Source organism: Nyctibius grandis, chromosome 10, assembly GCF_013368605.1.
Source record: "Nyctibius grandis isolate bNycGra1 chromosome 10, bNycGra1.pri, whole genome shotgun sequence".
Classification (NCBI taxonomy): domain Eukaryota; kingdom Metazoa; phylum Chordata; class Aves; order Nyctibiiformes; family Nyctibiidae; genus Nyctibius; species Nyctibius grandis.
This window is the reverse complement of record NC_090667.1, coordinates 11,965,683-12,109,861: the sequence shown is the minus strand read 5'-3', so window position 1 is coordinate 12,109,861 and position 144,179 is coordinate 11,965,683. Positions and strand designations below refer to the sequence as shown.

General features: G+C 43.3%; 2 protein-coding genes across 9 annotated transcripts; one reads left to right on the top strand and one right to left on the bottom strand.

The window, feature by feature from the left end:
• The first annotated feature begins 5,348 nt into the window (after window positions 1-5,348).
• Window positions 5,349-30,474, top strand: FBXO38 (F-box protein 38). 8 transcript variants are annotated; one of them, XM_068409089.1, is made up of 23 exons: window positions 5,349-5,427; window positions 7,370-7,475; window positions 8,111-8,252; window positions 9,114-9,247; window positions 10,376-10,539; window positions 10,960-11,125; window positions 11,473-11,610; window positions 11,915-12,052; window positions 12,464-12,557; window positions 12,987-13,117; window positions 13,432-13,602; window positions 13,855-13,997; window positions 14,879-15,101; window positions 15,792-15,911; window positions 17,005-17,184; window positions 18,993-19,712; window positions 22,774-22,874; window positions 24,544-24,646; window positions 25,697-25,863; window positions 27,042-27,187; window positions 28,018-28,121; window positions 28,391-28,504; window positions 29,830-30,474. In XM_068409089.1, the coding sequence occupies exons 3-23, from the start codon at window positions 8,125-8,127 to the stop codon at window positions 30,006-30,008; spliced, it is 3,564 nt and encodes a 1,187-aa protein (XP_068265190.1). In that variant the 5' UTR covers window positions 5,349-5,427; window positions 7,370-7,475; window positions 8,111-8,124; the 3' UTR covers window positions 30,009-30,474. The 8 variants fall into 8 exon arrangements, with proteins under 8 accessions (XP_068265190.1, XP_068265184.1, XP_068265185.1 ...); XM_068409083.1 differs by having other exon boundaries at window positions 22,711-22,874; XM_068409084.1 differs by having other exon boundaries at window positions 7,370-7,480; window positions 22,711-22,874.
• Window positions 30,475-43,713: 13,239 nt separating this feature from the next.
• Window positions 43,714-119,971, bottom strand: HTR4 (5-hydroxytryptamine receptor 4). Its single transcript, XM_068409500.1, has 6 exons — window positions 119,946-119,971; window positions 114,300-114,425; window positions 113,127-113,327; window positions 97,983-98,136; window positions 95,679-96,247; window positions 43,714-43,801 (listed from the first exon to the last, which is right to left on the bottom strand). Exons 1-6 carry the CDS (start codon window positions 119,969-119,971, stop codon window positions 43,714-43,716), a joined length of 1,164 nt encoding a protein of 387 aa, XP_068265601.1.
• Window positions 119,972-144,179: the final 24,208 nt, after the last annotated feature.

Here is a 144,179-nt window from a genome sequence, read left to right as displayed (position 1 = left end):
CAACTTTTATGTTACCGAATATAAATGCTTTGAGAGTTTGGACAATTTCTAGTAATGCAAAGCCTTGTATGAAAGTTATATACACCATGAGTTACAAGAATTAACTTATCAACTGTCCATAAAGGATATTTTTCCAATTCTGCGGACCATGAGGTGTGTTAAACTATTGAGACACAAGCAAACACATAGAGATACACATTTTAAATCTGAAAAACTGAAAAGATCTAAAAAATTTTCTTTCCCTTCTTAATTGGACTTCAAAATTCCAGCACAAGATGGTCACAGGGATCACTAATTATGAAGCTTTCCCCCTGTTAGGCCTAGATATTCCCAGATATAGCAAGAAATCAAAATGCATCAGCTACAGGCATGACAGCTCTAGTATCTCATTCCCAAAGGTTATTGATTCCTCAAGGAACAGCAGCCCCCCCCCTTGACAGAGAAGTATGTCACATAAACTTTATGCTAATTTGGCCAAGCTGTGACCATGTTCCTTCAGACCTCCCAGAAGCAGCATCTGAAAGTAGAGGAATGTGGGCATGGGGAAGGCTGTTTTCCCATCCGTGCCACTGAGGTGCCACCTCCTGGGAGAAGCACAGCACACCTGCAGGTGCTGGCCTCCCACCAGCACACCTCTACCCTTTCTGAGCACAGCTGGAAGATGATTTCATGTGACATAGAGCATAACAAAAGAAGGACAGGTTTGTCTCTGTTGCTGGATCCATGCCTGTGGCTGTTTTCCTCTTCTGCAGTGGACAAGCCCATGATTGCAAGGACTGAAGCTGCAGTTACTTCCATAGACTACACTTCAGTGCGACTTTACAGGAGGGCTTGAGGATTTTGATAGGGAAGGACTCACACCCTCCTGAACAGGGGAATGACAAAACAAGGAAGTTCCCTCCCCATTGCCAACAAGCGTTGCATTATAGCTTGTCATGGCCCCAGCCCTCACCTGTCTCCCACAATGAGCAGGACCCCAGTCTAATTCCAGCTCTGGAGGCCCTCAGTTCCCTACCTAACCTGAAGCAGGGGGCTGCAAATTTCTTTCCACCTCCCGACTCCAAATATACATTTAACTATAACTCGTTTTGGAGTCCAATGCTTATCGTAGCTTTCCTGCCCGAGCAGGGAAAAAAATCAGAAGCTCAAGGGAGGACACAGTTTCCTTTGCTCCCTTTGTAAATCTGTGAAATCAGACAGTATCACCCCTGTACCTATTGCCTTTCACCCCATGCCTGCCTGAGGGAAAAGTGCAGACACAGAGATTACATACTGTTTCATATTTTGTTATATATGTTATTAAGAATTTATTGTATTTCTGGAAGCTGTTTTTTATTTTTGAATTCTGTCTTCCAGCACAGCCTCTTAGGCCTGTTGTTTTAACAGACTCCACACCCTCTTAAAGAAGAGGAGAGGTGCATTTGGTGACTGTTAGCAGACCGCACCTCTCAATGCCACCAGCACATTCTGCCACAAAAGGCTCCCTGTAATCCTCCCACAAACTGACAAAAACCAACACCCCTTGTCACCTGTGTGAAATTAAACAGCCAGTAGTTTATATGAATTTCTAAGCAACGCCTCCATGTTTTCAAGCAATCAAAGCATGTTACATGGCTAATCTGAATATGCTCACTGGGCAGCTGAACTGCCTTTCTCACTGGAGGAAATCACAACAGCTTCCATCAGCCAGGTCAACAGAAGACAGCCTGGGTGGCTTATAGTCAGGGAAGATGAGACAGTTCCACTCAATGCAACCAAAACACTTTAGCAGCAGATACTTCCCATTTATGAAACTGTAAATATAATTCAGGAGGGCCCAAGTGCCACTTGAGGGGTACTCCTTCCTGTGAATGAACTTACTTCAAGTTCACAGCACCAAATTTGTTTTACAAATGCATGCATCATTTTTTTCCATAATTGAAGAATTATAAGTGATTTCATTACTTTGTAAGCCTCCATGATTGCCAAGAGCACTGTGGATCTGGTAACTTTATACTATTGCAAACAGGTATGTAATTGTCCAAGCTGAAACCATCTGCCCTAAAGGGAGAAGACATTTAGTCCCAGAATCCTCTGTCTCATGGCCAAACACATGGCCAGTGCAAGACGAGAGCTGTAACATCCAGGCATGGATACAGACAGTATGGTGGCACTTCAGTGAAACAGGCAGACAACAGCAAGTATTAGCAATAAGAAGTAAATATTTTTACAGTATCAGTGCTATGCTAACCCCAAAGTTTTTATAAAATGTTCTCAAGCTTTTTCAGGGTAAAGATGGCACGTGCATATCAGAAAATAGAACTCACTCTTTCAAAGTTTAACCTTGTTAAAAGAGAATATTTCTATGTGAAGAAGACACAAAAATGTGAGGCTAGATATTTAAACCTTGGTGAAAATACTACTGACATGTGAGAGGAACCCTGTATGTCAGAATCCCTTTGATTCACTTTTATCAGGTATCAGCTGTGGAGAGAGGAGCAAAATACTAACTGATGACTCAGTGATGCAGGTGAGACACATCAGGTAGATTTCTTATAAATACAGAGAGAAAGACTCTTTTTGGGAGAAGATAGGGATGTGTTGGGGTTTTGGATAGGTCAAGATATTTTCTAAGAAGTATGTTGATGGGTTAGGAGCAGGTACAAGAAAGATGATACATATATTGTTAAATGAGGGGTTATAGATATAGTAAATGTGTTGGGTTTAGAAGATTTTCTCAGCTTGAAGTTTCTGTTTGGTTCTAGATGGGTGCTTAATAAGTTGTTCCCTTAAAAGCTTTAAGTTTTGAAATGTTGATGAGATTTTGCTAGACACTTCACATGTAGTTAAAGCCTAATCTTGTCACCATTTGGGATGGAGAGCATTTGTTGCCTCAGAAGATTAAAATTTAGGAACATCTCTTTGGGAGACTGGTAAGTATTGAGAGTCTGTAGGTTGTAGACTTTATTCTTTAAAGCGTAAAGGAATGCATTAATTTCCTCAGGTCTTTTATTTTTGATTTAATAAGAAATAAGATTACGAAACCTCCCTAAAACATAAACTTGTAGTATGTATGTCCAAATAGCTTCCACCAGCTCTAAATGAAAGGTCTCACCCTGGATAAAAGGAAGCAAAGCCAGTGCTCTAATAGTAGTTTAAGAAACAATAGCCTCTTAACTTTGTAATCTTCTTAGTAGTGTGCTATATGTAATGCACTGTGCTACTTCATTTCAAATTTGATCAAGATCAGAACAGTATTTCTATTGATGGCTGTTCAGCATCTCTAGTTTCTAATTGTTTTGCTTTGGGTTTTAGTCTAGATATCTTCAAGTGCCTCAGACTGTGAACTTTCTCATATGTAGCAGTGGAGACAGAAAGAAATAGAACCATCACAATAGATCCACATATAACTGTTCTATATGACAAGTTACTGGGTTTCTGTTAAGGAAAAAAAAGGGTGTTTTTGGTTTCTGCTGTCTATCTTGTAACCACCTAACCATTCACGTACTCTGACTGTTTATACATAAGTTTAAATGACAGTTAAACAAAACTGCCCTGCCCAAATGACTTAATACAATTTCATCTCTCTTGTGCCCTTTTTGCGATCTTCTCTTATTGCCATTAAATGTGTGCACCCCCCACCTTTGGGTGAGGCTGAGGCAGAGCAGGAACAAGCATTACTAGACTTGGATCCTGCTATTAAATGAACTACTGTTTCTCTTTTCTTGTTTTCTTTTCAGAGGAGGCCTCACTTGCCTATTTTCTCCATATTTTGGGTTCTAAATTTATTGGATGCTGCTGTTGACACATCTAAAATCCACAGTGATTGCCAAGAAGAGGGTCTGTCCCTGTTTAGCACAGCTGTTCTATGGTCAGCAATAGTATCAGTGGCACCAGTTCCTCTCTTTCAGAAACCCAGCTTAAATTCAGTCTATCCTGCATCTGTTCCTGTCACTGGGCCATTATTTTCCTGCTGTATGCTGCCTTCTCCTGCTGCTTTTTTTTTCCTGTACTGAAAGAATCCTGCAGGAATGTAATGTGCCAGGCTGTGGGTAGATTGTATGAGGTATTAGCCAATAGATGTTTCTGCTGTCTTTGCTGTAGGTAGCAGTGATGATGTAAGAAGTTAGCTGAGGGATGAAGAGAAACAAGACTTGGACAGAGGAGTTATTTGATTTTGTAGTCATAATAATTACTTCTAATATGCAAGAGGAAAAGCTAAACAGGAGCATTTCCTGAAGCCATTTCACAGTTGGGGTAAATCAGAGTAACCTCAAACTAAACGTGAATGCTACTGCATGCATTTGCTGAATCGTTTTTGAAAAGAGATGGTCTCAGTGCTTCCTTGTACACGTGGGTTTTTCTGATAGCTTCTCTGTGACTCACTCTGCTCATTCTGCAAGTCAAACTAAAAATTTCTTACTTCCATATTTCACCACAGAACACTGTGGATTGTTCTGGGATGATCATTAAACCAGTAACTGCCTCTTTGCATACTGGCCTTCACAAAAAAAAACCTACAAACAGTCTGCTCAGTAATCAAGGGGCTTTGTTACTCAATTCCGTGGGCTTTGCATGAAGCTTGCCTCCAAGATGTTTAGTAAATTGCGATTTCTGTTGGGATCAATCCAAATGCACCGATTAAAAGATGGCCTAAATACGGACGCTCAAAATGCTGCAAAAAGACTTTGGCAAAGGCAACTAGCAGGACTCTTGAGGCTAGGCTAAAGTCTCTGCAGATAATGTATCACTATCACCTGCCACTTCATACAGAACTATGTGTTGGGGTGTAATTTTTATAAGTTATGTTCCTCTCTCTATGTGTGCAAAGTGACCTTGGAGTCTCACAGGGGCCTGGGAGCTGTTTTAATCTACAACACCTCAGGGGTGCACTGCCACATCTGTGGTTGCTGTTGTTGCGCCAGAGCTCCTCACCAATCTTTCAGGGTTTCCTCGGTTTCCTCAGTTCCTTCTCCTTCAAGCTACCCAATTTATGTCCCTGTACCTCAGCTGGCATTTAATGCTCTCAGGGATCTGACCTGGGGATCTGTGCCCTGTCGCCGGGCCTGCTGACACATGTCCTGCCAGCTGCCTCAGGGCGAGGTGAGACCAGGCCGGCCGAGGCTCTGGCAGGCGGTGCTCGGACCCCTCCCCGGGCTGCGAGGGGCCGGCCGTGGGTGCCCCGTGGCCACTAGCGCCATGGCGGCCCTCGGGTGACGCCCTGAAGGTGGCGGACGCGCCGCCGCACTCCGGACGCCCGCAGCAAAGCCCCGCCCCTCGCGGCCCCAACATGGCGGCGGGGCGGGACAGCCCGGCTCCCGCCCCCGGCCGGCGCCGGAAGTGGGGCCGGAAGCGCGGCGGCGCTGGCGGAAGGGGACGCGCAGGAAGCGGGTGCCGGGGTTAACCCTCCCCCCGCGGCCACAATAACAGGGCGGTGCTGAGGGGCAGGTAAGGACCCGCGGGTTGGGGGGCGGTGGGGGCTGAGCCGGCGGCGGGGTGGCTGGGCCCGATGAGCCGGAGGCTGCCGGCCCCCCTCTGGCGGCGAGTGGGCCTGGTGCGGCGGAGCGGTGCCGCTGTCCCCCTTCAACGGCTGGGGCTGTAGTTGTCCAGCACCGGGGCGGCCCGGCCGGGGGCGGTGAGGGCCGTTCCCCGGTGTGACAGGCCCTGAGGAAAGCGGCTCTCCTTCCTGCTGCGGGGAAGCCCTTAGACGCCGCGTTAGGGGCAGCTGCTGCCGCCGCCCCCCCCCTCCCGCTGAGGGAACGGCGGCGCTTGGGCTGGCTGCAGGGAAGAGGGCTGTGGGGAAACCTGCTTTTATATCGCTTATCTAAGCAAAAATAAACTTGTTCTTTTTTTTTTTTTTTTTTTTTTATTCTCCCAGTAAGGGAACACCCTTCTGAAATTAGCGCTTGCCAGCCCGTCCCTAGCTGCTCCTCCGCATTATTCTCTAAAGCGGTCGTTTCTGCGGGGCCGCGCGGGTCTCCCTGTGGCTTTTTCAGCATTTTAAGTTCAGTGTAGCAGTTACTAATCGAGAAGGTACAACATCGAGCTGTTGTTTCATACAAAGACTCTCGTGAGCTAATTGAGTTGGGGAGAGCACAGCTATGTTTTATCAGCTTTATTAAATATCTGAAGGGGTTGGTTTTTTGAAAATGGGGTCATCTTCCTAATGTGGAATGAGGTGTTAAAGCTGCACACATTAGCTTAAAAATAGCGTCAAGAGGAGCATGTATTTTGCAGAAACTACTGCCTCATAAGAGACTAAGTCATTGGTTTTGCCCTTTTCTTAATGGCAGGAGCCAAACCAAACTATAGCCCAAACCCAGAGGGCAGGTTGTGATCATTGCATTTAAATCTCGCAGGATTCTTTCAGATGTTTTCCCTATATGCTGGTCTGTTTGTTAATATCTTTCTTTTCTCTTATCTTATATCACAGCCCTTTTAATGCTGTCCTTTAAATACTGCTGTATTGTATTCCATCGTGTGTCTGCATCAATATAGAATTTTTTACGATGTATCCTGCCCTCTGTTCAAATTGAGTGATCAAGTGACATTCAGTGGGAATCCGTGTAATACTTGTTTTCATTGGAATCCTGTCTCGTAGTTTGAAGTCAATTTTGGACTTCATGAAGTTGAACAACATTACAATTTAATATTACAAACATATTAAACCTTTCCAGTGTGCACCAAAAAAAGGATAGCATGTGTAGAGGCAACAGTCCCAGTGTCTTTAGCTTTGGCTGGAGAAGTCCCAGCCAATCCCAAGGAGTAGAGGTATGTTTCATGCTAGTCACTGGCAGAAGGTGCTAATTTAGTTATTTTTATATGACCATTTTAAATAAAATTAATTGTGATAACATGCAGTTGTTAATTTAAAATGCATATAGAAATGTGTGAAAGCACATGTTTTTCAATAATTAGATCACAGTGAGGCTATCGATATTTCAAATTTTGTGCCAGCATATAAATAATGTGTTGGGAAAGGCAAAATTTTTCTTTTTCATTTCCATGCGATACTTTGTTTTTCTTGTCAGTTGCCACTTCCATGTAATGTGAAACATACACTGTGTGTTTACATCATAGTGAATGCTGTAACAGATGCATCTCTGATAATGTATCTTTTTAAAAAGTTGTTTCTCCTCATTCACTGGATTTTGGTATTCAACCTGTTAAACAGGTTTACTTGAGTTAATGATGCTTTACCCTACTTAGCAGAAAGCATTCCTCAGCTAAATAGCAGTAGTGAAGACATTTCTCATGCTGTTCATCTGCATGAGGTGTTAACTCAGTTATTCTTATGTTAACATTAAGTTTGTATTTATTTTAGTTACATGTTACTTCTTGTAATCAATTTGTATGTTTTAAAATGAAACATGTATTATTGTTATTTCAGTCCTCCTTCAGTCTGCCTATATGTGTGCTGCAGAAACAATGTAGACACGAACACATTAATTCACTAAAAGGAAAGAGGAGAGGATACCCTGCACATTGCTGCTGAGGCAAGGTCTTTCAGTTTTTCTGGGGCTTTGATCTTTAACTAAGCAACCTGAATATTTTATTTGGTATTCTAACCTCTAAGAAGAGCTACTTTGAGGACCTTTAACAGGGCCTTTTTTGGGAATGATCAGTAGGAGTCCATTTTTTCTAAAAGGCAAATTATTTATTTTTCTGTCAGAGAGAGGCTTTGGGCTTTCTGTTTCACTGGAACATATCTGGTTGGTATTTGCTTGGTAACCTCTGTAGTCACCACACAGCTTCCTTGTGATTTGTCTTGATCAACTAGTGTGTGGATGGTATCTCAGAACATTTTGTTCACGCAAAAGAATTGATTTTTTATTAAACCTGTGGTGATTTTCCTCTTTGTCAGTTTCCCTTAGCTCAGAGGGACTTTCTACTTTATCTGATGTTCATCAGGTTACGTCTGAGATGTCATGTACGAGGCAAACCCTAACTTGGAAGAATTTTTCTATTTCTTAGTTAATTCAGCTGTACTGGAGCCTGTCTTTATTGGCATATTTTGCCGTTTTTTTTGGGTAAATGAAGCTTAACTGGTGTGTCCTCCTCTACTCTCTGTCCTTTTTCTCTTTCAGTTGCACTGAATTTGTGTAACATTGTGAACATTTCCTTTCATCAGAAATCATTGCAAATATGGGTCCCCGGCGGAAAAGCGTGAAACCGTGCTCAGTGAACAGGGAAGGCTCTGAGTCTACCAAAGCTGATGAGCCAAAAGATTACATGAACCAACTCTCTCATGAAGTGCTTTGCCACATCTTTAGGTGAGCAGCTTGTCAGAAGTCAATTTATTGTTTATTTTTATAGTTTTTTCCATTTTTTTCCCACTCTTACCTGCAGTGATGCTTGTGTCACATAGTATTCAGAAAGTGTAGATGTACCACGAATGAGTGAATAAAAACTGGATAAAAGGGGTGAGAAATGTTTTTTCAGTCCCAGAATTCATTTGGATACTTTGAAATGAATGTCATGAATGGTAGAATGAAGAGGAAATAAGTAAGTGATTTAATTCTGTTCACCAGTTGTGGTAACAAGTGTTTAAATATTGATTTCAGTGCAGAAATGTATCTCGGGTATTACATAGTTGAGGTACATGTTTTGAAATTGTTGAATCCGCTTCATAGTGTGTGGAAGGGAACTTGGATGAGTATATAATCTTCGCTACAGCACAATCCTTCTCCAATATGTTCAGTCAATTATATTCAAAACATGATGTCTTACTGACGAGTTCTTTAAAAACAGTAGCTCTCCAAAATGTTTCCAAATTGAGCATGCTAGTATGTCCTAGAAAATGAAAGTACATTTAATTAAACCATGTAGAAACTATTGTGGCAAATGGTTTGGTCAGCAGTATGTATTAGCAAGCTAAAGCATCTCTCCATTTTAATATTATATTTGTACCTTAAATATCTATATTCAGTGTAAAAAATTGGTGAGTCGTTCTGCTTAGCAAATTTTCACACTTTTATTAGAGTACAGTCTGAAAATTCTGTTTGAATTAATGTTATTAGGTGTTAGAAATATATGAATTTCTGTACTCGTGCTTGGGATGTTCTTTAGTTTGGAAAAAGTAGAAAAGGATCCACCTTTGATAAATCAGAGGGGTGTTTTTTCCTCTCCCAAAGGTACCTTCCCTTGCAGGATATCATGTGCATGGAATGCCTGTCCCGGAAGCTGAAGGAAGCAGTCACTCTTTATCTGCGAGTAGTGAAGGTTGTGGATCTATGTGCAGGCCGTTGGTGGGAATACATGCCCACTGGTGAGTAGTGCACTCACTCAAGACATGGCATTAAAGTGGTATTGAGCAAAACTGTCTGTGCTATCCTGCTATTTTATGACACATTACAGGGTAGATTTTCAAAAGCAGTAAAAGGAGTTAGATGTTTGATTCCTTTTGACTTTTGTGAGACTTGGGTGACTTCCTTGAGTACGTGGTTTGGAAAATTTGTGTGTGTGTATGTGTGTGTGTGTGTGTATATATATATTGGATATTACTGTAGCAGAAATGGGGATTCTCTGTAGCAATCTGTAAATACGATCTGTGTTTGTCTGATTATTGTAAGGGAGTTAATCCAAGGGTTAATCCAAGAAGAGGCTGTTTGCATGCAGGCAGGAAAAAATACAATGGAATGAGAGAGCAACTCATCTGCCAACACTTAACAATGTAAGAATAAATAAGTTTTCATGTCATACCTCAAGCCATCTTCAGATCAATAGATAAATTTGGCAACCTAGGTCAACCCTGTGAGTATTAGGATTTCTGTTGGATTTAAATGACACTGCTGGGATTTGTTGGGGGAGAGAGCTAAAATGAGTGAATTCTAAAAGTTAGAGAATCTGCAAAGTTAGATTTATTAGGGCTGATATCAGGTAGATGGTTAGACCTAACCTAAGATAGATGTAAATACAGGTAACTGACTGGTTTAAAATCTTTATGTGTTGTCTTATATTAGGATAAAATAATCCTTTGCTTTAAGAAACTCTTACTTCTTTGAGAATTGTGGTGAGTAGTGATGAACTGCAGATAACTGATCCAGCTTGATATTTTTGAGCCATGTACTTGATAAATGGAATTCCAGGAAAGATACAGACACAAATCCTGACAGTCTGCAGAGGAGCTTCATCTGAGAAGGGAGAAAGTATAGTTAACCCTGTAGCCGTGCAACTCCACTGAAAGAAACCTATAGCAAGTCTGCAAAATTTAAGGCAGAAGAGTATGTAGGTCATGATTTCTAGAATCTGGAAGGAGAAGACAAGCTATTACTTTACCGAGTAAATCTTTTGACGTTGTAGAATTATACTACCGTGTAAGAACAATGTGTTTGGCTTTCCCTTTACAGGTAGGTGTCTGCTGTCACACATACCAAATCTGTTGTTGTCATCTTAGGTTTCACTGATTCCAGTTTCCTAACGCTGCTGAGGAAGATGCCAGACATTGAACAACTTTATGGTCTTCATCCCAGGTATCTTGAAAGACGTAGAGTCCGTGGCCATGAAGCTTTCAGCATTCCTGGAGTTTTAGAGGCTTTGCAGGCCTGTCCAAATCTGCTGGTGAGTGGGTAGTCTTGAGAGAGAACCTCCTTCAGCATCTGAGATGGTGCATGTTAACAGAGCAGAAGAAATGTGGCAGGGACTCATTGCTTACAGGGCTTCCTGTTCAGACCTGGGCTTTGTATTGAGATCTGGCTGTACAGAGTAGCAGTTAATTGTGACTGTATCTGCAAATGTGCAACTAATTTGCGAATGAGTAGCATTTTTAGTTGCACCAGTGGGAATCGCAGGTGCTCTTAAGTCCAGAAGTGAATTAAAACTCTGATCCCTTTGCTTTTAAAAAGATAAGTCTTGCTACAAATTTAAAGTGAAATAACACGTTGCATTACATATAGGGTGTTATTGAGAAGTTTACATGATTAAGATGATATTGTTGCTTAAACTGGTGTTAGAGCATTTGCTTTGCTTCCTTTTATCCAGGGTGTTGAGACCTCTCATTTAGAACTGGTGGAAGCTATTTGGACATACATGCCACAAGTTCATATTTTAGGGAAGTTTCGAAATCGTAATGGTGCTTTTCCAATTCCTCCTGAGAACAAGCTGAAAATTCCTATAGGAGCTAAAATTCAGACTCTGCACTTAGTAGGTAAGTGTTTAATGATGCAGTAGTTGGCTTCAACATGGGTGAATTGAAAGGCTTCGAAACTCTGCAAGATTGTAATTATTTTTAAGAGAGAGAATTTGGCATGTGGCATTTTTGAAATACTGGTTGCTGTATATATGATAGCAGATCCAAAGGGCAAATGCTAAAAAAACGTGTTGACGAACTGAGGTGAAGAACTTGTGTTTAAAATGTTTACAGCTTTTCTCACATGCCACAATACAAAGACAAGACTTCATTTTTAAAGCCAGAATGTTAATCCAAAGACATTTATCCTAGAGTTTATAGTTTAAAGCTTGTTTAAAGTGTTTGTTTTGTTTATGTATTATTAGGGGTGAACGTCCCTGAGATTCCTTGTATCCCAATGCTGAGGCACCTTTATTTGAAGTGGGTGAGACTCACCAAACCACAGCCTTTTAAAGATTTCCTTTGTATCAGCTTACGCACTTTTGTCATGAGGAACTGTGCCGGTAAGAGGGATTCATATGTGGAGGGGATGTTTTAGCATGCGGGAAATCTGCTAATTCTGTTGAAGCTGCATAGGCCCCAACTGTAAATGGAAATCTTAGAATACAAGATTCTGAAAACAGTCGTTTTATTCATGGTGTTGGATAGAAATGTGTCCCTCTCCTGTACATTATTTGGTGCTATGCAGATCTGTTGACTTCCTGATTTAGATGGATATATGTGGACATTTTTTAATTCTTTCACGTGATACATTCAGTGTTGTTAAGTGAACAACCATCTTTGTCTACATTGGTTTATTCTATGTAGGACCCACAAATTCTTTGAAGTATGTTCCCCTAGTGACAGGCCTGGCTTCTGCTCGAAATTTGGAGCATTTAGAACTGGTTCGTGTTCCATTTCTTGGAGGTCTTATCCAGCACGTGGTAGAAGATAGCTGGAGATCGGGTAGGAAACTTCTTATCCCTCGTACTTAAAACAGACAAACAAAAATATTAGCCAATACTGGAAGCATGTGAAGTTTAGCTTGTCTGTGGCATATCCTTTCTTGGTTATTATTTTAAAGGTACCAAGTTTGGAACTATGATTATGGTGCTAAATATAGCTCTGTATTGAGTATTGTTTTAATCTTTTAACTGCAATTAACTCTTAACTGATAAGCTAACCTTCCAGTTTCATTTGTTGGTGAGTAGAACTAGCAGGATTGGAGGGGAGTCGGGTGAAATATATGTTTTATTGATTTGCTAAAAAGAGATATGTTTTGTTAATTCACTTGTCAGGATGACACTGATGGCAATGTATAACGCTTAAAGTTTTGATCTGTGACTGAAGTAAAATGATGTGTTTTTTATTTGTCAGGTGGTTTTAGGAATTTGCACACTATAGTTCTGGGAGCTTGCAAGAATGCACTTGAAGTGGATCTTGGCTACCTCATCATAACTGCTGCACGAAGGTATGGGCCTTTAGATCTTTCTTTCCCCCTCCTCCTCTTTCAAAATAAGTATCTTAGTAATGAAGTCCCAAGAACATGAAGAAGCAGAACAACCTTCAAAAATTTAAGGAATAGACATTTAAACTTCATATAACAGGAGTATTCTGTCGTTAAAATAACTGGAGTTATGTCTGCTTCTGAATCACTTTGTGTCATAAGCCATCTTCTTAGACCTATACCTGAAAAGTGTGGTGCTGTTAGTCTCACAGCTCCTATATTGCTATGTAACTGCCAAATACTGCCATAAAGATACAACAAATATCCTCTTAATTCTGCCATTGTTGAAACAATATTTTCATTTTATTACCAGAGGGCAACCTTTTGCGTGGTTTCTATGGCAAATGTGTTTTGGCATGCCTTTTAATAGGAACAATTCTTAATTGCATTCAGGTTGCATGAAGTGCGGATCCAGCCTTCCTTGACCAAAGATGGTGTTTTTTCTGCTTTGAAGATGGCTGAACTGGAATTTCCACAGTTTGAAACTCTTCATCTAGGATACGTTGATGAGTTTTTACTACAGTGTACGACATTTTTTATATACATAAATTATTTGACAAATATAAGCAGTAAATAAGTTGGTGTGTTTTCAATCATTTTCTAAGAGTGATTAAAAAGCATATTAATGTACCCATATGGAGGCTGCTGATCTCATACAGCCAAATATGTTTTTCTTCACTTCCTGAAACTCTTACTGAAATTGGGAAAGCCTCAGCTTTATTGAACTGAAATAATAATCTCACCCATTTTGCCAAATTGGTCTGAAATACAGAGTTAGAAAATCATACTGTAAGAGGGAAATTTGTGAAATTTACTGCTGTGTTTGCTACCATCTTAGGTAAAATGACAAATGGAGACTTGGTGAAGTATGGCTTGGCTGATGTGGTTGAAAATCCGGGAATTATTACAGATATTGGTATGAAAGCTGTAAATGAAGTTTTCTCTTGCATCAAGTATCTCGTCATTTACAACTGCCCACATCTACATAACCCAAATAATTGGATCACAGGTATTGCACACCCTTGAAATTTTAGAGATATTATACAAATAGCTGTGATATTAAAACAGAATTTTTCTGCTCATAATGCTGCTTGTTCTGTTTCTTAGTAAGTACATTAAATGATGCTTGGTTTGGAACCACAATGATGTGGTAACAGTCAGAATGGAGATACGGAAGATGCCTACTCAAATCTGGAAAGGATATAATGAAAAATAAGTGAGAGAGGAATCCTTCAGGAAATGCTTCTCTTCTTTTCCGCAGATCATTCAAGGTGGACCCGACTGGTTGACCTCACCCTGGTGCGATGCCATGCAATAAAGCTAGATTCTTTTAGTCAGTTCATTGAGTTATTGCCAAGCTTAGAATTTATTTCTCTGGACCAGATGTTCCGTGAACCTCCGAAGGTGAGTCTTTCAGGGAATGGTTTTGCTTTTCTTATTGCCAGCTCATTGGAAATATGGTGAGGTCCAGCTGTTATGCATTCTTTTAAAAGTTGTAATTAATGAAATAACTTGGTAAATAAATTAGTTTGGTTTGCAGTTGCTACTGTTACGATAGGGAGAATGATGCTGCTTCTGCAGATGGGAGCAGTGGCAAGGTATGATCTTGTATGAACGTGTGACCAGGAAAGGAGACCCACATTGATTCTGTGTTTCTGTTGAGGTCTTTGCTGCTACTTAATTTTGCTGCTGCTTTTTATATGTTTTTTTTCATGCTTAGGGATCTGTTTACAATGCTAAGGGGTTTTTATGATTTTTGTAATGGTTGAAATGGGGGTACTGTTCCCCTGTTGGAGTGCTTTCAAAGCTTGGGAATTTCCTTTCTTCACGTTGTCCCCTCTCCCACACTGTAACACAAATGTTTCTAACAGCTGTTGTAACGTAATGAAAACTGCCTATGTAAAGAACTGCTTTCTTTGATCATTAATTCTATCTTGAGGCTACTGTGTTCTGGGAAGACTATATAATCTGCTATTTATATTGATGTAATATGATCTCATAGCAAATGAAGTACAATTTAATAAAGTAAGATTATATGCTTTGTGGAGTTCCCTTTCATTAGGAGTTTAACAGAGGGGTGTAAGTTTTCTGGGTTGCCAGACTTAAGATGGAACACTACAATGTGCAGCATAAGGAAGTATTAGGGACAATTTCCCTGTTCTTCAGAATATTGTTCTGCTATCCTGGACGCTACTGACAGAATCCTTTTTCTGTTGGCATTAGGGTAAGTTGTCGAGATAACATGCCCGTGTTTTCAAATCTTAATAGTTGCTCTTTGTTTTCAGGGTTGTGCTCGTGTGGGCCTAAGTGCAGGCACAGGAATTGGTGTCTCATCTGCCCTAGTCAGCAATCAGAACTCTAACAATGACAATGACAACAACAATAACCACCAGAATAACAATAATCCAAACATCCACCACAACAATCAACAACACCCAAATGACCAGAATGAGGAGAATGAGCTGCGGCAAGATGGTCAAGCTGACGAGCAGCAGATTGCAGCTGAGGGTAATCTCTGATCTTTGTGAACCTTTGTAGGCAGTCATTTTATTTGCATTGCCACTTAGGTAGGATCCTAGAGAAGATACGAATATATATTGAAAGCTTGTTGCTCTTTCAGTTCCTGGTATGTAACTTCTTTAATCTTTCTGAGGGCTGTCTGCACATCTCTGATACCTGTGTGATAAAAACTATCTTTGTATTGAACAGCTGTTACAGGCACATTACAATTCAGTGATTTGTGTCAGTACGGGTGTGGGCAATGTAGAGTTTCAGTGTGATGCTCACTGGTGGAAGTGTGAAGTGTTTTCTAGGCTCCTCTCATGAGAGCTGGGAGTACATCACAGTGTCAGATGGCATATTTTTAAACTTTCCCAGCAAAGGCAGAAGTCATTGGAGGGAACGAATATGTAAATCCTGGTTCTACTGCTCACTGCAGTAAAACAAGACTTTTGAGGAGGAGTGGAAAATTTGGGAGAAGTAAACCCCAAAATTTAGGCTGGGGCCTTGGCTAAAGAGATGTAGAAAAAAATCTGAGAGACTTTGTGCAACCTTGAGAGTCACTGAAGGAATCAAGGCAGCTGTTACTTACTTCTTGATGATTCTTTGACTCTTTGTGGGTGCCAGTTGAATTCCTCCTATGCTTATGGGGTCTGTTGCTTCTGTTTCCTCTTTTTGACCTTATCTTAATCTTTCTAGCACTGAATGAGATGGAGGAGGTGGCACAGGAAGAAGGGATGGCTGCTGGGCAGGGCCAGAATGAGGTCCCGGCTCACAGCCAAGCTGTTGTTCCTATGGAGGTTGACGAAGAGCAAGCAGGTAACTTTGGTTTTGGAAAGAAATTACCTTTTGGTATCCCCTTCTTAAGGGGTTAAATTTTTCATTCTAAGTCTGTTTTTGTATGGTTTTCTTCATCTGGGTTGTCTGGTGTGTTTGGAATAATGATGTTGCACAGCTTACTGCTGTGAAGAAATTTATTCTGCTTTAAAGTCTGTTTTACAGTCCCCAGTTTTCTTTTGCATATGGAGTAAAATATCTTGATCTTAAAGCCTTAATTTTGTGCTGAGTATAATAAAAGACTCAGAAGACCTGAATGAGCTTGTCATGTTCTGATGTTGGTGTTAATGGCCTTACTTTTTTCACTGCAGCGTGTGGATTCTTTGTTGCTTTTTTTTTCAAGCCAGAACAACTTGTTCCAGTGTTAATTTAATTTGTATTAGTGACATAAGGCAGTCTTGATTTCTTTTATAGCTACTATTTGCTGGACAACATTATTTTCTACTAAATATGCCAACAACATGGAGTAACATACACGTATGCTGGATCTGTTCACTTTTTCAAGATAACTTCTGAAAAGGTTATTTAACTTCATGTTCATTTCTTGTGTTATTCACAGGCAGATATGTCACTGTGATTGGCTAATGCCTTAAGTTAGTAGCCAAGAGAGGTAACTAACAAAGTACAGTTATACTGAAGCTTGATAACTCATGCTTCTCCTTCCCACTTCTACTGGTGGGATTTAGAAGGATAATTGCAGATATTCTGACCGGTATTTTTGTCTTTGTGATGGATGTTTCAGGAACTGATTATAATATGTAGTTGTGCAGTTACTCATACTATTATAGAAGAACCTTTAAGCTGTTCTGAAGCAGAGAAACATTACAGAAAATCCGTGTTTTGTGTTACATTGTGACACTCTTCCCCTTCCAAACTAGAATGCTTTAATGCTGAAATGCAGTGTTTTGCTCTACTCATATTTGGATTTTAATAAGGGAGCCACAGAATGGGTGGCTAAATTGAACCAAATTCATCTCTTGTCATTTTTTCAAGCAGTTCTAAGAGTTCTTCAGCCCTTTAATCCATGCTTGGCTTATCTTTACGTGAACTGTTGGCATTCCTCTACTGTTTTCAGGACCAAGTGGCATTCAGCCTGTTGTAAAAGCGGCACCTATTACTGTCCATGATTCAGACAGTGAGGATGAGGAAGAGAACATGGGGACTTCAAGAGCCTGCATCTCTAACAGCATTGCACAGAATTACTCAGATGGAGAAGAGAAAAGCAGAGATCCAGTGGAAAGCAGAGAAACTTCAGGTATGAAACAGATGAGTTCCTGGCCACTGTTAAGCAAAATTTATTCTTAAGCTTCAGTCTTTCCATCTTGTTCAGTTTTATTTTCAGCTTTGTAACAGGCATGCTTGCTTGTTTGCCCCCTACTCTTTTCTTCCTGTTATAAATCTAGGATGGAGGTGTAAGGACACATCTCTTTCAGCTCCAATCACATAGCTGCTGTACAGAAACACAGAAATAGTAGTGCTGCACTGCTTTGCATGCAGAAACCTGCAGCTCCTCTTTTGGATTTCCAAGTGCACAGAATTTATTATGTCTGTGACGCCAAATTTGCAGATGTGTTTTCTATCTGATTCATCTGTCAAAGCATTGCTGCTGAAACAAAATGTGACCATTGGGGCAAATGAATGAGAGTTGTAGCCATCTTTTTGTTCATGGGGGCCCCATGGGAGCATCCTGAAGGGACGCTTTAAGATCAGTTTTACTTTGATGAGAGCTTTGGAGGTTAGTTTGAATTCTCAGGTTGGTTTTCAGTACTGTCATCTACACTTCCGAACAACACTTACTATTACGGCATCTGTGTATGTGTATATATACTAGTAGTAGTATATATATTATTATGACTCATTCAGAGACAGAGGCCTAGAACTTCATGGTAGTATGACAATTATAGAGACACATAGAAAAGGACATTCCCTGTCTCTTGAGTTTACAGCTATAAGCTGCACATCTTTGGCACCAAGTCTGAGTCCTGTGTCTGATGCTGTGTGTCGTACAGCCTTTCCAGCAACAGACATGACATGCTATTTCCTGAAGTTTGTATTCTAAGTGAAGTAGTTTCATATATACACAAGAAAGGAGGAAGTCAAATTGTAATCTATAAGTAATTGAGAGATGAAGTACATACAGTATTAAGCCTTAATGAATATTTAGCTAAGCAGTTAACATAAAAAACCTGCATCGTGAAGGACTCAGAAATGTACTGGTCTAGTACTGGTTTAATTTCTGCAGAGCCTGGGACATATCAAAGCTGTAATGGCTCAAGTATCTTCCTATTGTAACTAGCACACTCCCTACACATCAGCCCCCCTGTCATTTTAGTACATTTCAACAAGACTGGTAGTTTCAGTGTGGAAATCTGTAGAGTGCTGTGCTTATAGCGTAGATGTCAGTTCTGGTTTGAGGGTTGAAATAACCTGTGTTTGGAGACAATTTGCATAAACTTTTGTAGTGTCAATAATTTTTTTTTCAGGCTTGATTTAGTGTAGTTAGCTGAGAGGCTCAAGACAGTAGCTGTTAAGTTCCAATTGTGATTTGTACGCTGTTGTCTATGGTTTTTTATTCATCTGTAAACTGAGACTGATGTTGCCTGTTGACACCACTTTCCATACCCAGGAGGGGGAGCTAAGGATTGCCATTGAAAGCACAAACTTTAGTCCTATCTATGTTACTATTTAATTCATCAGACTCATATTTAAGAAAACAGAAGCCTATTGTCAGTGTGTTTTTCATATTTCTCTGCTTTGGCCTTTTTAACCAGCTAGCTGCTTTGTGAAAATATTAACATCTCTGGCAAAAATGTATCTCATTTACTGACAAACACCCCAACACATCACTACAAAAATACCTGCAAGACATTATAGAGATTCAGCAACTGCGAGAAATATTATTCATTCCCATAAGATGTAAATAGCAGCATGGTCCTGACAAGATTTATCATTGGCCTCTAGGCTGCCTTCTGGTTTAAGTAGCCTCTAAGAGAGTAGCACTCAGCATTTATTTAAACTGTGTATTAGGTTGTCTCATTGTTCTCTCTCACTTAACTCTTACAGTAAGCGGTAAAGGCAAGACACCGCTGCGGAAGAGATGTAGCGCCAGCCAGGTGGGCCAGACAAAGCACTTCTATACCGAGGAAAGCAGCTGTGAGAAAGGTTGTCAAGTAACAAGTGAGCAGATTAAAGCAGACATGAAAGCAGCAAGTGACATGCCTGAAAGGAACAAAAGCAAAGATTCTTACCCAGGTTGCAGTAATGCTACAGGATCAACGGGAACATCCAGCTCCTGCAGTGCTGTTTCTCCTAGCCCTGACTGTGCACAGACAGCTAATGGCCACTCTGCTGGCACCAGTCCAGCAATTGGAGATGAATCCAGGCAGTGTATCTGCTCGCCTTGTAAAAGTGAAGGTTCCAGCGAGAGAGAGACTGAGGAGAGGTCTGGTTGTTCCAGGTGTTCCTGCTACAAGCCACAGGACACACAACAGAGGACTAGTGGGTGTTGCGATGGGGAATGCCCATCCACAAGTGGAGCCTGCAGGAATGGACCAAACAGCACTGGGTCAGACTTTGCACTTAGGACTCTGCCAAACTGCGGACCTCCAGGAAAGACAAATGATGAGAGGACTAGTGGGAGTGCCTGTGGGCGTGCCAGTGAGGAGGAGAGCATGGGCTCACAGCGAAGGAGCTGTGAGATGGAGTGTAAAGAAGAGTATCCTCGCCGGCCACTAACAAGAGCTAGAAGCAAGCTGTCCCATGTCCCTCTGGTGTCAGAGTCAGGTATGACCTATATGCATATATTAATTTCTGAGTAAACTACTGTGCTGGCATGAGACAGCATTGAACAACCGCAACACCCACACATAATACTGAAGTTAAATGTAAAGTTCATTGGTTAATAATTTAAAACTAAGTGGTTTGTCAAAGAGTCAGTATATGGATGGAACAGAAATGGCTGACTTCACTGCCATAGCCAGGTAAGATAACAGATCTCTCTGAAAGAGTGCCAGACTTTTTTTTCTCCATGCAAGTATTTCTGTATGTGTTATCCGTACATACTAAACAGTGTTTGATTTACCCATTTGAAAACCAAATGCAACTTCTTTTGACAGCTTCTCTCTTCCTGTGAAGGCTGTTATTCATTGAAACATAAGACTGTCTCCCCCATTAAAATTCTCCCTTTAAAAGGAAGAAGACAGAAGGTACGCTCAGATCTTAGCAAGAAGGCGAAAGTTAATAACTGATACTTTATCAACCAATAAACACAGACATAATTATAATTGAGCCAAGCTTGTGCACCTGCATATTGGATTCTACTTCCAAGTATATAAGGCGTGATGATCAAACTTTTTGAAAATTGTCTTTTTATTAAATAGGTTCATGCTTCACATCATGTAAAACAAACGAAACAATAAAATAAAAACAAAATCCGGAAGGGCTGGAATGAAGCAGAAAAGTTGAGAGAAAATAATATATATGAGAGGGGAACTTGCTGTTTCTTCCAAATACACTTGCTTTCCAAAATAATCATTTTAGTCTGGCATAGCACACTTTATAATTACGCCATATATCCAGAATTCTTTGCTGAGAATATCTGGCAAATAAAATGAAACTGAAAAATGAAATGTGCTAGTTACAGAACTGTATGCATTGGAGATAGAAAAGATTGATAGCAAATTAGTATCTCTGTTAACATGGAATGATTCAAACACAGTATGGCCTAGTGTCTTTCCAGTTTATCTTAATGTTCCCGAGTGATAACGAAGCCTAAATCACCTGGGATATTGTTCTGTAGCTAGATAATCTCAGATTAAAGAAATGATCTTGCTATTAAATTTAAAATGTCTGTTTTCTACCTTGTTCCATTATGACTAGTAATTAGTCTACAAAAATCAAAAGAAAATATTTCATCTCTATCCTCATCTATTACCAAAACATGAAGTGAAGTCAGTCAGATCTAAGTATTAAATCAGGGTATCTTTCTGAAAGTAGCTCTGTTTTCACATTTCAGCTGTTAGTCAAGAAAAGGATCTGTTCTGATCGTGGAGAAAAATGTCTCAGTATTTCCTGTATTTAGCCTACACCAGTCAGAACTGTTTTCCCAGCTCCATACAGTTATGTCTTTTTTTTTTTTTTTACTTGTTTTTCTCTTTGAAGCATCAGATATTAGCTGATGCTTGAGGCAGAATACGAGACTTGATGTGTCATTTTTATCTTTTAAATCCATGTTTAATACATAGGACAGTGAGGCTTCTTCTGCCTGGCTGTTACAGTGCTTTTCTTCACTAGGACAGGGTGTACAACATTAGAGTATAACCTGAAAATGCTTTGTTACGGAGTTGGAAATGTTTTTCCATAAGTAGTCTAAAAATGTCCTTTGAATATGTCTGCTGTCTATTATTCTAGCATAAATGACATTGTGGGTTTTGGCTTCTGTAACAAACCTATGTTTGATAGTAGGAGTATTTTTTTTTTCCTCTTAAATTATTGACTCATGTTAACAGTGGAACAAGTCAAATATTAAAGACAGTGAAATTTTAAAAGCGTTATCACCACAGACTGGCTGGCTAAAGGACAGCTCAAGTGTGTAATTTTGATTTTTACTTTAGTAAAAATGTAAGCCACGCTTTTTCTTGCAATAAATGTGGTTTTTTAGACTCGCTTTAGTTTGCATTTGTAGTGAAGCAAGCTTTTCCCATTTTAAAATGCACGTTATGTTAAACCTTCTGTAAAGATTTCTTGGCCTTGGGCTACGCCTTGAACAATTCAACACAAAATTGGAAAGTTTTTCCTATAATATAGCTAGGAAGTATTTCACTATCTGTAGATACTCTAGGAACTGTCAAAAAAATTCCCTGGGGATGATGGTTCATGGGTGTCACAAGTTGAGTAGTTAATATTAAATCTTTCAACCAGTGGATACCCTAAAGCAGTAGCCTGAATTCTGGAGGTCATAGGCCCACTGAAAGCCACATATTGATATTAATAGTTTACATGTATTGTTGGAATTTGCTGATGTTCAGTAGGAAAAGAGATATTTTTTAATGGTAGTATAGCATGGAGTAGTTCACATATAGTCTCTAATATTTTGCACTTCTATCTTGATCGTGAATCTCTGTGAACATGCCATATGTTTTAACAAAACAGTCAAAGGAAGCTTAATTTTAGTAAAATAATTTCTCGTTTTGATCTGTTAATCACAGAAAATTAATTCTAGGGCATTATTTTTGTCTTACTGTAGGAAGCAAGGGTGGTCATCTATCATAATTTCTTGCAAAGCCTCATCTTTTAAATCAACCAGGAATTTGATGTCACTGGTGCATGAAACAGTAAGAAGCAGCTTGGGAACATCAAAGTATTTTATACCTGGACATCCTTTGCAATATTAGGAAAAACTTAGTGACAGTTATAAAGAGCAGACTTTCAAGTAGTTTGAGATTATTTCTACTATTTAAAACATTAAAGCTATTTTGGTTCTTGTATTTGTCAAGAATGTTCTGTTTGCTGCAGAGAACTAAGTGTAACCTCACAATTCATCTTCTTTTCTTGGTTCCACATCTTTATGTGATGTTGAACTTCTAGGTTCAGCATTCCTGTGTTTTCATCTATAAACAGCCCACCCCCTCTGCCCCAAGTTATTTATTATGAATGATTTTGAGCAACAAACTTGAAAGTGATTTTTGTGCAAGGAAAAGAGATACAGTTGTTTTCAAGCCAGACAGGTATTTTGATCAGCTTATGTAAGAAATTAATATTCTTATTGAACATTTTCATCTAGGGAATGCCTCTGTTATCCTGAAATGCAAACAGAGGAAAGATTTTTCTATTTTTGTGCTTCCAGAGGTGGCTAAGGCAAAGCCACGGCAAACCACAAAGCGGAAAAGGACAGCTGACAAGTCCACAAGTACAAGTGACCCGGTTATTGAAGATGATCATGTTCAAGTAAGGTCTTTTTCTTCACTTGCTACAGGTTTATCACTGGGGATGCTCATGAACAATGATGTAATTATACAAGGTTGTCTTCCGTGTAGAGCCAGATGAGTTATAACTGATGTTGCTGCTGTCTTTGGTCTTAACCAGATACAGGAAATCTCTCTGTTAGGTGCAGTGATACTCTGACTGGCCTGAGAAGAGCAAAGTGTAAGCTAAAGCTAAACTGGAAGTTTGTCAGATACTCATGGCTCTAGTGCTACATGAAGTCCTGTCTTCCTACAGTGTCCTTCTTGATGTGCAGGGAAAAAATTTATTGCCTGGCATTTATTTTTGAAATGGCAGCATAGGCTACTGCTGCTAAAAGCAGCATGGGATATGTAATTACCTCTTGACATAGAAGTTCCGCCATTACTTTGCAGGCTGGAGGTTCTCTTAGTATATAAGTAACACAAGTTAATTCTTCTGCAGTGAAGATCAGTCATGGCAGGAGAAATTTCAAGGTCTGGCTTCACTGTATTGAGGCTGTTTACTCAAGGCTCATTTTCTAGCAGAGTATGAGATTGCTTCAGAAGGTGACTCTGAACATCTAACTTAAGCTTCTCTTCTGAGTGCTGCTGTAGAGGAACCTGCATGCGTTTATTTTCCCCTCTCTGTCCAATGAAGAACTTAGCCCCACTGATTTAAGATAGCTTTTGTGAATGTGTCCCATAATATTCTTCTGATTACTAGGATGCATTACAGCTTTTGTAATTAGCATAAAAGGTATTTTTGGGTACATGATTTTTCTTCTTAAAATATGCCATTTTGAAAGAACAGTGTTGTGATTTTTTAATTTTTTTTTAACTATCTGTGGTTACAAGAAACAGCTTAAATTGCTGGATCTGAAAGAGCTCATTGCAGAATGCTTCTTTTTTCTCTTTATATGTGTTTACTTTGTTTTAATAGAACTCTGTTTAGTCATCTTTGTCTAATTGGTCAGCTTCATTCTTGGGCTGCTAAATTTTGCTAGACTCTTTAGTGATAAATCTTTGAAAACTTCAGATAAAAACCAAGAAAGATCCTTTCTTATTACATTCTCCCTGTGCTCATGCTGTTGGAAACTATTCAGCTTATGTGTTTGATGTGTGCTTTATTTTTCTAATACTGATAGTGGACGTAGATGATTAAATAAGTTATATATAATTTTCAACCCTCCATGTGAGGTTTTCCTCTGAGATAGTGCTGTTTAAAATACATTGGTATGGGAAGTTAAACTATGATTCTCTGCTATACCTTCTTTCTGTGTTTAAACAAGTGTTACTGTCCAGAATTGCCATTTTTGCCATCGTGGTTGAAAAATAGAAATTGAATAGTAGAGAGTTTGAAGTTCCTGACAGGCGATACTTAGGTTTTCTGATAGAAATTGTGCTTTCTGATACGACTTCTCTTTTAATCTTGTGAAGTTGTTCTTTTGCGTTTTGTGATGTTGCTGACCAGCAGGAAGTCTTTTTTTCTCATTGCCATTAGTAGCCTAGTCATCTCAAATACCTGTTGCCAACAGAAGCTCTATTATGTTGATTAATATCCAGTTAATATCCTTCTGTATCTGGCAGTATCTTTTAAAATTCAGTTTATTTTAATTTTTTTCTTTGTTTTTACTCTGCCATATATTATTTCTGCTGTTTTAAATTTTCACCAGGTACTGACTTTGAAATCCAAAAACCTTGTTGGAATCACCTTGACCAATTGTGGAATAACAGATTTGGTACTGAAAGACTGCCCCAAAATGATGTTCATACATGGTATGTAGTTAATGTCATGCGTACCTTCTCCATCTGGCATTGTTAGAAATTCTTGAAAGGATTCAAGTCAGTCCACTGCTTATTTTGTATTCATCAGCTGCTTTGCTACATGTCAGGCTGATGCTTAGAACACCAAATATTACCGTTTCTCAATTTGAATGCCTCTTTCCTTATAAGTCTTATCAGGTTTAATAAAGATTAATATCTGAAAATCAACAGATTAAATTATATGACAGTTAGGAAGATGAGGTGTTTATTGAAGAGTGATAATACAATAATTGGAAGTTGATTAAATGAGTTCCAGAGTACCTTGTTTTTTATCTCATTTCTTCCTGCTTCCATAGGTTATTTAGCTGACATGATGATACATTTCTCCTTGACATGATAAAAATCTGTTTTAAATTATGGCATTTAGGCTGCATTAGATTCACATGCCAGGATATGCGACTAGTCCTGTAGTGAAGCATTGGGTCATTTACTGTTTTCTGCAACATCTACACCAAATAACACTTTTTATTTTGAAATGAGAAATCTCTACTTGGCAGAGAATGAAGACATTATTTCTTTATTCCAGAATACTTAGAACATTAATTTTTAACTAAATTTTGATCGCATGAGCAGCGTTACTAAAAAGGAAATCACTTTTTTTTTTTTTTTACATTGTGTGGCTTCACAGTACTCTATATGTGATCTGGTTTTGAAGTCAGTGGTTTTCAATTGTGGCAGTCCACAGAGCATTTCAGGGGGTTTTGTGAAAGGAAACAAAGGGAGAAAAAGATTATTGTTAGATTAAATTTGACATGGCGTTTTAAAAGGACTCTTCTTACAAGTTCATGCGTTAAAGGTTTGATCATAATGTGGAAGACATGAACAGCTAGTCTATTTCTCCAGTATACTTAAGTTGCCAGCTATCCAAACTACTTCAATAATTGTTATGTACATGACTTGTTTGTCTTTTGAAACAGTTGACTTTGAAAATCTCTGACAGGAGGCTCCTAAGGTGTTCTCAGTATTATGTTTCTTTTAATAATTTTGTTTGCTGATTTATAGCAACAAGGTGCCGTGTATTGAAACACTTAAAAGTAGAAAATGCACCAGTTGTCAATCGGTTTGACTATGCCCAGTGCAAGAAGTTAAACATGGATCAGGTTCTGGATCAGATTCTCAGGATGCCACCGGAAAGAAACCGGATCATTTATCTTCGTCCAATGCAGCAGGTACACAACCAGCTTTGGTTTAATCATGAACAGATCTGAAGTTCTGCCTGTATTCTTTCACCACTCTTGGCTGCATGTGTTTTTCAATTAATGCAAGAAATGTAAATGTTATTATAACACATCTCTTGAGAAACTTGTTTATTAAAACTTTATCCCATCAAGGCTTTTATTGCAGAATCTGGAAGTTGGATGATACTGAATTTTAAGACTGAATGTTGCCATCTTCAATATTCATTGCATTAGAAGATATTGTAAAAAATCATGATGCGTTGAATTAATTCAAACTGAGTAACTAAAAGTAACTGTAAGAACCTAGATGCTACTATATCAGCTTGTAGTTATGTAGAAACAAAGGCATGACATAGGCATAGGTATCTGAAATCTTTAACCTATGTCCTATTAGATTTAGTAACAGCAGTCAGTGTTTTGAATACTACTTTGCTGAAAGCTGCATCCTCTTTTGATGCTAAACAGTGTTGCAAGACAGTTGTGGTACTGGGAGCCACCCTTTCCTCCCCCAGATTATGTGTAAGAGCTGTAAGCACCACATTTAGTGAGTTGTTGAGGTCATTTGACAGGTAATGAAGAAGGCTTAATTTAAGATCTGAAATGTTTTTTTTTACTTTACCACTATAACCAGAGCATTCTATATTATATTCTGCTTCTCTCATGCAAAGTAATGCTTTTTCTGGCTTGGTTTGCCTGACCAGCAAGGGAAGGCTGATTTGATATAAAAGCCAGCTTTTCTTTGAAACCAGATCTCTTGCTTTAGCTCTTAGAGGACAGTGCTAAGACTGTTAGGAAAAAAAAAAAAAAGAGACAACCAAACAACCAGAAAATAACTCCTCCCCCTAAGCCAGAGACAAATTCTGAGAAAGTGAATGTAGTTTTGACCATTACGTAATTTTATGAAAGTTTACTTACATATTGGAGTTGTGAAACACATCAGAAAATAGACATTTCCCAGCAAATTCCACTACTCAAGAAATTCATTGGTAAAGCTGCACTAGGAAAGTTTTACTCTGCTTAATCATGTATTTCATTATGTATGCTGTTTAAATTTCTTTTCACTGGACACGTTCCCCCAGAATGTGGGGGATTTGGTAGATGTCTGCTCTTGACTCTAGAATCACATCTCTGTTTCTCTTGGTTACAAGTCTTTTTGCTGCCTTTCACAGGTTGACACATTGACTCTGGAGCAAAAGATATTTAGTGGCCCTTATCCGTACCACATTTGCATAATTCATGAATTCAGTAACCCACCTAATGTCCGCAATAAGGTGCGCATTCGGAGCTGGATGGACACAATAGCAAATATCAACCAGTGAGTACTTGCCCTTGAGTAACTTTACAGAAAAGGTATTCAATCCTGATTCAGCAGCTACAGCTTCAGTCAAGCTGTAGAGTTGCTGTATTCTGTTAGCCAGATTAAAAAAAAAAATGGTTTGTTGACTAGTGAAGGTTGAATTCTAGATGGTGCAATGTAGAATGTCAATGTCGGGATGTACCTAATAAAAAACATAGATTAAATAAACCTAACCATATGAAAAATACTGTAGAATTCTCCAGTTCTGTTCCATCCAGCAGTGATGCAATTGAACACTGAAGTAGTCAGGATGGCTGAGGAATATCTTTGAATCTGAAAACAAGTTTTTTTTAGCGAAAAAGAGAAAGACTGATTTACTCCAAGAAATAATGTTAGTTTATGGGGAAGATGATGTGCAATCAATATCAGCTCCTTACTGAAGAGCACAAACTCCCAGCAGCAGGGAATTGTATACAGTGGCTCTCATCCAACTGTTCTAAATCAGTGTTTTTGTCCTGTTTTTTCACTGAAATGACTAAGAAAACAAATTTACTTTCAAAGTTTTGTTTAGTTGCAGCTATGTTGGATTGTTCTTTACAGATAGAAAGCTATGCTTAAAAGGTAGCTTAATTGGTTTCTCATCTAAACTGTACGTATTCTCTGTGATCACTCTCAAAAGCGAAGGGATTGCATGCTGAGTTTGTGTGAGGGTCTTAGAGGAATGTTTCTGTGGATTCAGGCTCATTAAAGGAAAGGCTGTGTAATAGGATTTCCCATTTGGTTTTTCTGCCTCCTGCCTTCACATTTCCTGTCACTACTGGCTGTAATCTCTTCCTCCTTCTCTCTAGAGAGCTTATTAAATATGAGTTCTTTCCTGAAGCTACACGAACTGATGAAGACCTGAAGAAATACACTAAGTACCCTTGGGGACGAGATATTTACACTCTAGAAGGTGAGTGTTTATAAAGAACTGAAAGCTGATGATCAGTCTCTTGCTAAGATAAGTAACTTTGCATCAAGTTACAAGAGACATGAATAGTAATTCTTGTGAGGAAAGTGGAGGACCTTTGGTAAAGTGTGGGGCAATTGAAATGAGGAGGTGCTTTTCCTGCAGCACAGTGACAAATCTATGTGGTATCAGTGAAGTTTACTTAATGAAGAGTGCTGATGCTGCAGGAGTGACATTGTCCTCTTCATATCCTCATCCTGTCTATCTTCTAGGCATTGTGGATGGCGCCCCTTACTCCATGATTACTGACTTCCCGTGGTTGAGATCACTGAGAACAGCAGAGCCAAACAGCTATGCTAGATATGACTTTGAGGATGATGAGAGAAGTGGGTAATCTTTTTTGATGCGTTCAAAGAACTTTAACTTGTTGCTTGGTCCCACACTGACAATGCATTCCTTTATTTTTCAGTTTTCTAATTCTTAGGCTGTTTTTGGTAGACTATAAATAACTACTTGTAGCAGTGTTGGGAGCTGGGCCTCCAGGGAGGAGAGGCCTATAGTACTAAAACAGTATATCGGCCAGCTGGAGACCCCTAATACTGACAAAAACAAAGAGCCAATCTGGTGCTTAGCCTAAAAATATGATGGGTTTGTCATAATCAGAAGAATGAATGCATTTAAAACGCAAACAAAAACTAATGTTGTGATGTGTAGTCCCAGCAATTCATGTTCTGTGGAGTGTGCTGGCATTACTGCTGAAAGCTCAGCTGGACTACTGCCTCTGGCTTTGCTTTGTGAAAAGTTGTTAAGGTATGCTGAAGAGAGTCAGCAAAGAGAAGTGAGATTCACAGAAACTTGGGAGAAAAAGAAGGAAGAATTGGACTTGAAAACTCTGAAACAGAAATTATGTGGGTTAGAGTTTAGGATAGATACGCCTCTTTATACTTAGGAGCTTGTCTTATAAAATATTATAGTGGGCAGTTCCTAGGGCTCAATTAAGAACCTTGCTTGGTAGCAGGGCAGAAGATGTTATTCCACTACTTAATTAGAAAAATCTTGGAGTTTCCTTCATTAAAGGTATTTTTAATTGACATAGTTTTGGATATTCTTATCTAGCTCCAGTTCAAGGGGAAGAAGCTCAAGACGATGAGGAAGAAATCTTTTTTGGCTGTACCTTTGTTCTTTTTATTTTATTTTACTTTTATATTTATTTTATTTGAAACTGATCTGTAGACTTAGTGCTTGTCATTCAGTTTGTAGTCTGATTTATAAAAAATTGATATGTATTTGATTTAAAAGAGTAATTAGATTAAACATGATGTTAAAGCCATAAAAAATAAAGAAAAGACTGCTGCTTTTCCTTAATTACTCTTGTCTATAAAACATTTAAGTGATCACTGAAATTGATAACCTGAAAGCACATCAGATGAGTCTCAGGGGAAGGCTTTGTTACGCGCTGGGATTCCCTTCGCTCGTAGACATATTTACTTCGCGTACATTAAATGAGTATTGGAGCCATCAAAAGGTTTAAATATGGGGAAGGCAGAAAACCTTTTCTGCTTGAATAGTATTCCTTGAATGTGGCTGCTCAATGGAAGATTTTTCTGTTTGCTTTGGTTTCCAAGACTATCTGATTTAATGCAAAACAGATTCACTTGTGAATTTCTTTATGGGAAAGATTCTAGTTTTTATTCTTATGTGCCTTCCACAGCTACTATTTATGCACCCCGAAGGAAAGGACAACTGTCTGCAGACATCTGTATGGAAACAATCGGAGAAGAGATCTCTGAACTGCGCCAGATGAAAAAAGGTGTATTCCAGCGTGTGGTGGCTATCTTCATCCATTACTGTGATGTCAACGGTGAACCGGTAGAGGATGATTACATTTGAGTGGATACTCTCCTTAACCTGTCACCTCTCCCTAAATTCTGATTGGCACTGCCGGCCGAGAAAGCAGGTGGATTCTGTCCGAATGCAAAGCATTTTCTTGAAACACATACTTTGCAATTGCTCTCTCACAGTTTGGAAAAGAGTATGTAATAAATGTATAATGAAAAGTAAAAATTGTATACTAAGATTTGTACATAGAGGAAACAAAAGAAAAACTTCCTAATACTGAGACTTTATTTCATATGTTTATACAATTTAATTTAAATTCCATTTTAATGAAGGCCAATAATTAGGAACAGGGAATAATATTTGAATTTTTCAGCCCATACAATTCATAGCAGTATTTTTTTTCTTATAAACAAAATCCCATTTGCTGTGTTCAAAAGAGTCATCAGAGTCTCTTTTAATCTGTGCCTTTTTCTTGAGCATTTAAGAGTCCAGTCTGAGTAAACCTGTTGAGCACAATCTTTGTGTCTTGTGTGCATTTTTCAAAGGGAGAGAATTATTCTACAGCTGTTGCAAAGAAGGCCAAAAGCAGAAAAAAAGTAGTGAAGCTGGTGGTGTGTGGTAGTTTCCAGAGTTCATTAAAAACATTTTTTGGGAAAGAAAAAAACCCTCACATTTAGCACCTTGGAAACAGAAGATATGTTCTAAAGCATTTTATACTATTGGATTTCATTTTAGTAGTGTATTTGACTCTGTAATATGAAAAATAAGTTGCTAATTGTTGGTTCCACTCTTTAACTTAAATCTGCACATACAAACTGGCTGAAAGCTGAATTTTCCCTTGAGACAGGCAGGAAGAGGGATGTGTAATTGCTTTGTTATAGCTGTGTCAGTATAGGATCCATCTGACTCAACCAGTGAGCTTTCAGGCTGATTCATGCTCACTCACAAATGTAGATTTTTCCATACGGTCAGTAAATACTGCTGCTCTTTGCCCCTGAATACTTCTTTTTATTGTATATAGAAAATGCCTCTGGTTCCCACAGTATCCGTAGATGTTTGCGTATATGTCCAGAACTTGCTGCAAGTGCAGGATGCAGGTATAAAAATGCACAAGTTAGTATTAAACTAACTGGCTTGTGTGCTGCTGTTAATGTGACCTGCGGGGGTGGGAGACCTCTTGAAGGGCTAATTTGCTGTGCTGTGAAACAGTGTCTGTGTGCATACACAGCTGGGACTGCCCCAATGCACCTTTAGATGTGCTGTACAATCAGCTATGGCCTGGTCTATCGTTCATGCTTTTTTAAAGTTGCAGAGTTACCAGCCTAACAAATGGCAGTTCACTAACTTACTGTGGTAAAAGCCATAGAGCAGATTAGTTTATACCATTATATAATTTTACACATCATTGTTAATGATTTTAATTCTTTGAACTTTGGTATGAATGTGACTAATGGGGATTTCCGTGATGTTTAGCTCTGTAGAATTGAAGAGGCAAAACTTCAACACAGCAAAGCCAGTGTTTAGTTTTCTCTGCATCTGTCCCTCTGGGAATTCTTGAGGTAATGTGGAACTAGAAATATATTAGATGAGAGAAAGAGAATGGTGCCTAATAAAAGCTGCAAGAGATTTGGTACAGTAGCATTTTCTCACACGTGCTCTCCCTACTCTAACTGGAGGTAGAGTGCTAAATACCAGATAATGATGTGAATGTTGTTAAATTTGCTTTAATGCAGGATCAAAGTTAATGGTTTAGTTGTAACAAATATATTTAACCATAGATAATATATTCAGTGATATTCAGACAAAACGTAATTGTGACCCTTCCTAGAAGCATTTCAAGTAATTTGAGTCATCGATTCAGTCATGTTCACCATTTTAATACAGCACGTACAGGAAAATGTTACTGTGTTTCTAGAGTATTGCACCAGATCACCATCTGGTATCTCTAACTTCAGGCTTTTGAAGACGTATTTATACAAATAATGTATATATTCAATATTTCTGTAAGCAATTGAACCTTGCCGTAGTTTTAACTTCTTAAAACATTACACCCATTTTATACATAGTGGTAATGTAGTGACTAAATGCATTGTGTCTGTCTTAATGAGGGCTTTGGGTGATTGAGATTGTATCTGGGATCTGGCCAGGGAACCTGCTCTCTTCACTAAGTTCAGTATCTGAAATTGAGGAAACGAGCAAAGCAGATGAAAAGAATTATTTTCCTGCTCAACCTTCGTTAGTTAAATAAATAATAAATAAGTAAATAAATTATTACTAGTACATGAACGGGTATAGTTCATGTCAGCAGGAGCTGCTGTACAAACAATAGCTTGTTTGTCAGTCACTGGCTTCAGTGGTGCTCTGCTGGTGGTGGGCAATACACACTTGGTACTGCATCAGCTCCTGGTTGAAAAGCTGTCCCAGATGTAAGGGCTGAAAACGCCTTGATTTGTTTTCCACCGTGAAGAACAAAAAGTTGCAGTTGTCATTTGGGTTTCTGATTTCTTCTTTTGTGGATCGTTGAGTCACTGCACTAGGGGATGTGTGTTTACAGTAAAGATTGCTCTGACATCAGCCCAAATTTGCTGATGGGATGTGTGGTAGTCATGAGTGTTTTCTTTTGCAAGTTGCTTTTGATTTTGTCAGCTGAAGAGGGTTCACTAGATCAAACAGCTATCTGCGAGAGCAAGGGAACTGAAACCTGGGAACAAGCGTGAACTTGATTCGTACACCCTTCGTTCATGTGCAGAGCTGCTCTGAGATTTTTCCGTTGCACTAAAGCTTTTCCCGTGAGGGTCACTCCTCCTTTGCAGGACTTGGAACCGAACCGCTGGTCAGATTTGAGCTCTGGAATTGGGGATTTTAAGATCGTTTGATCGTTTGCCCGTCTAATCTGCCTAAAAGGGCCAGGTTGGTTTCGCGCTGCGCTGTGGCAGGGCTGTGCAGCCCGTCGTTGCTCGGCTGGTGTGGCACGGCTGGCCATGGGTGTCTGACTGTGGCGTGCCCCGGGGTTCCTGCACACCGCGGCCCGGGCGCTCCCCGCTTTTTGGGGCGGCACGGCGGCGGGCAGGGCAGCGCTGGGCAGCTGAGAGCTGGCTGTGCTGGTGTGGAACTGGGCCCCGCGTAACTCCAAGGTCCCGGCAGGCAGGTTCATGTGCAAAGGCTGTTCCAGGAGCACTCCTGTGTAGAGCAATCTCTCTTGCAAACTTTCAGGTACTTCAGTTTTGTGAAATTCTGGCATAAATTTTTTGACCACTGAGGGGAAGCTAAGGCTTAGAAGGAAGTAATTTACGGTCAAGAATTGTTTTCTTGTTTTTACTTTAAATGGAACTTGACTTTTTTCTTTCTTTTAGAAACACTTTTCACATCCTTGTGTGAGACGCAAGTCCTTTGTGTGGCACGGGTTCATAACCTCTTCTTGAGTTAAGATCAGGAAGGAACAGCTGGCATAAATAAATAAATACCCTTCTGTCAGAGCTCTAGGTAAACTAAGTAGAAATCAATCACTTCCTTTCCTTTTTTTTTGGTGCTTAAACAACTCGCTTGCAGGAGGTCACAAAAGGTACAATAGAGTATATTTAGACATTTAAAAGTATTATGTATTGTACCATGCCAAATCTCTTGCATGTCACAGAGTGTTTTAACAATCTCTTTTAAGAGAGTTTGATGTAGTTTCTAGAAAAGGTGATACTTTATGTCCATTTCATTTTCTTAAGTCCTACGTATATCTGCAAAAGATCCTATATATCATTTGGAAAACTGTCACCACGTTTACAGAAGCAGATGTAGAGATACTAGGCTTGAGAAATTCTGGTTTGCAGCTTGCAGGTTGTAAAGGGACATGATGTTTTGTGTCTGAGATTCCCCCTGTCTCTCCATTTTGTTTTCTTTTTGGGCAGTCTGTTATTCAATTGCTGTATCAAGCCCTGGAGGGCGAGAAAGGGTTTCCATTGGTCTGCCTAGGTGTTAAACTTTCCTCAGGAAGCAGCCCTGATGCTTCTGTCTGTATGTGACAGGCTTCCCTCTTCACGCTGAAGTCCGGTCTGACACCTCTCTTTTGGTCTCTGGCAGGAGGAGCAGGCTGCTGTCACTGCAAATAAGATGGCTGAGTGATCCTGCTCTTCATCTTTCTACAACAGAGAAAACTCCAGCTGGGGCTTTTAGCTTTACTGTGCTTATGTGTGGCAGCTTTGGAATGAACTATGAAATCCATTTACAGCCCACTTAACAAACAGTGATATTTGCATCTGGGTATCAAAGCAAGCTGTTTGCTGGAGTTCAAAGGCAGCTTTGCAAACATTAAATCTGATAGGTACAGAAAATGACAAAGGAAACTCTGATATGATTGCATAATTTCTGTCCCCTGCTTCCCTTCATGTGCTTTGCATGCATGTGGCTTCAGGGAAACAAACAGCAAGGATTATCTTCCCTAGGTTAGCTCTGACTTAACAGTCCTTGCTCAACATTGCACCTCCTGGGTGGGTTATACATTTGTCAGATTTATATGCCTATAGTGCAGGTGTACTGGTCAGAGGGGGCTCCTTTAACAGTCAGTGCAGAGAAATAAGCGCTTCCAGGGCCTAATTCAGTTGGCCAAAGGAAGGTATTGACTAGCTCTCTGCTAACTGGAAAGTGAGTCTGACATGACTTGTGCCACTGAAGGCAAGCGCTTGAACTGCTTTGTGCCTCTTTTTCTGCACAGCACGTAGGGGTAACAGCTCTTCCTGAAAGAGGATGCGGTGATCAAGGCTGTGAGTTGCTCAAGTGCCTGAGAAATGTCATCTAAATAGAAAGTACATAAGGTAAACAGATAAAGCAGAAAGCATGCTTGGGATGGGGCACTGTGGAGAGGGGAGCACAAAACATTGTGTCTCAGAGATGGGCAGTATGCCAGTTCTTGCTTTTTCCTCTGATTTAGGAGAAAGACAAAATCAGTGTTTGGGTTTTGAAAAGAATTTTGAAGGTATGTTTTTGAGGAAAAGCTATAAGGAGTTGACAGAGATAGGAATTTTGCCTTTACCCTCACTCTAGTCTGTAAGCTCTTCAGTGTGTTAGAAGCAGCTACAGACTCCTGCCCTTGCCCATGATTTCTGCTCCAAGTTACTAGTTCAAGCACTTCAAGCTTAATCCCTTGTCAGGGGGAAGACATGGCATTTGTATGTACAGTGTGCACTGCATGTGATAACAGGACAGGCAAAACTAGTGCCTTATCAACTGGAGAGTTTCCATTAGCTCATTAGCAGTCATTAGGTGTTGAGACGAGATAAGCTTTCTCCATTGCAGACTTGTTACAGAGCAAAACCACCAGCTTTGTGTTTGCAGGGAAGAACAACTGCTTCCTATGGTGCGATCTCTCCAAAGGAGTTACCTAAGCTGGAAACACCCTATTGAGTTTGAAAGCGTGAGATAGGTATGAATGCAGAGGTGTACATTGTTTGTGACAAGGGATAAGGTGACATTTCAGTGCTGGGAACTACCCAAACTGAACTGTGGATGCTGACTTTGCTTTAGCCAGTCCAGCTATATCACACGCTTCCAAAGAAAGGTGAGGCAGGAAGATGAAACATGTTAGCAAAGCAGCACAAGAAGAACTTAACTTTCCTGGAGGTATCACCCCAAAACCTGGCTTCATCCCAGAAGAAAACCTGTGGCTGGGAGGTTTTGGTACAATAACTCATTGTTTTGAAGTGCTTCATTTATCAAGACCCACAGCAACGCCCAGCTTTCAGGGATAGGCCATTCTGAAGAAGAGGTACCTGAGAAATGGGAGTGTTTCTGGTAAGGAAGGTGCTTGCAGACCTGTCATTTGCGAGAAAATATTCAGGATTGTGACAGGATGGGCTGTTAAAAAATGTCCTTGCTTCCACAGGACAGGTGGATCAAAAGCAGAAGCAGAGGATAGGTCAGCTTTCTCCTTCAGCAAATATTTCTCATGGTGGTCCACAGTTTAGATTTTGCCTCTACCCTCACTTTACAAATACAGGTGTAAAGGACATGAAAAGCTGTACACTGGAGCTCTGGTATAGAAGAGGGGGGTGACAGGGTTTATCTACTGCATATGATTATGTTCTGTGGACAAGCTTCCAAATCTGTGGCTGAACTGGAGGTCTGTGGACAAGAGTCTGAGGGTAATAGTGAGAGAACATACTGACAGTCCCGCTTTGGCTGCTGGTGTTTGTTTGCAGAGGGAGGACAGGGATCGTCTTTTGGGGTTTTTATTAGATGAAGGCCACACTTCTGCCATAAAAACAACCAGCAACATTTTCACTCAGTTTTCAGAACATAAGATCATGTTTTGCAGTGGTTTGCACTGGCCAGCTCTGTAACTGAGGTGGGTTTCTGCTTGACAGTATTTCCCAATGTAGTTTAATCTCCTTATCTATCTCTCAATCTCTTGCTCCTTCAGGAGCGAAGAGAGAAAAAAATCACAGATTTTACGTTAGAGTTGGACTCTGGCTTTGCTGCACTCCTCTTTCCAACTTGTTAGTTGGGCGAGGAAGGGAGCAAGCAAGTGGAGGTTATTGGCTTAAACATGCCTGGTCTAGGAAAGGGCAAAAAATCTGGCAGTTTGAAATGGAAAATGAGTTGTGCTTTTCGGTGAGACTGTCCACAGGGAGCCAGTGCTAGCGGCGCTGTGCTCGGGGCAAGCGCTCAGGGGAAGATAACTCCTCTCCTGGCTGCTCTAAGCTTATGCAAGAGGAGCACAGGTGTTCACAGCTTGAGTTTCTGTGTGAAGATGATTACTAGTAATTATCTTGGGACTGCCGTTGAGGGCTGTAAAGGTGGTAGCAAGTGAATTGACCCTTTCAGAGAGTAATGATCAAGTGTAATAGGGGGGCACAGCCATGGAAACTGGTATGGAGTAAACGTATCTGTGTTAATCGATGTAGTCCTTAATGTAACCCCTGAATTAATAGCTGTTGTTCAGTCACTGGCAGTAGTTATTGCAATAATGCTCTAGACTCTCCTTTGTGTTTTCTGGTTTTTACAGACAGAAGGATGCCCTTGAATACAGTTGGATTCAGAGATTAGTGATATGAATATGACCATTGATATGTTTTGACAGCCCTTTCAGATGCTCATTATATCAAGAGCCCTGTTTGGTGGGTAGGATTCAGCCGTCAGGAGTATGAAAACAGATTCATTACTGAGGCTGCTGGAAAAGGATTTAATTCTGATACTCTGTCTGGATCATTGCCTGACTGAAACACACCCCATGGCAGCTGGAGGGTCCTCATTTGGGGCCTCCCTAATCTTGACGTGGAATAAAGCTGCAAGGAAGTTAAGTGTGCAACTTACCCAGCAAGGAAATAAATTTTCCTCTTGTCCCGGAGGACTGAGAAGCCCCCTTCACAATATCCCTTAAAGACTACAGACCTTGGCACTACAGCTGTTGTGTAAGGAACATCAGCTAGCATAGCATTCCCATTCTGTTGTCATCCAGGAAAGATATTTAGGGTTTCTCTGGGTTTTTTTAACAATTGATTTCAAGAACTGCAGAAGATCAATGAAAATCATTTTAAAATTACAGAATTCTGTAAATTGTCAAATAATGTATGCTAAAATAATGTTAAGCTCTTCTGCCAAATCTTTGAAATCCTTTAAGTAATAAGTGTATATTTGACAGGAAGTCTGCTAGATTTCCTAATAGTATAGGCAATTTCAGTTCAGTCTACCAGGAAGTAGTGGAACTCGGAGCCATTAAAATTTTAATTGGGTAAGGTCTAGTTAAATTATATCTGTTTTTTAATTAGGTGAGAAACTTCCTATGATAAGGTAAGTCTTTATAAGATGCTGAATGAATATGCGATTATTTTGGATTCAGAAAGATTTAAGCTATACAAAATTGAAAGAACTAAAAGCTTTTGTATATTTTTATTGAATTCATATTAGTAGAAAAAAACAACAGATTTATTGCCTTTGGCATAATAGTACTCAGAGATGGATCGAGAAATCTAATGCAGAGAAAAATATTGGATCCTAAACTACTGAAGGATTTACAGTTGACAGTTACAGAATGAAAATGCTCTCCTTGGCTTTAGCATTTACAAAGATGGGTGAGGAAAACTTTTCAGAATGACTCAGAGTCTGCTGTATGTGGGCTGTCTGCTCCAAGAAACCATCATTTTACTGGCATTGTTATGTATTTTTCATCTGTGCTAGGAATTAAATGGACACGATTTGGACCCAATTGGTTAGTTCTGTTGCTATTTAGTCAGGTTGACGCCAATAAATACCTTAAATAGCTTTTGATTCTTCCTCATCTTTGCTGAGCAGAGCTATTTTTGAGTGTATTCCATTCTAAAAGCCAGAATCCTTTGGTCAGATGATCTTTAGGTTGAAGATATTTGTTAGTAATATCTAAATTTAGAGGTATTTTGAGATGCATTTAATGAAAGTATTTAAGTACAACTAATACACTGATTATTCACAGAGCTCTTGATCCCATGTAGGGGACAGTAGGAGAAGGCAGGGTAAAATGAAAGCCATTTTGAAGTGTGCTGAAGTTAAAGGCAAGGTGAGTATCATTTAGCCCTCTCAGCTCTGACTCATATTCAAGTTTTCAGTGGTTACCTAATCCATTTCCAACATACATTCTTCCTGAAGCATCCTTTGTTACAACAGAGAGTCATGGAGGACCAGAGTTTGCAAAAAGAAAAAGATGCTCTGGAGCCAGGGATTCATACTGCTCAAAATCGAAATGACCCTAATAATAGTTTTCATTGCTCATGTGAGTCCATTTTGATTGCACTCATTCTGCAAGATGGGTGAGCATCACAGTCACCCTCGAACCTGGGACTCCTTCAGGTAGATGTGTTAGGCCAAGGTGTGGACTCCTATAACTGCAAGTAAATCACAACCAGTAATGAATTAAGCTTATTAAGATGATGATATCTCTGGAAGCAAACAGTGGTTGTGTGTGCCCCACTATGTGCTTGTGACTAGAAACGTGCAGAGGACAGAGCATTGAGAAAGAGGTTTTCAGTGTGCTGAGTTTGTTTTTTCTGCTCAGGTCCTCTGCGTGTGCACGCTATGTACACAGCCTGTCTTTGAAGCATGCGCTTCTTATGTTGGGATTGGAGGGGAGTTAGCCTTCAGACAACCTGAATGTGGAAAATGTAGATTGGAGCCAGGCACTATGTGGGTGAGAAGCGAGTAAGGGCTTCCCACGCCTCTCTACAAATACCCCTCAGATCCAACACTGTCAGTCCCTGTTTCCACTGTGAGCCCCTTCTCGGCTCTGTTAATACACCACAACTGGAGGGGAGGCACAAAGGCGATGTACTGCGCTGTAATGTAAATGGAAGCTGTTGCCTTCATTTTTAAGCCACCGTGGTAAACTTTTTCATTTCATACTGTGCTTAGACAGGCATCAGTTCCTGCAATAGGAGCAGGTCGTGTATTAGATTTCTGAACTACATGAAAAGGATTTTGAGAATTTATCGAAAGCATTTTTCTAATTGTTCTGCTGAGATACTGTTCCTCCTTTTTTTTTCATTGCCCTCTCTGAGCGTAAAAAGCTGAAAATATATTCAGTGTTGAAAGAACTGTGAAGGATAAATGTGGAAGGGACATTTCCCCATAAGGATTCATCTGTCTGCATGGTGTTTATGAGCATGACCCCCTAGTACACTTGGGCCACAGCCATATCTCCGTTCATCTCACTAAGCAACACAGTTGCCGACTGCCTCAAGCACTGACATTTACAGAGCATGTATCATCCAGTTATTGCTTCACATCCCTCCAGACAGCCTTGATCATCAGCTAATTAAAGTGTATGGCCTCTTCTGCACTCTTCTTTGGAGCTTCTGTTTTGTGAACACAGCCTCCCATTGGTGACGTGGTTATGATGTCTGAATTTTACTTTGCTGCATGCCTGTGACTTAGTTTCTATCTGAGTAAACTGAGTATCAGAGACATGGAAAGCTGCTCAGTAGAAAGGATGGCTTACCTCCTGATGTGCACCCCGACACTGTCTAGGGCCCACTTAAAGTCAGATGGCCCACAGTTTTAGTGTTAGGCTAGGTTTTCAATATGCTTCTGGAAGGAGTCAGCCTGTTGCTCTGCTTCCCTCTTTCAGCACAAGTAACCTCAATGCATCTTTGGATTTGCTTCTCTGGGCACATGCCTTCCTAACAAATGTCATGCAAGATCTCAGAAATGCTTCCGGAGCCTAGAAAAATACAGAAATATGGAAATACAACTGTGTTGACAGATCAGCCTCCTGAAGACAGTTTAGCAAAGGCCCAGCCAGCCAATTTCTTATTAGCTAGCGTTCTGCTAGCACATTATCTCTGGCAAGGAAGAGTGTCATCAGTTGTAATCCAAGAAAACATCTACAACAGGCATCGTGCATTCAAAAAAATGTAAAACGTTCCAAGACCATAAATGTGGTGGTGTAATAATTTGCTGATGAGTACTAGTATATTTATGTGAAGAAATAAATATATGGTTATGAAAGTGAATCTGTGAGAGATGGTGGGAAAGAGATGGAAAGGAAGGAAGAAAGGAGCATCCTTTTTCAGTCAAATTCACTGGAAACTCGGAGAAACAGAGCCACAAAAAACTACATCTGACTCCCCATTTGCAAATGCCTGTCTTGAGAGTGATACCCATAGCAGTGACATCTCTCAGTGTAGATAGCGAGAGGTGAGGAGGACACAGCACAGGTAAGGGAGAGAGAGGGCTCAGTAATGATCTAAGCAAAAGCGTGGGGAGAAAGACAGCTAGTGCACAAGAACTTGGTGCAGGAGCCAGAATTGTTCTGGTAGATGAACATTAGGAGCTTGTATAATAACCCAAGAGCTCATCAGTATTTTCAAAGTAATGGGGCCAGATTCTCCCTTGCTGTTACAGCTGTTTGAGTATATTGTGAGGCAGGTGGTAAGTATTACTTGGTAGGATGTTCCATATTGAGTGAAAACGGTACAAAAAATGAGCATGAGCTGGAGTTTACTGCAATGTACATAGAGGATTTTTTATTTTTAGAAGCAGCCAATGTGTTACACGTTATTCAGCACAGCCAAAGACTCTGACACCGCTAGCCAAAATGGTCAATGGGAAGATGAACTCAGAGGCTACAGGAGCAGCTACCTTTAGCAAGGGAAATCAAGTATGGGTCCTTCCCATGAGACAGCTTCTTTTCTGTAGAAATTCTAACATTATTGATGATGGACAATGTCATTTACTGGGTTCACAGGAGCATTGCTGAGATTATTGACTTATTAAGCAGGAGCTCCCAGGTGGTTCATGACAGGTTTACTGATTCCAGTGAGCAACTAGCCAGAGATGACACAGACCATGGACATTTCATGTTTGGAATTGGAGCCTTTTTTCCAATCAATCAGAGCTGTTGACCATTTTGGCTAGTGTGCTACTGATCCCACCAATAGAGCCTTCTGAACATTGTCCATGAGTAAAATTCAGTGTTGAGAAGTTAATTTTAAATTAAGAAGAGATCTATTACTAAAGCACATGAAAATACAGGAGAAAACAACACTTCAATGACAACAGCGGAAACAAAGAACACCATCGCTATTGCATCCCCATACTGCTGGTTCCATATCACTCCAAGAAATTTCACACCAATATTTTGATGCCTTTTAATGGGGACAGAGAACAGCTTTTCTAGGATTTCTTTAAGAAATTTGATACTTGAGGTGAAACCAAGACAACCTGTTTTGCAGTCTTGCATACCCAAATCCAGACAAAAACCCATGCGAGCAGTTCCACAGATCATAGGACTGAAGCAGCCCTGGATGGATTTTTTCCAAAACTTTCAATAATGGCCTATTTTTTTCACCCACTGCTCTGTTTTAGTGTTAATAGAGCTGAACTGCTAACGAGTTCTTTTGGAAACCTGTAAGAACAGGTCATTGCCGAACTGTTCCTAATGATGAACCAGGAATTGGCTCAAACTGTCTCACCCTCTCTTTTCCAATAGCTTGTGTTCTTCCCGTCAGCACCTATCACCACAAACACCAGTAGTTTGTCTCTTTCTAACTGCTAGCAATTTTCTATATTGCTAAGTGTCTGGTTTCTTCTAATGAGGGCTCGTTTTGCCCTGTGTCCTTTTGAATCCTAAAGGAAAATGATGTAAAGCCTTATCAGTGACAGTGTTATGTGGAAGAAGTATTTAAAGAAGTCAGACACCATGGCAAGGAAGCCAGTTCTTATCATGCACAATTTTTTTTTCCTACTGAGCAAAATTTTGCTTCTCCAAAGCAGGATTTGTTTGTTTACAGTAAATAGCTGTCACATAGCAACAGAAACATTACTAAATAATAATACATATAATGTTAAGCTCCTGGGTCTAGAAGCTTTTAATGAAAAAAATCACATTCCTGATAAAAAATAATAAATAATGTCACCTTTTCTTTTTACGTTAAAAATATCTGTACATGATTACACAATATAACAAAGTACAATTTTATTTTCTAGGCTCAGGGTGGCATCTCTGGGTTAGATCTTCATCTGAAAGGGTAAAGGCTTGTAGACTTGATCCTGCATATTTCCCACTGCATGAAAATCATTTTCCCAAAGTTGTGAAGTCTACAGCCTTGCCTACCCTCTCCATGCAAAGGTGGAAGCAGCTCACAAGGAACATAGCAACATCTACATGCAGGAAGCAGCTAAGGACTGAGATCTTTGCAGACAGACATGTGCATATGGTGGTACTTGAAAGTCTTGAAACTTCTTGCCTCAACTGGAAGAGAACAGAAGCAAATAGAAAAATAAAGATGGAAAACGTAAGTAGAAGTCTGTCTTCCTAATGTTGCTGGGAAAGTTTTTTAGATGGTATATTTTTCAAGATGGCACTTAGTGATCTATTACAGACTGACTCTGTCTCTTGACCAGCCTTTCTTCTTGGTAAGAATGCCCAAAGTTTGCTCAGATGAGGCAGCACTGGCAGCTTGCCTGCGGTTTGAGGGCCACATCCCATCCATTGGCTTCCAAATGGCAGAGGATGGCCACTGTCTTTTAGCAATTGGGCTGGACTGAAGCAGCGCTTGCAGGGCCTGCTGTTAGCTGTGAAAAGTCTCTGTAGGTCCCACTCCAGCTTGTCAGACACTATATACACCCTGTGAGTCTTCTACCAATTAACTTGGCCAGGGAACGCAATAAAAGCATTTACAAAGAAAGCTCTGCAGGGTAGGGTGAATCAGCAGCTCATGCTGACCTTTCACCAGTAACTGTAATCGAAAGGCAAATACTTTCTCTTATTTGGCTAAAGAAAATGCAGCACTGTTTCTCTCCTGACAGCATCCAGTCACCGGTGGGCAGGATCTTGGCAGACAAAGCAGGCGTTTTAGTCTCACATCACGTTAGGGCATTACAAGCCAGAACTTGTAATCTTTAAGATCTTGGTATCACAGGACAGAGAGGTGGCTTGTACACAGATGGCAGCTGGGAAGGAGTAACAGGAGTCCCTGCGCTGGGTGGTTTGTGTCTGTGTTTTTTCCTTACATTGACAGAAATCGGCTCACTCCTGGAGCGAGGCTCTGACGCAGTCATATAGTCCTGCCATCCTTGTGGATACAGGAAAGTCTCCTCAGCCATTCTGCTCATGTACCTGCCCATGCCCCCATCGACCTACACATGTGTGCAGCTGGACATTCATATGAAGTCAGTGCAGGAGGCACCATGACAATGCACATGAATGAGTTTTCATGAAGTCCTGCTGTCCATGAATCCTTTGGGTATCTTAAAAGGAACCTGTTCCTTCAGCTGGGCCATTCCTTTTCTAGGACCATGACTAGAAACAGGACTCTTGGGATTCAGGGTCATTGTGGATGGGAAGCTTCTCATGTTCCTGATGATGCCCGTTACGTAAAACAGTGTACCTAGGAGTGGAAAGACATAAAGAAAGATTCATTAGTGCTAGTTAAAAGGACAGGTTATGTAAAATGAGTTCTTGAAAACACAGAAGTACATCTCGACACAGTACATCTTCCAAATATCCAGATCCCACATTAAGCAAATGTGAATCCCTACTTTGCTCCATGACAGGAAACCAAATCTTTAGTTTCATGCAGTCAGGGCAATCCCTGAAAACCAAGAATCTGTTGGTTTTCACATATCTAAGGTGCAGCTGGTAATGAGAGGAAACCAGACCAAAGAACTAAGAAACACTGATCATCTGTGGGTGGACTAAGCTGAAGGCACTTCAGTTAATGTCTTCAATGCAAACCTTTAAAGAATCATTTGAGACTAGCTTGGGAAGTGAATGCTGTTTAAGATTAAACTGAGACCAACATTTCAGGGCATCTCCACTTACAGAAGAAAGTAGTCTCTGTCTATTGCAAAGCTGGGTTTAGTGCCAAGTCTAGTATGTCTTATCAAACCAGTGTTGTTCAGGTTTTATATCACGTATATACCTTTCTGATATTTTTCCAGACTTTGGACCAGAAGAGCAGAATTCAGTTGTAAGGTATTTCACATCCTCTCTTACCCTGTGCCTCATCTACCAGCCCATGTCCTGCTGCCCATCTCAACATGGCTTTCTGAACAGAACTGTTGATTTAGTTTGCTAATGACATGCAGCTCTTTCCCCTGTGCTGCTACGTGGTGTGGAATGCTTAGTATGAATAAGCAGATCTGAGGTGACAGCAAAAATGTTGGCTAACTGGAGTATAACTTTCTTAGCACATCTTTCTAGAATTTACAAACCCTGTGCAGGGTACAGAGCAAGCCAGGTATCTTCCCTTTGCAGTCCATTTCATTTAAACTAAAGCTGAACCAAGACATCCTTTGAGTAGGTCCAGAAGTAGGAAGCTGCAAAAGTAACTCTATTTTTCCCCAGTCCAAATGCATACTGGAGAAATCAGGTCTCTGTTAAGACTTTCCTCTCCTGTGTGTTTAGAGATGTAGATATATTATTTCCCTTTGTAACAAATATCCAAGACATACCTGAAATATCTGCATCCCAATAAAGATTAAAAAAAAGAAAAAGCCTAAGAAAATAGAAGAATATATCAGTTCTCCTGCTGTTAGCAGAGGGAAAAGAAGTACTATCAACCTTAGGATTTGTTTGAATAATCATTAGAAAAAAGCTCAGGAACTCCTCATTGTCTGCATATTCAAAAACTGATACTATGACATCAGTTTATTTGGCATTATTAATCTGGATGCATCTCTTTCTCCATTGAGTATACTTGGATCTTAGGCTCCTAATTAAGGTGCTTACAATGCCACTGAAATGTCTGAAGTCGATGATCTGAATATCCTACAAATGATGTATCCGTTCGTTTCAGCAGATCAGCCATGGACTCAAAATGAAAGCCCGGGTATAAACTGAACTGCCTGTCTGAATTTGCCCTGGTGAATATTCCTGGAGGAATTTACCCTCTAATGTACTAGATGCTGTTTTTCAACATGGTCAGGCTTGGTCGCCTTAATACAGGTCACTGTATGTGCAGATATATCCATCGAACCTACTCCCTTAGTACTCCATCACTTTAAATAACGATCGTAAATTTTAAAAAAATGTGCTAGTTCTGCCAACAAGGTACAGACTTGGTGTATGGAATGAGAAAAGACATTTTGCATCGAACACTGAACAGACACTCTGATTAGATGACCATGAAGCATACAAGTCATAATGTAAGTTTGTATACCAAGTCAGACACGGCACGTTGTGTGAGGCAACCCACCAAAGAGACCTCTAGCATGGCAAAGTCTCTGCTACAAAGGGTGGTACAGAGGATGAGAGCCAGGAGACCCCCTGCCTTCTGCACAAAGCAGACATAGTTCAGAGCAACTCAGGACTTGCTCAGAAGCACAAGACAGGCACTGAAAGCTGACTTCGTACAGGATATCCAAAGAGCCAAACCTTTCTTCTTCTTCTTCTGCAGTGGTCAGAAAACAGTTGTGCAAGATCAGCAATTTAGTAGGTGGTGCCGTTAGTTACAAAGGTGCATTAAGCTAAAGAGAAGTCATTAAGGTGTCCCAGGAACTCTTGTGGCACAAAGTGTCTGTCTGAAGCCTCTGGCAGTCAGCTCAACACTTCCAGCTGTTTACCCTGTGGGGAAAGAGGACCAGTAGCAGAGGAGGCAAAAGCATTTGTATGTAGGGTGCGAGATCTGCACTGCAGGGGTGATGGCTTGTGCTGGTACTGGCACGTCATTCCTAAAAATCTTACCAACATCTCCAGGAAACTGGTAAAGGAGTTCTCCACTGACAGGCTTTGTGTTACCAGGATTGCTTTCACATACTGTAGTTTTTCCCTTCAAATGAAAGTTCAAAGCTACCTGCCAGTGCCAGGACACCAATGTAGTGTCAGGTAAAGTACAGGATTATAACAGCCCTGCTTTTTCTCACACCACCATGTCTTAACTGATCTTCTGTCCAAAAATACAATTGATTTTTCAGGCATCAGTAAAGCAAGGGGAAGCAAGTTTCAGAGAGAAACCACAGCTGTACCTGAAACTGATTTTTGCCTCACCTACAGGAATGCACACCTAAGGTGCCTCCCTCATCTCTCACCCAGCTGAGAAGCCAAGCACCGGCATTTATCTCACCGACCGCAAGCAGAAAACAACACCCAGACCCTGCGTGCGTCAGCTGAGTGTTTCAAGAGAAATTTGTCAGGTAGGTTTGAGTAATGAATACATCTGAGGAAGCTGTAATACATGAGCAGGAAAAAAATTTAAAAGGTTTAAATGCATTAAATAAATTATCTGCAGCAAATTAGTTGCTCGGCTTTCCTGCCTATAATGAGTTCCTTCAATGGGATCTGTATGTGCTGGCACGTTAAGCTACCAGGCTCAATAACAAATAGCATCCCAGGCTGCCTCTGCATCCGACTCCTCCCAGAACTGGGGGTGAGTGTTACTGTCATTTCACCTGGCAGCTTTACTCAGATCATAAACGCCACCACCCAGCAATAAAGCCCAAGAATGAAAAGGCATTACCACCGCTAAAGGGACCCTGCTGCAGACTATTCACATACTTGCCAAATGGTACTTTAATTGTGATGATGACCAATTTGGAGATAATTGCTTCTCCATCTCCTGCTGTTTCTGACAGTCCAAGGGACTCTTTAATTAACTGGTTGGATTAGCTCTCAGCACAGCAGAGGGGAGCTGTGTGGTTTTACCCTCTGTAGGCCCACGACCAGAACAAGGATCTCCAGCATTATTCTGGGAACTCAGCAAGAGCCAGGGAGGAAACACCAAGGGGATACAGTGGCTGTTTGTAATCTTCCCACTTTCATTCCCTGCAGAGCTATCCCCCACACCAACTTGTACAATGCATTACGGAAGCAAAGCCAAAAAGTTGCTAGTCTTTGGCTTCCCCAATGAAAACCAGTCACCATTTCCATGGAGCCTGAAGTCCGTACTTAGTCCTCTCCTCCTGATGAGCAAACCCCAGGCATCCAGCTCTGTTCCCCAGGGTCACGCCTGTCTCACTGAAAAGCAGAAAGCAGTGAAATTTTGGGGCAGGACTCCTGGCTGTGAACACAAGAGCTAACTGCATCCATTTCCTTGACAGAGCACGACCCAGGAGGAGGGGAAGCAATACCCTGATGGTGTGTGTGCCCATCTTCTATCAGAGCTCACAGCACCTGGTCCAGTTTCCAGAAGGGAACCTCTGTCTGGAGATGGTGCCTGGGGTCCTTTGGACAGCAGGAATGGATGGGAATTGGAAGGTATCTGCTCTTTCCCAAAAATGCCTCCTACCAACCCTTCATGCTTGCAGTATCTGTGTAAAGCTGCCTACACTGGTTACACATACCCATGGCTCCTCTGCGCCAGCCTGGGAGGCACAGCTTGCAGTTCTGCAGCCATTTTACCCCTGAATTACTCCCCTGGTTTTTAACCGTAGTCCTCACTCTGAACACTCGTATCCATCCTTCTTCCCTAAGCTCCCTGCAGACTCGGGTTCACCATCCTGCAGGCAGTTAATCCCCGGGGCTGCTGCGAAGGGCAAGGGGCCCCTCGCAGGTACGGAAACTCTGTAAGGGTTTGGATCGCATTGGTAGATACTGCTCATTAATAACAAACCGACACAGAGAGAGCACGGACAGCCTTGCCCAGCTACTGCTGAACCACTAACGGGCTAAAGGATTTGTGTGGCAGCATCCCCTGCACTTTCCAAAGCCTCTGAACAAACACTGGGCTTAGTGTTCCCTCAGCAGTCTCTCCCCTTTAACCTTGGCAGGAGAAATAATTTTACCTAGAGGGTCATAAAAATAGCAGAGAAAAAAAAAATGAATAAATGTCCACAACTGTCCAAGTGCAGCAAAGCTTTCAGCTGGGCTGAAGGCAGATTGATGGAGGAAACTACAGCCATGAGAAACCCGCCGTAGGTGCGCAGCTGTCTCTGCTCTCTGTTTAGTGATCCTTTCCCAATACACCTGCTTACATTATTAATTGCTTCCATTTTTGAACTGGCAGAAGGTGGTTCCTGTTGTCCTGAAGTTCACTGGAGGCTGAGGTGAGGTTTGCAGCTGTCCCTGGGCTGGGTTGGGAAGGGTTCGCTTGTGTGTGGGGGTACCGGGAGCTGTTAACTCTCTGCTCCCCAGGACTTTTGCCAGCTAAATCTGCTCCCCCTCTGCCCGAAAGTGAAGGACATATTGTCACCAGGTAGAGAAGAGATTTTGCACACACATTCAGACACCGAGAGGTCAGTGTTGCTGCAGAAGTAGGTGGATGGGTGCATTTATGGTATATATGTCTGTTGCTGCCAGGATAGCTCAGGTCTCAGCTGGGTACACAAACGGCTGCAAAGTTTGGGGAAGTTTAGACATGAACTATACAAAAAGCTGATAAGCAGCAAGTTTCATTGTATTTGCAAATCTTTTTGATAATCTTTATATTATAAATACAGAATAGTTACCGCCTGAGGTTTTAAATACTCCTTGGTAATGCGTGAATGGAAGAGAAAAACCTTGTATCAAATTCTTTGAAATAAGTGTTGTTCTTAGCTCTTCACATTAAATTGTCCGAAGCCTGTGACATACTGCGCTGCAACAGTGGCCTTACAGATGTGCCAGCCGTGAGATCTCCACTGCCCCCACACTCACACAGCTCAGGAAAATCACCCCTAACTGAAAGGAAACTGTGGTCCTCGGGCATCCCTGTACTGGGATTTGGGGTTTGTGACTGCCTACAGGACTGATGGAGGGAACTCGGGCATGGCAGAGGCAGGCAAGGAGCATAGTTTTAACTGTGATATTCTTTAAAATTTGAAATAATCTGTTGACTTTTTGGCAAGAAACGGAATAAATCTGCAGGTTTTGTGGCACTGAAATTTGTCCTGCGTTTGTGCCAGTTTCTCTGAATTTGTCTTTTTAAAAAGAAATTTAAAAGCAATAATTCTGTAAAAATGACAAGTGAAATTTTTCATTTAAAGGCATTGCAATTCGTTATTGTTTTTGAGTAGTGTCCTTTATTAATATTTTTATATTAACTCTTTCTGTCAACTCCTTGCATTCCAAATGAAAAATTCCAAATTAAACCAAGCATTAAATTTCAGCAAAACCAAAACTCTGAAAAGTCTAAATCCATTCATGTTTTCCTGACAGTAGCACACTGTAGTCCAAATTAAAGCAGAAATCTGTTGTGCTGAGCTCTGGCTAGCTCCTTTTGAAGACAGTGCATGCCCTGAAAAAATGTACAGGCTAGTTTAGTTTACAGCTGAGAGATTTAACAGGTTGGAGTGGATGTTTAAGGGAGGTCAGAGTATCTGAGAAACATGCAATTACAGACTTACTTGCTAGGTCAAAAATAATGAGTTTCAAGCTAAAATCAGAGCGGTATAGAAAATGCTTTTCCCATTCTCCAAAAGTTTTGAGAGTTTCAAATATTTTCCCCATTTCTGATCTGATGCAAGGCTGCAACTTCTTATGAGACAGAAAAGAAAAAAAAAAAAAGAAACAGAAAAGAGCTGACTCCAATTCATGTTCAAGGCCTTTTTCTGCCTTTTATCAAGGTGTCGGATCTGACCGCTGTGTTACTCGCAATTTTGTGTGAGTGAGCACTCACTCATCTGCCTCTCTCTTTCATTTTCCCCTTTTTTCAGTTGTTGATTGCCAGCACTCCAAATGAAACATTTCAAAATATGTTTCTTCCTTCATATGCAACTAGAAACTCCTACCAGGACCCCAAAAAACTTCTCAGTAACAGCTTTTGTACAGCCAGTTTGCATCTTTGAAGGTTGTGACAATGTTTGCAGATGCAACCCAGACAACACAAATATTTCTGGTTATTCTTAGTGAACACAATCAACTTTTCCACTGCTCTCCCATTCCTTCCACCTTCGGTTCTGCTCCCAGCGGGCTGAGACAGGCAGACAGGAGTCCTGCACCTTTGCAGCTCATTCTCCACCATCTCCTCTGAGTTTTGCCTGCAAAATTCTGAATACCCCATAGTTGTGCCACAGCTGTGGGGTACAAGTGATGCCAATTGCTTTGGTGCAGAAGAGCAAAGCTTTCAGCCATAGGAGAGCTGTAAACTATGCTTCTGAACAGCTCACCAGCAGCACAGCCCCCAGACTACTCACTGAGTGAAGATCTGCCACTTGTAATGGGGCATCTTGAGGTAGCCCAGGTAGGATGTATACACAAAGAGGTGTGAGGGCCAGGAGTTAGAAGCCAGAAAATGGCCAGAACTGAAGAAATGGACTTCATCAATCTCAACAAAGAAACCTTGACATAGGATCTCTACTTTCATCCATGTTCAGACCAGATCCTGAGGTCTCGATGTGAAAACAGTGGGGCAGGAGATCTCAGAAATAAAATACTGCTAAGGAGCTGAAGTGCAAAGAATTCTCTTCAGATCCATCACGCACCTTGCAAGATGATGAAGCTGGTAAAGTGAAGCTGGTAAAATAAGATTTCCAAGAAGGAAGACAAATAGCTTATGATCACTCCGAGTTACATCACAAAACCTCTTATTTGCAGAAGAAAAGGCAGAAGTAAACACTTGTTGGGACTAGAGGAAGAAAATATGTTACTGTGTAAGATGTGATAAACTGTGTAGACTCACATTTTGCCTGAGCAGAGATTCCCATTTTTAATAACGGAAACTACAGTCATTGAACAAAACTACCTAAGGTGATAGACTGTAGAAAGAGTCTGCACATAGGTGGAAGCTGGCTGGAGCCACATTTTAAGTGGAATTGAGCTTCCAAATTGAATGAAGAACTGAAACTTTTCTTAGATTCGAAAATCGTGTTGGTCCACAATTTATCTTTCCCTGCTTTGTTTTTTCTGTCACAGCTGCACAACTCTTCAGTGCTTTCCCATGTGGAATATATGCAGCACCATCATTGTAGCTTCACACTCAATATAGTGTCCATTTCTCAAAGCTCTGTTTCTTTTGGATGGACTTACAGAGAAAGAATAAATATATCTCTTCAATATCAAATTGGGATTACAGTTAACAATCACTTGGCAGACCAGAGTAGGTTATTTTAATGAACACATCATTCTGAAATAAGCCTTCCACCATCTGTTCAGTCCCATAATTATAAATGCAAACAACATAATTCATAAATGCACTACAAAAGAGAGGGAAAGAGAGAACAGCTTAAGATGACTGTTTGTTAGTTATTCCAGACAGTGATGCATCTGCTTACTTCATTCCTGTTTCAGGAGCAGGTAGAAAACAATCTGTTAATTCTGTATTTTATGGCAGTCACTAACCCACAGTAAGTGATTGCCTGTAGATGACAGAGATGTTGTTAAGTGCAGTACGGTTTCTGGTTGGCATCGTTATTTAGCCATGTCTACGATGGAAATGCCCAAGAAAGATCACATAGACCACCCTGAATGCCAGTGGGCCAGCAATAAACTTTGAGCATGTTTTTCAGAACAGCAGGAAAGAGCCGGTGGCACTGGATTGTCCCCCAGGGTTACAGGAGCTAAGGGTAAAGATGGCAATGCTATTTTCTCTGTGAAAAGATGCTTCTGACATTTTGGAAAACTGGGAAATCTTGGGAAACAGTCAGAAAGTTGAGAAGGGTGTCAACATAAAATTCAAGAATCTCTGGAATCTGCTATTTTAATTTGCAACATAATTCATTTTGAAAGAGGAAAAAATTTTTTTTATCTGAAATACACAAAATGTCAAAATGAAATGAGAACAAAAGATGTTGTTTCATTCCCATTTGCTGTTGAAAAAAATGAATATACATAATACAAATTAAATGTATTTTCATGAAACATTTGATTTTAATACAGCTGCACGTTTAATTTTCAAAAGGTCAGTGCAGAATTGTCCCTCTCTCACAATTACCAGGTTCATAGACTCCATGAAATCAAAAGCTTTCTAGTAACTCTGTAATCTCTGGCTGAATGACTCATGTTTCCAGCCACTAACATGAACTTGCATATTTGGCTATCAGTGGAAAATCTTTATAGCAGGATAAGAACAATACCCCCCAACTACTCAATGTGATTCCCAGGGCAAAAGGGAGCCAGAAATTACAAGCTTGTTCTGTCTTTTTGTTGACATGTATCAACATTGCAGAACAACCTAAACAGATTTCATATTCAATGCTGCAAAACTTGCAAGATATCTGATACTTCCAGGATTAATAGCTCCTGTCGTTTCTCCTTGGTTTCTCATTTCTTCCTGTTTCTGAGATGAGCACGATACTTGCAAGGTTTCCTAGCAATAAGATTTAAGCTTATTGTATATTGTCCTTCTGCTGCAACCCAGAGGAGACCAGCACATTATCAAAGGTGAGTTTACTAAAGGTAGGTCTTTCACTGCGCCTTCATGTGACTACCTGTGATCCGCTTTGTCCAACAGAAGCAAATTCAGAGAGAATTTCTCTTCTAAACATATGAGAAACCAATGAATATAAAAAGAGTGCGTGAACTGAGGAAACACAATGAGAACTGCTCCAAGAGAACTCCCTCAAATATCAGCTACATTCCTTTAACTCTGTAGAGATACACTTAATGTTCCTCTCTGGTGTGCCTTCACGCGCAGGGCTCCCACCCGAGCGGGCTGGAGGAAGCAGGATTTCAAACCAGGCGAACCCAGGCATGGGGATGGTGAAACCATTATGGCTGGCTGCTTCTTCTGCTTGGGAGTTGCGTTAGTCTGGACAGCAGACGAACGTCTCCATCCCCTCCTCCTGTGACTATTTCTCTTCATTGCAAGCTGACAGCCTGCAGAGCCTGTAAAGATACGGTATGATTATCTGAGTAAAGTGGCTGGGGTAGATGATTTGCTAAATCGCCTATTGGAGCTCTGGTGGAGAAACAGCCGACCAGACACAGTCTCTGTCTGTCCCTTTGATGCCAGGCCCAGGAAAGCACAGTAATGTGGCCAAGAAAAAGAAGTACATCCTCTGCAATGAGCCTCACAACAGGGACCTTCCTTTGCCTTCAGTGCCTATGATTCCAATTTTGAGCAGGGATCATCTTTTATCTGTGTGTAAACCCCACCTAGCCAGTGGATTTGATGTCTCAAGCAACATCAGTCTATCCCCAAAGAGAAAATATTCCTGAATTCTTAAAATGCCCTAGCCAAATTTAAAGCCTGTCCTGGTCTTATTATTTAATTTTATTTTTTTTTTTAAATAAGGAGGAGCAAATATCACTGGACCATTCCTCCTTAGAGATGATGCAGTCCTTTCGGAAAACATTGGTAAAAACCACAGAAATATCATCAAAAGTTCAATTTTCCCATTGCAGCTAAATGGTGAAAATCTGGATCTCAGGAAAACATTTGGATTGCTAAATTATTTATATGGATATGACAGCAATGTTGATTTTAAAGTCCTTTGTAGTCAAATGTAAATATAAATTTGTCTCTATCTCATGACCAGTGTTTATTTTTTTCCACTCTTGAGCAGTTATGCTGGATATCTTAATTATCTTTAAATCAAATAATGCTGTTCAGACCTCGTGAGCTGGAATTAAGCACTCAGCATTCTTTACTAAATTTCAGTTAGAGGTTTTAAAAACAGCTGTCTCCAGCCCACATAATCCAGCCTCCGGTACTTTTTGTAAGACTTCTTCATGCCTCCTCAGATTTAAAATTAGCAGACAGTTCTCCAAGTAAGCAAAGCCTTCGAGTGAGAGAAACATACTGCTGGAAAAAACCATTACTTTCTCTGTATCTGACAAGTCACAGATAACAAAGAAAGCATCTATCAATAAGTTTGTTTCTCTCCTTTCTTTTTCCTTTGTTCCATCATTCCTGAAGGATGTTTTCCTTAGCTGAAGCTCGCCTGTTCTCTCACTCTTACAAGCCAGCTCTGGCTGCCGCTTGCTCTGATGACCTGCAGCTCCAGAACATGTTCCCAGACCACCTCAATCAGACATGGGTCAAGGCATTCCCATACAGTAGCAGGAGAGTCACTGAAGCTACACGAGGGACATCCTCATCTCCAAAAGCGGAGGTGTGTAAATAATGCCTAGTAGATACATGACCGCGCCGACACACAGGCACTGCTGGTTTGGGTTGATGTAGAATAGAAATGTTTCATATTTTTTTCTGGTAAAACAAGAGCAAAATCTTCTCCAGTTCATTTATTTTTGTGTTTACAGTAGAAGCATATCTTTTTTAAGGCGGAGGTTTAACTCCTTTTAAAAGTGCAGGCAAATAATAAACTGAAATATGATTTTGAAATAAAATGTCAAAACACTTCAGCATCTTGTTTCCTTTTCATTTTCTCCTGCTGAAAACATTTGCTGCCTTTGACCCAATCAGTTTGTTTCCCTGGAACTGCAACTGTTCATTACATCTTCTTATTTTTTAATTCTTCTTATTGCCAGGCTCTATTAATGAATTTGGTCCAAGAAAAATTACAGGAACCCATTTAAGCTACTTTAACTTCAACAGTTAATCCCAGCACACTGTTCCTTTGCTCAGAAGACTCTATGAATGGAGGAAAATCATATTGGTCTCTCTGGTAGAGTGCTGAACACAGCCCTTCACTTGGCACAGGAAATAAATAGATTGGATAGAGATTGATTAATGAAGATAACTAATTAAGAGCCTGGCCTGAGTCAGCCCAGGCATTTCACATAGATCAGCAAAGAAGCAAAGAGTTGAATTCAATAAAAAATAGGGCTGAAGGAACACATTTTTGTATGTCATTATCTTTGGGTACTGGCTAAAACCTTTTGCATGATGTTACAGAGTTTCATTCTTGTACTGAATAATAACCTCTTAAGATGATAATTACATTCTTGATAGATATCAAAAGTTAAAAACAGGAACATGACTGCAGATACTTTAATGCTAAGCAAATAATCTAATGCTGAACATATGCTAATAAGAACAAAGATCAGCTAAATTCTTCAGTGAGCTATTTTAAGGAATTGTTGACAGAAGATTACCAGGAAATCAGGACACCTCAAGACTGCAGAGGTGGCTTTTCCAACAATTCCTGTTTGACTGTGGGCAAACCATGCCATTTCTCTGAGCCTTCTTTCATTGTGGTTAAAATAGATGCAATAATACTTCCTTTGTATGCCTTGTCTTTAGATTTTAGCCTCTTTGGAACAAACGCTGTGTCATTTCAGGTACGAATAGTGTCTGGTACAACTAAATCACAGTTTGGTTCAAGGCTGTGGTGCTCCAGCAGCAGCAATTAATCACTTACATAAAAATAGTTTGTTTCAATTGTAAAATGTGATAAATTCTTTCCAGGACAGAACAACCCACAGCTGTAGTAAAGGTGTTTTATTTATTGAAGAACTTCTTTCCTCCACTAAATTCTTTGCACCCTCAGAGGCTGGGAATATCCTGCCGCTGGGTCACTGACCGTAATGACGCTCTCAGGCTGGCAAAATAGAAACAGGGAGATGCCTGGGTTTGGTTTGGACTTCCCGTTTCTCATTGCACAGTCACAATAATTACATTCCACCTTTCCTCTGGTTCTTTTGGCAATGCTTACAAAGAGGCTAAAGCCTCCCCGCACTGAAGTGGTCACACTGCAGCTCTGCAGCACTGCGCCTGTGATGCTGAGCCGGCGTTGGGACGGGACACTGCCTTTGCACTGACCAGCACCCACCAGCAGCTGTCCTCTCTTCTCCTGACCAGGTAATACTGCTGGCCTGTTTTAAACTTCAGCACCTTGGTTTTACCTGACATAATTTCAGTTAAGGGGAACAGTGGAGACTGGCCAGGCACTGTGCCTGTTGGCCCTGACCCACTCTGAACAGGTTTATTGCCCATTGCCTCCACTGGAGATTGCTCTGAACGTCCATCTGACGTTTGTCACTGTTGGCCAGTTATTAATTGTAACATGCATGTTGCTAAGATATGCCTGAGGTTTTTAATAACTTTTAAAGTAAGAACAGCGAACAGTCTCTGAGTGAGGCCTGGAAGAGGAAAGAAATACAGGATGTGATCCCTTGAGCATATATGTTTGTGATTGTGTTTGTGTAGCTTGTATATCTTCCTGCCTGCCCATTTCCTAGCTCTTGTCTTATGAAACCAAACCTTCTGTGGAGCAAACAGCTGAACAGGTTAAATTTTGCGGCATAAAGCAGTGTCACCGTTGAGAAAGTTAATACTTTGGGAGATGGTTACCAGATCTCCTCCGTGAGCCAGAATCACTGAGCTGCTGATGGCTCGGTGGCTTTTCTGACGTGAGCCAATAGGGCTCAACTGGACCTTAAATAAACCAAGTAACTCCATCACCAAAACATGCTATCACCGTTGTCAAAGTTGTTCTCTGCTGTCAGCTTGACTCAAGAAAAAATGGTCAGCTGAGAATGAAGTTTCTGTTTCCTGGGGAGCTGATAAACTCTCGTTGCTGTTGCCCCTGTGCTCCCATGGCCCAATTGCATTTTCCCTTTCATGCTCAAACAGGTGCCTGTGCCTTCCAGAGCTGTCAAACGTGGCAGCTTTCGAACAGCGAAACTCCAAAAATAATCAGCTTCATTATACCATTAGCAGTTTTGATCCTGTCAGAACAATAGCTGACACGTTTCTCCAGCACATCGCAAATGCACCTCACGCTCCCCTCGCTAGAAAGATTAGCTGTTTGTACCTCACCTCTTCCTGGGGGTAAGGATGAGAATTGCAGGCACCCCTATGCAGGAAAACACTCGACTCGGGATGCTTGAGGGATTGCCCTTCTCTGCTCCCCTCCACCCTGTTCATGGAGACCTGCTGGGGCTCTGGCACCCCCAGCTCTCCTCCCACAGCTCCAGGTGATGAGCAGCACTGTGGATCTTAAACAGAAATATGATGGTAGCTAATGCCCCTATGACCCCACTGGAGGGGTCAAAGACCCCCCTCACCTTGATTGCTGAACTTGACTATTGCAAAATATCAGCATATGGTGCAATAGTTTAAAAATAAGCCTGCTTTGCTTTTTGTATAGAGCTGCTGAGACGATGTCTGGAGAAGCAGCCTCGGTTCTCATGTCAGAGTGAACCAGGGGATGAAGAAGGCATCACCAGGAAGGTCCCCAGGCACCTGCACTGAAAGGTACTTTTTCCTTGTTCTAACAAGTCCAGTGGAGGTATTAGAGATGTGACAGAGATTATCAGCTACCCCATGCCACCTCTCTGCTGATACAGAGCTGTACCACTTGCCATTTCTTTATCCAGCCTAATTTTGGCCATCCAAAGGGTGTTTCTACAGTGGTTCCAACAAGAGATTACTTCATGTGCTAATAGATGTCATTACTGACTGGCTTTGCTGACAGTCATCTTAATTACGCCTATCCTATCTCCCAGCTTGGAGTTTTCTCTTTTCCCAGCCTCCTTATGCTTCTGTCTTTCAGCTGCTTGACCTGAATGATGTTTATCAGTTTCCCTATTTTCCACTGCAGGACATTCTGCTCAACCTTAGCAAAAGGCCTTGGATTTTGGATATTATGAACATAAATGTGACAATGGCTGGTGATGAAAAACATGGGATCCACACAGCAACCAAGATGATGGAGTCAGTCCAGAGATGTTGACTTCTTCCATCACAGATTTGCAAATTATTAATGTTAATAGTAGTTGATATTTCTACAAGAGAAACAGAAACTTGGGCACTGAAGAAGAGAAACTAAGATAACTTTAAAATCAATGACGGAGCTATTTGTTTTCAGTGATCTAAATCCATTTGCTAATTATAAACACCAGGGTAAACAAGTAAGCAAATGAGTGAGGCCATTCAATACCACGCTGCAAAAGACTGGCAGTTTCCCCTTTTTCTCACATTAACTCTGTATTTCCATTTCTTTCTCATTAATGTTAAGTTTGGCACTCCATTATATTCTGTAATTACCTGCAGATTTTGGCCTACAGTTCATTTTTGCACCATAATTAATGCAACATTCATAAGAGGCCCAAATCTGGTAATTAGGAGAGTGCTTGGAAGTGCTCGCTTACATCAGAAATACACAGTATCACGTTAAGAATGGTTTATAACTACCCACAGATGGGATGGCTCATAATAGGCTTCTGGTTTTTAAGTAAGGTGTTTCAATTACTGAAGTACAAGCAGGATCAATTAAGAGTATTCAAATGGAAGATAATGAATTTTTTTTATAAACGGAGATCTCGCAACTGGCATAATTAGATCTTTCATCTGCTAGGAAAAAACCACAAGCCATTTGTCAAAGCTGTGGAATGAAATAGTGGCAAAAACACTTGGAGCTGTTTCCTTGTGCTACAGAGACACCACAATTTCCAAATGTATTGCAGACCAGCAGCCATGGGCCCCAAGACTGACTTTTGTTTGTCAGGCTTTTAACATGTGCCATAGAATTGCAGCTATCTGGGAAATGGGTGGCTTTTCTGCAGTGAAATATCCACTGAAAAATTACAATTGCGGTTTGTTGAAATCTTCTGGCAAAAAATTCATCATTTCATGCATCTACTTTGTGCGTGCAATAGCATGTTCCCTCCTACTCTACAGCCTGCCGGTAAGTTTTCTGGTCACCAGGGTCTATATCATCCTTTACTGCCTTTTGTAGGGCCAGTTCACACACTTGCCTGTGCAATGTTTGTGGTTTTGTATCCTGGTAACTTCTGGATATCCTGAAAATGGTGTTGTAAAGCTGTCCATATCTTAAGGCAACTAATAGTAAGATCTGAAAAGTATATTTTCTGGTAATGACACAAAAATTAAATAATGAAAACCAGTATTAAGATTAAAATTAATAATAAAGATCCTTGTTGGTGCCTTTAACATCTCAACTAGTATCTACTTTGTTTTGGGTTAAGTTGTAGTAAGTCTTACTAACTTAAGGTAAAGTTTCTTTGGCTATAGTGGTTGCTGCCTTTTCTCAGCTACCCATCCTACCCTCAGGGAAGGAGAGGTCAGAGAGCAAACACCATGTTTCACCATGCTGTGTTGAATGGGAGTTGCTGCTTGTTCTTCCTCAAGGTTTCTCCATATTTCTATGATATGCATTAACTAGCACATTCCTGACTTTGGACTGCTTCTCTCTTACAGCCCACTGGGTATGAATTTGTAAAACTTTATACATCATATGATGAAAAATATTAGCATGGCAAACTTTTGAGCTGTGCTCATAACTAGTCTTATTTTGTAAGCATTTGATTAGGATTAAATGTCATACCACAGATGGTGACATTGGAAGTGGGTGCTTAATTTGAGTAAAATCTCCATATTCTCCTCCGTAGAGCCTTGGTTTGATAAATGCACACCACATTTTCCCTCCGTGCACTGAGGGCAGCAGCAGACCCTCCTTGCTCCCCATCCTACTCTGTCCCGCCCATATATGCCCCACTTACAAACATTAATTCCCTGCATCACTTCCATAGACAGTTGCTCCTCATTTTTAGCTTGGTTAAAACTGGTACCAAAACAAGTCAGTAAGTACATATTGCTCGGTGGCTGTGTTTTGATTCCCCTGTTGTTCTTCAGGAAGGATGATGCTTCGTTTGCTCATCCGCCTTCCCTGCCAAGAGCTATGTCACAGCTAGGTTAGATCGTCTTCAGGAGTGTGCTGGGGAGGACAGGAGGTTGCCTTTGACGGCGTCTTCATTTCAATATGATTCAGAGGTTGCTAAGTCCCCATTTTCTGTTAGCTATATCCCCAAACATCCTGTGATGATAGCCTGTTATCTGACTTCAGCCTTTCCAATCTCAACAGGAGTGTTTCTGGACATCTGCTAGTGAGGATCTTATACGAGTGATGCCAGCCACTGTTCCCCTCCAGGCTCAGGGACGCTCTGAACTTCTGTGTGCAAGAAGGACCTGAGGAAAACATTTTCTCATCTGAGCATCACAGCAAGGAGAATCTCAACTTTTCTGAGGATGTCCAGAAGAAAAATGTCAAGCTCAATCTGAACAGTTGAATACACCATGTGAAGGATGCTTGTCCAAGTGTCAGGAGAGGTAAAAATCTGAAGAGGAAAGAGCATAGCTGCAAAGAATTTCTAATTTTTTGTGAGGGTGGGGGGAATCCAAGAAACTAGAGAGCATAATCAAAGAGAAATATTTATCCTCTGGTGGGTTTCATAAAGTAAAATGAGCCCTAGGCAATCCCTTTTGAGATCCTCTGTTACACAAATGCCTTGTAGATTGCAGCATGACACTTAAGAGCTGTATGGATCAATGTATTGATTTTGATCACAGGAGGAGGTAACTAGTGCAATCAAAATATCTGGCAATCAGTTGGGAGAAATGCATACAATAATCGCTGATAAAGTCATATTCCTTCCCCCGCTGACACAATTAAATTTTCAATTTTCTTGCAGAAATACAAGGTGGGGAAATTAAGCTTCAGGTGAAACTAGTCATTTATTCTACTTGATGTAAAGTGAAATGCTGGCAGAAAACAATCCAAAAATATTTTATGAATATAAAAGTATAATATATACTTTGGATTGACTCAGCCAGGTTTGAGTCCTTTAAGTGTATGTGAAGCTCTGGAGTTTGCTGGAATGGGTCTGTGGAATATATATTTTCATTGGCTGAAAGTAAAAATCACTGAAAGGAAAATCGGCCTGGTAGGACACACAGTTACACCTGCAAATGGCAGAGAACAACCACAAGAGTATGTGGTACCTAAATCTGAATGGTAACTGTCAAGACAGATCACGAATATACTTGTCATTTGTGCTGTGGCAATAGTCATTATATATTTTAAATACCATACGGACTCAGAATCAAGAGACTGATTTGCTTCAGATGGGGGACGGATAAGCCCAAAGTCACCAAATCTTGTAACTGGCAAATTCTGTTCTGCAAGATCACCTTTTCCAAATCTCATCACTTCTTAGCACAGGTACAACCGTTCTCCACAGCAGAAGTAGTTCAGAAAGCACAAGAACTCAAGCACAGGGCCTGGGAAGAAGAGTGGATGTCCCAGCAAGCCTCAGGTGCAAAATCTCCCTTCAATCCACAAATGAAACTTCTGTCTACAGGAGAACTGCTATTAGCTTACTTAAGGAATTTCTTTATAGTGTATCCAGCACAAGAAATATCAGTTTCTTATTTAAACAAAGAATGTTAAAAATGTAAAACTGAAAGCAGGCATTAAGTAAGCAAAGCCCCATCTGTGTTTTTCCTCCGTTTATGCTGGTTTAGGTCCTTCAGCTTGAGCCAATCATAAAATCATAGAATATCTCAAGTTGGGAGGGTCCCATAAGGATCACCAAGTCCAACTCCCAGTGAGGTTGTATTGGTCAGGTTTGCTTTACAGGGTGGGACCTTGACCACATCCTTGCAGCATTTTCCTTGAAGATATCTGCTGACCTGGCTGAGCTCTGCCCCATCTTTGTCACTAATGGGATCTCAGAGGCTGTTGTTGCCTGAGGGATTCCCAGATTGAAGGAGGATGTTTAGAGAGAAATGCCGCTCTGGCAGTCAAACACAGCTATGAAACCATGCTGGGAACATCCAGATAAGGACTTAAACTTTTTTTGAGAGATCAGCTTGTGCCTTTTTGCCCTGTTTGCCACTGCAGTGAGAATATCTGCACATGCTGCCTTGGAGGTGGATTCCTTAAGGCAGAGATGTTTTTCCTAAACCAGGCTAACCACAGAGGTGATTTCTTTCTCCTCTCACATAACGAATCTCTCACTGGTGGCCCCAGCCCTTCAACCTATGGACCTGATGCCCAGAGCACCACGGTCCTATGCTGTACAGTAATTCAGATGTATTGTTGAACCCACCATACTGCAGCTTTTCTGAGCCTTGGCATACACTGGTGGAATATCACCCTCTCTCTCCGTCTCTTCATATATGTACATGTGTGTGTAAGCACCTAGTTTGCATATACCTGCTGTTAACACAGGGCTACGTGATTTCTTTTACTCCTTCTGCAGATGTGAGTATTCCTTCAGGGCTCACAAACCCAGCAGCCCCTACCTATCCATTGCTTTATAGATTGCCTTCAAATGTAAAGTGCAGAAGCAAACAAATAAGTTCAAACTTCTGAAGGTTGTGGTATCCCCTTCCTTGGTTGCTTCTGGGCCTCTGTATTTTCTGCTTCAGAGGAGACGACATAGTCTATAAATCTCTGCCTTAGCCTCTGCTTTGGTAAATAAATGTTGCTCAGATTTGTGTTTGTTCCCTGTTGAGGAAAAGCAAAGCAATGATACATGAAGCAAATGGAACAGAAAATTGCATTTTAGCCAGCAGGTTTCAAATGCATCTGACTTAAGTTTTGGCTGAACTACAACAATCACCGGTCCATCACCTAAAGAAATAAACCCAGTTTTGTACCTACAATTCTTTGTGTTACGTTAAGGCAATCTAAGATGCACTTTGCCCATTAATTTAGCAAAAGATCACACACCTGCATGATTAGCATGATACTTGCTACATGTATAAAATACAACAAGGTTTTGCCTCTGTTTTATGTAAACTCATCTTCATTTCTATAAAAACGGAAGGTGTATTAGCCCTTACAAGAGAAATAATGAGGTGTGCTGACTTTGCAGACATTTGTTCTTTATTATTTTATCAATGCTCATCTTAAGTCCTTTGCTTGCTCTTCTGTTGCTTCTTAGAATGGTTTGACAGTACTAATTATTTTTAATAGTGAAATGATTTATTCTAGAGCAGAGGTCTCTGATTTGGCCAAAGCATGTGGTTTTCACACACTGCACCTCTAAGCACTTTGCTTGTGCTTGTCATCACTTGTTATTTGTAAGTGAGCAAACCCAAATATTTACCTTTGGATGTCTAAATTGTGGCACTGGTTTCCATCCAGAACTGTGCTATCTTTAATACCTGATAATTCTATTATCTGGGGAGGACACTGTCACACCCTTGGCTAATGAGCACACTGGAGAAGTGTGATTTCAGCTATACATAGCAATGAAATTAAGTTTCCAGACGTCCTCTGTGATGTTGAGAATATCAACACTGAGCTCCTGGTTAAATGTTCCTGTTTTGAAGCCAGATGTGACCCTGAGAGCTCTGAGTTTCTGCTCCTGCTGCTCACACTAAAAGAACAGAATAGAATACTTTCAGTTGGAAGGGAAAATTCTATTCTATTCTATTCTATTCTATTCTATTCTATTCTATTCTATTCTTTTAGTGTGAAAAGTGAAAAGGAGGCATGAGACTACAAGTGACAGGAGTGTGAGAGAGGGGGAAGGAAATACTTAGGTTAGATATGAACATAGGATTAACACAGAGAAAATAAAAACAGTATTAGTCTGCAGAGCAAGAAAATAAAGGAACACATATTGTTTTGGAGGCACTAACAAAATACAGAGCAGAGCATTATGCATGCTAATGCTGATCTGAAGGAGGAGATGCACCTAGCCTATCCCTCACTATGTTCTAGTATTCGCTAAACAAAAATAAATAAATGCAATTAAACTGACAAGAGGGAAGTGACCTTGAGGCTTGGAAGGTGCTGAGAGACAGCATGACAAGAGCTGTATATACCTGTTGCAGAGTTCAGCACTCCTTTTTTGATGGCATACATTTCGTTGACAGCTCACAGATCAGGGAGCTGACTTAAAACCTCTGGGCTGAGTATACTACAGCAAAGTAGGGGTGAAACAACAAGTAGAAGAGCCTCAGGAGCTCACTGCTGTCTCGCTCTTAGAATTCATCAACATGGAAGGACACAAGAATGTGAAGGACTTGGGATGCTGAAGACACAGACCCAAAGTGGCAGCTTCCGCTGCCACCTTGCCAAAGCAGCCAGCCTCCATCTCACTTTCTTTGGAAGCCATGAAGCATCTAGCCTGCAGGTTGCCTCAGTAATTATCTGCATGGTATGGGAAGGATTAGAAGGAGCCAGACGATCGCAAAACTCACAGTTTTCAGTGCACAATCACACCAACTATGTCAGAGAAACGCAAGATTTTTAGGATCAGACACCCTAAAATGACAAGCAATTTTTTGGATCACAAAGGTCTTTCACCTCCTTACTGCATCCTCCCCCGGGCATTTGCTATTGCAGACCCATCAAATGGGTTTACAGATCATGAGCTCCACACTGAGCTGCTTGGCTGCTTCCAGCCAAATCTCTCCGTGTTTTCCCTAACAGTGTAGCAGAGGAGTCTAGGATGGGTTACCTGAAAAATAAGCCTTATTTAGCAAGCGGAGATGGTGATTATACTGTCCCTGTGTTCCTAATGCAGTCAGGAAATTACTTTCAAACAGGACCACAAGATCTAGTGACTCCAGATAGACTCGGCACCTCATAAACCATCCAAAAAGCAATTCAGTTACTGACATGGAAGTAATTTCAGCTGACTATATTGGTGCAAAGAGTGTTTTTCTTGCTGAGCTTTATGGCTTTTGAGTGACTGAAAAGCGCTAAGCAAGATCTCATGGTGATTAACAACAGTCTCAAAAACATGGTGTCAGCTACAAAACTTGGTAATATGCTGCCACTTAACTTCTGTGGGAATTCCCAAACTGGCTGTGAAAACACCATGAGGACACAAAACCAGGACACTGTGGTACGGAGACCTCAGACTATTTAGGAGGATGCATGGCTTAAGGAAACAGCTATTTAAAAAAAATGAGGCTGTCCTGCCTGAGAAATAAAACATGGAGAGAGGCTGTCTATCTATTGAGATCATCTATTAGATAGGCATTAGGTTTGCAAAACCAGAACCTGAGAAACAAAATGTATTGGGAAACCCAAGAATAGCTGCAGATTTCTGCCTGGGACATGGGCATGCCCTGAGCACATGTATAGCAAGAGGACATCACAGCTGGGGCACAAAAGGTGTGACACTGTAATAGGTCAAATGGGGATTTCTGGGCAGGGATTCCCCAGTTCTTGTTTAAAAAAAAAATATCTCTAGCTTGCTTTTATTTATTTTTTTTTTTAGTTTGACCCAGAACAACTAAGCTTCTTGCTTTCTTTTTATGGGGGAGACAATTTAAGATTCCTCTCCTGAAGTAAGAACTGATGACACCGATTACTGGAATTATCCTTTCATTCTGAAGAGGCTAAGAAATGCGAATTTCTTCCAACCATTTCATACAGCTGGTGTGCCTGGAGTGTGATAATTCTGTTACACAGATAAACTCTGTTGCTATCAGACTAAAAGATCAGAGAAATTAAGAACACGCCAATCTAGCTGCTGTCTCAGGGAGGGCTTGTAAAGGAAACTTGTGTATATTTTGGCAGTACTTTATCTGTGCTACTAAGCCTCCAGCTGCCAAGGTCTTAACTCCTAGCTGTTTAACAGGCATGCCTGTGTTTGGCCAAAAAAAATGGGTGTGTTCCAGGGGCTAAACACAACCTCATTAAACAAACTGGGTTGTGAGGCTGCCATAGCTGTGCTACTGACCATGTTCCCGGTATGTGCCTTCATGAATTCCGCATGTCACAGCTGCTTTGTCTAGCCAGTTTTGAATTGCTCATTTTCATCTTCTCCAGCTGTAAATCATGTTGCTTAATTAATCTTAATTAAGTGTTGCGGGCATCTCTCGAGCTCAGTTATCTCTTTATTTAATTACAGTAACATACCATATAATGTTCTCTGTTTGATGGGATGTTTTGCACAATAGTTCAATCCAGAAAATGAAAGAATTAGTTCTTAGAATATGTTTCTAAATGGGTGGCCAAGTAAACTGCATGTTTGTCACAAATGCCTGGACTCATTAGTCACCATAATCTATTGCTGATATTATATACACAGGATCAGAAACATGTTGCCCGGTTCCGTGGCTCTCAGATCTCTGTAGGCCCTTCTGAAGTAGGAATCTGACTAATATGAAACAGAGATATCTGGCACTTGTCAGCTGAAAGGCTTGGCCACAGCCCAGGAGAGTTTACAGTTTCGCTCTTGCTCCATAAACATTTACTCCCTGTGAACTGGCCCCTCTCTGCATCCCCAGCTACGTTGTGCCATGGTCTGAGCCATCGCTCAAACGGGACCGACTGTCCAGAGTGATGTGGTACACCAGCACGAACTTGCGTCAGAGCAGAACCAGCGCAGTGCAGGACCATTGCTCCCAGAAAACCATCTCAGTGTTTGCGGTGGCCTCACAGCAAACAGGACATTTCCTTCCTTACCACCTGCCTGCATATCTCTACAGGGCCACACCAGTTTCTTTTCTCACCAAAGCCCAGAGCTGGCTGCCTCCCCTTTTTCTTTGACAAAAAGCAGCTGGGTCAGCAAAAAATTGAACATTACAGCAAAACTCTTGCATAAAGGACAAAGCTGAGCAAAGGCAGGGGACTCCCCTGAGCACACTGCAGCCCCGAGCTCCCGGGGCAGCTCTGCTCTGCTCATCAGCTTGACTTGTGGCACCCTTTTCTGTCATGCCTTCCTCGCTTTGCTGTATGTGGCTGTTATTCCTTCAGCAATACAAATGGAGGGGAGCACAACGTGAGCTGCACTGGCAACCAGGCAAGGTACACAACCCCTGAGGATCGATTGTTTAAGACGAGCGCTTTCTCTCCACCCACCCACACAGGCATATACACTCAGTCAAATACACTTTACCGTAAAAGTACAATACTTGCTAAGGAAAAACATGCAGAGCCTGTCTGGTTTGCTATCAACAATTCCATGAACTTTCTGCTTCTTCTTGTACCATTTAGATACATCAGCAACCTCTCCATGTGCAGGACACTTGTTTTTTGCGGGTTAGGAGACTGATGAGAACGTGATGATCCTTAGAGATTCAAAAATAAATTCTGAGGGGGAATTACTCCAAAGCAGCATGCAGCTTTCCTTCATACTTCAGGAATCGGCTTCATCCAAATGGGGTGAAAATCCAGCTCGCCCAAAGCCCTTACAAGCTTAAATGCTGGTTTTCCAGTACATATGGCAGTACCATTCAAAGAGCTATGACAATGATACTGTTTATAGCTCTGAAAATGGCGCTGCCATCTGCACCACGGTGCAGTGGCTCTCATACCCAGGACGTGGCTCTGCGGCAGGACCCGTGCCCCGCTCTTCTACGTGCTCAAGTGTCCTGCTAAAACGCAGCACAACTCCTGGATCGTTAGTTGAAATTAATGAAAATGGAGGCACGGTTTTGGTTGAGAAGTCCCTGCCATCTTAAAGCATCCTTGCAGTTCCTGTTGTGGTTGTCTGGAGGAAAAGGCAAGGAGATACTGGCTGCACAGTCTTCTGCTGCTGTCGCTGCAGTTGGCAGCACCAGCCCCCTGCACACCATTCCCTGCAAATGCTAAGGAGGCTGTTGCAGTGGCGCAAGTGGGATACGGTGACACAAGCACACGCACACCCATGTCCCAGTTTCCTCTTTTACTCTGCAGTTTAACAGGAAAAAAGGGAAAGCCTTTCTCTCTTTCCAGCTTCTCACCATAAACTGGCACATTTTCTTTCCTTCACTTTTGGCTAAAGTCAAGGTGTTGCAGAGGAAGAATACTGCACTCCGCTCCTGGACTGGTGAGTAAATGCTGCGCAACATTGGACGTTAACTTCTCCTGGAGAACAAGCATGTGGCATTCGCAGGGCACGATGTGCAAGCTGCACCTACCCAGCAAATTGCCAGATACCCACTTTCCAATTAATCCCAGCATGCTGCTTGCAATGAGGAGTAGGGTCTGTTTCACAGCTGAAACGTGGCTTGCAGGGTGCTTGTGTACAGAGCCTGGCCAGGAGAGGCTACCAGAGACCGCTGTCCCTGCAGAGCAGGGAGAAGAGTGGGCAGGGCAGCAGGAAGCCTAACGAGCCTCATTAGCACCAAGTGCTTTGGTGGAGAGGAGGCAATAAAAGAGCAAGGGTGGGAGGGCAGCCCTTTTGGGTGCTGGGGTGGATGTGGTGGTTAAAGGAGCTCTGTTAGTGCTCGGTTATCCTGGAGAGCATTGAAAAGGCGAGGGAAAGATATTATAAAAGATAGCTATGAGAGGGAGTGATGGCTCTGCTAATCCTGTTCTCACTGACAGTTATTTTATCTGAGGCAATCTTTGTGGGTTGGGAGTTAGGGGGTTTGTACCTGGGCTCTTCCAAGGGCTTCCCTTTTGTCTTTCCTCTCTCCCAGCTGAGAGATGGTGCTTCCCCTCTTCTCTGCCTGTCCAGCTGTAAATGGCTGTGGGGCTGGGGAAGGACCTGAATATTGCTGAAAACCCGAGCTGCTTGTTGTGGCCTTTGAGGTGCAGGAACTGAGTCCATCAGGGATGAAATGGTGTGGGGTGATGCTGGCAGTCATTCCTGGGAGACTGCTCTCCCTGCCCTGGACACTGCAGAGGGCAAGAAGATCTCTTCTTTGAGGAGCTCTGCTTCATGGGTGCTTTTGTACCTGCAAGTGTATCCAGGGGATAGTCCAACCAACTCTGAAATGCCTCAGTCTCCTCCTTCAGGTTTCAGTGATGGCCAGGAACTGTGGGATGCTGGAAGTTACTGAGGTTCTTCTAGAAACGTGCTCTCTGAGAAGTGCTCAGCATCCCTTCCTGTTTAGCCAGGGATGCTCTCTCTGTGCCTGGGGTCCCTACTTCGTGTTAGTCTACTTCAAATTAGCAGCTTATGCAGCTTCTGCTGGCTGCTTTCCAAAAGGCATTTTGGCAACCCCTTGTTGCTGAGGAATGTCCTTAATTTCTTACAGCATTTGAAGAGATGGTGCCAGTTCCCTGTCAGTGGTTGGGAGTTCTGCAGTACAAAACTTCAAAAGAAGGTTGAGTGCCGATACAGGGAGCAGATTGTGGCCTCATCACAGCTCTGACTCTGCATGTGCTGCGTCCTATCCAGAGAACCTGGCTACGGGAAGTTACAGATGGTAGAAACAGAACCTGCATTCTCCACTTTGAACTCTGCTGTCTTAAATCAGCTGCTGAAATCTGCCACCTCTCTGCAATCTCTGAGCCTCCTAATGAGGAATAAACAAAAGCATTGAAGGGAAAAAGGAGAGAAGTCTGCCTGCCACAAATCTGTTGGGATAATTGGAGGTTTTGTGGGTACTAGGAGGTGCCATCTCCCCAGGGTCGGTGGCTTCATTGGCTGCACGCAGAGGGCGTGGTCTGGAGAGCAGGTGGAGGGATCAGTAACATTTAGATGCTGGAGCAGTTGTGGATGTGTGATACTGAAGGGCTAGATGTATTCTGTGCGTCTCCTGACAGAAGATGCAAAAGGCTGGTCAAGTATCAGTTCTTGTGACTTATCATCCCAGTTTCAAGGCAGGGAGATTGTCATCGTGACCACCAGGATTTTCTTGGTCCCAAAATGAGTTCTGCTCCTTTTCCCTACCCTCTTCTCAGAAACATCTTGAGCAAGAAGCCAATTTCACACTCATTCCCTTTTAGTTTTTAACGTTGAGCTAATTGGAACTGTGTGTCTGGAAGTGCCTGGCCTTTGAAGCATTTCCATGATGCTTGTCCCACTGCGGCAGGAACCCAGCTGGAACCCTACACACCATCTGAGGGAAGAGGAAGCCTCCGACTTAAGACAGGTACTGGAGTTTTCCATATCCCTATGAGAACCTCTCATGGCTGTATCTAAACTCTAGGAATTATTAAAAGTTCTGTATGCTTTATGCATGGGTCAGGCTTGGTCCCGCCAAGGGCCACAGAGAGCTCTTCTGAGCACAGTCTGTAATATATGGCATTCTGCAGCTCTAATGTGAAATTAACCCCAGCTTGTTACAGTCCTCTCTATCCTGTTGTGCTCTTCTGTGTGATACCTACTGGTGAGACCCTGCACTATCGTAACGCGGTCCTTTGAGTGAGAACAACCATCACCAAGAGGCAGTGCTGCTGCACTCTGTCCACAGCATCCTGCAGCCAGGAGCCCCCCCTCAATGTTCTGGGGTGAAACATCCCCATTCAGCTGGGGTTTCTGCCTCTACCCCACAAATCTTAAGCTATACATCAAATGAGGCTTTAAATTGTGTTACAATAAATACTGAACAGACACACACAGAGCTGCAGTAATAAAAGAAAGGACTTACAGAGCATGTTCATGGTTAGACAGGAGCTGGTCTACTGCAGAAGAGCAGGAGGAGCTTGGAGACAGAGGAACAGCCACTTTTAGTGCAGAAAGGAGGAAAGACAGACACAATGAGGTAGTAAGGGGAGAAAGGAAAAAACACAGAGACAGTTAATAGGAAAATGCTTTCCAGCTGGCCTGACATTAAACACCAAGAAGTTATATTCCAATGGTGTCAAAGTTAGAGCTACATCCCCAAAACCTGATTTTTACAGTAGTGGTGGTAACTGGGTTAGAACTGTATGAGCCATCAGGTGGGGGTCCTTTTTTTTATAAACCATGTTGGGAATACTTCAGCTTTTCAAGAATATCCTTTTCCTGTCTCGTTGATATGATTTTAGGCAGGAACGCTCTGCTGAGCCCATTTTCCAAAAGTTCTTCAGTATTGCTCTAGGAGGGGTTTGGTAGCTATATATTGTCTTCCTCTTGCTAATTTCATGAGTACCACCAGCCCATTTGGTCTGATTGAGGATCCTCTTTTGAGGAAGCCACATGTATCTCTTAAGCAAAAGTCTAGGGAGTAGTAACTAGGTCACTTAATTTCTACCAATGATGATAACTGACATGTTCACTGCTAAGAAATTTGATTTATGGAAGCAATGTGGACCTGCCATAGATCCCTGGCTGGTGATCCTTGAGCCTTCTGACAGCTCTAGTATGCTGGAAATGTCAGTTTGCTTTTTTAAGTACAGATGGGGGAGTAATAGTTGAGGTCCTTGATTTTTGTCAGACTGCAGTGTAGGAATATGGCAGTTACTATTTAATTTTTAGTAAAGTTATAACTATACCTGGCTGCTAGCCAGCACCTGGTACTAACTTTAAAAATATACTGCTGTTGGCTGTGAACAAGGTACTGCTGATCTCTCACCAGTCCTCTGAAGAGTAACACAGAATTACCAGTGCCTCTTAATGCACTTAACAGCTGTAACTCCCGGTCCTAGTCTTGCATTTTTCTCCTGCCCAGCTGACAAGAGCCTGGTAAAGTGCAAGTGGAGAAGAAAAATTTCCTATATAAACAGCAGCAGTTCTGATGCAGAAAAGTTGAGAGCTTCTTAGACCTTTTCATAACTGGGGATTTCCTTGAATTTGATGGATTTGCTTGTTTTTTTCCCCATTGGCAAGGTGCCTGGAGATTTACAGGCAGACCTTGGTCCCTGTCATAGATGTTGGTGTCACTCTTCTATTCACCTGGGCTGCCCTAGGTATGAAAAACACCCTATTGCCCATGTATAGCACAGGACCTTGCTAAATGTTTCAACCAGTTGTATCCTTGTGGGGGAAATCTTTAATTTCTTACGATGTAAGTAAAAGAAAAGCCATGTTGCAGTTGATAATTTTCTCTATTGAGTAACTACCCTCACTGTTAGAAACTTGTGCCTTATTTTCAGTACAAATGTTCTAGCTTCAGCTTTCAGTCACAAAATCCTCTTTCCACTGACTTTAATACTAAAGATTGCCTTTGATAGTCTTCTGGAAGCTCTGATTACAGACCAGCTTCCCCTTTAGGCACCAAATAAGAGGATTACCTGTGAATTTCTCACTGTAAGGCAGGCTTTCAAATATTTCAGTTACTTTGTGCTTCGTTCTCCCTGAATTTTCTGATTTTTTCACGCTCCTCATCTGGGCACATCAGAACAGGCTGCAGCATAGCCTGTGACCACACGAGGTCAAACAAAGAGGTCACTTCTTTATTTCTACTTGATATTCCTTTTATTTCTTCACTCATGGACAGGAGAGGAGCTTCTGCCCTCCTGACCCACAGGTGGGCTGAGCTGCCAGGTTTGTGTTCAGCTGCCTGTCCTTGGTTACACACAAGCCTCATCCTCTGCAGACCCATACCTTCCCTGATAGACCCCACTTACAAACAACTCATGGGGATCAGAAAGGGGACTCTGATCCTCCAACATCTGCCCAAAAAAGGGAGTTTTTGGGAATTAAGAGAAACAGGTAGCTGAAATCTAGCTGTAGTGGAATGAAGACTACCTATGTTTGCCTTTCCAGCCTTGGGGGGACTATCTCCACCCATATTTAGGTCATTATAGGTACACTACCAAGAACCTGAGCAGAAAGTCATGAGAAGAGAAGGTGGGTTTTTTTTATTGCATACTTATTTAAAAAAGTAAGCATCAGCTGTAGCCCTTATTTCTCTGAGGTGTAGCAGATCTAGACCTTATTCTGCAACAGCTACAAAAAATAAAACCCAATGATATGGGAACAGGAGTGTGCAGTCAAAACTATTTGCCAAACAGAAAAGGACAGAACAAGTAAGGAAACACGAGGTACTTTGCAGGTTTGAAGAAGGTGTCACAAGCTGTAGAAGACACGGAGGTTACTGCAAAACACAAGTGACTTAGCAGCTCCACTGAATGACGAGGCAAAGAATTACACATTAGGGCCAACTGAGAAGAAGGAAAAGGTTTGTACAAACAGTTAACAGACCTGGCTTATTTTCTGCATTTCCTTGCATCTCTAGTTTAATAACAGCCTTTTCCTTTCAGCCCAACACACCCTTATACTTCTCCTGCATCTGCCTATCAAGTATTTTGGGAGCATCATACTGGGAATTGCATGATTGGGATTTTAGTCTCCTTCTGCTGACTTAAACTGGGGGTGGGAGGGAAGGCTTTGCAGTACACCTGTGTGATACACCTGATTGCAGAGGTGGAGTACCCACAGAGCGCAGCTTCAGGCATTTTGGTACCCTGAACTGACTTTGGGGGGAGCTTGTCTTCACTGATTTCTCTGGGGCAAGAAGGAAGTCCCAGCTTAGGTGCCTAACTGGGGCGCTGGGACTACCTGCCCGAGGTAACTGCAGGCTTGTGGCTATCTCAGACCTCTGCCTACCTCTATAGAAGAGACACGTTTCTGACATCCGAACCCTTGGATTTGCCTGACTGGCCTGTTTTTCCTCCCCTAAAAGCCACTGAATTGGCTTAAGAGGCTGCAGTAGTGGTGTTAAGTAGCATCAGTGGCAGTGACAACATAATTAACAGCTGAAAATTATCCTGCTTGGGCATGGAAGCTTTGTAAGGCTAATTTAACCACAAGGCATGTCTCTCTGAGCTTGTGTTGTCTGTGTCATAGTTTGACAAAAACTGTGGCAACAACAGCTAAGAATTTGGATTGGTGAAGAGACCAAATTTCAGATGTCTAAAAATTCATCTGAGTTAAACAACTTTCCTTATATCATGAGGATATAATTTAGAGTTTTCCCTTAATATATGTCTGATGTTTCTGAGTGATATTCCAAAGACCATTCTCTGTCCAACTGCCTCTCTGCCGCTTCCCAATATATGTATTTTTTACTTAAAGGCATGTATGGATTTTGCAGAGGATTCTGAGGATCTAATTGCCTCCAAAATGCTCAGCACCCAGGTCTGTACTGGAAGCCAAAGTAAGAAGCACTACTGAAAACCAAAGCCTTTTTGTTTCATCTGGGGTGCTCCGAAATACTTGCTTGTAAAACTCTTGTGTCCCTGCTGACTTCAAACAAGATGCGCACGTGAGCTAGGACAGGACAGCCCCAGAGGAGCACCATACTGCTCAGCCATTAATTAGGCTGACAGTAAGAAGCCCAAGGTAAGCGTACACAATTTTACAGCCAAATCTTCTAAGGCAAACCTATGTGAACTCATGCATAGGGGAAAGAGATTTTTAAGGAAATTAATTTAGCCTACAGCTTATTTTAAAGGATTTTTATGGGCTTGTTTTAAAATTTATTATGAACAAAGATTCTTTCGAAAACAGATAAAGAAATGGTGTGCAACTAAAGTGCATCACTTCCCGAAGTTCTTTGAGCTGTTTTTTTATGGGTTCTGCTCTTGCATCCTGTTTTTTTCACTCCCATATGATCTCAAAAGCTGAACAGGGCTGTGTGTAACAAGGGAGCTCCAGGGATGCCGAGGCGCTGCGGAAGGTGCATCTCCTCGCTGGGGGGGTGGCTGTGACACTCCTGCTGGGGTGGAGCTGAGCAAATGTTCCCATTTTCTATGCTGACAGCGCTGTGCTATTGCCAGGTGCCGTGTTTTCGGTGGTATGAAACTGAGCTCTTTGAAGATCTCTTGGTAACACTTCTTTAAGTGTCATCCATAATTGCTTTCTTGCCTACGAGGTAGTTGCTTTGTGCAGTTCTTGTCTCAAATATTGTATCAGAGTGTTATAAAGTGCTTTCATTGCTAATAAATACTAACTACAGTGCTATAATAACTTGTCAAAAAAGCACCATAAGGCATGAATCTCACTGAATAAATTATATGTGCCTTTAATACATTAATGTAAACTGTTACTGTTTCTGTGCACTACCAGGCAACTTATAGATTGATCGTAAAATTATTCATACATAACATTAACATAAGATGCTACCAGTTTCTTGATTTTTCTTTTCTTTGGTACAAATACTTGAGTTTGATTGTTTGGCCATGCTCCATTTCATGTAGCAACGCTACATGAATGCATCCTTCCATTCCTTCCAAAGTGACAAATCCATATCATGTTTCCATCACTTCTTAAAAAAAAAAAAAATAGCCTATTACTGTGGTTTGCACTTAAACAGCTGTTACATGTCTTTGCAGAGGTGGCTTCACTTCAGTGGTGGAAAAAGCACTGCCAATACTCAGACCTCTGGAGGCTTTGAGGCTGAAGGAATTTCTGTACTTCACGTTGAGAGGTAAGGATTTCAGAGCAGTATAATGCTCCTATGAGGATGTCACATTATATGATGTGTGACATCACGCCTAGGCAAAGCACAAAAATGGAGAAAAAAAATATGATGGGGATGTAAGAGGATGTGAACTACCTTTTTGTTTTTCCCTTCATACAAGTGGATGTTCATTAAGATCCAGCCCAAACCATTCTATGATTCTGTAAGATAAAGCTAAATTCAGTCCAACAGTCACATATTTGTGTTGGATGATTTGGAAAGCAGTTCAGAAAGGGTTATTCTTTACAGCAGTGTTTCCCAAGCTATTTTGGCCTGCTTTCTTCCAGGAGAGTGCAAAATGCAGGCTGACGCCCTTGCAAATGCCATGCCAATGCTTGGCTGATGCTATGGGCCATGTAAGTACCCACCTGTTTTCAGGCACAGGCAAGCTAATGCCCAGGTTAGTGACCAATGGGTCAGTGGTTCTTTGCAACACTGAATCCTCCTGGGATTGAACTCACTAAGAAAACCTCTTATTAGCTTCAAAAGCATCACAATTGGCCTGGAAGAGCATCTTTCTGAACTAGAACAAAGTTAATGATCTTGAAAGCGAACTCATCCAGCTGCACTTGGATTCGCAGTAGCGGCAGCAGCATCTGCAGGTGATCCAACTGCCTGCCTGAGTCTCAGAGTGCATTCCCACTGCGCTGGCATGTTTGATGTCGTTATTTAAGGAGGCTGCTGCAACAACATCTAACAAATACTGGCTTATACGACATTCTTCCCAGGTAATAAACAGCACTTTATAGATAAAGCTAAATGCTCTTTAGTGCCATGTGCCTCTTTAGTTACTGAAGTACTGTGCTGTGTTCGATGGGCCTATGGAATAACACAAATCAACAGCCTAATTAACATCCCTGCTGTTAAGTCTGCAAGAACATCTCTTCAAAGACTGTTAGTGACAGTGACACTTGTTAGGTGTCAGACAGAATCAACACGCTTCCTTGAGGGACATGATTGACTTTGAAACTACTGGCTCAGTCACTGCCAAGAAAGGTCTAACAAAGCAAGATGGTTATTTTGACTTCTGTGAGGAAAAGCAGCATCAGAGAAAGGGAAGAATGCAGGATGGAGCACAGCAATGTTCCTCCTTTCCAGCACAGTACTGTTGAAGCAAGGAAAAGTAATACAGCTCAGGTGTATCCAAAGGATTGCTCTGTTGCGCAAAATGCATTTCGAAACCTCTGCATGTAACGTGTCTGTGTTTTCTAGAATTAAATTTAAAGAAAGTCTGGCTGAAGGCTCCATGGTAGGAGTCCCTGACTCTGCTATATGTGGAAGCACACAAAGCTAAACTGAGCTTCTGTAGAGCTAACGTCTTCCTCCCGTGATGAAAGAAAAAGAGGAAAAACACCAGTCTGCTAGTTAACTCCTCACTCTATTAATATAGGATAAACTTTCATTCCGCAGGAAGAAAGGAAAACCGTTGGAGCCGTCCTCTCAAAAACCCCCACATTTTCTGCACAAAAAGTATGAGACTGAGGCAGTTTCAGCCAGCTCTGCATCTGACAGTGCCTACGCCATTTCTCCCCAGGGTCAGAATGCCTCTGTGCTTGAGAGTTAATTTGTAAACATTTTACATAGAAAATGCTGAAGCTCACTTTGATCCAAGTGTGTGACGTCTGTGGAGGAAGTAGCCCACCTCTTTATGACCAGATGTTTACATGCTATCACTCCCTCAGAATGATCTTTCAGAAAAAAAATGCACATTTCTCCACAGAGAGTGACGGTTGAGTCCCACTGTGGATTTATCAGTTACCATTGACATCAGGGGATACCAGCAGAGACCTCTTAAGCTTCCAGAAGATGATACTTCTTCTAATCCAAACAAATCAGTCCACCCTCAGACTTCTTTGCTGGTGGTCTGGGGCCCTGCAGCAGGGCACAGTTACAACCTCCCAGCATTGCTCAGGAAAACTCTGAGCTTTTAATGTCAGCACCTCGTAATATGCTTCAAATGCCCTCACAGTTGGATCTGTTATGCTGTTCCTGCTCACCTGTTGCCTCTGGTCCATAAGATGTTAAATTCATACAAAATAGCAGACATTCCTAGAAAAGTTCACTCTAGCTGCACAGATTACAGCCAATCTTTCCTCCTTCTGGCATCTCACAGTGCAATTAATGACATGATGTGGAGTGTGCTAGTAACATTTTCTATGCTTCAGTGACATCTTGGGAAGTTCATAGGTTATGAATTTGAAGTAGTGTGTATAGGTTAAATTCAAATATGAATTTGTAAAATAGACAGTGGTTATCTTGCTTTGTATTAATTACTTACATAGACTTTGGGTATAAGATGTCAAGGATACAAACATCAAGAGAGGGGAATTTTTACTAAATAAATTAACTGGATGTAACAGGAGAAATTAGAGAGACTTATTTTTAAAGAAGATACAGAACTTAAAAAACAGCTAATAGTGAAAGCTATTAGAAATCATGAGAGTGTTCCCTACAGAGGGTGAGGAATCTGCTTTGTCTCTGGAAATTTGAAAATAGACTTGGAACACTGACATGTGTCAGTCACAGGTCCCCCCAGCCAGGAGTTACTAATCTTGCACATTAAGATATGATTACTCTTCTGATTACAACACCTGCAAAATATGAAGGCTCATAGTGAAACTTGTCTTCAGATTATAGGATTTCAGATGATTTGACATGAGTAGCAAGAAAATACATCCAGGTTTATCCCTGCAGTGTAAGAAAAAGACTTCAGATATTGAGGAGCTTGTACATTTCAAAGGAGAGGACCACACTTTCTCACCAGTAAGAGAAAGACAACATGTGTGGTTCAATGAGCTCTTTTAAGCAAGAGAAATCCTATAACGTAATCAGGATTAAATGAAGACACAGGGTCAAAGGGAGAATCCAGAAAAATCCCCCATTGATAGGGTTGTGATCAATGAAGGCATCATATGCCAGGTATAAATCTCATTGATAATGATGCAACCATAAAGCAAAACAACAACAACAAAAGTGAGTTCCAAAACTGCCTCCTAAATGTAGGTATCTGAGATTTAAAAATGCTGTCTTCTGTGATGGATGATAGTAATACTGAAGTAGCTGGTGACAGCCAAAGAACAGAGAGAGTAATGCAGAAGTAAGGACTGGAAATCATCAGCTAATGCAGGAATAGCCTTACTCAGCTGTATGTAATGGTTGAGGTAGATTTGCAAGACATTATGTACTCCCCAAGGCATGCATAGAGCAATATTGCATCTTTACTGGTGACAAAACCAAAACAAAACCACATCTGTACCAATTCACAGGTCAGGTCATCTATTCAAGATGCAAATGCAAACCGAGCAGCAGATGTTAGCAGCAACTATAATCTTTGCTATACCAAATGAAAAAAAATCCAAAACAACAAAACCCTCAAAATGGCCAATTTACTGTTTTGAAATGTGCAGTTTAAGATGGAAAGACGCTTACAGCTGACTAAGAACGGAAATCCCAGGTGGATGAGCACTGCAGACAGGCTCACAGCAGGCTAAGCAGGTACCCCAATGTGATGAAGCGTGTGAACCAGGCAGGCTGGCGCTCACAGCCACCCAGCAACCGGAAATACAGGCAACAGTTAAGGATCCAGAAAGTGGCAAAATGCTCAAAGGCAATCAAATCACAGCAGGTGCAGTGAAAGTCCTTGACATCTTCCTGGAGGTATCAAAGAGCTGCGCAAAATGTCTTGCGAATAACAGGGCTCTCCTGTCCCACAGATAAAACTGCTTGTAAAGCCTTTGGTGTAACTACAGCAAGGGGGAAGCTTTTCCACAGTGTGAGTTTACAGAGAAAGAGGTGGTGCATATAATGCTTAAGCAAATTCTCCTACAGCAGTCAGAAAGGAAGATAGTTATTTTAAAATGAAAAAGAAGTTAACCTAAAATGAAAATGTACTTAAACAATTAGCCCTGAGTTTGCGAGATGTCTGCTGCCACAATGAATAATAGAATATTACAATAATTGCTTAGATTTATATAGCATTTCTAGCCCTAAGGCAAGTGGAGCTCTTTGCAAATGCTGACATACATTGTCTAAAACCACTTTGACTGATAAAGCATATTAATCTCTGGAGAGGATGGACACATCCCAACACATTCAGCACAGCTGTGCAAGCGTCTCTGTTGGGAGCTATGCAGTTGAAACAGAAGGGAAGTAGGTGGATAGTAAATCGCTATCCATAATGGAATTTATTCAGGAACCAAAATTAGTTTTAAACCCTGTTTTGGCCCTTTGGAATGAATGGAGAGAGTCCCAAAGGACTTGGAATCGGATTCAGTATGTGGTATGTATTATGAGGGATGTACATATTTACCTAAACCAAATTGTTTAAGTCACATTCAGTTATTTAAGGGATATGTTTTCAATAGGTCTGGGCCTTGCCATGTAACAGGAGGAGATGTCAAGCAGTCCAGCTGCAGGGAGCACAGTGCTGTGTCCAGCAGTGCTCCTCTCTGGGCAACGGGACCCAGCTCCCGGTGCACCAGGCAATGGACTCCTAATTACAGCTGGAAGGCAGAGAATCTGTGCACATCTTTGTCTATCTCATTGCACCATTCCCAGCACCAGCTATTCAGCCTGTCCTGTATTCCCAACACAGGACACATTGCTGTTGAGAAGCTCAGCTAAATATCATTACATGAGAGAGAATTCATTTTTCAGCAGAAGTTTTCCGCTCCAGGTGTATAAATCTGAATAAATATCTGGCATTGTATTACTGATTCAGGAAGCAGAGCTGGGATTAAATTAGGCAGTCCAATCATGGTGCCTCATATTGGCAAGGACTCAAGTGAAATCAGATTAGAGCTTTTCCCAACAATAATGTCCTGCTTTTTCATCAAGGCCTCCAAATGAATTAAAATTACCATTAAAATCACTTTGTGCAGAACAGGAGGTGCTTGCTTTTACTGTCAGGTGACCTAGAAGGATGAAAAAGTAGATGTGCGGAAATCTAGCCCATCTTTCCTGTTTTTGTCATGCACTCCCTTACTTTTCCTTGCACTGTCTTTTGCAGGAGAGAGGAAAGGAAACTTCGAGGCAAGCTGCAGATGCTGGGCAGGAGGGAAGCAGATGGGAGAACGGCAGCGGGTGCCGAGGCTTTGCAGCAAGGGAGGCGTTTCTGAAGCCCTTGGGAGAGCTGTCAGAGCTCTCCAGGGCTCCGCATGGAAACCGTGTTCCTGTTCCAGGCCACCAATTGCAAAATGCTGGGGACATGCTGTTCATTATGCAAACTGGCTGTGCAAAGCAGAGAGAAATAAGAAATAGTCATGCATGTCAAAGACCAGAGAGGTTTAATTGGAAAAGGCAACAATTAATGTAAGTTACTTAAAGTTTCCATTTGAATCGGAGAGACAGTGAAGTGAAACCCAACAATAATTGCACAGAGAAGAAACGTTGACCTGCAGCAGGACTAGCCATCCCTGTGGCTTCTTCCCCTCTTCCGCTTTTCCTAACGGCACCCTTCCTTCCAGCACCGTCCTCCAACAGCGCTGGAGGGGCTACCATCAGCCAGATCACCACAAACTTGTGTGAACAGATTCCTTTCCATTTTTCATAAACAATAAACAGATTAAGAGAGGCTTTGCAGACAGTAACAAGGCTGAGCCAGGGGTTTGTTTATGTAGGTTTTGCTGGTATATAGACAGACTGAGCAGGACGCAGGGTGGCAGCGCCTGGAGTTACTGGACTGAGCCCAGCTTCCCTGGATGGCCCAGGGAGTACAAAATCCCCACTGTTTCCTGCAGAAAGGGCTCTCCCAGAAACCTCCAAATTATATGGGTCACACTGCATGTGGGGAGTTACTGAACCAGGGGTTAGGCATTCCCTAGGGAGACAGAAACCAGGGCAACGAACAGCACATCTGATTAGAAGGAAAGCCTTAACTGGGATCCTGCCCCACCAGAATACATCAATTGCCTGCGTTACCCAAAGCAGAAGTCATGCAATTAAAAACAGACAAAAATGAGTTGGTATTTCAGTCACTTCCAAGCTCAAGGTGCCCTTCAGTGCCTTGGCTTCCCTACCAGAAACAAACCAATGTCGAAGAGAAGTTCTGATCTTGAATCTTGTATTAGGCCAAATAACAAAAAGGGGTTTATCTCAGCTCTAATCTCTTTTTCCAATATACAGGCATACTGAAAGAGATTACCTTACTAAAATTGAAGGAAACTGTGATATTTTAAAACCCTAATCCCCTCTTTCCTCTGTAGGAAATAAGATAAATATCTTGATTTCACTTGGTACTATTACAAGAAGCTTTTCTCTTATCAGAAGTTCTCAGTTTCCTCTGGCGAGGCATGTTTTGAGCTGTGTACAAGGCTTCAGCAGTGTCCTGATTATTGGCAAGAAAAGTCTTTTTTGGGTGAAGGAAGGTACGAGCCTCATCTGACACAGGGTGCATCAGCTTACCCGAGGGCAGGAGTCCCCGTGGGAGCTGGTTTGTACTGGGACAGGCAGTTTGCTTTGGCGGTGGGTTTCCCGGGGCTTGGCTGGCAGGTGGGACTGGTGTGCAGTCAGCGAGGACCAGGGAAGGGTGATGCGCACACATGCTGCCCAGTGATGATGCCGGCAGCGCTTCATCGTCCTGGGGAGCTGGTGCGATGCCGAGCAGGGGGAGGGAGTCAAGGTCACCCCACACCCTTTCTGTAGACTTTAACCTTTTTGCAGAAGAACTTTGAAGTGTCAAAAAGAAAAAAAATTCTTAGAACTGTTCAGCTTTTAAATTTAGCACAGATCCCTAGGAAAGAGAAAGCAGGGAAGGGGTGGGAGGAGGATCCTTACCCCAGACTTCAAAGATGACAGCTGAGAGAAAAGAAATTAGTGTCTCAACTTCCTACCCTGGGAATAACCCAACCTCAATAAAAAGCCTATTGCATTTACAAATACAAAGAAAGGCTTTAGCAATAACTTTACAAAAACCACCCACAACAAAAAAATAAGTCCACCCCCATGCAAGCTGGAGGTACGCTGTAATGCTGGTGGCTGCTTCAGTGCGCACAGACGCGCTTTGCCTTCCCAAAACCATGACAGGGCAGAGCAGGGGCTGTATCTCAGACAGCACGTGCCGCTTTGGAGAGGCTCCCCAGTACCACCCCCACACAGCTTTTCTGGCTTCAATTAACGGTGCAATTCCTACTCTTTATTTTCCAGAGTGTGCTGGAGTCTCCCTTCCTCTTTTGCAGATCTTGGCCTTTGGAATTCTTTTTTTTTTTTTCCAGTATTTGGATTTTAAAAGACGTAGGAAGTGGCTGGTACCCGCCATGGCAGTGCTGCCTGCTCAGGGGTGCCTGTCCAGTGGGAGCCCAAAGGCAACGCCGAGCAAAACGACCCTGCAGCTCTCAGCAGCTCCTGCTCCCTCCCCTCTGGGTGATGATACAGTACTACAGAAAATGCCTGGAGATGTGTCTTGTGTCACTGGTAAGTAAAAGGGGCCAAAACCTCTGCTAGCACCGGCTCCTGTTTACACACAGCTGCAAGCGCGTGTGCATTTTTCACTAGCTGAAGCAATCAGCCTCGCTGTAACACTGCCCTTGGCTCCCTACCCTTTCTCCCCAGTTTTCTTTTTAACCCCTGCACTTAACAGTGAGAAGAAAACTGCTGGAGGAGAGCTGAGAAGGCTGAGTGGTCCAGGGCTTGGCAATGGGAGCATCAGTGGAAGGTGGGCACAGGTGACCAGCATGCGGAAGTGGCCAGACAGTGATGGGCAGGGAAGGAGCCCTCACTGCAGCATCCCCGTGTGCGCTGCCATGCTGGATGTATGTCCTGGCCATTGCACATGCCTTTGCCCAGGGTGGATTCAGCCGCTGTGGGCAGCACATCAGCTGCCTGGAGGAGCTTCATGTGCCACCAGCTGCCACAGCATGCCCTGTGCGTTCATGTACTTGTAGCAGTCAGGAGATACAGAAATACACAAACTTTCTCCAGATGAGGGAGAGGGGAAAGGAGGGACAAGACAGTTGTGCAGGTGATGATGTCCCACCTTTTAGTTTGTAGGTTGTTTGATGCTGCACAGAACAACCCACAGCCAAGCCCTTTGCCATGTGTGCAACTCCCTGTTTTTATGGTGGTAACTTCTACTGCTGAATTCCCAGACCTGAGGGCTTCTCTGCTCTTGCATCCTGCATCACAGAGTGTATGATCTCACCCTGCACCTCCCGACTCAGCTCGTATCTCCTGTTGGAGCTATCATGTACCTCCTGATATTTATAGCTCTCTGTGTCCCGCTCGTGATCCTTCACAACTCCCAGACACAGCATTTGTGAATGTTACACTAGAAGGCTGTTACTGTGGAGAAGACCGGTGCCAAGCTGTAAAATCATGCCAGGGAAGTTGGAACATAAGTTTGATTGTAAATATTGGCAAAGCTTCATAAAAAAAATACAAGAAATCTCCTCCAAGAAATTACAAAACTCTTTTTTTAGTTGTTATTGAGTCTAATGATTTCCTATATTGTCACAGAATACCTTTTCAGATTTACAGCTAATGAAATTTCAGTGAAAACCAAATTATCTCTTGACTAAGATTAACAACATTAGCAAAGGGGAAGACCTAATAAGTGCTATGCTCTGATTCCCCCAGTCTGAGCCTTTTCCCTGGTACAAGATTGTCCCCCTATACTATTTTAGCTACTTTGTCCAGTCTAGCTTTAAATAGCAGCATGAGATGAGCTGTCTGTATGTACTGTACATGCCATCACATATCCACTCTGAAGAAGAAACTGGGCAACAAGTGCAAAGGCACAAAAGAAATGTATTTAGAGAAGTAACGGAGGTTATTTCAAGGTCCCTGAGAGCCCTTGTGCTGAACCGAATGCAAACCAGTACACTTGTGCTGTCTCTGCTAACACTTCAGGGACGGAGGTGGAAGTTGTTTTCTCCTTTCTTGCACTCATCACCCCCACTGGGCTGCAATAAAATACTCTGGCTACTTACAAAGCCACACACTGCTGAGAGCTGATCGGCTTGGGCTGTGGTCCAGCCTGCCAGCTCAGTGCCTCGTGGTGTCCCTCTGCTTCCCAGCTGCCACCACCTGTCCCTCGCTTGTCCGAGGCACGGCTGCCAGGGGGTCAGGCTGCCTTTCCCCTCTGAAATTGTGCGGCACCCAGCAAAATGGGGAACTTGCTCCTGGCTGGGTGCCCTCAGTGCTACTACAACAAAGCAATGGATTGAAAGAAAAAGGGATGAGGACATGCCTGTCCTGGAGACCAGGTCACTCAACCAGCAGAGACCCTTGTCATCACCCAGTATGTCCTGAACAAAACAGGCTGCAGGTCTCCCCTGAACTCACTCTCGGTTTGTGTTCAATACCTGTTCTTGAACTAGAGAGGTTATTACAAAGAAAGCCAATCTTCAAACTTAAATTTCTAGTGGCAGAAAACTGCATATGATAATCTGTTGTCATGGCTTATGATTTTCACTGTTAAAAACGAACACTGTGTTTCTAAAGCAAGTTTGTGCACCTTAAACTTCCATGTCTTTCCCTTGCTACACATCTGTGCATTACACTTCTGTACACAAAGAGACACTGATCTCTCTACCTTCTCTAGTACAACATAAACAGTTCACCTGCCAGGATTATTACTTTGTTACAGCCACTTTTTGAAACCTTTACTCACACTCCATTTTTTCCAGCCTCCTTCCAGAGTGTGGTCCCCCACTGCCAGCCCTGCCTGCCCTGGGGGCATGGGCAGCGCTGGCTCCGTGTCTGTGGGAACAGCCACCTTCACCCTTCAGGCTCAGTGCCAAGTGGGAGCTGATGTTCAGCATCAAAGCCTGTTTCACACTGGCTATTAGATCAGCCTGTGGTCTGAGCTTGTGTTCAGCTCGCTAAAAGGCACAGCCATAAAGACCATGTTTCCATAACTCTGGAAACATTTTCCTTGTGCTCACTTAACCGAGTAATTCAGAGCGCAGAGTAGCCCTGTGCTGCTTGCTCTTACTAGTGTTAGTCCTCTAATCTTGTACTATCTATCTGCATACTTTATCAGCAATTATTTGTTTTTTTCCAGAGTGGAGATTAAAAGTAAACAGCTTATGGCCAAGAGCTGTTCCTTAAGAATTCAGCCTACAAACACACCCCCTAGAAGATGGTAATTTTATTATGATTTACAAACTATGGGGGCAATCTAGCTAATACATGCCATGCTGATGTAGGTACCAAGTCAAACGTGTCACACCTTGCAAATTGCAACCTCATAAAATTAGTGTTGAGAATTGAGATCTACTTTTTATAATCTCATGTTTACCAGTGGTACAGACATTACCCTGTCTTTTCAGATTTTTTTTGTATCACATGCTCTATCAAACAGTCTGAACACTATCACTTAAGGACATTGTTCTTTCTTCTCATTTATTTTTGGGTGCAATTTTGTGCCAAACCCAGATCCTGGGAATGAGACAGAGGTAATCTCAGGATATCAAGCTGCTGATCCCCAGGGTTATGATCTTGAAAAGCCCACTTGCCAGCCAGCGGGAGATACTGCACTGCAGCTGCTGCCCAGAGGGGACCAGCGAGGTAGGAAGCACGGGAACCCGGCCCGTGAGGTCTTTTGGGAAAGGGGGGCAATTTCTGTTTCTGTCGATATTCCCTGATGGATGCAAAATCAGCAGGATGGGGAAGAAACCTGCCCTTTACGTAGGCATTGTGGTCAGGTATCGATCAGACCCAAAGCAGTCCAGCTCTGCTTCTGGTTTCAAGAAGGGTGAGAATCAAGGCCGAAGTGGGGCTTTGTGGGGGCCTGAGGCAGTTTCCTGCTATCACAGTCATACCACAAGCAATAATTTTTGTAAATTCATCAAGCTTCAGCTTGTTAAAAATCAGATGTATTTCCCCCACTACTCTTACTAAGAGGTTGTTTCAAACCGTCACTGCCATGATGGCTGGAAAGTTTCATCTAATACCATGCTTAAATTTATTCCTGGCCACTTTATGTCCATTTGTTCTTGTGACAGCATTATTCCTTAGTTTAAATAACTCTTCTCCTTTCCCAGTCTTTACCCCCCTGATATATTTACAGACAGCAACCAGATCCCCTCTCAGCCTCCATTTTGCTAGCCGAAACAAGCCAGCCGTGCTCGGGCTGTGGTAGGGAGTCGCACAGTGCCAATCCTGCCAACACGGGGAACTGATACTTGAACCAAAACTATGGGAGTGGAAAACACATCTTGAGCAATCTCTGGTTGCCTTGCCCAAAGGGCTCAGCCCTGGGGCTGTGCCAAAATGAAGGAAATGCTCTTTGTCACCTCTGAAGCCACCATTTTTAAATTGTTTTGGTTGATAAAATATTTCATGCTTTGGGATGGAGAGCTCTCACAAGGTTTCTCTCCTCAGAATGGCTGTGTACCACAGTGGGAAGAGCAGCCTCCAGAGTGACCCATGGGGCCACCCACTCGATACCCTTCCAGCAGTGCTCATGCTGCATGGGGTACGCTTTTGGCCATGCCTAATGCTGTGCTTGCAGATGTGTAATGGGGAAAGTGTACAAGACTGGTGAAAAGGGCTGCTGGAGAGCACCCAAGGATGCCAGCACAGCTTATCCAGGCACCTGCAGCTGATGAAAAATGACACTACTGCAATTTAAGTCAAGTCCACCAACAGATTTATGTCTATGAAATGAAAAATTTCATTAGCTTCTCCTGTGCCTCTTGCTAAGCACTGGAGGGTCCTAAGGACAGAGCCCTCCCAGGAGCAGAAGAGGACATTCCTTCAGGTTCTCCAGCCCCCACAGAGCAACGCGATAATGTGCCTGCAGGGTACAGTCAGCTGAGGGTGGCTGCCCACAGGCCTGCTAATCAGAGCAATTTAATCACAGGAGCATGACAGCATGCAAACATAATGTTTGCATCTATTTGCTAAGATGAAGCAAAATAAATCCCTACCATCAAGGACCAAAATCAAAATCCCAGCCCGAACATATACAGAGATATTAGCTGCACCCTCGCAGTAGTTCATCAGCTTCTCTGAAAACAAAAATTATTTGTGTCTCTCAATGGGGAGCTTCCGCTAAACTCGTCAGAAAGAAGAATTACATAAAAAAAGCAAAATTTGCAGGGGATGGCGATGTCAGGGGGATGTCATCATTTGTTGTGTTTCTCAAGCTTTTGCTCAGAAACTTCCTAAAAAGAACTTACTGGGAATGTGCTTGATCAGCACATTCACAAAGGGGTGAAGTTCTGCCTACTGGTCCTGTTAATAAAGCAACTGCTGGAGGAATTACTACACACATCCTAAGGCTTAGCAGCCTGTAATTGCTGCAAGTCTCACAAGCACAGCAAAATATATGCTGCTTACATTGTGCCTCCAAAATGACCTACGGAAATCCAGCGTGAAACAGCGAGCAATGAGGCAATGAAGGGAAGAGCAGACCAAGTCCAAATGATCTGTCTTGGGGCTAATGAACTTGTAGTGAAGAAGATGATAACATATGTCAAAGCTCTGATCCATCTTGCAGGATCATTAAAATTCCCAGGCAGTTCCTGCCAGTCAGAAATTTTAACCCTAATGGCCTGAGTTTGTTCTAAATAACTGTATAACTTCGGGCAATAGTATCCTGCCACTGGAATTCTGTTCCAAATGATACTTTAGTGGTAAGAAAAAAAATCACAGAACACCTACAGAAAAATCTGTTCAGTTTGTGTAAAGGGGGAAAAAAAACCTTTTAGAAGTCTATTCATATTGTAGCTAGTGCTAAAATTTAAAAAAATAAATTTTAAATCTAAGACGTGCATCCTTTGTGTTTAACAACTGAGTCACAGTGAAGATTCACTTCCACATCAATTCCAAATTTGGTCAAACCAAGCTAAAATAGCATGTTTGTTATTGATGGGTTTTGTTCCTTTGCCAGGTCTGTTTGTGAGTTTTGTGCCCCCAGGTGCCTCCCTGCTGCTTGCCTACTTCTCCTTAAGAGCAAAACAACAACAACAAAAAACCTTTTAGAAACTCTGGAAGAACCAATAAATATTGGATTTTACCCTTCCCGCTAATTTGGTGGAGCCAAGGCAGCCTAGCAGAGGGAATGAGGAATGTGCACAGCTGGCTTTGAGGCCGAGGGCAGTCAGGACATCCCGAGTTTAAACCCAAACCTTAATCTTTCACCTCTGGGCCAGCTGAAGACCAAAGCCTTTTGCGAATTTGTCCAAGAAAAGCTGTGCATGTACTGAAATATCTCATTTTCTTCCATTTGTTGTTTTTTTTTTAAAGCAGCACTGAAGCCTTCCTTGCCCAGCCTGGACGGTTGCTGCTGCAGCCTGGAGCTGAATTCCAGGTTCTCGCCACAGCCCTTGCACCATACTCTTTCCAACACCACAAACAGAGCAGGGTGTAACACCTCCCTGATAACACAGCCTGTAAAAGTCACCTTTCCAGAAATAACTTCCCTCTGGTTTCCATAATCAGTCGTTTCTGCGAATGTGTGCACGTGCGTGAGAGAGAAAGGGAGAAAACAGAGGGGAGACAAATACCGAGCATCACACAGCAGCAGCAGACCTGGGCTCAGATTCCTCTCTGCTGCTACTGAAATGGTTTTTAGGGACTTCAGCAGGGAGGGCTGAGATCTTGTCCTGGCTGTGCCCAACCTGTCCCCCCGCGCTCACTGCCAGTCCCTCCTTCCCCTGCTGGTGCCAGTGCCACTCTGTCCCGCGGGAAAATGCGATAGCGAAGGCACACGTCCCCCCATCTGAGGCCAAATGCACCTTAGCCGACGAAGCGCCCGCGCTGGGAGAGCTTTCGGCTTGCAAATGCCAAGGGATGGCTCTGCCCTGGGAGAGCTGGAGAGGAGGCACGCGAGCAGAGGACACGGGGGCTGCGCTGGCCAGGCTGGAATGGAGGCTCGGCTGGGCTGGGCTGGGGTGGGGTGGGCAAGCCCCACTGCTGGTGCCAGCCCACAGCTGCTGCTGTGGAGAAGCTGTGGGAGCCGCCAGGGCTTTCCCACCCCCAGCAGCAAGTGTGTTATTCTGCCTCGGGAAGCTCTGCGGTCTCTGTAGCTGTCCTAGTGCCTGAGGAAGGAAGGATAAGAGATAAGAGGAACAGGAAGAGGCAGAACAGGAGGAGATTTTTTACTTGTAAAACCAGATCCTTGAGAGAGACCTGACAGTCCCCTCCGAAAGCAGCTCTCAGTAACTAACCTCTGTGCTTTCTGAGTCGAGCCACAACTGCAGCCCACAAAATCTCACCACCGTAGGTGGGGCGGGATCGCTGCTCCATCCACATGCTATGAACACAAGTGAAATGACCCACGCTGGGCACTGAACCTGCTGCCTGATTCAGCCTGTACTCAATGCCTGGGTGCACAGGGAAACCACAGCACTCTTCAATCCATCTTGTGAAGCCATTTCTGAGGCCAGGAGCTCGGAAACAGCCGGAGGATTTGTGACGCTACAGCCACCAAATGCACCCCTTCCCCTGAAGGCAACCCCGCAGGAGAAGGTGATGGTGCATGGTGGCACAGGGACACCTGGCCAGCCAGGATTTGACCTGTGAGAAGGCAACTGAGCACTGATGGAGCTAATGACCTTGTGAAATTAAAGCTGTTGAAAAGGTATGGTCATTCAAAACCATCTTTGAAAAGACGCAAATTGCTTTGATCCCACAGCAGTGGGCATCTGGGCATCCTGATATGTATTTGCTTCACCCAGGGTGCTGCTCAGGCAGGGGGGGTCCTCCATGTCGGTGTGTTGGGGAGACCCCCAGGAGCAAGGGGAGATGGGGCTCTGAGCTGGCAGCCTTGCAAAGCCAGGAGGATTTCAGGATGGCTGCTCATCTCTGCGAAAAGCTACCTCGTAAACAGAGGGGGAAAGTCTCTTTAACGTATTCACTGTTTTAAAGCTGCATAAAGTAATGCAATGCCATCAGCCCATCCATCCCACCTCTACGTAGTGGCCTCTAGCCCAAAGTCTTCCTCTGCTCCTGGCCAGGAAAAGGCAAGGAGAAAGGAAGAGCCTTTGTCTTTACGGACTGGAAGCAGCAACACAAAGCTAAACCCAGGTGCAAATTCCCCCTCAAGCCCTGACTCTCCTGCCAATCCCACATATCAAACCCCTCCAGCAGCAGGGTCTGGCTGCACAGAGTGGGGACAGTGGGTGCACTGGGAACCCATCCCCCCTCAAATCACAGCAGACATTTCACAGTATGGATGTGCCAGGAGGGGTTTCCAGCTCCTGGGAGCTGGGGCAGCTCCTGGGAGGGACGTGTAGGGGACTGAGCCGTGGGGCAGGACCACCCCTGTGCACTCCCGTGGGGGGAGCATGGCTGGATAGGCACACATCCCTCCTTCCTTCGCTCCACGGCAGCTCTGACCTTCTCTTTCCCACACCCAGGGAGGATTTATTTTCATTCCAACAGATCTGTAAGCTGTGGAGTTGCTAAACTTCTAAAAACTGGAGACTCAAGTTGCTGCGTTGCGTGTTCCAACAGCAGCAGGGAAGCACCAGGGCTCGCTGCAGTTCAGATTTACTGGCACAATTACTCATGTTTCCTATAGGGACCAATAAGACTCCGCAGCAGTGCTCTGGCGTGGAGTGCCAGCTGCATGCCATGATTTACCGCACCCTTCTCCCAGCGTTTTGTGCACCTTTGGAGTGTTGACATGAGTGTGGGCTGATTAGGTTATTTATTTAATTTTATGAAGACGATGAACTTTCAGCCCCCCAAGCTGCACACTTCTTTTTTTTTCACTTTGTTTCTCTTGGCTCTTCTAAAAGGAAAATAAAGATGTGCTTTACTGTGGAGAAATAAAATTGGCATCAGCCCTGTCTGAGAAGACCTCTCTAGGACGGAAAATGAGTAAATAAACCACTTACTATAGCTTTCCCTGAAGAGACCAACGCACTGTACTGTGCTGAACAGTGCACTTTGAGAGGAAAGGAGGAATATACCAAAGTGACCTCCTTGACCCAAACGTTCCAGAGTTTGTCTACTCTGATCATTGCTCAACTATATTTCACCCAAAGTCATCTTATTCGCATGGCAAAATTTCAGAACTTGTTTTATCCAAGAATCCAGGCAATGCTGATCTGGGTTCCCATCCACTTGTGCAGCACAAGAGTTTAATGACTCATGAAGGCATGGATTTGGTGTTTTGTGTTGAATAAATATCTATGCATGACAAAAGATATGCAAGCAATATGTTTAAAGGGGAAGACAGCATTTTTTCAGATGATTATGGCATTTTGCTTTCAGTCTCGTGCTGTACAGAGCTCCTGAACACATGCTACAGCCATCCAGAAACCCTAACTATTGCAGTTAATTATTGTACTAATTTTTGCATACGTTAGTTGAGTGCTCCTTGTAAATTCACCTATCCACTCATTATTCAGAATGATTCCCAAGTCCTTTCAATGAATGATATTCTAAACCATAGGTTATTAGAATTATGAATTGCAATTATTTATAATGAATTACACAAATTGTGCTGCAACCAGAGAAACAAACCTTTGTATATGACATGTGAGTTGCAATCTCAGCCATTGAAAAATGAAAAGGGCATGAATTTCTGATTGTAGCCACACCTGCAGATTTCAATTCACCATTTGCATGTGTCCTGCCTGAATTTTCCAGTTGATGGTACACATCAGAATTGAAATAGGTGAATATCCAGGGGTCAAAAAAAAGGGTTCTGGCAATTCCTACACTTGCAGAAAGCAAACTTGGAAAACAGATAAATCAAAACTTTCTTTCAAAGCTGAGTATTTAATTCTAACACTCTTTCTCATTGTACACATTGATCCAGCTCTAACCAAATTCTATCTCCTGGCTGTTCATGACATCTTCAAAACGTGTTTTGCCTCACATCTTACCCCGCCCAAAGGATGGGTGTCTCTCACACCAGCTGATGGAGAGTTCAAGAACGAAATGGGTGACAGGAAATCCTTTCCCCATCTTCTGTTTCATGATTTAGGGATAAAGTGGGGTGGTTGCCAGGGGATTAAGAAAGCTGTGGTCACCCTCATACCACGGTCGAACCACTGTGCAGTCTGCTCCCTTGCCCCATCACCACTGCGGTTGTGTCTGGCCCCAGGTGTGCTGTAAAAAGTCTCTCCCTGCCTTGGTCACCCAGAGCACCACAATCTTCACAGATCACTTGAAAAATAAATTTAAAAAAAAAGAAAGAGTGAGAACTCTCTCCCAAGCGGTCTCTCAGTCTCTGTGTGGTGAGGGCATCTGTCTCTTCTCACTGCCATGTTTTATCATACTCTGCTCCTCCTTTTTCTTTTTTTTCCTATTCCTAACACAAATGTGAAAAGTCCCAAAATGGGAATGTCAGAACATTTTGACACTAAAGCTATCAGAAGAGAAAAAGAAGAAATGCCTTCCCTCCCTGCAAGGCACTCTCACAGGTCAGACGCATCTAAGAGCAAGAACCTGAACTTTAACCATGACAAACATATTCTTTGCACTTGCAAACACACTGGTGAGATGACTGTGAGCAAGGGCAGAACGGTTTGGACAGGTAGAGCTGAAGGAAAGTTCAGATCGTCTCAAGACTGTAAGTAGAGAGAAGTTAGAAATCCCAGTCCTCCTGTCAACCACTCCTGGCTCCCTTTCAGGCTGAATGACTCACGTCAGCTTAATGCAAAATTGCAAATCTCTGCCGTATTGCGGGGGGGAACTCTGCCCTAGATTGAGCACAAGGTCTGTCCTGCTCTTCACTGCTCTCCCTGACAGGGTACAAAAAGCAGCTATAAAACCCCACTTGCACAACTTCCCCATTTGCAGAAGCTCTTGGTCAGAAAGAAACAACTTTGACGCTGGAAATGAAGTGTGTGAACCAGGTCCAGCCCCCACGCAGCTTCTCAGCTGGGTTGGTATGAAGCCAACCCATACAGGAAGGCTTCAATACTTCAGCTCCTGGGCACAAAACCCTTGTACTTCCATGATAGTAAAGCAAATGTATTTTATACCTTGAGAGAACCTGCCTCACTGAATTTCTCTTCCATTCATGCTGAGTCTAACCTTTTTTTTGCATTTAAGACAGAAGCACTGCAGAAATACAAATTCCTCAAGTGAGGTTAACTGTCCAAAGACAACAGTTAGTCAGTTTTCCTTTAATCCCCACACCTCTATCATCATCAGTGAATGATCTGCACCAGGGAAAGAAGTCACGCTTTTCTCATCAGTTACAAAGCTGAGGAAAACAGAAAATAATTGCTCTCTGAAGTGCTGATGTGCAGAGCCACATCCCTCCAGCACACGGAGGGAGGAGGGGATGTGGCAGCAGGAAGCAAGTGACTTTTGCAGAGCTGGAGTGATAGGGCAAGGCAGGAGATGATCTGACTTGCACTTGTAGCATGTTGAAAAGAGACAACGTGCTCTTATCCATCAAAGTACTCATAAAAGCTGGAAGTAGACAAGATGTTCTGTGCAGGTTTGGATCTTATGGGGCCTTTTGTAATGGTTGTCACATCTAGATTGACAGGATTGTTATACATTTCCATGGATAACTTGTATGTGGGAGCAGAGTGGTACAAGTGGGAGGGAGAAGCTGGAAATGAGGAAAGCCTGATCTCAGCTCCATAGTGGGATCCACCATTTACTTCAGCCCACCAGAGCCTCCCCAGTTGGCCACGGTGGCCGAGACCATGGCCACCCCTAGCTTTGGAGGGGAGGTGGGAGGTGTCTCTTCACATTTGCTTTGGCCATTGCAAGAACATTGATGTGTTTAAAAGGAGTCTCAAAATGAGGAGCTTGTCATCTCAGGGACACTCATCAGAGAATGAAACAGCTCATCCCTCCTGGAGGTGTGCAGAGCTTCCTTGGCCACTCGCTCGGGAGCCCATCTCCACCGCCCAGCGTCCCCAGGGCAGTGCTGGCCTTAGCCTGCCAGTCCCACAGGGCACAGGCAGGACGATGAGGTCTCACGGAGAGATAACTTAGTGCAAAAGCAGCAAGACAACTCAGAGACATGAGGAGGCACCAGCATTGCCATCTGCAACACTTGGAGGTCAAACATCAGCACGGACCAAAGCAATTCACCTTCTGGGCTGACGTGCTCCCTGCCCTCTACGTCTCCAACCCACACTTAAGAGAGGCCCCCTGTCATCTCTCTGCCTTGTATACTTAACAAAAAGCATCTTCTTGTTGTGCTTACTAGCCAAAATAGATGCCAGTCTCTCTTTCTTTGTGTTTAGGCCACCCGGCTGACGCCCCCTGCACCCACCGGGTGCAGTCATGAGAGCACAGAGCCGCCCTGGTTAACCAGCGATGGGAGCAAACCCACCCTCCCCACGCAGGGATGCGTTTCCAGTGTTTGCCCATGCAGCTCCCCAGCCAGAGGTACCGGCTCACTCGCTGCAGGATGGCATGCCGCGTCCAACAAGGGCTGCTCTCTCAATCCTCCTAACCGCAGCAGAGGAGCATCTGGCTTGTCCTCAGGAGCATGGCTCCAGCAGAAATACAGGCTGAGCATGGCACGGTGCCACACATCCATCACAGATAGAGGGCTCTGGGACCATAGCCTCTGAACAGTTCTTAATCAGCAGAAGATAAATATGTTGTAACATCCTTCATGATTTAAAAAGCTTGAGAGGTCTGTCTCAAGGCTGTGACAAGCCCTGCCCCATCTCCCATCCATTATACAGCCAAGGACTCTTTCCAAAACTCCCGAGATCACTGCAGAAGGGAGCTTGGGGCAAACTAGCAGATCAGACTCAGCTGGGAAGTGCTCAGCGTCTGATTTAGTCTCCAGAAAGGTTCACCTCTGAACACAAATGCGGTTCCCAAGTCCTTATCTGCATGTGAAGAGCCATGAACCCGTCTACCAAAAGAACCAAATCTCTAGACAGTTGCGTACAAACACCCAGGGCAATGTGTTTTGCATTTTTTTCAGAGATTGCAGTTTGTTCTGATCATATGGGAGATAGTTCTCCTTCCCTGCCTTCCTCCCATGCTCTGTCTCCCACCCCTCCGCTCAGTGAGAAGATAGCAGAGGGTGTCTCGTACCACCGAGCCCTCCAAGCCCCTCTGTACCCTGGCAGTGCACAGCCCACACGGTCTCCTCTTGCAATGAACACTGGTACAAAATGGAGGGGGGGGGGGGAGCGGGGCTGAGGTGTGGGGTTCAAATGCACTGGGACCCCAAGCTGCCAACCAACAGGACTATGTCCTGTAGCCCGTGTGAGGCGTGCTCAGCTCCCAGGGCTCCTGCAAAGCTGAGTGCCACTGCCTTGCACATGGGCAGGCTTTGACTGGGTTACAGTCAGAGACAGACACCCCAGCATTTTCTGAGCTGCTAAAACAAAATGGCAAGCACCCCTCCTCCCAGAGAGCCACTGAAGTGCCCCAGCAGGGTCAGGGCATTTGGGGAAGCTCATCCTTTGCTCTTCATTAGTTCAGAAGATGCAGCAGTGGCTGGTGGGGCTACAAAGGCAGAACCTGAGAAGGGACAATGGGGGGTGTCACGATCCCTTTGCTAGAGAAGATGGAGTAGGCAGCCTCCTCCAAGGTGCTCCCTGTGGGGTCAAGCTGTTCCTCTCAGACAAAAGAGCCGGGCTTGCCAAAACGTATACACGACTTCTGTGTTCTCCCAACTCTTTCCTGAACACACCTCTGGAGCAACCGTGCATGCCAACACTTATCTGTTATATACAAACCCAGGTTGTCTGAGCACCCTAAGGATTGCTGGGTGCTGCTCTTGCCCCCTCCCTTTTTAAACAGTCAATCCATCAGATATTTCAAATGCAAAACAAAACCAATCCTTTATGAAAACTCACAAGAAGTACTCTTTCTAGCGACTCCAGACATTTTGCAGCATCTGAGAAACGCTCACCTTAGTACATGAGTCGATCCATTTATTGTGGTGGTGGAACAGGGGACCGTCTGCCCCAAGATGGAAGGCCTTCGGTATCGCTCATCACCACAGCACAGGATGATGAGGAAGGCACGTCTGAAAGACTTGTTCAGGAAGGCGTAGAGGAAAGGGTTCAACCCTGAATTGATGTAGCCCAGCCACAGGAAAGCCGTCCACAGCTTCCCCGGCACCGTGTAGTTTATGAAAGGGTCCACTATGTTTGTGACAAAGAAGGGGGCCCAGCACAGGCAGAAGCACCCCATGATGATGCACAGGGTCTTGGCAGCTTTGGTCTCAGTCTTCATGCGGTGCGTGCTGTGCTGGTCCGGGTGGTGCTGCCGGCCGTCGGTGGGGGCCCCTGCGCGTTGCAGCACCCCGATCTGGCGGGCGTGCTCCCTGGCCGTGACGTAGATGCGGTAGTAGGCCAGCACCATCAGGAGGAAGGGAATGTAGAAGGCCACCACGGAGCAGGTAATGGCGTATGGCTTGTTGACCATGAATATGCAGTAAGTGGAGTTGGAAGCCTTGTTGAACTGCCTTTGCTGAATCTGGGGCAGCAGGAGGAAGGACAAGGACAAAGAAGAAGGAAAGAAATTCAGCACTTCTCCCCCGATACTGGCAGTCTGTTTGCCAGGGCAGTCCATCACCGCTTTCTGATTCTCTCTCCTCCTTCCCCTCTCCCATCCACAGCACCCATCTTACCCACTGCTGCCTCTCCTGCCTGTGCTCACACCACGGGCTCTCCAGTCCTGCTGGTCCCCAGGTCTGCTGGACCAGCCCACATTGCAGCTCCAGCATCCTAGAGCATGCCTCAACCCGGCCAGTGAAAATCAGCTTAAAACTCCCCAGTTCGGACACAGCAACAGGGAATAACTTCACTTTGTGTCGTGCTTTTTTTGCAGTGCTGACTGCTCTGTTCATCGGGGCATGGTTTTACACCAAGTATACACAAGTTTCACCCAGCCAAGTCCCACAGGGGTATTAGGGAAGGACCAGATGGACAGGGAAGGGACCGGGCTGCAGCACCTGGGGGGCAGTTCCAGGCTGGGGTGTGACACAGCTCCCCAGGCACAGGGGCTGTGGGCAGCAGCCTGGGCAGGAGATGTCTGCAGGCTGAGATCTGGTCAATGACTTGTGATGGAAATAGAGACAGCAGATGAAGAAAGGGGTCTTGCATGCGAGTTTGGGGAGCAGGAGGCATAACTGGGACAGACAGGATTTTTAGGTGGTGTTTGAACCCTGCACTACCTCACAGCGTGCAGCTACTGAAATCTGCACAGTGAACGCCAGCAAGTTACACGGAAGGGCAGGGCTTGCACTGGTATTTAGAAAGGCTGGTACAGCCAGCTGGGTGTTGAGTCTTTTCTGGAAAGGGGGGGAGCAAGAAATCAATGGAAGAAATCAGATACCTGACATGGTTTGTAAAAGAAACAAAATGCACCTCCATTTTCTACCAGCTGCATGTCCTAAAGGTGCTTGTCTGGAAGCAATTTTGGCTTTATCGCCTGGTCTAGAGGCTTGGCAGCTTGCACCTGTTATTCTCCATGAGCCAAAAAGTATTCATAGCTCCTTAACTGAGACTTGGCATAGAAGATGCCACATCTCTTTAAACAAGCTCTTCTAAATCAGGTGTTTTCACAGTTTGCCATTTTTTAATTCCTGCATCTCCAGATTGGAAGGAGAGCAGATTTGCAGCTCATAACTCCTTGCCCTCTAGAGGGGACCCTGCAAGTGAAGCCAGACTGCTGTGGGGAAAACCGACTCCTGCCGAAATGACTTGCACGGGGGAACTTCACCTTCTCCCCATTGCAAGGCTCACACCAAGACAGAGGATATTGATGGGACTGGCCCAACGCACCATCCCTTCCGAGGAAGTCTGGGTTTCCTGGCTCTCCAAACATTGCTAGCATGGGACCCTTGTGCTGAGCTGGTGGTGGCCAGCACTCCCTGAGAGCTGCAGAGGCCAAGGGGAACTGAGAACCCCGTCAGGAGCCAGCTGGGGCTTGGCCTGTTTTCAAAGGACTACTCACTGAATTGATTAGCAGACACAGCTAAAATCCTCTCCAGAGCCACCACTGTCTTTGTGACAGTCCTTCCAGGACAGAATCATTTCAAACCCCCTTAAAGACACCCTCCAGAATTCAGCAGCCCCTCTGCGTCGATAACAATAAGTTTCTCCTTCAGCGTCTCTTGCCTTCTTTTCTTTGCATATTGCTTTTTAAGGAAAACATATAGCACCGAATATATTTGACACTAGGTTGGTGTACCTCCTTAGCTACTCACCAGATCAATGATGCCAATGCTATTCCAGCCTTGCATGATAGGGAGGAAAGAAATAAATGTCGGGATTACCCAGCACCCTCCAAGCATTACAGCGATGCGCAATGGAGTCATCTTGTTCCTGTAAACGAGAGGCTGGCAGCAGATAGCATAGTACCTGCAAGGAGAAAATTGAGAGGACAACCACCATCAAAGGGGACTTCCAGGTCTTCTGAAAATAAAACTGGAAAGCATTTCCTCCAGCTTGTTTCTGCTGCCTTTCAAAATAGAGAAAAAAATGAGTCTATAGCCTATTTCCATTGACTGCCTCTCACACAAGGAGCTCAGGATATTTTCACAGCACGAGTAAATAAGGTTTCACAGTGCCTTGCAGGGGAAAGCCAATATTTTCTGGTTTTCAGCTAGCGAAAATGAAGCACATATTAATGCTGTGGTTTGTCTGAGGTTGCAGCGTAAGGGAGTGACTTCACATTCAGCCCTCCTCTCCCTCCACACTTAGTCACAAAGCTGTCTGCACCCTCCTCACCACGATGAATGAGTCCACCTTCCTTCCATTTAGCCACAACTGAGTAAATGTTGGGCTTTCTCTAACTGCAATGGACATTTATTTTGACAAGACTGCAAATGCTGTTATTGCAAATTAACGAAGTGTTTCAAAGCTGTGAAAATGTCAGTAGAATGAGGTGTGTTTTTCCATAACCGAGCTCCCTTTCGGCCTCTCAGCTTCTTTCCTGGCTGGGCTTTAACCTCTGCCACAAGGACAGGGCAAATGCCTGCACGGAGCTTCTAGTCTTTTCACCATCAAGGGGACATGCCCAGTGCTCTCCTTTCTCCTCCCTATCTATCCAACATATTCATAGTACAACAGATCCCTTCTCTTAAAATAACAACTGGCTGTGAACTGAAAATGTCTTCTCAAAGAGATATGAAGTCAACTCTTACGTCTATTTGGTCCCTGCACTACCCACCTGCTATCAAATTTCTATATCAGGAAGGTGTATCAAACCTAAAACAGGAAATCTCTTTGCTCTGAAATTAACATATGCCCATAAGCATAGCAGATAGGAACGCTATCATCCTATTGCAGATCTTTGGTGGTCCTGACCTGACAGTCTTCCTCAGGTTCCCAATGAAATGTTTTTGATCTTTAGAGTTTTGGATTTCAGCACACGTTGTAGAGACAGGCCAGTACTGATGTCCCCACTGTTGCGACAGGGAACTGGGGTCTAGAGACACAAGAAGTGCCCATAAATTCTCAGCTCTTCTAAATAACGAAATATATAACTCAACTCTGTGCCTGACGTATATATTTTCTTAGGAATTAATAATGATCATCTGGCAGATGTAGTTGCCAGATTTGGTGAGCACAGAAATTATGCAATATGGTGCCCCTTAGGATAAGGGCACTGCATTGAAGAAGCGGCCACAGTTTCAAAAGCTATTTATAACAGTGTCTTCATTTAGCCCACACCCAGGGCTAAACAATAAGCAGTTGTTCTCTCACCCAATGTCCTCTCCCCAACCAAGAAAGGGAACTGGGAAAAGGAGGGAGACTCATGAGTTAAATTTAAACAGATTTAATAAAATAAGGAAACCAATATCAGTGGTAACACAAAAGACACAAAATAATACTTAGCCCACAGAGTGGTGGCAAGTCACTCCAGGGATAGCAGTCATTGAGAAGAGAGGAGGAGGAGAAAGAGAGAAAAAAGCAGAGCAAAGAGCCCACCCATCCCCAGCAGCTTTCCCATTTATAGTGAACCTGACATTAACATTATAGGATACAGCTGTGGGCCAGCCTGGGGCAGCTGCCCTGGCTTACTGCTAATGGCCTTGATCACCATGCTGGCCACAAACTGAAACAAAATCTAACAGAAAAGTGATTCTATAAATTCAGTCCCCACAAACCCAGGACAAACAGGAATGAATGATCTCTGTCAGAGATGTTTTTGAGTCAAGCCTCACATCAAGGCATAATGTGTACGTAGAGAGCACCTCACTGCTGAATGCCTATAAAAGTCAATTTTATGAGGTCAGTAGAATCATGAAGTAGACATTAAATTAGCAAACACACACTAAAGCTGGACCACTAACCTGAGATGCCTGCAGCACATTAATACATATGAGAAGGCACACATACACACAGTTTACGTGTATGTATTAGAGAGATGTCCTTGAGGTGCAAAATTTATTTCATCAAGATTTGAGTGGGAACCAAAAGTTTTGTGCTAAACATCTAAGAATTTCCAAATTTTCTTAAGGCTTTTTTTTAAAAAAGCCTTGTGGAGTCAACTGAATTGCTTTATTTTGATAAAATTAGATGATATATTCCACACAAAGGGTTGAAATAATATCAAAGTGTCAAAAGAAAACATTTTTTAAAAGTCTCTTTGAAACAAGATTCAAAATGTCACAGGGGAAAAATGTTGACACAAGCATTCAACTATTTCAATTTGATCATTTCTACATTCTCTTCTGGTTTCCTGTGTGCATGAAAATCATCCTGTTCCTCTGAAAAGTTTCACTTTCAAAGAAATGGTGTATTTGACAGTATCTGTTCTTTTAGAGCATTGGGTGAGATGTCCCTCCCATGGAGCTCATGCTAACAGCCATGGCAGTCAGGGGGTCTAATTCCTGTCCCCACTAACACAGCCCTCACATCCCTCCCACGAGGGAGGAGGAGAAGCTGAATAATTTACAGGAATGGGATTTACTTAATTTTGGAGCTTGTCTTCACTGGGTCACGAGTTGAACAAGCGAGGGTATCCAGCCTTGAAGGTATGCAAAACTCAACTGGGTAAGACCCTGAGTGACCTAATTAAATGAAGATACAATTTAAGTTTGAGTTTGGCCCTGTTTTGAGAAGAAGGCTGGGTCAGAGACCTCCAGAGGTCCTTTCCAACCTAAATTTTTCTGAGTCTATCAGACAATGAGGACCATCATGGTCAGATTTCAATATCTTAATGATTTCAGAAGATAGAATAAATATTTCCTTTGTTCCTAGGATAACTACCCTCCTCATGACAGCCACAATGTGCTTGTGTAACCTTGTCTTGTGTTGCTAGACCTTACTGAGTCTGGATTTCCCCCTGCTCTCCAGATTTCCTTCCCCCAGGAAATAAACTGACCTTTGAATTCAAACAGGTAATGTTTTTGACTGCTAATTGGGACAGATGGTGTTTCTCTTGGCATTATGTGCAACTGCTCTTCTGACTCCAAACACAAAGGAGGTATATCTGGCGTATTTAATTGTTTACTATCTGAGAGATACCTACTGGAAAGTGCTACCCAGTGCTGGGCATCAAAGGATGCCTGTGACATGCCTGATGGCAAGTTACTGCAAGTCACAAGAGACTACATTTATTTGCAGAAAGGGCAAAAGAAGAAATTCAATAAATAAATGGGAAAGAACAACCAAGATACCAGCTACCATTTCGCAAGTTGAATAAGCAAACAGAAACGGAAAACCACGATACGTTGCTAATTAACTACAGCAGGAAAACAAGTCTTCCATGCAATTTGAGTTATTATATTTCCGTACCTCTATCTCTGCTGCAGCTGACAGCATTACACTGACTTGTACATGCTATTAAAGGCCATTAGAGTAGAAATTATGCCTGTAAAAATGACATCTTAAGCTCTCATATTTCTTCCCTCCCAGTGATTCAGCAGCAATTTTCCTCCACTTACATGTCAAAAGATTATATATATATATTTTTTTTTTTTTTTTTTTTTTTGCTAACTGCTGCTACCGTGACTTTCCTTGTGTTCAGAAAGTGGAGCTGGGTTCCTCCTGCCCTACACCGTTAGTGGTAACAAGGTTCTGCAATCAGAGCGTGGATGATGATTTTGCTGATGGCGAGGGAGGCAGAGAAGCACACTGTCCACTTTTCCATCGCTCAGCAGGACTTCCATTCAACAGCCCAGAGAGTCAGATAATAGAAATCTGTGTATGTTAACAGCAGTCATTGAAGTCACACCAATTTTTGCAGTAGCTGGTGATTTGATGTATGTGATGGTTTGGGCATTTAAGCAGTTATTTATTCACTGAGAGAAAAGTAATTATATCTCTAAGATTATCAATAGTTTTAGTCAAAAGCTGAAATAAAGACATTTCTTATTCTACATTTCTGCCTCCTTTCAAGCTAGAGCTGTTTTCCTGTGCTCATAAAGAATATCTATTATGTACTGGTATGACAGTGTGATGGATGAATATAAAATGTAATACATACACATGATTAATAACATGTCCAAGATTAATTAAATATTAATTCTTACTATTATCAGCCAAGACCCATGTCTCTGCGGTTCCTTGAAAATGTTAACTTCCCTGCTACCTGCAGCAGAGCAGATGATGTGAAACACATCTCTGCTTCTGTTATGACATTCTTCGCTGAAGGGAAATACAAGAATCCCCTCCAGGAGCTGTAGATCATCCAAGCAGCTCCATAAAGCAAAGGTTATGACAAAACTTTTCCTTTCCCATATCAGACATTTGCCACATGAATGAATCAAGTTCTATAATTTTCCAGAAGGCTCAAAAGAAGAAATCCATATTTCTTATGGCCTTACTGATGGCTGTTATGGCCACTGCAGATATGTCCGGCTACCAAGGATTTGTGACCTGCCCAGTGCAGTGGCCAGACTCTGTCTCGAGGAACATGAATGTTATGCTCCCTGGTCTTCCCGTGGAAGTTCCAGTAATACGGATGTGGGGGGGCCCGAGTAGTGCCAAGCGGATCAATTCCCAAGAGTGGACTTCACGTGTTGCAAACGCTCTCTCAGCAACTCTGAGGGGATGCAGGTGCATCTCGATTATGTTCACAAAAGCTATAAAAAATGCTCAAGGTTCAGTGATTCAATGCCCAATCTGTGGGGTAATTTCCTCCACGTTCACACATACATCACCAGCAGGAGCTCCCACAGTCACACGGAGGAGCCTCATACACACACTGTCCACGAGCTGTAAGAGCAAAATGTTTTATCCCTTCCTGACAGGACTTGTGCTTTGCCTGCCAGCTAGCTCCTCTTTACAGTCAGTGCTACACATAAAAACAGAAAGCAGATATAAATGCCTGATGAACTGTACAGCAGCAACACATCTGTACCTTAACAGCCTTCAGCACTTTGGGTAGAGAAGACATAATATCACATTTCTCAGTAGCAGGATCATGGACAGCTTGTCTAATGTTAAACTTGTGTGTATGTGAAGACAGGAGGTGGCAGATAAGAGGGAAGCTGTGAAGCCGAAGAGAAAATAGACAGAAAATGAACCTCAGTTATATTCTTGCCTTGTACAACTGAATGCTGAATCTGCTGTGCTGGTTCAAGGCTTCCGTGGAAATCTAAGTGTTGTAAATCATGGGTGTTTGCTGTTGCCATTTTGCCTGTATGAAAAATCCTATGCATACATGCACACACAGGTGTGCACACTCCTCGTATCATACCTTGCCTTTCCTCCAGGAAAAAAATAGAAAAAAAAAAACAATTCTTGAAAAGCACATCAACTTTTAAGCAATGACACCTGTAGTTATTACAAGTTCATAGCTTTTAGGTTCTTGGAGACAAGAAAGGAAAGTGGAGGGACTGAGAAACAGCACTGCATTTCCACACACTGGTGACCTAGGTGTGACAGCAACATAATTCAGCTGTGGTCCATGGCAAGGACGGCTACTTGTGGTAGTGACATTCTGCATACTCATCAAGCACCAACACAAGAGTCCAGTTGTGACTGGGATCTGTGGTCAAGATTGAAATGAAGCGTCCAAGAATCTAGATAACCAGCTGGGCCAGCAGCATTAACATACACCAGTTTCTGCAGCTAAAGAGAAGGAAGCAGTGATACAGCAGGCAGAACATCCAGCCACCCATCAGCCCAGACATCCGAGCGCATCCTCAAGCCCATGGTGATGTAAAAGCTGCCCTGGGCACATCTCCAGAGAGCAGTCCTGGACTCCGCAGCTCCTGCCTCAGGACCAGTGATACTCTAACCACACCGCTGCTCCTTCCTTGCATTCTGGGCATAACAGAAATACAATTACTTAGCTGCATTAGATAATTCCTTGCCCTTGGAGAAAAATTAAAGTATCCCCCTGGTTTGCAATACATTTTTATTTGAGCTATGGGTATGTAGACACTACCCTTACAGAAGCTCCTTAGCTATCACAGACAGACAAACACACACCCACCTTCACTAAACAGACTGGTTCTGTGGGTGGCCCACATTTAAAACCATTTGGTGTCATGTGCATTTATAAAATTACATACATACCATATGCTTTATCAGCACTAGGGCCAAAATCAGCTGAGGAAAATTTACTGAATACTTATACTGAATAATTTTTTTACCCTCCTAAAAGAATCTAGAAAAAAGAAGACCAGAGGGTGGGAAAACTGTGGGTGCTATTAGCTCTCGCCCAAAGTTAGGGTGCAACACCCATGCCCGCACAGGCTCTGTGCCTGTGTCTGCTGAACCATGCCTTAAACACCAAAGTGAGAACAATTTGTTTGTGAGTTCCTAAGGAAAGAGAGGCCAAAGAAACGCGACAGCAGGCAGCCAGACTCCACTAGCTGCCACCACAGGGGACCCTGCTCCCGACCCGACAGCCGGGAGGAGGCTGAGCCCGAAAAGGGGCTCCTGGCTGCCCCATGCAGCCAGCTCGGATGCTGAAGGTACTGAACTGTATTGATGGAAAACTCTTGTGGGTGACAGGGACATTTATTTCAGAAGCTGCTTCTCCTCGCAGGACACAAGTTATATATAAGGATGCAGCTAGTTTGGAAAATCCCCTTCTTTGTCTTTTTGGAGCTCTACTCTGGCGTGTTCCACAAACCCCAAATCTGAGCATGGTTTCGCATGCTCCTCCTCTCCCTCAGTTAACCCAGACTGGGCCAGAGCCTTCAGCTGAACCCTGACCAAGCGACAAAGTCTAAGGAACCAAGATCTCAACTTATTTGTGCCTGTGTGAAATTAAAACAGTGCTACTGGCTTTTCTGATATTTCAGTGAAACAGAATCACAGAATCACAGAATGTTAGGGATTGGAAGGGACCTCGAAAGATCATCTAGTCCAATCCCCCTGCCGGAGCAGGATTGCCTAGACCATATCACACAGGAACACGTCCAGGCGGGTTTTGAATGTCTCCAGAGAAGGAGACTCCACAACCTCTCTGGGCAGCCTGTCCAGTGTTCGGTCACCCTCACCGTAAAGAAGTTTTTTCCTCATATTTTATGTGGAACCTCCTGTGTTCCAGCTTGCACCCATTGCGCCTTGTCCTGTCAAGGGATGTCACTGAGAAGAGCCTGGCTCCATCCTGGCGTCTGCATAACCTGGCTCCATCCTGGCGTCTGCATAACCAGAAACTATATTCTGGCGTCTGCATAACCAGATTTTTACCTTTTTTTTGAGAGAACAGCTCTTTCTCTTTTCCTTTTCCACGAGCAAATAAGCTGTAGTCTCTGACCTGTTGCCAAATAAAACAAATTTATGCATTGCTGGTTCAGAAAAAAAAAAAGTGTCCTAAAAAATGATTATATCTAACAAATTAAAACCTTATTAGAAAACAACGGCCTGCTGGTGTTGCAATAATTACACTGAGAAAAATGCTAAAGAGGACAGTTAATTGGAACTGGATAAATATAGCTAGTAACACAAACAAACATATGTTGTCAAACGGAGATAGAGGACTCCTTCATGGTCCCCATGCAGGTCGGTGTGTGGGGAGGGTTATTGGCAGCAACAGTGGCAAAATAAATTACCATATTTCTAGAGGGTTTGTAAAGATTAATAAAGGACAGTGCAACCCTCAGGCTGTGCCATGGCCATCTGCTCTGTTATTTTTCTTAACGCTCTTGGACCTGAATTCTGCAAATCCCGTGTTAGTTTTCTTGCCGAGCCAAGTGCTGACAGGGATAACTTCGCAGTTACGTGTCCCATCTTGCAGCCCTCGTGGATGGTCTCCTTTTGCCCTTGCTCAGCCCCTCTCCGTGCTGGCTCTCTGTTCCTCCAGCTAAGCACCTGGGAGAGGTATGAGACCAGACACCTTTCCAGCTGAAAAGGGCACGGGGGATTTATAGCCTGGTTCAAAACTATAGCTGGAATTTGTGTCATATAATCAGCTTGCCGACTGCCTAATCATTATTTACTGATAGCTATTTAAAACCTAATAAGTCTCCCCACTAATAACTTTCCCCTGCCCCTGGCCAGCTGGCAGACGTTTCGTAGAGCACAGCTGGGCACAGCTGCTTTCTTCCCGTCCTTGCGAAAGACGTCGTCCTCCCGACCTCGAGCCCCACTGTGGCCCGAGCATCTTCTGACGAGCCAGTCGATCCCCCTGTGCCTCGGCTGTGTTGGCTGTAACACTGTGCAAGAGATGAGCGCGGAGAGCGATGTGATGCGGCACTGGAAACAGGAGGCAGCAGGCAAGGGGTTCGTCTGAGCAAGGACTTGCACTGCAGAGCACCAGGGTTTCGGGTGTTCGGGAATCTCTAAAGCATCATCTGTCTCAAGGGATTGTGCTAATTTGATGTCTGAACAGTACATTAACGTTAATTAATGTTTGTAAATGGTGCAACAAGCATCTGTCACTCTGGTGCTCCAACACTCTTCGGATACATCTGCTTTGCTTTAGCCTTTATTTAGCAGTGATTATGTGGTATGTTTGAGTCCCAGTAAGATTAGCGTTGAATATACAAACACACAGGTCTGTTTTGCCGCGTGTTACATAGCAAATCTGCAAATGTTTCGAACACACCAGGCCAACACTGTATCCAGTGCCCAGCAGAGATGTAGACTTGGAGGAAAGCTTCACGGGCTGGGACACAGCCAGGAAAGCTGGAGGAAGCAGAGGGAGGGTGCAGGATGCTCCGGCTGCATGAAGAGCAGAGGTGCCAGGGGTGCATCTAAGCCCAAGAATACAAACATTTAGGACCTGTTTATTTCTCTGTATTTTTTTTTCCCCAAGACTTTGAGAAGTAATTGTATTGCAAATGGTACTGTAAATATTGGAGAAGAAAATTGCCTTTCCTGACAGGTTAACTGTATTCGGAGACTCCATCATAGCTTCTTGATCTATTTATATGCAGTGCAATTATTCTTATTGCACAGGCACAAAGAATGGATAAGTATGCATGAAACATGCAATAAATAAACAATTCAAGGCTAAATCTTTCTTTTATATTGGAATACCAAAGAGATGATGAAAAAGCATAACCTGTTGACAGCAAGATTTGGATTCAGTGAGCCCTGAGATACCTCTGGTACCTTGGAAAAACACTTTTCCAGATGAGACTAAGAGTGTCTCTAAGTCTCTGCAGTACTTTTCTCCCTGTGTCTGACCAGTAAGATCAGTTTATCCTGTGGCGATTTCTCCAGATTTTCTCAAATGTCTTCAAGAATTAAAGCCTGAATGCCTTTTTTTTTTTTTCTCAGAGGCAGTAATGGAAATAGATACAAGATATTATCAGACAAAAGCCCTTTCAAGCAACACTGTTGAACAGAACAATGTTGAATTCAACAATGTTGAACAGAATGACTTTCCAAACTGAGTCCTGAGGATTAGATTAACCACTCTGTTTCTCTAAAAAAAACCCCACAGTTGTATGCCCCAAAATAAAACAGAAGGTGGGAAATATATGAATCACAGAAAAAACACCACCTAGAAAAAGCATATTCCCGTAAAGTCTGAATGAACAGAAGGGCAACAAGTAGCAAAAATTAAATAAAACACAGTGAAGGAAGCAGTGCTGTCGGTGCTCCTCCAACCCAGTTTCCTGGAGGGGTGAAGCAGTGATGACGGAGAACAGCTCAAGGATGGGCTGAGCCATCCCTCCCTGCACAGAAACTCAGGCATTCATCTACCCGCTATGATCTTCTCAGGACCATCCACCACTATCTCCTCATCTGTTCTGTCCTCTTAACGCTGTTTGGGAGTCACTTCTCACTGGGGGAAAAAAAAAAAAAACACAACCAAAAACTGTCACAGAAATTCAAGTTTCTTCCAGCAACCTTTAAAGCCTAGGTCTGAGGCTTTGCAGAGAAGAGAGGAAAAGAAAGACATGTTGCTCTTACTCATATCAGAGTATTTTGAGCTGACCTGAAAGCTGCTTGGAGATGACTGCAGAATACTGTAAAAATTAAACTGTCTGGAAGTCTTTTAAAATCTCAACTAATGTTTGCACAGGGAAAGGGAGAGATGTGCTTTGAAAGCCTGTAGATCAAGTCCCAAAAGGAAAATCTGGTGAAGCAGCTGGAAATTAGGAGACTTTTCTAGCCTGATAAATCCTGGCTGTGAAGAGCACATTGGGTACACTGCTCATTTGGGTTAGAGGATGGGGTTAAACTCTGTTAAGTCATTAATCTCTGTTAGACTGCACTGTCAGGTACCCACATTTTAACCCACATTAATATGCACCAGGAACAGCACAACTTTTTGAGTTCAGTCTGCAAAAGCACAAGAATCTTAAAAATTGGCAGTGCTCAAGCAATGGGTGGAATTTAGAAAATTTTTCTATTTGTATCTATTCAAATGTGACTGAAGTCTGGATATTTTCACTTTTCATCTCCAGCACAGAAGTGAAGTGAGGTCGAAATTTTCTCCTTGCCCTTCTCAGGATGACCACAGACCAAACACACCCAGAAGTGATGCTCCCAGGACAGTGACAGCAAGGGGCTGGCACATCGCAAAGGAGAAAAAGGCAGATTTAAAAGGTGGGGTTCAGCCTTCTTTTGGTGTGGAAAATGGATCTATTACTCTGTATCTACCACTCCACCCAAGCTGTGTTGAAAATTCCTGTTGTCTTGCTTGCCGAGGAGGTTTGGAACAGCAGCCAACTTCATGGCAACAAAAGTGAATTAACCTCTGTGAAAAGGACACAGGAGTGAAGTGGGGCTGTCACTAGCTCCAAGTGACCTGCAGCAGGACATGGCACAAGCGTAATATCCTCCACAATGCAGCAAGGAAGAGACCATGTCACGTCCATATGGATGTGGTAAGGGCCAAAATCAAAATGTCTACCTTCTCCCTGTCTTTTTCCACTCAAATGACTCCTCTGAGAGATGGAGGGAAAGACCTCACATTTCATTTCAATCAGAAAATGATTTCTTAAACAGGCCCAATAGGGAAAAAAAATTAACGTCCTTGGTCTTTGTTAATGTTTAGACCTGACAGTGCTGACCAGTAAGGGGTATCAGGTTTTGGATCTGCAGGCATCAGGGTCTGCTGCTTCTGTGGTGGAAAGCAATTGCTTTTATACAACATGTTTTCTGATTTACCTAACGAGGCTGCCAGACCATGCCAGTGAGCAAGCACTGTGGAAATGTAAAATAACATATACAATGGTAATTCAGGAAGAAAGTCTTTTTAATAGACTGTTTGGGACATGAAGGAGCTCATGAATTTGCACAGAAATTCCTGGTCAGTTTAGGACTGTTTCTGTGCTCCAGGATGATGTCCAGGTGGATGTTAAACAACTTCAGCAATGGCTACAGTACCTACTGGTGTCCTACTAAGTTATATTTTGAAAATCATGTTAACCAGTCAGTCAATTAATCAGAGGAGGAAATACAGCCTTAAGAGAGGAAGATGACTAAGGACTGACACACCTCCATAATATTTTCATTTACATCAGTTCAGGACAGCTAGTCCAGTGCTACAGGAAGCACCTTGGTCTGTCTCAAGCACTGTGGTGGGTAGTCTGAACTTGACATTTGGTCCTGGGAGAACGCAGAAGCCCATAGTCTTGGGACTCAATCAGATTCATACTGACATGCCTGATCAAACAGAAAGCGATGAAAGCCACACAGCTGACTGAGGATTCCCTTCTTCACATGAGATAGAAAGATCTTGGGCTTTCTCTTTCAACTGATGCTCACTGTCAGCAGACACAGATATAACTGTGCCTTCTTGTACTGGGAGAAGAAATATACCTTTTGAAACATCTAAGATGAAATCCTGGCTTTTTTCATGTCAGTAGCAAAGCTCCAAATGATTACCCATGGAGTCAAAAGAGCATCCAAGATGAACTTCTACAGCAAGACTGAATGGCTAACAGAAGTTTTTCATGCCCTGCAGAGATCAGATGACAGAGAAAAGTTTCTATGGAAAATTCAAGTGCCTTTGGAGAAGAGCAGCCTGTCTTGGGGATGCTGCTGTCAGTGCTCTGCTAACGGTGTTGTGTGTGGTGGTCATTGATCTAACAAGCATTCAATAAAGCCATTTTGAGAAGAGAAACAAGAAAAACAGTACCAGAGAATTACTTAAAATTTAGATCAGCTCTGCAGCCAGTCTGCAGAGGCTTCATGCTTCAGCATGAAAGCACCAAGCAAACGATAAATGTTGTGATAATTATCCATGTCAGGCTGCATCCAGCTGCCAGCTTGGAGAACCTTTTCTCTCTCTCTGCCCAAGAGCACAGAACATGTGAACGAGAAAGAGCATTTGTGTCCTGAAATAAGTCCCTGGCATCTGGCAATTTCAGGTTTGTCAGCTGCCAAGATCGCTGCTGTGTTTCTGTATCGCAGACAGCGCAGCTCTGCTCCCTCACCGCTGAACTTGCAGAGGTTCTCAGTATACCCATCACTCATTAATCAATTCATCCTTGGCTTCTTCTCAAGCAATTTGATTGCTATTTAGTCTAACGTGGCCAATATTGGGAGTATGGAAAATACTGGGGGATTTCTCTCTGTCAGTACATTCATGAAGAAAAAGTTTACAGGCATTTTCTGAAAGATTCTTTTTTGCTGTGACACTTAAGATGATCTCCAGCTCTTGGGAGCTTTAAATTCAGAGCTCTGAACACTTTTTTTCAGTCAGTTTGGCACCAAGCTTGGTGGATGTGGGGTTTGTTTTAGCCAGTGTGTGTGTCAGTATTTCATTCTACTTTAAAGAAGCTTTTTAACCCTGAAGAAATAAGAGGAATGTTTCTGTACCAGCAACAGGTTCAAACACACGCTCAGTAAGCAGAAATCTTTAAAGCGGGATAATTTTATCCCAGAAGGCCGAACCACTCAAATGGAGCAATGCTCATACAGGACTCATTGAAGCGCAGTGCCCATCACGCCCAGACCCCAGTGCAGGGGGTGCGGCACCTTCCCAAAACCTTCTCAGAACACATGTGGAACAAGCTTAGAGAATTAGTTTCCTCCAAACATGGCTACAGCTCCTGTTTTCTTTCAAGACAGCTGTTCTCCTGCCTAATCTCTAATGACTAAAGCATTGGCTTGGGATGGGGGAATGGAGTGGGGATGCCCAGACTCAGCTCCCCATTTCCCTCTGTCCAAAAGAAGGGGAATCATCTACGCGTTACTGTAGGCAGCGATGCTCACCCATTGCTACGGCAGCTCTGCAGCTGGTGGAGAGAATTCAGGACTCCCTGGGCAGAGAATAAAAGAGCACAGAAGGAAGAGCAGAGCTGTAGTTCTCTCCAGGCATTCACACTCTGCTCTTAATGTTTCATTTAGTACAGAATAATCTAATCCAACCCCTTCACCACCCCGAGGCGAGGCACAGTGCTGGGACTGATGGTGACAGGCAGCAGGAGCCAGAGCTCACCACGTGGCAAAGGGTGGCACAGGCAGGAGGAAGAGGGGGGGTTCCCTTCTGTGCGTTCCCCATCCCCTGCGGGTGTCAGAGAGCAGGGGGTGAAGGGAAGGGAGAAAACAATATTTTCCCTTCCTGTCCCCGTCTCTACCTGACCCCCTACGCTTAATTAAGAGCCTGGAGAATCAAATCCCAACATTTTATATAACAAGGCCACATCCAGAGCACAGTGCCTAACATCTGCTTTAGTGGTAATTGGCTCAGAGTGGCAATTTGTCAACGTTTTTAAGATAATGAGCTTCCTATTTGTGTTCCAGCCATCAAACTTCCAGATGAGGAAAGTCGCTGTAGCTATTACACGTCAGCTTCTCTCTGGATACAATACTGGATGTGCCGGTGCCCTCTCCCACAAGAAAGGAGTGCTGCCCATCAACGGAGAACTTGATCAAGTATCTTTTGAAGTCTGGCTGGGTACACACTTTTGGATGAACGATACTATTTAAATATCAATTATCATGATGACAAGAATTATGGTTATTTTGGCCATATTAGTAATACTAAGTAATAGTATTATAAAAGGTATTGAAATCTCCACACAGAACTCAAATGAAAGCTCTAAATATTGCTTATTAGAATAGCCGGTCAAAATGTTTTCTTCTAGGTATTTATCCTGTGAAAAATTCTTGCTATTCGGTATGGAAAGTTCTGCTGTTTATCCCAAAAAACTGCAGACAACAGTAAACCAGAATTGTTTGCCATAAACTATTTAGGATTTTGGCTTCATTTTGATTTTGTAAGAAAAGTTTAAAAGAAAGAAATTTTTTAGGTTCTCCCACAAAGCCTATGCACCCTTTTCACCAGCTCTATTTACCTCCTTGTTAGCCTTCACTAGCGGAGATGTGCAAATGGATGCCCCAGAAAAACAGCCCATAAAATCAGGTGGGGGCAGAGGTTTGCTCTTTATATTTTTCTCCCTATAATGTAGTAATATACGCCACAGTGTGTCATTTAGTAGTATCGGTTTGCATCTGCCCGTATGGCTGCTAGCAGCAGGAAGAACAGTTCTGATAGCACTTGAAAGATATGTCAAATATTTTTTTGACAAAGGAGAGAAAGCCGGATAATTTAGTGTTTCAGTCCCTGGGAAGACAGGGCTCAGCACAACACATGAAGCCTTGCCCCAGCCAAGGCTTCCCTGCCGCCCCGACCTCGTAACGGAGAGCAACGTCCCTGCTAAAACGACGTCCTGTGCACGCCGCACCTCCTCCTGCGACAGCTGTGGGTTTTTTCTTTTGAGACATCTTTAAGGCGTCTTTTCTTTACTTCGACGAAGAAACTGTGCCACATCTGACCAATAACGCAAACAGAGCTGTGCTGCAAAGCGGCCGAGAACCTGGCTTTCTCTGTCAATATAAATCTCATTCCTTCCAAAGTTTTCCTACACCGATCAGGATTCAGAGAGCTCTCTCCAAAATCAGCTACCAGGAGAGATGTATTGCTGTACCGTTCCCAGCAGGTTCATACGTGCCCTTTGGCTACTGCTGATGAGCAACACCACCAAAGAAACTTAAAGCAACTATAATTATTCTCTACACCCTTCTGTTTGTACCTGTCCAGTGAGATACAGCACAGGTGCAGGATCGATGCTGTGGTGAGCAGGACATCGAGGGACGTTCGGACCAGGCAGAACATCTCCCCATAGATCCAGTTGTCCTGAACCAATTCGATGGCTCCAAACGGCATCACCAGCACCGACACCAGCAGGTCAGCAAAGGCAAGGGAAACAATGAAATAATTGGTCTTGATTTTCCTGCAAGACAGATCACAAAATTAGGGTGGAACAGTTTCAGTGCAGCATCCTCTACGTGTGGACAGAGATTTCAGCTTGTGTTTGGGTCCAATTTGCTCCATCACACTAAAAGGTCCTCTCTAACCTACACCTCACTTTATATGGTCACCCCTAGCTTGTTCCCAGTTTTTACAGCTAAATACCCACCGCATTCCCTGCAGAAACGCATCTTTCTGCTCGCACAGAAGAGGCAAATAGATGCTCACAGGCCTCTGCATGTGGCTCAGCCTCACAGCCTCCATTGGAGAGTTTGGGGTGGAGGAAGGGGGTGTTATTTTAACTTGTAAATTGAGAAAATCCTTCCAGAAAGCACTGAGAAGAATCTAGACTGAAGCTGTAATTTTAACTTGAAGAGTACTTTTTAAATCATAACAATAAAATAGAATTAAATCCATTAAAAATCCCACGCAGAATATGAATAGAGGCTGTTGAATATCTCGCTCTGCTCCTGAGGCTGGTCTGACAGCTCTCAGGGGTAGCAGCAAGCCTCGAGACAGGAGTTTTGCCTGTGAACCCCCCAAATCACTGGCAGCATTTGCCAAGCTGCGGCAGCACAGCACAACTGCACCAGGACCTTGAGCTGTGTGGTTTTCTGATGGGCTTGTTGGGAAATTTGAGATGGAAAAGGGGGAGAGGCCAACCTGTTTCTCCAAGGAATTGCTGCTTAGCTCTGTTTTTCATTATCTGTTTTTTCACACTAAGAGTGCTAAGAATGTGGAGGATGGATACTAAAACGATCCCACTGCCACGGTGTAAATCCAACTGGGGATGCAGTATGAACACCTGACGTCGCCGTGGTGCAATGCACGGCCAAAGACACCCTTCATCACGGCAGTTTATGCCCTCAGCATAGGGCATGGGGTTTTTTGGATGGGGATTTTCCCCTGTGCCTCCCCGCGGAAGGGCAGGCAGTGGCCGGCTGGGTGGGCTCACCTGAGCTGCCTGTCCCGGCACACGGCCACCATCACCAGCAGGTTCCCCAGGATGGCCATCAGTATAACAGCGGAGATGAAGGTGAGCAGCACGATCTTCTCCGCTACACCGAAGCCCTCACTCGAACTGGGGAGCACACAATAAAAAAAGAGAAAAGAAAAGAGAAGAAGCTGCAGTGGCACTGGGAGGGGATCGCCTGGGCAGTGCTGGGGTGCCAGGCAAGGGCACTCATTTCCGCGAGCGTGAGAGCAGCATCCCCACGCCTGTCACAGCCTTCCCACCGAGAGCATTAACAAAGAGCATTTTATACTTATGGGGAAAGCTGCAAGGCTGGTGTTCACCAGCAGAAAGGCCACAAACGGAGGATACCCGCAACGCCCGTGGCCGCCCAGGTCTCCCAGTGGCGAATAAGCCGATACGTACAGTGGAGGAGCCCATTTCTGAGAGCTGGAGAGAACTGTGCCTGGTTTCTGAAAGTCCCTTCCAATTCAGAGCCTCTGGACAAAAATGTTTTCATGCTCTTTTCATACCAATAAATAACGTTATTTTTTATGCAGAAGTATTTTGGTTTTCTTTCCTTTCGTTTTCCCATTTTTTCCCCAAGGTTTTCCTCAAGATGAGCATTTTACATCTTGAATTTTGAAATCTTCTACATAATCTTTTCCCTTATTCTCTCTTCCCTTCCCCCCCAAAAAAAAGGAAAGATAACATGAAAATGCAACGTTGGACATATTCTAAGTCTGCATTTCTACAAATATCTTGTTAAATGTTTCAAAAAAAGTTGTTGTTTTTTTTCCCGGAGCCTGCAAAGCAGGAAGGTAATACACAGCATGCAATGAACAGTGTTCAAGTCCTCATAAAATTGGTTTTATTACAAAATTTTGAGTCACTTTCCCTTTAAAGCTATTTCTAATTATTTACCCAGAACAAAACGCATCCTAAACCTTCGCCAGCTTGTGTAACTTTTCCTATTACATTACACGGGTGAGAATGAGTGTTTGTTCATGTTATCAAGCGTGGCCAGAAATAAACTGGCATTAAGAGCAGCACTTGACACTAATTCAGCAGGGAAATTTCTTCACAGCGTACGGAGCTGGCATTCTGCACCCAGGATTAATGTTGTGAGATTGTTCAGGTAATTGAAAAACTGAACTGTTATTCTGTTTTACTTTGACTTCCTCTGGGGTCACTTTTTATTTACTAAATACATTCCAGACTTTCACACTTTATCTCACTGAATTCTCCTGATTTTAGCAAAGCTAAAAAAGATTAGAGACTGCTGAAGTCCTGCCTCCACTACCTGTGCCGTGTTAATAAGCTTCTAGTGACTGACTTCACCCTGGGCCTGCATTGCGGAACATTCACTTCATCACAATCTCCATTTTTGTCCCTAAAAGCGATGGCACTTTGAGTCTGACTTTTTTGCCCATTGCCAGTTGCACCAGTGGGTCAGATCGCAGCCTGCTGAAGTTGGACTCTTCATATTGAGTATGAACAGTATTTTAGGAATTCCTTGATTTTCAATGTTTTGCGAGGAAATACATCCCTAGGTTCATGCAGATGGGTGAGGATGTTTACGAGCAAATATAGAAGAGGAAAGGAGATGCCCTGGCCTCACACTAATTCCATAGAAAAACACAGCACTAGTTAGACATATGCAGGCTCAAAAACAAGTGCAATTATATGGCTATAATAAAAAAAGAAGTCCAAGGCAACTGCATATCCTAGCCTCATAAATGTATGTCCAGATGGCAAGTAGTGCTTTCTCACCTGGGAGAGCACAGGTAGCTTTTAATTCCAGATAATCTCCTGTGTTAAAACTAAGAGATTAATAAATGTCACGTAGAGTGGACAGTTGGGTATATCCCACCTCTCTACAAGGTTTTCCAGCAAAAAGTCCCTGAGCACTGCCAGGCACGTGTCCTTCTGGAGGCGGGTTGTTGGGCTACCAGTGTACCAGGAGAGGGGGTATGGATGGCTCAGGCCGAAGGGTTCCCGGTAAGGAAGCGGTTTTTGTTCAGCGTTGGAATGAATGATCCCAGCCCAGAGGTAAAGGCAAAGGCATGACTGCTTCTTTTGCCCTGCCTGTTTTCAGTGCTCATGTCCGTGAATCCACTCCTGCTTAATGTAGGAAGGTCTCTGGGGTTATGTTGAAGGGGTCAGACACAGCCATGGGTTGGTATCCAGCGAGACACTTACTTTTGTGCAAGCCAATTATAGATGCTAAAACAGGAGAAAGGTAAAGTCCAGATGTGCTTCTATTTAGCATCTGAAAGAGTTCACACATAATTAGAAAGAGTTGTCTGCTGAACTTAGCACAACTTCAGCGAGGACAATTAAGGCTCCAAGAAGCTGGTAGCTCTGGACAAATCCTTCGGTGCATTCAGAAGTGTTGACAAGGCTCTGCCTGAACTAAATGTGGCTTTCCCAGTTTTTATTGGAGAGCATTGCTTCCTCACACCTTGGGTCATTAGCTCTTGGACAACTCTTGCAACGAGTGGATTTTGTGTCCACAGTTCTTGCAATTACACTGCAATTGCTGCCTGCAGTTTGCCTACACTGGTCCAGTCATACTTCCTCCCAACTGACAGAAGAAAATCCCTATCGATCAAAAGGATCTGCCTCACCCATCATTCTGTCTGACAGCGGCCTGTAGCAGATGAAACGCCTACACACACATAGCAGTGCCTCCCCTGCACACTCTCTCACGCCGCAAAGGTCTGCGTCACAGTGGGCTTGTGTTTAACAGCTCTTGGTGGATTCCTTTGCCTTCCTCTCTCTGGCCTGTCTTTTGAACTCTCAGTACACGGTGAACGCTGTCTCTGGCAGCTTTCCTCCTTGGTCTCATACTGACGTGATAAATGCAAAAGCAAGCAAATAGCATCAGTTTCTGTGCTTCTCAATCACCAGTGACCATCCCAAATTGCATACAGAAATTCCTTCCTCAAAACTGAAGGTAATTGGTATCTAATTCCTTATCCTAACACTAAAATCCCAAGCCACCCTACAGAACCATCACTGGCCACATGGCTGGTCCTATAAGACGATGTCACTCCTTCCCCCCCACTAGAAATCACTCCCTCTCTCCCATCCATCTCCACATACATCCGACCTGAAAGACCTCATTTTCCCCAGAAGCAAAGTCCTGCACTGGAGATTTTGGGAGGCAGGAAGCTTGGAGCTGCTGACACATGAACCTGCACTGCAGCAAAGTCCTTTGGAACAGGATGAGCAGGTCCTTCCCCGTGGGCACCATGCACAGTGGGACGCACAGGGCGATTCTCCTCTGCTGGAGCCGCACAGCTGGCTCTGGGCCCACTGCGTGCCCTCCTGTAGCTGGCTGCTGCACAGCTGGGCAAGGTCAGACACTTGCCAAGCATCACTATTTTGAGCACAACCAAACACCAGAGCCTTCATTAATAATGTTCATCAGCAGAAGAATGCATCATGAAATTTAAAGGGAAACAGAAAAGAAGCAATATCAAAGGCAGGTCTCAGCCACAGGCCTTCTAGCTGCGTACTGGGTGGAATGAAAAGCCTCAGGAACAACGGGGATGCTGGGATCAAAGGCACCTTCACTGCCGAGCTGTAATTGTACCTGTCTAAATAAGCCTTCACAATAGGCTAACATTGCTCCATGGCTGCATCCGTGAAACAAAATGTCAAACCACACTGAGCAGCGCCATACAAAAGATGTTCCTTCTCCTCCCGAGCGAGCATGGCAGCACATACACACTGGCACAGTGGTAAAGAGGGTGATGATGGTTTAGTTTATACAGAGCCTGGCTGAGTTAGATTTATATTTTGCCTTATCTAGCTTTGCCCGTCCTTCTGCTGTTCCTAAACAATTCTCATCGCAGCGTTATTTGAGCACCTGCATCTGCACTCTGCAGTGTGTACGGAGGGGGAGAGACACCTCCCCTGTCCCTGAGCCCTGCCCGTGGGTGAGCTGGCCATCAGCCTTGGACTGGGCTTCTCACTTCATGCAGTGCCTTGGGAGGGGGGCTGGTGACCGAGCCTGCTGGCTCTTTTTTAGGGGAAGCCCCGGGGTTTTGAGGCTGCCTGCTGAGAGATCCCTGTCCCCTCCCCGCAGCAAGGACGCTGTCTCTCAGGCTGGTGGCTGTGCCACCCGGGGAAAAGCACTTGGTGTCAGGGTGCCCTGGGGCCTCATCCCTCGGAGGGAAGTAGAGAGGAGGAGCAAAGCAATTTGATTTGACCTGTTCATTGAATGAGCTGCTCTGATCCTAAAGGCAATGGGTTTGCACTCGGACATAAACATTTCACAGTAATCAATACAACTTGTAGTAAATGCACGGCTGAACTGAACTGCCCACTCATCTCCGCTGGAAAGCAGCTGTGCCTAGACTGGAAACTCCGACATGCCAAGGCTGGTGCTATTGCCACCTCTGGAGCACGGCGTCCCTTCTGCCAAGGCGCACCCTCCGCCGCTGACAGCATCCACGTGCTGCCCAGCAGGGGCAAGAGGGGTGCCCCGGCGTGCTGCTGACTGCCCGGCGCACACTGCTCCCCTTGCCACGGGCATGGGTGTTCTGCAGGACTGGGAGAGGAGGGAGCTTGAGGGATGCCAGAGAAAAGGGCTCTGGAGCGGGGAGAGAAATGATGATTTTCACCATGCAGCTAGGACAGAAATATCTGCAGACACCTCTATGCTCTTCCTTAGCAGCAGGATTTTCTGCACTGAAGAGAAAACTCCTACAGCTGCAAGGAAGTTATAACTCTGAAGTTATAACTTGACCAAGTTTGGTGCTTTGGGGAGGAAGATTGACACTGAATTTCAGCTGGGTTTTGCTAAGCAATGACACTCAGAGTGCAGGGATGTGGGTTTGGGTGGAAGGGATATTTGCCCTTGCAAGGCAGGTATTGGCCACCTCTTTCTGTAAGAATCCCAGATGTTTTCCTCTCATTTGGGCTCGTGAAGGACAGGGACCATAACAGCAGGTGAAGACCCAGATCTGCTCTGTGCTCCCAGACATCTTCCTCAGTGAACAAGCTTACTGCCTGGTACAGAGACCTCCATCCCACCCAGCCTCAAAGAGCTGTGCAAGTGAACAGACACTGAAGAGAATTACCCACCTCAGGTCATCTTTGGTGCACAGAGATTTTGACTTTTACTCATACAAGTAAGATTATAACTTTTACTCAAACAATCTCTGGAAATCCCAAAGGAGTCCAGAACTGAGTCACATTTCACCAGATGTTGCCCTGCTTGAAGACTGAGGGGTGCTTCAGTTTCAGCCAGGAAGCAGGGCAATGTTTTAAGGCCACATTTCCCACCCGGCATACACAGGCAGACCTGCCAAGTGGTGGCATCCTGGTCTGCATCATCTGACTTGGCTGGTCACAGCCCAGGGCTCTGAACAGAGAGCAGCAGGTCAGAAACACACACTGGCACACTTGTCTACGGAGCATTTGCTGTGCTAATAGTTTTGGAAGTGTTTGGGAGATCTCTCCAAAGAGTATTTCTCTCGTGCCATGGTGGATCACTGGGGCTGCAGGAAGGATGTTCATCTGGGCTATGTTTCTGTACATCTGCCTTTTGAACAATCTATCATCAAGTAGGAATACTTGTTAATTATTCAGTATCAGTAATTCAAAGCTGTTAATAATGGAAGAAGTGGATATTGCTGTAAATTAAAATCAACGGTTTGCATAACATCTTTGATCAAATCTGAGTGCTCTGGCTTCCAAGCATACTTCCCTGTTTAATAAAGCAGAGATTGATGGGTTTGCTACTATGAGGAAATGAGATTCAGACAAAATGATTGTTGGTTAGTAGGAATATAGAAACCACTTAAGGAAAAAAGGTGAAATACTGATGTGGAATGAATGCTTAAAACCCATATATGGACACATTTAAAAGGCTCTTCTGTATAGTCATTAATGTGAAGAAAAAAAAAAGTGTAATTATTTTTTCAAGCTCAATTTCTACTTTCCTGTAAACACTCCAACTTTTCTAAATGACCTCAAGTGCTTTGGCATATTTTATGCAGCAATTAAACTGCACAGATCAGTCACGTTGGTAAGACCACGCACACTGCTCCTCTGGTTTCCATTGCCTGTCACACCCTGACCTCCCTGCCACTGCAGTGGGGAAAAATCATTAATAAACAGCTCAGTGCTGAGAGCACCTTGGGCACTGCACAGACACTCCTGTGGGAGGGAGAGAGATGGAAAAGAGAGTGAGGGTTGAATAAATAAGACTTTGCTTTTGGGGGACAGAGGAGTGAAGCTGATAAGAAGGAGGCTGGATGGCTCATTTCCAAGCCGGAGAGGAATAACTGCCTGCAGAGGTAACCTGGAGCATCTCCAGGAGGTACCCAGGGACCGTAGGGAGCACTTCGTAACAAGGGATGTGTGTCGTTCTCACTGAAGAAGATCACTCGGAGCAGTGGTAGCCTAGCAAAGAGCTTTCGTCTTGATTTAACAGTGGCCTCAGTGCATGGGGAATATATGGAAGAGTCTGTCTGCTTTGTTTGCAACCAAGCCATGGCTTTTCCCTCCAACTCCAGCTGACATGATATTTTATGTAGGTCTTTAACTAAAAATAAGCTGTCATTTGCCTCTCCTCCTTTCTACTCCCCTGATTATTACTAGGCATAAAATCAGAGGCTGAGTGTTAAACACTTAAAAATCAAGATATGCTATTTTATGAGTAAACCTAACAATGCCTGTCTCAGTATAGAAACATGACAATAGGGAAGATATTATTTGATCTATGGCTTTCCAGTTGTTATCATATTCTTTTCTACTGCCACCTAAAAATATTAATCAGAAGTCAGCATTAATCCAGAAGCATATAATTTCTTTTAATGCCGTCAAACGCTACACTGCCTGTGCTGCTTCGCTTCAGACTGTGCAGATGGCAGGACAACTTCTAACAGATTCAAATCCATTATGTACTTCACTTCTGTTTTAGAAACAGATTGAAATTAATTAAAGTATTGACAAGCCAGGAATAAACAGCATTCCATGTATCAAAATAACTCAATCACATGATTAGTTTATTTGAGTCCTTTTTTTTTTTTTAACCAAACAAATTGCAGCAGTGGGGTGGGTGGGAAGGGATAAGGTCTCCTCCTTTTATGCTGCTTTGAACCTCAGAAACATTCTGCAAACTGACTTGCTTCCACTGATGATGTGGGGCTGAAAACGCACCATGCTACTGCAAACAGCAGCAGCCCAAGTAGGATCATGAAATGATTCTATGAACGATGAAATGAGGACTTCGGGCCACCTCCTCCTGGGCAAAACTACTGATAACGTCACTGATCCTGCACCTCTGCTCCACGCATCTCCCGGAGGCTGAATGTTATAGTGCTTCAGAGAATTAAGTGTTTCAAGCATCTGATAATACTGATTAAAATCAATTGTCAAGATGAAGCAAAGAAGACAGGCTATTCAAATGTTTTAAAAATTGCCGTGTGTGGGCTGTGCAGTCAATCAGTACGGCCTAGGAGCACTCTCCCGTTTGGGAGCGGGTGAGTGCTGGAGCTGCCAGACACTGTGGGACCTCAGGAGACATCGGGGCCAGAGCAACGGCTCCAGCTCTGCATCCACCTCAGGCTTTGAGATTGCCCAGATTCGGGCTGACAGTAAGGCATGAGGGGCTCCAGGTAACAAACACAGAAAAAAAACAAGCTTTCTGATGGTCCATGCAATTTCCTCATCTTACACCAGCAGAAGTTCTTGCCTTTTCTGGATGGAAACTGGATCTGGGGCTGAAAACTGATCCTGAACAATGCTATGCTTTATAGAATCATAGAACCTTTTTGGTTGGAAAGGACCTTTAAAATCATCAAGTCCAGCCATTAGCCCAGCACTGCCAAGGCCACCACTAAACCATGTCCCTCAGCACCACATCTACTTGTCTTTCAAATCCCTCCACGGATGGTGACTCCACCACTTCCCTGAGCAGCCTGTTCCAGTGCTTGACAACACTTTCGGTGAAGAAATTTTTCCTGATATCCAATCTAAACCTCCCCTGGCGCAACTTGAGGCCATTTCCTCTCGTCCTATCGTTTGTTACTTGGGAGAAGAGGCCGACCCCCACCTTGCTACAACCTCCTTTCAGGTAGTTTTAGAGAGCAATAAGGTCTCCCCTGAGCCTCGTTCTCTCCAGGCTAAACACCCCCAGTTCCCCCAGCCGCTCCTCAAAAGACTCGTGCTCCAGACCCTTCACCAGCTTCGTTGCCCTTTGGACTCTCTCCAGCGCCTCAATGTCTTTCTTGTAGTGTGGGGCCCAAAACTGAACACAGTATTTGAGATCATTATCATGACCTTCATACAGATGAAGGTCTGAGACCTCAAGAGAGAGACAGCAGTTTGCTCAGTTATATGGGAAATGTGCAACACAGGTAGGAAACAAACCCAGAGACAGTGAGTCTCCGGGCACTGCCTAAACTTAGGACCTCTCCCCTTGCAAGGAAGTTAGATGGGAGCCCAGCAGCCACGTTCATCTCTGCTGTTCATGCAATGAAGGATAAAACCCTGGCTCTGCTCCTTCCCAAGCAGCTGATCAAGTGTTATGTAATTTACACCCACATACGAAAGGATATTGCTGCAAGGCTGATGCGTGTAAGTACAATCCTTAAAAACCATTAGACTGTCACCTAAAATATAAGCTAAAATTAACTTATGAAATCAGCATTAGATTAAGATCAGGGTATTTACAGAGAGGAAGGGCAGCTGCTGCAATTACTCTGTTTTGGGATCCACTAACAACTACCACCGGAGAGCTCTGGTGCAAAGCCCTGTGCAATCACAAAGTTACACAGCTACGGAGTTTGCAGGACCTTGGCACTATGTTTATTTCTTACTACATACTTTCAAGTTTTTAAATTTTACTCCCAATGCCCCCTTCACATGCTGAATATTCCCCTTTTATTTTCACATAAAGATAACAATACTTTTCAGATATGCAGGGCCTACTTATTTTAAGGTTACTAAATACTCTATAACTATGAAAAAAATCAAATCTCTGCCTTAGGCACAGGTAGGAATTTAGGCACACAACAAAGTGCAGCAGAGATGTTGTAACAATCATTTCCCCTTCGTAAATGCTGAATAAAACCAAAGATCAAACATGCCTTTAATCAGAAATGTCTTGATCATTTCCTAATTAGAACTGCTCCTCAGAAGTAAGTCCACTGCATCCACCAAACTACATGTCAGTTTAACGAAGAAGAGAAGATGATGAAAGAAGTACAAAAATAAACCTCACTTTTGGGTTATATTCCATCTTAATAATGTGATTATCCTCTGTTTTCCAGATAAGTGGCTCTTGTCTATCTCATGTCATATGGAAGTCTTAAACAGAGCAGGCTGTAGGTTGAAATGACAAATACAACACTGCTATGCTCAGGAGAGCTGATTTAAGGAAGCACCTTATTTCCCAGCAGCATTCCTATTAATTGTCATTCATTTCCCTTCCATATTCTATAAATGTTAAAGAGCTAGTCTAATATGTACTTTCGAGCAAGAATGTTTGTAATTCATTTATCTTATAAAATAATTTTACTTTACAGAGACATAAGCAATATAACCATTACACACACAACTATCTCAAGTTTATCTCAGTAGTTTGGAAACAGGGAGTAACTTGATGCAGATATGTGACATAACCTCCTCTGGCATGGGAGTGAGCTGGAAAAATAAAGATTTAGACTCATGCTAAACATACTCTGAGTGCTCAGATTTCTCACAGAAACCTGTGTGATGCCTCCTGCAATAACCAGGTGCAAAACTGGGATGCACTGAGACTGATCATGCACAGGCTGCTACTCTTCAAGAGCGAGCTGCTGCTCCCGAGCTAAAAGCATTTGTTTCCCTGTCTTATTATAACTTTTCCCATTAAAACAAAAAAGTAAGTCCTGCCCTATCCACACACATTTGTTTCCCCAAAGATAACTCTTTATCAAAACACCATAAGGGCAGTTCTTAGTCTTTACTGCTATTTCTGCACTGAGTTCTCATTTTCAAACCAGAGAAAACCTTTGTTCCCATCTTTGCTAAAGGCCAAGAGGTTGCAGGACTTTCAAATCAAAAAGCATGAAAGTCCTGCTCTGCTCTTGCAAGCAATATTTGCAGTCATGGAAATATTGTTAAATGAGAGGCATTCAGTCAAGACCAGTGGAAGAGTTCTGGCATCAGCCTGCATACTAAAATACCGAGGCTGTGTACTTTTCCCACTGCTTGTTTACACCTTGGACAATAAAAGACAAATACAGCTATTGGCTGCCTAACTTCTAATATTTCCTGGATAGTTTCCCAGTTTCAAGAATCTAGAGGGATGAAAGAGTTTCTTGTTGTTACCCCTGCTAATGGAAGACTTGGCACAGCCAAGATAATACATTGATTTCTGGAATACATTTTATTTGAGACACCCCCCCGACACCTCGTGTGGCTCTGAGCCACACAAAACCAGTTCCCAGCTCAGTCACTAACAGACAATAGCAGTCGGTACTTTTACTTCTTTTTTGAAGGCAACATAGGACTGTATGTCCCAACAAGTTTTTTTTAAGGCACAGCATGGTGGAGTTCATCTGTTCAGCTCCCAAGGTGTGTGCCCCTTGAAAGATTCACCTGAGGGATCGCCTCTTGTCCCCAGGGAATGGTGTGTCTCCCCAGTCCCTCCATCAGTGCCAGAATTTCTGAACTGCCCACCCAGTTCACTGTACCCCAACACAAAATATATCAGTCAAGAGGGATAAAAGTCATCTTTGAGATGTCATGCATTTCCAACTCTGCTACCTCAATTTGAGCTTTACCATAAAAATCAGAGTTTGGTAAAGCTAATTCCAGAGGTGGCAGCCAGAAATGTTCACCCCCAGAGTACGTGTTCGTCAGCTCATTTTGTATGAACCTCACTCTTGTGTTTAGGCTCCAGATAGGTGTCCTTTCTAAGCAAGGCCATGGAGAGTCCTTGATTCAAGAACAGAGCACTTAAATTTCTTGTTTTATTTAAACCTCCTTCTATGTCCCCAGCTAAGTGCATGTCCTGAATACTCTCCACAAAAGCCTCATCACATTTCTCACTTCAAATAAACAAGAGAGGATGTCAACCTGGGCAAGCAGCAGGACAGAGGAAAAGCAAACAGTTGGGACTGCTTTGTAGATGGTAAGTGCAGACACTCAGCTCAGACACAACCCAGATCCCATCCAGGACTCACTACCAGCACACTTCTCTGAGGCTGGCCTAAGAAGCTCTGTAAGTGTTTGTTCACTTGTGATTTCCTTTGGCTAACAAGTGCAAAAGCTTCCAGGAGGAATGTCTCATAGTGCTCATCTGCAGAAGCCCTTGACAAAGATTCCTAGAAAAATGTGAAAGGAGAGACCTTCTTCCCCACAAGGGAGTGAAATGACCTAGAAGTTACTTGGTGGCATCAGGCATGGACTCTCCACTCAGAGGTTCTATGAACTTCAAGTTTGATCCATAACTGGGAGCTAGCTGCTGCCTCTCCCAGTTATCTCACTGTAGGCTGACTTTAAAAATCTGTTTCAGTTTGATAACTGGTCACTTGCAAATAAATTACACCCTTATACGCTGGGTACCACAGGCCTATAATTTTCCCTGCCACTGACTGAGGAAGCTGGTCCAACAACTGCAAGGGGGGAAAAAAAAAAAAAAGAAAAGAAAAGAAAAGAAAAAGCCCAAGGGGAGAACAGAGGGCTAAGGCCAGCAGCATCGCAATGATACTGCTTATGGTGTCCCTGTTCAAGGGTCAGCACCATCAGATGACAAGTTCTGTAGACTAGAAAACAAGCCATGAAGATGCACACCAAAATGGAAGACAAACTAAGAGCCCTATTGGAAATTAAAACCTACTGCCCAGATGTACTTGGAAACAAGCAAAGACCTAGAGAACTGAAATGTGACAAAACAGAGCAGAAACACAAGCTTTTAAACTCTCAAATGGATCCTGTGGAGGAAGAAAGCCTGGGCATGTCAGCTGTATCATGTGGGCCTATATGTAAAGTTTTGAGACAGACAAAGAAGAAAGAGGTAAGGCATCTGCACCCAGCATCTTAGATACACCTAGAAAACGACACTGCAAACACAATGCTCTTTTTCAAGTGTCAGAGGAGGGATCAACCAAGCAGAGAGGCACATGGCTCAAAAAAAGACAACTGACTATAACAACCATATGTTTTTGTGGGTAATTTGTTCCACATCAGAGCAGGGAAACTGGCTCCCAACCCAGGGTTGGCATATCCCTGGCAGTGCTGAGCAGCCAGGCTGCTCATTCAGGGGTAACCAGGGAAGCATGTTCCCTTTGCGCTTAAATTCTCCACTTAGGGGTCTGCAAAGATGTTGCAAACTTAATAGCACCTGCCAATCACAAATCACAGAAAACCTTAATTAGTGACATTTCTGGAAAGCTGGTGCAGTGCATCTTAACTGAGGATGAGTACAGAAAGTTACTTTGTTTTGTGATTCATCTTCTGGACATTTAAACTTTGTTACTAACTTCAACAGGTATTTCAGGTGAAGGCCACTGTTAGCTGAATCAGTTTTACAGCTTTAAGCTCCAATAAAAACTTCTGTTTTACAGTGTGTCACAAAGAGTAATTCTAAACAGATCCTCACGTTGCTGCAAGGAGACAGCATCAACAAGGGCTCTGAGCGTGGCTTACAGGGAACAGTATAAGCAATACAAGAACACTAGGTGCCTGCATTGGACTAGACCCAGATCTGCTGGGCTCAGGAAAGCATACTGAACAGTAACTGAATTGCAAGAAATAAACCCCCCATGTTTCATTGTAGCTGCCAGCTCTGCCTGAGAATCACATTCCCATTATGGCCCATAAAAATGGAAATTGCAAGTAATGGCAGTAATGGGACCAAATCTATTCCAGCTGCTTGGGACTGGAGAAAAATACGTGCATTCTTCCACTTTAGCATGGCCCAAAATGCCACAAGAGCAGTTTTAATTCCCAAAGAAGTAAGGCAGTCTATTAATTTTCCAGGGATGTCTACCAGCGAAGAGGAGGTTCATATCTTGATGCACAAGCCCCAAAGGAGCTTCTCTGGCAGAGGCTGGAAAGGGAATGGCCCATGCCCCCCCCATCATCTCCTTTCCACAGAGGAACTCAAAATCCATCTGGACTCCTGTGACATCCTCTACTTGCCCTAGTCCTCCAAATACCCAAGACCTGGTTGAGTCTGCTCAGAAACATGTCACAGCTCTTGGGCAGCTGCCTCACCACTCAGTTCTCAGTCATGAGAGCATCTTGACTAAATTAACATTAACCAGGTCCTTCCTGCCTATCTGCTTTTGTTGGATTTATTTATTCTTCTGTTACACTCCCTGTTGAGTAGACAACAGCCTGTTTTCAGATAAGTCCTCAGAGCTCTAAGGAAGTTCATGAGAAAAGGAAGCCCTGGACAGGTCTCCAGACTAGTCTACTGACAGTGAGTGATGAGCTGGTCCATCACCACAGCCCTATGGTCTCACTGTGGAAAGGAGGATTCAGAAACAAGTAGACTTTGTGTTTTCAGGTCCCAGCCTTTAAGTTGAACGGAACTTAAATGCCAATAGATATAACTCTGGAGATATGGAGATGGAAAAAACATCATCTGAGCTCTAAGAGCCAACTGTGAGCTTGGGTGATTTTCCAGGTTAGCCTAAGGAACTGGGGACTAAGCGAAGAAATCTGTTTACACACATTTGACTTCTGGAACTGACTTTCAAAAGAACTGAGAGTCATCAGGGCATGCTCTTGCCCACCACTATAACCACTGGAGTCTGCTTTTATGTCTATCTGGTACCATGCTGGAGCAGTGACCCACTATTCCCACAGGGAGGGCACTTGGGCTGTGAAAGTCACATAGCGAATGAACAAGCAGATACTGGGTGCGTTAAAGCTTTGGGGGCATTGGAAAAGCAAGGAAAACGACTGTGCCTCCTGTTAGGCAGAAACGCTCTGTGCCTATGCACAGAGCCACAGTTAGAGATGAGCTATGAGACAAGTGCCCAACCTAGGGAGGGCGGACAGAAGACAGATACAACCCCAAAACAGCCTTGAGATGTTTCGTCTCCTCTCAGGCAGTCATGAGCTCATGGGCCCGGGGAAGGGAAAGGCCCCGCTCAATTGACTCTCTCTCCTTCACTCTGACCCAACAGCAGATGGACAGGCAGATATTTAACAGCATCCTGCTCACCCCATCCCACCCCTCACTAGCAGCAGGCAGAGCCCTTTTCTTTCTCCTCTCTGAGCTTACAGCAATGCCAATGTGCAGTCGAAAGGTCAGCTGCTGCTCCATTTATCACAGGTATACCAGCACAGAGTCAGCAACCCAGCTCCTGAAAAGTTTCCAGATTTACTATTCCTCAAATGTGAGGAATAGAAGAGCATCTGGCAAGCCTGAGATCAAATCCTCCCTGCAGTCCAGACTTCATATCCTGAGAAGGACCCGAGTTGCATAAGGCTACAGTAAGCTTTCACCAACTGAACAGAGCGCAGAAACTGCATCAACTGCAAAAAATCACCCGCTACAGGCAGACCCTTCACCTCTCCACCTCCTGTTCATGCGCTTAAAGGTAGAGTAGTTTGACCTCCAGTTATTTGGTTTGTGTTGAGGGATACAAGCACAAGACCTGAACATGCCCCTTTGCAAGTCCTTTTGCAAATACAAGCCCAGCCTTGCTACTCCTTGCCTCCATGTGGTTGGGTCTTTTCTTTTCTTTTTTTGAGTTTTTTTTCTTTTCTTTTCTTTTTTAATAACCTGCCCTACAACAGATTCACCCTCAAACAGACAAAGACTCCCTGAAAGCTTCAGCTCCACAGGGTTCCTGTCCATCAGATGGCAAAGCTTGTGTTCAGCCAACGGCCGCTTTTACTTAGTGTTCTGACCTTGGGGAGGCAGAGGCTGCTACTCAGCGGACACGTGATGGCAGGTCCTCGGTTAATAGATGGGGCAAGACAGTAAGTTCAGCCAGTGGCTGAGGCTCAGAGCTGTGACTGTTTGCCAGCCCAGGGGTCACATCATTGGTGATTCATTGCCACAGTACGGTAAGGGCAAAATAAATAGTGGAAAGACTGAACTAGGTAAGAAGAGCAGCACATCTCTTATCTGCATCGTAGATGCACTCTGCTCCGAGGCAATAGTCTATCAACAGTCACTTATACTACCCGATAGCAGGTCCTAGACACATGGCCAAGCAAACAGCAAAATGTTTTGCTGCGGCATCTTTCATATCCAAGATAGTAGAAACGCTCTTTCCCAAGCAGTGAATGGCTTGTTCTGCAGCTGCAGACACCACTGCAGCAGCATCTGGAGCAGGTAACAGCTCACCGCAGCTCTCAGCATCACAGCCCTATTCCCAAGACAGCATTCCCAGCAGAGAAGTCTACCCAGGACCTCGGGACTGGCTTTCTGCACTTCTCCAAAAGCAACTCAGGGAATTTTAACTCGCTGAGAGGAGAGCAAAAGGCATTAGATTTCCTCCTACAGCCAATACCGTTTAACATCATGTCTGCTCAATAAGGAAACAGGTCTGTCAACGTGACTCACGGTGCCCTATTAATCCTTACACAGCTAATCTGGTCCCGTGCCTCCTGCACAGGTCCAGTTTTGCAGCCGTCCTGTCTCTCAAGACACCCTTATACCCCCTCCCAATTTCCTTACTCACAACCTCTGAGCACAGCTGGCTCAAGAAATCCCAAACACAGAGATAAAATGAATTTTGCCAGCCTAATGCTGAGGGTCAGCCCCGAAAAGTGAAGGAGGGTGTCCTGGAAAACCCCTAGCACCACGGCTGCCAGCCCTGCCCTTCCAGGCAGCTGGTGTGGGCAAAAGCTGGCAATAAGGTCCAGCCTGTTTTCCTGCTCTGGGCAATCTGCTGCTTTCTAAGGCAGCTGCCCATTTTTGCCAAGCCCTAGAGCCGGGTCTGCCCCAGGATATCCCAGGGTTTGGGACTATTTTAACAGCCCTCCACAGCCTCTTCCAGATCTTCACTAGCTGCCGCTCTGTGCAGAGACACTGAAGCTAAAGAAAGGCTGTGCTGAAAGACACCAAAAAGTTATTTTTTACAGCCCAGCTCTTTATCAAGGGCATTTTCATCTGTGCAGATTCCTCAGGGCACACTAATAAAAGCCAAGTGAAACATCGCAGAAGTGCGTGACAGCCCTACCTCCCGGGGGGGCTCAGCACACACAGGCAAGTGGTGGGGCTGCCCCTCTGCCTCTGCACCCTCTAACAGACTGCACAGAGTATATATGTCTCACTTGCCCCACAGCTGCCATAAGGGAGCACCACTATTAATTCGCAGAAGCTGGAGCCAGGCTTAAAAATTCCATTAATTAAGTGTTGGTGAAGGTGTTTGGAAAGACACTCCGATAAATATAGTGCTATAAAGTGTTTCCCTAGAAACTGAGAAAAAAGCTGAAGAATATGAAAAGTACCCAGGCTGGTAATAGCTATGGCTCCTGCCAAGCGGTGCCTGGGCTGTACGGAGGATCCAGCAGAGAGAACTTCTTTTGCAGGGCTTTTTTGTGGCTACTGAGGATTTTTGTTTGGTAGCACAAAAATACAAAAGTGAACCTCTACACCATGCCTTGCTTCCCCGTGCCCTCCGGCTTTGCCCCTCTTCTTGCACCCAGTGTTGTCAGATGAGGAATGCTCTGCGAAGTCTATGGCTGCAGATTCAGAAACGCCCCGTGCATGCTAGTGCTCCCAGCTTGTGGAGTCCTTCCTCGGTGCCCCTGCTGTGCCCGACCACCCCAGCACCCCCAGGAAGCAGCCAGGCACGCAGTAGCTAAACCCCACAAACCCAGCAACCGTCCGTCTTTCAAATGGCTACTTATAAAATGGTTCATTTTGTTCAACAGCACAGCTTATAGATGGCCGTATCTACAGCTGATGTGAATCAATCCTGTGAAGTTTTGCCTCACAAGAGATCTGCAGGGTCTTACTTCACTCTTTACTGGCACTGTGTGTTCTGCCTGACATTATCCTTAGGAGAAAGTATACTCATCCACACGAGCTCAGCAAGCGGAACAGGACATTATATCACTTGTATACCAAGGGATGAAAACACTCATCTCATCTACATGCTCCTCTGATTGCTGCACCATTCCTGGCTGGGGGACACAGGCAGAGAAGACGGGGCTCTGTAGAAAATCTTCTCAATCAGTACAGCTGTCTCCACAGAAATGCATGAGCAAATACCTTTCTGGATGGATGCTGCAGGTATTACAGGAGGATTAGAGTTGATCTTCCCTTAGAAAGGGGACTGCGAAAAGAAGAGTGCTCTACGCTGATTCTGGCCTGTTAAATGACATCAGCCTGGTATTTCTCACCTAAACAGACATGTGATCAAAGAAGCCGAGATAAACAATGATTTAATGACTCAAAGTGCAGAAGCTGTAGAGGTTTTGAAAAGAGCTTGTGTATATGTAAGAATAAACACTTATATTGCAACCTGCTGGAGGAATCTCCAGCTGTCTGCTTTCCACAAATCCCCACTGGCAGGGCACTCAGAGCGCACAGGCTCTTTCCTAAAACCCTTCCATTTTCTACACTTTGGGTCATTAAATCAGACGCTTATTTTGTTCCAACCACTCAGCACAGCCTGCCCCTTGCCCAAACAGCCACCTCTGCTTTCAGCCCAGTTTTCTGCCTGTACTGCCTCACAGCTCAGTTCTTGGCCCCCTCAGCCCTCACTGCTGGCTGCCTGTGTCCTAAGCAAGGGGAGCACAGGGACCGAGGGCACACAGCAACTCCTCTCCTAGGACACCCCTTAGCTCCTCCCAGGGGTTCAGGGATGGAGCTCTTCGGGTCCCTCTCTCTCCCATTGCTGACTATTGCTCCTGTTCCCCCCAGGTTTGGATGGGGAGAGGAGACCCAAGACCTTCTCTGCCCCTTTCCATGGCCAGCCATCTGCCAGGGTAACAGCTTTAGGTAACAAACCTGTCTTAGAGCCAGCCATCAACAGCACCGCTTCTTGTGGTCCATTGAGAAAGTAGCCTCTTGGGGCAACACAGCAAGGCTCCAGAATTGGGACTCACCCAAACACACCACCTGACTAAAGGGCTTTATCATTGAGAATGTCTGCTGTCAGAAATAACATCTGTGTATGAGGATTTTGGGAAGAGCAGCTGGGTTAAATAATGGAGTATTTGCTTTGCTTCCAAACAAACACAACTAATTTAACCAATTTGATTCCTTGTTCCCTCAACTTGCTCCTCATTTCTCAAAGTCAAGACAAGATTAATGAACCTCACACAGTACTGCTGGAGGGCTCTGCTTTTTTCAGAGTACTTCAAGCCACAAAAATACCTTCAGCAACAAACAGAAAACTAAAGCTGATAAAGCCAAGTTTAGAAGCAATTAACATCAATCTAAAATTCAGCTGTTTGGGGGGCTCAGCTTAAAAATAAAAAGCAATTACTGTTGTGACAAACTGAAATAACACATTGTTTCTCCATAGCTGATTTAGCAAAGGGAGTCTGCTTTCACCAACAGCTACAATAAAAGGCTTATATAAAAGGTATTTACTTGCACTGGACGTTCTAGTGATTTTTTTTTCAAAAGCTTATTTCTCAAGAGCATAACAGCCTCGCCCCAACACCTGAGGAAGCAAGAAACCTTTATACAGTGTGAAGTACACAGAACAGCCCTGACCACACTCAGAAGTACACAGCCAAATAGCAGAGGTTTCTCCTTGTTGCCCAAGGGCGTGAGAAGAGCTCTCGCCAGCAGAACCACAGCTCCGCTCACCTGGTCCTGCCTGTGAATGGCAGGTAGCTGCTCTGCCAGTTCTCCCCTCCCAGCTATAGACCTGAAGAGCAACAAGGGCTGCTAGTGCTGGAGCTTGTGTGGGAGTCCACTTGTCACAGTGGGGAGAATCAATCAGTCTTGAAGATCTGCCCAAGGTCCTACAAAGAGTTTGGTGTGAGAACTGGAAAACAACCTGGTTCTCAAAGCCCAGAGCACTGCCCCTTGGGTTAAAATGCTAACAGAAACATTTAAAAAGCTGCTTGAAACACAACCGTGCGGTCAATATTTAGTGTGAAATAGTAGGGTGCTTGTCCAATGGAAACATCAGCCAGCACATGAAAATCAGTTTGCAGCTTTTGAGAAGTGTTCAGATTGTCTCTTGTTAGTAACAGCAACTTCCCAACAACCTGTTGCACTGTTGTAAACCACACTAGAGCCTGCCTGAGCCAAAAGCTCTTTCAAAAAGCTTGAGACAATGGTTTTCAAACTGTGTCAGCAGAACTTCTTTACGCAGTCCATTGAAAGAAGCATTTAAGCACCCTGCAGTTGTAGGGTGGTGGAAGACTTGCAGAGCTGCATCACAAAAAGTCCTCTATGGTGCCTGGTCAGCTAAAATTGAGGCAGCCCAGGAGCTAGAAATGCTGGGCTTGCCATGCAGCACCCATAGCAATGCAATGAATGAATGGTAAGTGCTGGAGCTCCAAGAACGGAAAATGCACAGAATGGCCAACGATGCCATTCAGAACTGGTGTAGATTTGAGTCACACGTGCTCTCAGCAATGTAAAGGAGTCAGATTTAGCTGCTACAAGATAAGGAGGGACTGGCATGCTGATGGGAAGCTTTACTTCATTCCTGGCTACAGGGAATGCTCTGTAGTGAGATGATGAAAGTCTTACCAAAGGTCTAGGAAGGCTTTAATAGTCTTTAATAAGGCCATTTCTCACTCCCTGTGCATGGCATGTTTCCTACCTACACTGGCAAGTGCCCAAGAGAAGTGAGTCCTCCCTGTTCGGGCCTCTCTGGATTGCACAGCGAGATCTGCAGGTGTTGTTCTTGGTACACGGAAGCTCCCCTCACAGTTTTCATGGGCAGAGTTATTATGTACCTACCTGCACTCTGAAACAGCCAGCTACCTGGTTTGTACACAGAAAAACAAGAGTCCATGGGCTCCCAGGTGACTTCTGTACACACAAACTACGTCTGTTTTAGCTGGTAAATTGGCACAATGGGAGCAGATCAAAGCAGTTGGTACTGAGGCCCCTACATCTCCACTCTATGCAGGACATGGGGGGATATTTTGGATTAGATTTAGTCCAGTCTCCTTGCCTGAGTGTCCCTACCACACCTGAGTGTGGAAGCTGCATGGTTTGAATCCTTGCTTCAAAACCTTTAGCCCTCATTGTGGACTGCAGAGCACATGGTGCAGAGCTGCTGGTTTAATGTCGTCCAAGAGGAACATAGTTCACAAGTCCCCTTGTTAAGTGCTATGTGATCTGAACTGGTACACCACGTGTGGGGACGACCAGGGGATTCACCTTACTGCTGTTCTGCACCAAAATGCAAGCATAGGCACAGTAAAACAACCTGTACCAAAGCCATCTCTGTGCATATCTTCATTTTGTGCCCAAAGAGATGCAGCCTTTTTCCACTTTCTCCAAGGCTGTCAAAATCATTGTGTTTGTCCAAAAGTGAATTGTCTCATGCACCAAAAAAAAAAGAAAAACTGAAAAAAAAGAAGCACAAACATGCTTTGAAGGTGGTACAAATTTACCAGAACCATGGGCAAACCCCTTGTCATGAGCAGGCAGGGCAGCAGCCTGCTTGCTAAAACCCTTGCGCCAGCTCTGGCTCCAAACAGAAGATTCAAAGTGGTACGTCACAACCTTCAGATGGAGGCAGAGGTTTGTGCCACTGAGGGCAGCAGTGAAGGCATCTGCAGGAGCTCCTGCCCTCTGGCCAGAGGGCATCAGCAGCAAACAGCCTACGGTTCACTACGTGCCTGCTGTGCTAGAGCCGGCCAGTGGGAAGGACTGCTGTACTCTTGTTTGTAGTGTGCCCAGCTAATAGTTTTATCAGGTTGTTTGCAATGAAGAGAATAAAGAGAGCAGCTTTTTCTCCACTCTAACCAATTAAAGGGTTCTCGTTCTCATTCCAAACCACTTGACAGTATCTCATTAACCTACTGCCTATAATAAATGTGTCCAATAACAATCACCAAGCCACATGAAATTAAAAAATACTGTAAAATATAAATCAGAAATATTTGCGAGGTCATTTATTTTTCTACTTTAGAATTAGAGAAAATGAGGTCTGGCACCCCCCTCGCCTGTGATAAATACAAGTCCCAAAGCAGACTGGCTAAAATTTCCAGGAATGTCTCTCCAACCTCACACTGCAGCCTTTGTAAAATTCACAACCAATTTTTCCACAGAAATAAAACATTTGTACAGCTGAATCCGCATGCAATGCTTCAGGTCGCTACAGAGATGTAAAGCCGCTCATCACCTGGCATCCTCTGGGGCACCTCATCGACACGTGTCCAAGGGCAGGAGCCCCATGCCCACAGCCATCCCAGCTGGACAACTATGGCACTTGTTGCTCTGAACCAAAGAGCGACATGCTGTTTCCACAGGGCTCAGCTCTAAATAAAGTCACCCTGTCCCTCTCTCCTCCCATCCTGCTGTTATCCCCATGTTGTCAAAGCATCTCCCATTTCCACAAGCTTTGTTCCCCTTCTAGTGCAGACCTCCCACTGGAGCATCCCTGAGCCCCACAGGGATGGGAAGCTGGGATCCGAGTGCTCCCCTCTCTCAGGCTGTCTGGAAAACAACGCGTGGAAGCCCCTGCCTTCAACAGAAAACATTCAGTATTTCACATCTCAGCAAAAAAAAGCTGAAATCAGGGCAAATCAGGAGAAACATGAGCTACTTAGTGGTAGCTGACAAGGAAAGCTCTCAAAACCAAAAATTCATGGTTTGGAAAAGTGTGGAGTCTAAATAAAATCATGCACCTACCACGAAGTCTGTACATGCAAACAGTCACACAAAGTGAAGGGCTGCATTAGCCCAGCTCAGAAAGAGTCCCTAGGAACAAAAGAATAAAATCATTCCTGAAATATAACGAAGTGAGATCTGACCACAGTGTTTGATCAAAACAGCTGGGGAACGGTGAATCAATATTGATTCAGGAGAGCTTTCAAATTCCCATGGATTTTCATTCAGCAGATCCCTAGGAATGCCTTGCGTTGCCTTTGAACATCTAAATAGGAAGTCGAATGAAATGGTTCACCAAACAAGAATTTCCTCCTCAGAGACGCTTCCACTGCCCTGCCAGGGTCAGGCCACACCAGCTGGCCGCACTAACCAGTCTCCAGGAGAAAGCAGTCTCCTGAGGGACTCTTTCCAGAAAACCTTTTCCCAGGCCTGCGCAATGGGCATCTTCTGCATGAAGCTGAACAAAGGAGAGCCCCCAGCTCTGCCCACGTTCCGGCACTCCTGAGCACCCAAACCCCTTCCTCCCAAGCACTTCTCTGACTTCAGGCTACACCACATACTGAAAAGTATCACAAGTAGGAAGAGAAAACCTAATTCTGACAGGAATCGGTTTTATCAGAGTTTGGGGTTTGGGTTGGGTTTTTTGGGGGGGGACCAGGATTAGGTTCGATTGGAATTACAGTAAAACTCAAAAATAGGAAGAAACAGATAATGATCCTTTGGTTCCTAAATAGTGAATTACAAACCTCCAATAGATCACTTAAAAACATATGCTGGGTCAGACCTACTCAGTGTCCGTCTCCACCAGTAGCAAATAGCACATTACTGAAAAAATATACATGTAAGGTAAATATAACGTCACACTTCCCTCCCGGTATGGCCTCCCTGTGCCCAGGCACTTGTGGGTCAGGCACTCGCTGAGCCAGTTTCTCTGTGCCCCTCGGTGTTTACGGACTGACAGAATTTCCTTCTATGGATGATGAAATGTATAGTGGGGAATTTTTTTCACCATAGTGAGAAATAGAAGATTTTTTCCTAGTGTCTTTAGAGGAAGGAAAAGATTGCAGGGAAAATTGCCTGGTGTCAGCACCTTAATTCCCTTTACAGAGAAACAGCAGTAGCCTATGCATTTAACTACACTTCTGGTATTAAAAAGGCAAGAGAAATTTCATTAAGCAAAACACATTACCTCTTAGCATTGATTACCGGGTTATAAATGTGACCTGCTAAGTGTGCATTAAAGCAGCAACCCAGAGCGGCTGGTGCCTTTCCCAAAACTTGAGTAGGTGAATGAAGACCAGAGATGTTCTCTCTGATAGTACAGCATTTTAAGGAGGCTCAATAAGAACAGAAATTGTCTTTGAAAATGTATTACCTTGCTCTGTGCATGCAACTGGAGAGAGTGGGTTGTGGCTTGCACAGAGGCACATCCAGACCTGAAAGCCCAAGAGCTAGAAAGCTGTGAGGACAGGGTGGCACGACAGGATCCCCTTTGATGTGTAAGACCCTGTTCCCTCCTTTTCCGTACTGCATTTCCTCCCCATCTCTGTTCAGTAACTCCTTAGGGAAAGGTTTCCTGGAAGACCAGAGTACATACATTTGATCTGTCTCTATCAGAGCAATTTTCTCCAAGATGTTTCCCCATGTACTTGCCACTTGAGTGTCCAGGCAGGTGAAGGGTAAAGAACTACTCCCCGAAATGAAAATCTGAGACATCAAAAAGATATTCCCTGAGTGGATTTTAAAAAAACTCTTTGTGGAAACGTATACCTCTCATTGCAACTGGAATATTGCTTCCTCCTGTGTCTAGGCCAGCAACATGGGTTTGTTCAGAAATTTGATGCCCTTGTGTGAAGTGGGTTTGGTGGATCTTAGTTCAGCTCCCCACACAGTTGAGCATCACCAGCAGCCTGGCCAGTCAAAAGGCCAAGAAACAAAAGGGACAAATCCTAGTCCTACAGAAAGACCCTGCAGATCACACCTGAGGGAGGGTGGCAGAGCTGATGCCAGACTCGTGTCCTGGGGAGAGGTGCAAACAGGATCTCCAGCCTTTGTGAACAATTCTGTTGGCATCACACTTCCAGGATCAAAGCGATCCATACTGAAATCTGTCTCTCACTGACTTCAGAGACATAATTTTTTTTGCTTGTCCCAGACAAGGCAGCAGAGATGAGGTCATAAGTTTTTAGACCATTGCACCAAAAAGAAAAAAAACTAGGATCAGACTTTCTGCAGGCACAGATGGGCTTGTGCCTGGTCTTTGATGGAGCCCTATCCATCTTACTGCAAGGAAGTCATTGTCTTGGCTACAACACATCTGACATTTACACAAATAACAGGGCAACACTACACCCTCACAGAAGCTCCAGGAAACTCCAAATCAGGCATTGCTTCATGAGCAGAGACCTTCATCTACAGGCAAACAGAAAATACCCTCCTGCAGCTTTGCAAGCACACCATATGGCCACTGCCCTCCTGCAGCTCAGTAGCTGGATGAGACGCGGTGCAGGAGGAGTAGTGTTGTTTATCCTACCTCACATTAACTTCAAGTTCTTCCATCACAGGCAACAGGCATAGGTAGCTGAGAGTTCAATGTCCATAGAAGTGACCTCGTCCTGCAGTGGAGAGAGTTAGAAAGGACAGTTATAAATTAAAGAATCTCTCATGGGTACACATATACCCCAGTGAAGATATCCATGAACTGCATTTTGCCCCTCTGGCCTGGCTTCTCTTGAAAACATAAGTTATGTAGGTATGTCAAAATGAAGTCACATCATTGCATAGAGCTGTCATAACACAATTTTCTGTTATCTAACCAGACATATTTGTATCTCGCAACACTAAGGTGCATGCCTGGAGGCACGAAATCAAGCTGAAGTGACAGACAACCCTCTGTAGCTGTGTATACACCACCCATTCATGCATAACCTAGGGCTAACAGAGTCCTTCAAGGTCCCCGGGGGACACTGGCTCTACTGAAAATAACAAAAAAAAAAAAAACTACTCCCTTTTATAAGCTTCCAGGTCTTCACCCAGAAGCTAAGATCAACCTTTAATCCACCCTGTGATCATCACATCTCCTGGGAACTTCTGGGATTTAGATTCCCAGAGGATTGTTTCAACTGCAACAAGGCAGTAAAATACTGTAAGGACGGCTACACTGGCACAGGGAAAAGGCTCTTCTGGGCCAATATTCAGTTTCTGTGGGGGTCAGGAGAAGCAGCTTAGGCAGAAGTCATAAGAAACAATGCACAGGATATAGATCACATCTAAGACTGTATCTGTCACAGTCCTCTGCAGACATCTTGTGTCACTTGTTGAAAAATCCCAATCTGTGTAGTGCCTCTTCAAAACGGTAGCAGCTCCTTCCTTCTAATTACCACAAATGAGTTAAGGAGGAAAATAATTTCAAAAGACACGAACCCAAAGCGCTATACCAGTGCACACAGCACACCATGCTGTACCCAGTGAGCTCTGGGTGCTGGTGTGGAAAGGGGCACACACACAAATACCCTTGGTCAATCTGTCCCATCCTTCTGCAAGTGAAACCAATGACCTCAGAGGAATCCACCTATATATGTTTTCAAAGACTCTCACAGCTGAAATAGTCTTATTTCTAGAAATAAATGCAAGCAACATAAATTACTAATACAGGCACCATTCCTGAAACTTGTTCTCCAAAACCAACTTTTTAAGTTTATGAAAATATGTTATGTTGCAATTCTGGTGACACCAAGGAGCTGAGCACTGTGATACAAGCAACCTCTTCCAGTCCATGCTTACATTCAAAGTTACATGTTATATAGCATGCACACATGTAAGCTGCACTGGACCCAAGACTTTTCACGGTAACTTCCAAACTTTCAAAGCTACAAAAAGTAGTTTAAATACAATCAACTGAAAAAGGCTCGCAAAACTTGGCTGGGAAAACGCAAGCGAGAATGCTTGGTAAATTAGTTTCTGTTTTTACACAAAATTAAAACATTGACTTACCACTAAATTAAAATAGGTTTCCTGTGACACTGTATTGTACAGCCTTATGAATACTTAATAGCAGTAGTGTAATTACAAAGAACTAAATGATTTGCAGCTCAAGTTAAAATAAATGTACTTACTCCCAGTAACATTAAATGGTATAAATATTAATGGGATTTTTAATTCTATCAAAATTTCATCTTGACTCCAAAGAAATGAATGCACCGTCTTAATAAAGAGTTTGTGTGTTTGCTGCTGTTAATCCAGTGAAAGAAATGGGATAAGTTTCTGAGCACTTCAGACCGTTGATTGCCCCTTGAGTTGTGTCTCCAGAGAGCCAAAGATAATGCCACCACCATGGCGTGATTAATAATAACTCAAATGCAAATAATGCCATCGTGGTTACTTAGATTCAAAGAAAAGATTGTAATAATACTGACTCAGACTTCCTAGATCCGATGCCAGGTTTGCACTGCAAATGAACACCCACTACCCTGGCCTGGTTCAGTGTTTACCAGAATTAGTACTTCAGTAGGTATAGACTAGACATAGTTTTGCAAGCATAACTTACTCGAGTCAAAAGGGTGTTCTGATCTGAGGGTGGAAACCTTCAGAACGTGGCCACCATTTACAGCCTAAGCCTTCAACTGGTGTTTCTAGGACCACTTTGGAATCTGGTGACTTAAAGACTATCGCTGCATTTTGCAAATGTAAGGGTCTAGAGTTTCTGATCAAGTCACCTCTGCTTAAGAGCTGACCTCCAACTTTAATTTAGGGAGAAAAAAACCCAAACCATCTCTCCTGTGCTCCTGCTCTGGAGTTCTTCCATAGAACAAAATGCTCACAGGCTGCTGGGACAGTTGCCTGTCAAAGATGCAGAAAGAATATCCTGGAAGATGGTCTTTGGGGATGTAAAAAAAAAAAACAATAGACACTGAGCTCAAACAAATGGACAAAAGGAATCCTAATTATTTAATCTCCAAAAAGGTTTTAAGTAACCACTTAGTACAAATCATTTGGTTGGCATATAGGTTAAATTAATTTCAATTTATTCCAAAGGAAATACATCGGAATAGGTCTGATACAGTGCTTTGTTTCAGATGGGGACAGAAACCCATTCTTCCCTGTCCTGTTGTTTCAAAAAGGACAAATATGAAACAAACAGAATCTTGATAAACTGCAGTCAAATCACATGAGATCTTGACCCATCTCCTCTGCCTGCAAGCACAGTTTGTGAGCATGGGTTAATTCTGCCTTACAGCATCCTTCAAAAGCAAGTTGCTGTCTCAGTTTACTGTGGAGGTACACAGAGGTTGACTGAACCCCAGCACAAGGATTCAGAGCAGAGCAGAAGCAGCCCCTGGACATAAGATATAGACATAAAACTGATTTTAGCGTCGAGATAGCACAGATATGCCACGAGGAAAATCTGGTCAAATTTTGTTGACACTGATTTGGGGGAAATTGTTCCTTTGCTATGCAGAAGAAGAGAGGCTTTTGTACTCACTGTTACAGTGGGAAGTTATGAAACTGCTTTGCTGCAGTTCACGCCTGTTGCAGTTCTGAATTACAAGGGAAGCGTGTGTGTGTGGGAGCCAGTGAGAGCAGAGGGCAGGAATAAGAGAAGACAGAAAAAAATGTTACCTATCTGCACTATCCCAATCTTCTGTGCTCCCTTCAGTATCAGACTTAAGAGGTCTCTTGGGAAACTTTCTAAAACCAGCAAAACTCAGAATTTCAGTACAATCAGAACTGTCTTATCTATTCATCAAAATATAATTTTCTGTGTAGGCACCAACATTACTGTTTCTTCAGCCACAGCAAGCATGACACTTAAAACACAGGAAAACTCTTTTGTTTCCATCAGTATTTTCTTCATTTGCTTTGTGTTTGTTCATACAGTAGAAACAACATTTTTGGTACAAAATAGGAAAAAAAATGAAGGTCTTAAGGATTTTGATAAAACTAGGAATTCTGTACACCCGGCTACGTGTCACTGTGCTGTTAGGTGTGTTTCTGGCAGCCACTCGTACACTGTGTGACAGCCAGCGACCACATTTCTTATATTACACCTCACATACAATTTATTTTTTCTTATAATTCTTTACATATTCCTAAGCTCTGCAGCCCTGAGAAAACTTTTAAAATAATTTGCAACCTTTTTTTTTCCCCACAAACATGTTACGTTTTTTCCCCCCACAAATATAGAAACAAGCAACTGTTGTGTCTGAACGGGCAATGCATTTAAAACATCACACTCCACAGCCCTCCGGGATCAGAAACATCCCACCACTGTACAGGAGATCTGCAGTATTTTAGGGGATTAGTACTTTTGTGTTTCCCCATATGATGAACCATATAATGAAAGGACATTAAACCAATGACATTATTTAGCTTTTGTCAGCTTTTCCGTAAAGGATTTTAAAATTGGATCTTCCTTTCTTTTTGCTCTCCCTATGACACCACAGTGGTTATACACTGGAGTCCCAGCAAAGAGAGAAAAATGACGTCAATGCCATGTAACAAAAAAGTCTCCATGAGTTATTCTGTAAATATATCTGGCTCACATAGAGGGCCTGGTGCTATTCTTTGTTATTAAAGTGATTACTCATACTCAATTAGGAAGCTGTTCTCTGCCTAGGAAAGATAACGCTGACCTCCTAACCCAACCCTTATACCATCCAGCCCATCACGTATATATTCCCTTCAGCACAAAAGAGCCTCTCTGCTGTTGTGCGTGATTACAGGCACGTGAAGCCACACACATCACTGTGGCCAGGTCATGTTTTCCTTAACGTGAATGTCCAGCTCATGAGCAGTCCCTGCTCTACAGCATGGGCTGAGGGCAAGAGTCCTGCAAACCCATGGTTCTCCTCCCTGGGCTCCAGAGCCTTTCCATCCTGGGCTTGCTGAGAGCAGCCCCACTCACAACCTGCCGTGGAACCCAAGAGGGGCTCTGGGTCTGGCTTCTTGTACAAATCTGGTTCCCAGCTTCTAGCACAGGCTCCTGCTCAGAGATGGTTCTGCTCCACTGGCCAGATGGGAGAGTCAGGCTGAGCCCCCGCATTCCAGGTACACCTCAAAATGAGTCTTCCTGTATGTGTTCTCTTCAGATTTGGTAGCAGGGACTGCAATGAAAAGCTCACCACAGTAATCAACCTAACAACTTCAGTCACCATGAGGGGCTAAATTCAGACAGTGAAGAGAAGTGAAATGGTTTCACCGTTTCAGGTGTCAGAACAAAATTAATGTTGATAACTCCTGCAAAACGGAAGAAACACTTTTCAGTGATTTTGTATGTCAAAAATTCCAGTTCGGGGTCATCTTGTTTGCTTTATTTGTCTGCAAAATTTCATCATTTTAATGTGCACTAAAGTTACACAATATCTGTACCATCATGCCATCACAGAGACCTTAACTGGAACTTTCTATATCAGAATTAAGAAAATATAAAATCAAACATGGAACTCTTAAACAACAACAAAAAAAAACCAACAAACCAAACGAAAAAAAAGTCCTTTGCAAAGAACTGTTCACCCAGAGAAACTTAACTGAAGTCAGTAGTCTTGGCAGTATTTTCACTTCAGCAAAGCACAACATTTTTAAATGTAAAAACAATACAGGCACAGCATCTCCAGCAGGCTTGACATGACAGCTCCATAGACTTCCCTTGTGAGGCCAGAAGACTTTATTTTATTCTTCACTAATCACTGCCACCAAATAAGAGTAAGACAGATATACCATGTGTACAACCAGTCCTAGCCATCGCTGCACAGGAGACTGGATCTGACTTGGGAAAGGCAATCTAGTAATAAACCTTGGCAAGGCTGCACTGGTGGCACTCAGGGAAATCAGAAACCATCCGTCTGTCAAGATGAGATCAGCTGCATGCTTGTGCCTCACTCCTTCACCTCACACACCACCAAGTCACCTTAGCTCCCCTACTTCTGCCCCTTCTCCTCCTCACCTCCACAGTGGTGGTGGGGAGGAAAGGGAAAACCCAACAAGGAGATGCATAAACTGACATATCTTCCCAACCAAGCTGTAGGGACTCTTGGGGAAACCTTACTCAGTGGCTTTAAGGTATTAACAAAGGTGTCTCTCACTTCTCATAGACCATAAGGAGTTGGCTGGTGGCCAACAGCTAATCCTGTCTCTTAAGCGACCAC

Bases quoted from the DNA above. Each gene is read 5' to 3' on its own strand.
- FBXO38 (XM_068409083.1), top strand. From the start codon at position 8,125: ATGGGTCCCCGGCGGAAAAGCGTGAAACCGTGCTCAGTGAACAGGGAA. The intron at 13,998-14,878 runs GTGAGTCTTTCA...CTTTGTTTTCAG, and splicing joins TGTTCCGTGAACCTCCGAAG to GGTTGTGCTCGTGTGGGCCT. The intron at 28,505-29,829 runs GTGGGTAATCTT...TGCCTTCCACAG, and splicing joins CTTTGAGGATGATGAGAGAA to CTACTATTTATGCACCCCGA.
- HTR4 (XM_068409500.1), bottom strand. From the start codon at position 119,971: ATGCAAACCGTTGATTTTAATTTACA. The intron at 98,137-113,126 runs GTACAAACAGAA...TTCTCCTTGCAG, and splicing joins TGCTGTATCTCACTGGACAG to GTACTATGCTATCTGCTGCC. The intron at 43,802-95,678 runs GTGAGCGTTTCT...TTCCACTCCTAG, and splicing joins GGATCGACTCATGTACTAAG to GTACACTGTTTTACGTAACG.